Raw genomic sequence first — 102,962 nt, 5'->3', positions numbered from 1 at the left:
AACTCAATTTTGGCAAACTTGTCGTGCTATCTTCACATACTATTTCTTTAACAACTTCACGAAATTCTCTAAGTGTAGTCCCGCCTGATACAACTATTCCGGCTTGTTTACCACCAATATACTTTATTTCGTTATTCACATTTTCTAATTTACCACCATGAAATAACCAAATGCTCACGGATTCCATTACGAATTACCCTACAAAACAAAGATAAGTTCATTATGTATACGTACTCAAATTAATACCAACTTCTAAAATACATACAAACATGACATGAATTTAACATGTAAATTGAAAACACATAAGATGAATTCGATATGATTGCACTTTTTCTTTTTAACCCATTCTTCATATAATATCATAAGTAATATTATACATTTTTCAGTTTATCTTCTTAATTAGATTAACATAATAAATACAAACTTTTTCTCTTCATTGGACCAACACTTTAGGCACTCATGTTTCTCATTCATTCATTCTACTATACCTTGGGTTAGCATTTCAACTTAACTATCCTTCTTCTTCTCTAACTCTTCTTCCTTTTCACTATCTAACTTAACTGAATTCCCTTCCTTGATGACTTTTCTAGCTTCTCAAATGATTAAGTCACAAAACTAGCCAATAAATCCCAAATCAATATTAAACATGCTTAAATTTCTAATATGTACATTAATATACACCTCTATAAACACATAAATATTCATTCCCAAGTAATAATTTTATCACAACATAAATATACACAATCATCTTAATTAGGAACTCAGGATCTAATTACTAGTATACAAAAGAAAGACCTAGTATTTCTTCATGGAAAACCCAAGTTAGGTTGAAGTTCTGGTTGAGTTTAGAATCTGGACCCATAGATCTCGCCGTACTATAAACATCATAAGGAGCTACATACTTAGGCATATCCACTGGGAACCGAACGTTTACTTTATTAGAATCATCACTAGTAACACCAAATGCAGCTCCATATAAGTAAGGAGAATCATCGTACCAAGTACGAGTAAGTCCAGAATCATTAGTTGGTGGTATATACTGTCCACCAACATTCAATCTATACATAGTCTGAAAATTGGTATTTTGGGGATCGATCAAATGATCCGAAAATCCAACCATAGCTGCAGGTTCGAATAAGTCGGGCATAGAGATGACCTCAATTCCCTCTATGCCATTGACAAATGCAAAAGAACCATTATGTTTTGGTGAAGGTATGAAATCAAGATTAATCGAACCAGAAGGAGATGGTGATAAAGAATACTAGGTATGAAAGACCTACTATTTCTTCATCAATTAAACCAACTATCATGGAAGCTAGATTGATAAGAAACCATGACAAGTAACAAAACAATAACAGCTGCAACAATTTGGGGGATGTTTGCGTACAATATGTGAGAGATGAAGATCAAATTTTGCCCTAGAAGCCTCCATTAACACCCACAAACAACTTCTTCTATAGTAGAAAGCTTGTTCAAAAAAAATCTAGGGTTTTAGGAAATAAAATTTGGGGGTTAGGGTTCCAAATTTTTAAGAGAGATAGAGGAATACCTGAATCAAAAAGAGTGATCGATTGAGAGTGTTGCGTGAGAGAGAGAGTTCGATTCAAAGATATTGCCCGAGAATGAGAAAGATGAGAGAGCCTTGCCCCTTCACTTTTCCGGTCGACTAGAGAGAGAGAGAGTAAACTCTGATTTTGACAAAGATGAGAGATTGCCCGAGAATGAGAAAGATGAGAGAGAGAGAGAGTGATCGATTGAGAGAAAAAGATGAGAGATTGCCCGAGAATAATCGAACCAGGCTAGAGAGAGAGAATAATCGATTGAGAGAAAAAGATGACTCTCACTTTTCCGGTCGACTAGAGAGAGAGAGAGTAAACTCTGATTTTGGGGAAATTAGATAGTCTAGATTATTTAGACAATCTTTTATAGTGAGGGGCAAATACGGAAGAAACAGGCTAAAATAAGGTCATTTGACCAATACTTCAAAATGAGGGTCATTTTAACAAATTTGACCCGGTCAAAGGTCATTTGACCAAAATTCCCTTATTAATTGTAGTCAGTGGCGGATCTACATAGGGGCGAGGGTGGGCTATAGCCTGCCCTCAACCCTATATAGACCATAGTTAAGTTAGAAGGCTTGGTTCGATAACCTCAGGTTCACAGGTTGATCGAATATATTGTTCTTCCTGTAAAACACTAGCATACAAGTTGTTTCAATAAAGTGGTCTTATTATAGGTTGTAGACTTCAACAACCCAGGATCGAATCACATCCCTTCCAAATTTTTATTTTTGTTTCTTTTATCTCATTAAGATTTTTTCCTAAATGAAGTAGTTGAGACTTTTGTACCTTTGTAAATCTTGTTTCATGCATGCTTCCCTTAACTTTATTTACTCAAAATAAGTTCATTACATATTTGGACTTTAACAATTTCTTTATGCTAAAAAAAAAAGATTTATTGTTCAATTTTATCCATTTAGCTTTGTTTAGTTCTCATTATTGTCTTTAAATTTGTATCTTTTTCGTTTCATATAGTCGATAAGTCGACTAAGACTATATCATCATGTTAATACATCTACATTTACTGAAAGTAACATATAGGCATGATTTTAAATAAATTTGAAACCCCAAACCAAGAGTCTAAATTAACGATAAACATCATGGTGATATATATGTTTGAAAGTACTCTTAGCAATAGTAAGGTCATTGATGAGACATGAAAATGTCCCATCTGAATCTCTTAACTCGGGTTAGTTAGTCCAGTTCGAGCGGTTACTCTGATGATTTGCTTCTTTTTCTACTCAGGTACCTTTTTCAGAGTTATGTGTGCAAAACGGATAAAAGTCGGAGAAATGCAGACTAGGGGTATTTTGGTCATTTTGTGATTCTGATTTCATGATCAGTATTAGTGCTCGGATGGAAAGTAGAGTCTAAGACGAACCCGTGGGCGAAAACGGAAGTCAAATAGGAGTTCGGATGAGAAAGTTGTGGCAAGTCAAAGTTTTGGTCAAGTCACTTGACCAAAGTGCATCATGGAAAATTCAGATACATGTGGCGCAAATCTGGACGTGAGTGGGCTTATTTCGGTTACGTACGGGTGTTACTCAGGCTATGACGGGTGTATTTCGGGATTCTCTAGGAGTCTGTGATCATGTGTACCAGAGCGCAAGATGCAACCATACTCCTTATGACCCGAGAATCGATCTAACGGCTGATGATCTCGCGCTTCTTGATCCGGTGTCTCTGATGCGTGTTGAGTCATTAATTGGCTACTCCGTGACGCAACCAATCATTCCCACTAGCAGCTAAAATTCAAACACCCCAATTGGTGGATTTCATATTCTCTCTCTCTCGTCTCTATCTATCTAACGGGTAATATAATCAACCCAACAAAGAAAGATTTAACAGAGAGGGAAGGAAATAAAGAAGGTTTTTCTTATAAACAGAAAGAGGAGAGAAGAAGGAAACAAATCGACCGAGAAAAGAAGGAAAGAAATCGAGAGAGGGATATATCGCTCCACGGCTAAAAAGAAGAGAAGGAGGAGAATCAATACTCGGTTTTGGAGAACAGAAAACATCACATCTCGGACGGCGAGTAAAAACAGAGGAAAAGAAGATCATTCATCATCACCTATCCTTCTTCTTCTTCTCCTGTAACTTATCCTTTTTGTGAGAGAAAGGAAGGATTAACAGTGTAGAGAGAGAAAGAGAGATTTGTAGTGAGAGAAAGAGAAAACAGAGAGAGAGAACCGAGAGCTAGAGAGAAAGAGATTATCATTAATTTTCTTTCTTTCATATTTGCTTTTCTTTTTCTTTTCCATCTTTATTTTTGTTTCTCAGTGAGAGAGAGAGAGAGATTATAGAGGAAGACAGAAAGATTGTAGAGAGAGAGAGAGATTAACAGTGAGATTGTTTCTTTCGGTTTTAAAGAAATCTTGATTTGTTTCAATCTTATTTCTGGTTAAATAAGTTCAAGAGATAGAAAAGAAAAGTTAGAGAGAGTTTATAAAGAAGAAACAGAAAGTGTAGAGAGAGAAAGAGAATTGGAGAAGGTGAGAAAACAGGTGAGGAAAATAATTTTCTCACCAGGAAATCGTTTCCAGGAAGACGAGAAAATTATTTTCCTTAAGGGTTTGTTTGGCAGAAAACAGGAAAAACAGAAGAAAAATCCCTTCCTTAAGGGTCTGTTTGGCTGCGCAGAGGGAAAATCGCGAGAAAAAGGTTGTTTCTTTGCCGATTCCATATCTTTCCTTTATTTTATTAATTTTTTATCTCTCCCATCATGATTATGATCAGTAGCTAAACACTTAGTTTAGGGTTTTGATGACATTTTTGTATTATGCATGATTATTATGATTATTTCGACAACTTAGGTGCTTAGATTTATTTCAATTTCTTTTTAAGTCTTTCATTATTTATACTTCGTTAGTCTTGATCCATTATATTTAGATTAGGTTCTTTAATATTGGATACTTGATAGTTGATAAATAATAGTTAGAATCCTTAAGAATTGATTATTAGTTTAGTCACCAAAAGGTAATAGATTTAAATTGATGTTTATGCATGATTAAAATAGATTCAAAACCCTAGACTTTTCCTCCATCCATCCGTTCTCCGTTATTACTTATTTACGTGATATTAAGAACTTTGTTATTTAATCGTTAAAAAAATCAAAAATCAAATTTTTAAATCTCTATAGTTTTAAGGTTAGAATTTAGTTTAACTTAGTCTCTGAGGAACGAACCGGTCTTACCGGAAATATTACAACTTGACACCCGTGCACTTGCGGGTGTAGACCTATTTAGGAAACTTTTTAGGCCCATCAGTCATACAAAGTCATCACCAGGTTATGTTATTTCTTTTTCGTCACTTCAAATAAATGTTAGTTTACGGTGGTGTAATGCAAATTTAGTTAGAGACAATTTAAAAGAAAGTTATTTACCATATATTAGAAATTAATCAAGTTTTATTTTAAGTCTCTTCAATTTAGCCTCCCCTCAAAATAATTTTTGAATCCGCCACTGATTGTAGCAACAAGTTATATACGAGAAACATTTAATTAAATAAATTTCCATATGAACGATAATTGGTCAAAAGATCACGCCAAAATTTGATTTTACTTATGTAATTTGTGCTTATTGTTATTCAACCATTATTATGATTCTTATCACCATTATTAATAATATATCTATTGTTGTTACTAATATCGTTATTGCAATTCTTATTATTGTGATATAAATTTCTTGTTTTTCGGAGATCTAATTGTATTTGCTTATTGTCCGAAATTAGAAATCTTGCGTGAAGGTCAAGTGTTCGATCACTAGATTGTCAGCATATTTGCTTATAATATACTGAGTTTTGCTTTTAGGCCATTAAAGTTAAGGAATGCTGTTTTATACAACACTGTAAAAGGTCTTTGTATTACTTCTAAAGGCAGCCAACCTGAGATGAAAACAAGAAAGTTAGTTATAACTTTCTTGTTCTCTGTTTTTTCAGTTTTCAGTTTTCTGTTTTTACAGTTTTCTGTTATAATAATTGATTTTCCTTCTCTCTCATCTCTTCTTCTATATAAAGAGAAGGATTGATGAAATAAAACCAGAGATTGATTGAGAAACTTACACTTGTATATAAAGAGTAGAGTGAGGAACGAATCGATTCACAAAGTTATCAAAAAGTAAACCAGAATGGTGAAGAAAGAAAGAGGAATTGATGATATGGCTTTGGAATATACAGAATTGATGGAAAGAAAAAAGTTGAAGAAAAGTGTAAAGATCACCAAAACTTGTAAAGAAGAGAGCAAGAAAGATCAAATTTCAGAAAAGAAGACTAGTAAAGAAATTAAGTTTGAAAGAATGACAGCAATCAAGGCTAAATACAAAGATTATGATCAATGAGTGTGGTTTTCTACTTTCTAGTCAGTCTCTCTTTCTCTCTCTCTCCCTCCTATTTTTTGTTTTTTTGTTAGTTTTGAAGAAATCAAATTACACACTTGACAACTCTGAAATAACTCATCCTGATCTTTATAATAATAATGGAATTGGGTATCTTTTCAATTTCTCTGTTTATGGCCATCAAGATTAATCTCCAAGATTCATAAAGGCCATCAAGATTCATCTCCAAGTACACCTTATCAGACATCAGATACGAGGGAATTACGAACAGTCATTTGATTCTTCAGCATGAAGATCTATTTAGTCAGATAATCGTTCTTTCTTTTCGAGTCTTCCCTTACTTCGTATTATCATTTGATTCTTCAGCATGAAATTTGTGGCACATATTAATAGAGCAGGAAGACCGTTCATCTATGGAGTCAGGAAATCTTCTTTTTTATTGTTGAAATGAGGAGTCAGTTCATCAAATCTGATCAGATATAAGAATGCAAATTAAAGTGGGTTGTGCTTATCTTTTTGCTGTGCCTTTGAAGGATCTAGCTAGTTTGGGATTCCAAGAGTTCATATTGATTTCTAAGTGATGGGTTTCTATGTTTGATTAGTCTCTGTCTGTCTTTCTTGAAGAGTTATTAGATTTTGCTGCCACTAGTCCATTGAAGAACTGTAATTTTGTTTTTTCTTTAGTTTGTTAGTTTTTGATCTTTTTTTGAGTATTGTTTAATTGTGTTGATCTTCTACATTACTTATTTGATGAACTCAATGCAATAACAGTACTTCTTGTTCAAGGATTTTGTTTCTTCCTAACCATCTTTTATTGTGTAGAGAGAGAGAGAGAGAGAGAGAGTCTATAGAGAGAGATGCAACAACAGAACATTAAATCCAAATGCTGAATGAAACATAATGAGATAACATTTTCAAATACTACAACATTTCTTTTCCATAGATCATATTACTCGAAAAACAATGAAAAAGCTTATAATAGAAAGCCTATAATATCGAGATGATTAGGGTTCTACATTTTACAAACCCAATAACAACAACGAAAAACAAAAGGTCATGCAAACACGAACGAGGCAATGCCACCACCTACTATATAAATTTGGAACAAAAACAAATTTCACCTGGCCTACATAAAACCTTATTCCCATAGCAGGGCGACCATACTTAGTAGTAGCTGTAGTAGTACTTGTAGTAGTACTTGTAGTAATATGTCTAAATTACTTAACCATCAAGCAGAAAGAGTACAGAAATTACCCGGATTTCATGAGATTAGAATTAGAACCATCATAGATCGAGGAAGACAAATTCTTTGATCGCTTGAACCTCTCCAATACGCTTAAGAGTATCCTTATCGGGTTCTTCGTCTACTCCAATTGCCATAATAGCTTGTTTTCTTGCACCAACTCTACCAAGACTCATACATTAACATTTTGTTCACTAAGAATACTTCCAACTTGTACAATCATACTAGGTCGATCTTCTTGCTTACACAAAATTAAGTTTTCTTCTAGACTTACATGGACACTGAATGATCCCACACAAGTCAAGTGTGGGGTTTTTTTTTTGTTGAACAAGTCAAGTGTGCTTTTCCTCCTTTTAGTTTTCCTTCGATGGTTTTCTCACCATTTTCCAAATTAGCGCTAGCAAATTTGGATTAAACATTTGAGATTCGGACTTGAATTGTATCAACTGGAAACTCGGGTGGTGAGTCAACCATTACTCTTTCTTCGCTAACTCGGAGACCCTTTTCTTGAAATCGGCATTGACAAGGTTGACGGAAGTGGTTGAAATTGGTTAGAATTAACCTTACCGAAAAAAATGTGGGGAGCCCAATTTTTTTTTTTTGGGGATGGGGCACAATTTAAGGGTAGTTACTCAAAAATAAAAAATAATCTCAAATACATACACATATATAACTGTCTTAGACGAATTTTCATCCCTTTAAAACCTTGGATAACTTCATTATCTATAGTACCAAATACGTTTTTCTCAACAAATGCAACCAGGCTATCATTCAGATATTTTCTCAACTAATATCTCCGTGAATTTTGAGTAACTAAGAAATAAAAATTAGTGTGAGGGCCTTGGGCTGGGCCAAATTTGTAATGAGGTTGAAGAATACGGATTAGATCCAGTCTAACTGGCCCAATCTCAGTATGCTATGTCCGATGCCCACGGAGTGTGCCAAGGGAGAGTTGGGCTAAAAGCGAAAAGATGGGACAAATTTTAGAGGCACCCATGCTACAGGGCTACATGGGCTATAAGGAAACTTGGTATCTCAAATAAAATTAGGAACACGACAAGTATTAATCATCTCTCAGTGGATATCCATATCAGGATCATGAGATTTTAGAATGGTGTAGATGCATGAGTATATATATACTACGGTATATCTCGTGCCCTAAACCACTTGAGAGAGATTTTAATTAGTTATTATTTTATTGAGAGAGCAAAAAATTTATTAGTTATTATTTTTTGTATTGTTTTTTTTTTTTTTGTTTTTTTTTTCTCTTATATTAGTTATTATTTTATTGAGAGAGAGAGATTTTAATTTCTTTTTCTAACCTTTGAAATTTATTTTGTTTCTTTTTTTTTTAAATTAGAATTTTTATTTCTAAGAAGGAAAGGATTATTGTTTTTTAAATAGGTTATTTTATTTCTATGAAGGACTATATTTTAAATTTTGTGAAGGGTTTCTAGACAATATCCTTTATTACAAAATGATGTTTGTCCCAGTCATCGTTTTCTCTTATGTTAAATTTATTCCAAAAGGATGTTTCTAGGGTGAATCCCGTGCCCTAGGGCACAGACACTTGTATCAACCAAATGTTACGAAATTTATTGTAAAATTTTATTGAGAAAGAGAGATTTTTATTAGTTATTATTTTTTGTATTATTTTTAGGGTTAATTCCATTTTGGCTCCCTAAAGATGACCAACTGACCAAAATGGCCCCCTTTTACGTGGGAAACTATATTAAACTATTAATTCCTGGAAAAGGTGTAGGAAACTTTATTTGAATTGACAACTTTTTTGTTTTCATTAATTGATTTGACAACCTAACCTTGGGACCATAAACATTCTGGATGCGTCATCAAATATATGAGTAAACGGGCAAGGGTAAATCTGGCAAGAAATTACCAGCTCACTAAGAGCTAACGGAGTGAATGACAGCAAAACGAGAAAGGGGGCCATATTGGAAGTTGGTCATCTTTAGGGGGGTCATTTTGATCAGTTGGTCATCTTTAGGGGGCCAAAATGGAATTAACCCTTATTTTTATAACCCAAATTTACTCTTTTTTGATTATGCATAATTAATTTGGCAGTTAATTTTCGTGGAGGGACTTAATCGTAATCAGGGTATAGTAGTGGACCGAAGTGTAAAATCCAAACTATCTTACTAAACTAACGTGAAAAGACTTCTAAATCAAAAAGAATTGGATCGTTTTTTTATTATAATTCGGGAAAACCTAGTTAGTCTATACTCTCTTTTTTAGCAATATTTCTATTTCTCATTCTCTATATTTCTATTTCTATTTCTTAATTTGAAATCACATAGAAATAAACTCTATATTTCTATTTCTAGTAGTATTTCTTTTTCTCAATCTCTCTCTAATATTTCAAGTGGAGGATAGAAACTTAATTTTTATTTATTTCTTAGTTACTCAAAATTCATGGAGGGATTAGTTGACAGAGGAATATATGAATGATAACTTGGTTGCATATGTTGAGAAAGACGTATTTGATACTACAGACAATGAAGTTAATCAACGTTTTGAAAAGATGTAAAATTTGTCAAAGACAATTATAAGATTTCATAAATCAATAAACTTATTTTTTTTAGTAACTACCCTTAAACTGTGCGCACCATCAAAAAAAAGTTTAGCATCACCACTTTTTTTATCAGGTTAATTCTAATTTAGCCCAAATTTAAGACGGAATGTTGCCTTTCATATTTGTCTTTCACTTAAATTCGACCTCAATATTACGATTGTGTTTTTTTGAAGGAATATTACGATTGTGTTAGTCAAGATCTTTTTTTTTCCTTTTTACAAGTACTGATATCAAATGGTGATATTATTCTTCACGGTCAAATATTGTGGAAAACCATCAGATTATTCATGTTAATATAGAAGACTAATGAAGATGGTGTATGCATGGTGTAAGAATCCTAATAGAGGAAAGATAGAGTTGTGGGTGCCTAGTGTTGTCTGTGGGTGCCTATTAAGAAGTCAAGAGCATCTCTAATGCAACACTCAATTTCAAAAACTCAATTTGACACATAGGATTAGTTGAGTTTTTAACAAAAAACACTCTTCAATGCAACACTCAACTAGAATCTCAATATGATGTGACAACAATAAATATTGAGATACTCAAAAGAAAACTCAATTGTTGAGTTTTCTTTTGAGTATCTCAACATTTATTGTTGTATTTCAAATGGTCCACCTCATCATTTTATATATTAAAATAACGAACAAGAGTAAATCTAATGTTGTGTTTGATATTAGGAAAATAATTTCATGAGAATAAATGAGTTCCATGGAAAGTCTTCCACGAAACCTATTCCGTGGAAACAAGAGATCTTTCGTTTGGTAGACATTTATTATTTCGTGGAATTAGGAACTCTGATATTTGGTTGACAACTTACTTCTACGAATATAATATTCAATTAAGAGTTTTCGTTTACTCCTTTTGTAGTTAAAATTACATTTTCATCCTTATGTTGTCTAAATTACATTTTTACTCTTATGTTTTCAAAATTATATTTTTTACTTTTGTATTGCAAAACTATTTGACCTTGTGTCATTTCAATGTAAAAGTGTAGAGATGTCATTTTTACAAGATAAAGGTAAGAATGTCATTCAGACCACATAAGGGTAAAAATGTCATTTGATTTATACTAGGGTAAAATGCCATTTTGACAACATAAAGATAAGATGTCAATTTAATATTATAAAAGGTTAAAAATGTAATTTTATCTATATAAAGCTAAAATGGCATTTTAATAACTTTGTAAACATGTCATTTGGTAAAAAGGGTAAAATGTCATTTGCTTAATGTATAAGTAAAAGTTTATTTTGCTAAATTTTATGGGTAAAAATATCATTTAGAACATATATGAAAATAAATATTAGGTTTCAAGTATTCAAACATATTAAAATGTTTTTATTTTGATTTTTGACTTTCAAACTAATTCCTAGGGTGCAGCAAGGAATTAGACGGTTATTCCATGGAAATAGATTCCCTAGGGAATTAAAGCCATGGAATTATACTTCGTATCAAACGGTGGAAATACCTAATTCCATGGAAATTCTTTTATTTCTATGGAAATAGGAGTTATCAAACACACCCTAAAGTAAATGTTGAGTTTTTTGAGTATTGCATTGGAGAAGAATTTTGAATTCAGTATCTCAATAGTGGCACCGAGGAAAGAGAAACTCAATTCACACTTGACACATTTGATTAATTGAGTTTTTGTTGAGTGCTGCATTGGAGATGCTCTTAGTTACAGAATAGTTTGTTATGAAAAAACTTTCTCTAACTAACTACTTTATATCCCTTTAATCTCTATAAACAGAGACTAAATCATTGTAATCTAATTGATCCATTTAGTATCAATAAAATCTTTTTTACTCTTCTCTATCATTCTCTCTTAAACTGTGATTATCATCTTCATGAAAGAGCTTCCGCGATTATCAACCCTTTACAAAACTTAACAAAACAGAGAAAGAAAGGAAAGAGGCACAGAGAAAGAGATAGAGAGAAATGAGAGAAAGGATAGAGGAAAAGAAAGTCAAAGAGAGACAGATGGAGTGATGGTTCATCACTCTTTTTAAGGGAAGAATAATGTGAAGAAACGAATGATCAAAGAAGATTCCATTGATGTTCAGGCGGCAGGAGAAGTATTGAATATTACGAGAAGAACAAGTAGATAAAGAAAAGTAGCAAGAAAACTGAAATGGTCAACCAAGAGAACAGGATAGATGATATTGGGGCAAAAAAGATATCCAGAGCAATCCATATTACAAACCTTAGAGATTTTCCAAAATCTTTGAGTGGGGTTTATAGACACAAACGTTTTAGATGGACATTAGCAAAAAGATTTAAAGCAAATGGATCTAACATTGATATCTCTGCGTGATAAGTTGATGTTCCGCCCTTTGTCTTTATCTCCGAACATTTTGATTAATTTTATATTCTATTGTTGATCTTACTATCGAATAATGTTATAAATAAGTAGTAGAGTGTTACGCATTTAAAATGTAAATTCTACGACTTAAGAAAAGAATATTAGCATACCTAAATCAATTCATATCAAACTTAAATTTATTTTATCTAATCGATTTCATCATAAAATGATACTATTGTCATAAATTGATACTATTATCTTAAATGTATCTTATCTCAACTCATTCTAAATTGATACTGTAATGCAATAACTTTGAAGCAGTTGGTATCATTTTATAAAAAATTATTATAAATTTATGATAATAGTATTATTATATCATAAATAAATTTATGATTGTTAAATAGGCGTGTAAGAACAAAAGTTGATGACAACAAAGCTATTAATTTTTCTTAAATCAATTCATTACAAATGGATACTGTTATCACAAATTTATACTATTACGAGATACAAATACGTTAGTAACTCTGACATAAAATACCATTGAACACTTTATTAAGATTCGTAACCCGTTAGCAACTCTGACATAAAAAATTATTGTTTGAGAGAGAGACATGTTGAGGGGCATTATAACCAGGAGAAACTTCACGGATCACCATTATATAGAAGATGGGTTGTTTTCAATAACAAAAAAAAAGAGCACGAACGTGAAGAAGAACTGTCAAAAAATGAAAAGAGAAAGGAAAGAGGTTTAGCATTCAACTGTCGAAGGAACATGAATGTGAAGAAGAACTGTCAAAAAATGAAGAACAAAAGTGTTATCGATGATATTCATGTTCTGGCATTGGAATTTACTGAATCGTTGGAAGAGAAAGAATTTGAAGAAAACTGTCAAAAAAATGAGTAGATATTCTGAAATTATCAAAGAAGAGAGCAAGAAATATATCATTATAACAAAGAAGATATATAAAAAAAACTAAGATTGAAAAAACTGTTGCAATCAAAGATAAATCTCAAGATTTTGCATCAAATCTTTGATTTTTTTTGTCTGAACTCTCTCTTTCTGGGTGTGTAAAAGGATATGAATAGGAGAAAGGAAATGAGGGTTTCTTTTAGTGATGCAGGGGCACCCAGCGTGGAGGCTTTTTCCATGACCAAACCGGGCCATAGGCCGTCCGGCCATGAGGAGTAGTTTTTAGGAAGTCCCAATTTTAGTATGATTCTTAGAGAATCTAGGTTTAGGAAATTATGTTATTTTAGTATTTCCAATAATTGGAAAGGTCCAGATTTGAGTCTAGCTATTTAGGAAGTTGCAGTCTTTTAATTATTTAGGAAAGTCTAATTTAAGTCTATCTAGGAAAGTCCAAAATCCTATAAAAGGATATCTAGTTTGTCCATTATCCTCAGATTGAAGAGAAAACCCCTTTGAAGTTTAATAAAGTTTAGTATTTTCGAGTTATTTCATCTTTATTTTATCGTTCTTGTTAAGTTTATTCGTCTTCTTTAATTCCGCTGCGTTTCTACATCATGTGGTATTCAGAGCCACCAGAGTTTTGGGCGAATGATTCTGGATTTTTTTTTCCAAATCAGTTAATTCAGAATCGGTCATATTCTATTCCTCAAGAGAGTCATAATCAACTAGATTATACTCATCAACGGATAACGAATCCATGCTTATGCACATCTTGTTTTTCTCCAAATAACTCATACGATTATCATTGGAATCCTGGAGAAACCTTAAGAGAAAACCCATCACAACCTCCATCTTTTTATTATCCGACATCAACCGCACCACCACCACCACCACCTCCGTACTCTAATTATACACCACAACCTTCTCCTTATCAATACCAACCACCACCAGTGTTTTCTACACCATCACCTCCATCTTATTACTACTCTACATCAACCCCATCTCTTTCTTGTCCTCCACCATATTCACCAACACCCCCATCTTCCTATTATACACCAACATCACCCTCACCACCACCTCCATACACTTATTATTCACTACAACCACCAACACCGATAGAACCATCTTCTCTTGACCGTTCCGCGACACCAACACTTTTGAAGCAATCCACATCGTTGTCCGAAGAAAAAGTCATTGATGATAAGAAGAAAAAGGATGATTCGATAAAAATACCCATTCAACGAGCTCTCAAATCGGTAAACACTACTGTTTCCACTACGCCCACTAAAGAGAAGACTCCAACTTTCGCTTCTGAATGGGACAACATTAGAGAAGGATTATCTTTGGTTTCGATGTTAGAAGAAGCGTTTGTCGAATACAAGAGAGAGAACACCGAAAAATTTGACCGAATTGATCAGCGATTTGATCAAATCAATGATACAATCAGAGATTTCAACCTCAAACTCAAAGGTATTCGTTCTAACTCTTCCCCGTCTAAACAACAACCGCCTACTAGTTATACACCATCTTCGTCCCAACATTCTACAACCACCACTACTACATCAAATACTTTTCTTTCCCTGGAAAATCAAGGAATCGTTTTCCCCCACCCTAATAAAGTGCATGTTCACCCAACAATAACAGGAGTAAACAATTCTAGTTTATCCATAAACAATGTCCCTCCACATCACCTAAGTGTTGAACCACCATTCATCCCCCTTCACTATACCAGGATTGAATATCAAACCATGCCAAACCGAACAACACACCATCCGCCCGTTACCCATAACTAGGCAGAATTATTCATGCCCCTACACCACCATAACAAGTCAATTGAACCATCACCAACCAGTTCCATTCACCTAGTTACACCACTAATCCCATCGTTCACCTTTCCTATGGCTACCCAAACCCGGAATAACTACCAGACCTTCCCCGAAGCTTCTCAAAATCAATCAGTCAACCTACTCGCTACCCACACTCCGGGTTCTCCTCCTTACTCAACTTCATACCGTATAAGTGTGCGTTCTTTTTCTCCACATCTATACAATAGCCCAACGACCATAAACTATTACTCATACTCTCAACTTTGTGAACACATCTTATCCCTTACCCCTTCCACTATTTTTGTTGATTCTAGAGGCACTTCGATAGAAAATTTAGACTCTAGGCGTGAGGATTTCGATGCACTTCCTTTTGTTTCTGTTGGCACCCCAAGATCCAAGCTAACAACCCCGTCTCATCTGTTAAAAGACGACGATAACTTCAAATCCGAAGAACCAACGTTAGTGCTCATCGATGAAAGTGTTTCTGCCGGGTTTCCTCATGGAATTGATTGTACTTTTGTTAATGGTGAGGCCATGCGACATATAAAAGGAAATATGATCATTCATCTTCGAGAAATTTTACGATGGTTTGCAATTTTTATTGGATCTTCTCGTAAGGATTCCACTGATGACACCCTCTTTGATGTTATAGAAAGCCTTATTGCGTACTTCACAATATTACAAGAGGATACTCATAACAATACTCAGATTGTTGCAAGTTCTGCAAATTTTCATACTTTTATTTGGGAACCTGGTGATTCATTTGTTTTTCTTTCTCTACACTTTCTCTCTTCGTATGATGGTCAAATCGTCGTTACGAGTATTCCAGATATTATTGAAAGAAGAGAGGCAGGTATCGTGATGGATTGGAAGAAGAATTTTAAGGTTAGAATTTTCATAGAGGAAAGTATGGTATTTGCAATCTTCTTCATCAAACTACAAGATGACGGGAGATGTCGAAATTTGTTGGAAGATTCTTTCTCACGATCGATCTTTCGAAATTCCTTGCAATATGAGATTGAAGCTAGTGCTATAATCCATAATGGTGTCTTTTGGTTATCGTGCCCCTTCCATGCAAAGTGGGAATTACGGATCGCCATGATAGAATTCATCGTATGTGGGTGCATCACATTATTTTCTTCATCGAATCGGTCCGGGACGAACCTTCTGGGGAAAGGGGAGCTGATGCAAGGGCACCCAGCGTGGAGGCTTTTTCCATGACCAAACCGGGCCATAGGCCGTCCGGCCATGAGGAGTAGTTTTTAGGAAGTCCCAATTTTAGTATGATTCTTAGAGAATCTAGGTTTAGGAAATTATGTTATTTTAGTATTTCCAATAATTGGAAAGGTCCAGATTTGAGTCTAGCTATTTAGGAAGTTGCAGTCTTTTAATTATTTAGGAAAGTCTAATTTAAGTCTATCTAGGAAAGTCCAAAATCCTATAAAAGGATATCTAGTTTGTCCATTATCCTCAGATTGAAGAGAAAACCCCTTTGAAGTTTAATAAAGTTTAGTATTTTCGAGTTATTTCATCTTTATTTTATCGTTCTTGTTAAGTTTATTCGTCTTCTTTAATTCCGCTGCGTTTCTACATCATTTAGGGTCCGTTTGATACTTGTGAAAATCAGGCTCGAAAATCAATTTTCCATTGTTTGATTGACCTAAGAGAGTTGGAAAATCGAATTTCTTAGGAAAATAAGGTTAGAAAATCAAGTTAAAAATTTTCCCATCTAAAACATGGGAAAATCACTTTCTCACCCTCAATGTCGCGCTCTCTCTCCTCCCGTCTCATGCTATCTCTCTCTACTCCCTCAAATTCATCTCTTCCCAGCAAGATAGATCCCTACAATCATATTCATATCCATCTTCACTAGAAGTTTCTTCATATTTTCATTCAATATGTGGGAGTTGCCCCTTGGTACGTACTACTCACTGATAGATGATATCACGATGATGGTGGTTGTTTTTATCGGATGAGAACTTCCCCGGAGGAACAGATGTAGCATTAGGAACCATAAAAAGGGTAAGATTAAAATCAGAAAAATAAAAGTGGAAGGAGAAGATGGGTTTGTCTATAATTACTTGGGAAGAAATCATCAAAGTAATAACTCCAAGCACTCTCTTCATCTTATTCTTGAAAATTATGATGATTTTGCTGGGTTATCGATGAATGAATGAATGAATCACCATTCATGAATTTAAAAACTCCAAATCTGACGAAGAAGAAGATGAGATGAAGAAGAGAAATGAGATAAAGAAAATATGATTAAGGATTTCTTTAGTCTGGATTTGTCATTTTCCAAACTCTTCTAACATTAGGAAACCTTCATTGCTGCTCCAAAGAAAAACTGGTCACTACTAGTATTAGGGAACCATGAGGAAAAAAAACTACCCTTTCATTTTTTAGCAAAAGCTGCTAGGTTCATGGATCAAGTGGTCCTGAGCCGTCGGATATGACCACAGACTCGGTGGAGACTGCTAACTAGGACAATATTGAAGATAGGTAGCTGCGAGTGCGGGCCGAAGGGAGACTTACCTAACAGATAAATGTTCTAAAAGCACTAGTGTAATTTATCTCCATTTGGCATAGGAGTATGGTTGAAATAAAATATTGTGAGTGATCCAACGTAAACTAATCATGAATATTTAAAAGTTATGTAGAATTTTATAGTATATAGCTAAAATAAAATTTTAAAACATGTTATTTCTAGATATTGTGCATTTCAAGTAAAAAGGTATATCTTAATAAAAAAGAAAAAAAGGTAAAAAGGTATGGTTGTCACACAAAACCCAAAATAAGAAGAAACAAACTTTGTGGCTAATCTTCTTTGTTTAGTACTATATTGCTATCAACTTTTTGCCAAATCATGAACCTCTTTTTTAACACTTTCATGGCCTTTTCATACTTTTTAGTAAAGGATAGCCATTCTCATATTTAGCAATGTTTGATCATAGACCAGTTATGATTTTTTTTTAAATAATCAAAATTGTAATTAGTCTAAAGAAATATATATGCTGCCACTTAATCAATGTGGATCTCACTCATGTTATGAACTTTAAGGTAACTGAGCAACCAAGTTGAATTGTTGTCTTATGGCCGGTAAAATATTGGTATATCAACACATATAATAACCGAAAAAAATTTGCTTCTTTAGACAATTTTACATTAGTTATGGAAGGAGGCGGTGGTCATCAATTCATAGAGTGATGAGATGGTATCACACTTGAATTAGCTTTTTTCTTTTGGTAAGAAAGGCCTGCCACAACTCAACTTCTTATCTTTGGACTAAGGTAATAGCCTTACCTTTTCGTAAAAAGAAAAGGTAATAGTCTTACAAGATACCAACCTTGTAGGGACCATATTGGCATATTTAGAGGGAGGACAATATTCTATCTCATCATCCATTTCTGCTTTATATCCTTACTTATATACTTTTCTTGTAGTGACATTTATTCACTTCCTATGAAAATGTAGAACCAAATCCGTCAACTTGAACTTTTTGTGCTTCCTTTTTGGACAAGTTGACCCCCATAGTTTACTTCACATTGTGTTTCTTTCTTTAGTTTAAACACTTTTATAGCTTAACTACATTTTATAATCTAAAATCTAGATTATTTAGGTAGCTTTAAGAGTATTTCATTATATCATTTTCTCAATTCAAATACACAAATAACAACTCATTCATACTTCTATAATAGTAGTTTAATTGTTTATCCAACTTTTGTCTTATCTAATAAATTAAAGTTATATGTAACTTCAAACCACAAAACCACAGTACTAAAAAAAATATAAAATAATTCTTGCAGCCTATGAATACTGAAAACGTTGGATATTAGACTATGAGAGTCCACATTATTATCCCAAATAAAAAGAAGAAGTTAATTTGCAAAATTGTCCTTGATTAAACTTTAATGTTTAACACAAAGTTGAATAATTCTTTCGCTTTAAGCTAAAATCGTACTGAGATATCGAAGTAGACAGTGTCATTACTAGCCCCGAAGACTAGTCTGCATTGATAATAATATTGAGTTAAAACCAGTGAAAGGAAATAAAAAGACATTTCTACCCTTGTATAGGATAAGTTTTCTAGTCTTCACTGCAAAAGTCAATGTTCTTCCTATGGAGACTCCATCAAGGACTTCCCATACCATTCAAACTTAGAAAAATTGGTACCCATTTCCCATTTTTAAAAGCTTTGAATTTGGTATCACCGACGTAATCCCTAATAATCAGCAATAATTATACTTTTATGGGTATTGATTCTTTGGATATTCCTAGTGTTTTTTTTTCAACTTGTTCTCTTATAAATTCCACAAGGTAATGTTAACTGGCTTCACCATTACTTCCATTCTTTTCCCTAGAGGAATAGGGGGAGAAAAAAGGGAAGTGGGTAGGCTGAAATTGAAATCTAGGGGTGTGTGAAAGGATAAAAACAGGAGAAAGAAAATGAGGGTTTCTTGGATTTCTTTTAGTTTGTTCTTGATCTTGAATATAGTAGGTATTTGTTATGGAGGAATTACTAGTAGTTTTGTCAGAAATGTTGAGAAAACAATTGATATGCCACTCCATAGTGATGTCTTTGCTGTTCCTCCTGGTTATAATGCCCCTCAACAGGTCTCTCTCCTTCTCTCTTAGTATTAATATGTATGAGTGTTTTGGATAGCTTACCCTTTATTAGGATCATATTGAGATATGAGACAGATCGAGATGAAGAGATCCGATGATCGAGATGAGTCCAAGATATTGGAAGATATGAAACTATATCTTCCATATCTTCTAGTATCTTGGACTCATTTTGATCGTCGGTTCTACATATCTTATTAGATCATTTGGTTGAAAATCATTTTCATTGATGTTGTTTTGATCAATGGGTAGTTCTACATATAGATTGATGGATTGATTGTTTTCATTTTGGGGTGGTCTAAAAGGTTCATATAACTCAAGGGGATCATGATGGAAGAGCAGTGATTGTATCTTGGGTTACTCCAGATGAACCTGGCTCAAGTAAAGTTCTTTATTGGACTGAGCACAGCAACAAGAAACTTCAAGCGAAGGGCAAAGTTGGTACCTACAACTTCATCAACTATACATCTGGTTATATTCATCATTGTACCATCAATAAATTGGAGGTTTGTCCATCCTCAACCCTTTCGTAGTTTAGGTTTTTATGTGTCGATCTAAGTCACAAATTGCCTTGTTTTTGCACGGTTTCGATTTGATATTGAACTTAGTCTTTAATTTGTTCAGAGCAAGAACTTGATAAATTCTTTATATCTGCAGTATGACACAAAGTATTACTATGAGGTTGGGATTCAGCATAGTCGACGGAAGTTTTGGTTTAGGACACCTCCTAAAGTTGGTCCTGATGTTCCTTATACTTTTGGGCTCATAGGTACTTCTCAATCTATTCATTTTACTTTTCTGTTTGTCACACTGAACTTTTCTGGTTTACTTGACCGCTAATCGTTACGCTTATGGATGCATATAGAATGAAGTTCAGCTTGTTTACTCGAGTCATTTGCGAACTATTTGGTTGTTTTTAAGAAGAATATGGGTTTAATATTGGTGAGAATAGTCCCACATGGACAAGCAAAAGTCTCATTACCAAAGAAGCCACACACACCACAAATAGTCTAGTTCCATTTCGACTTATTTTTGACGTGTTTGTCACGAATTTGAGCTTTTGTTAAATTTGTGCAGGAGATCTTGGTCAAAGTTACGATTCGAATAAAACACTTAGCCATTACGAATCAAACCATGCCAAAGGACAAGCGGTCTTGTTTGTAGGCGACCTCTCATATGCAGATAACTATCCCTTACATGATAATATGAGATGGGATACATGGGGAAGGTTTGTCGAGAGAAGTGTTGCTTACCAACCTTGGATTTGGACTGCTGGAAACCACGAGATTGATTTCGTTCCTGAACATGTAAACACTAAACCTTATTAACATTCTTACAGAATGAATTGCATTTGACAAGATATGGTGGTTTTGGTGCAGGGCGAAACCGTACCCTTTAAGCCTTTTAAGAGACGTTACCATGTTCCGTATAAAGCATCTGGTAGCACCGCTCCATTATGGTACTCCATTAAGCGAGCTTCTGCATACATCATTGTCCTATCTTCATACTCGGCATATGGTAAGAAATATTCTAATTCACCGAGGCGATATGTGTGTATACATATATAACATGATTCGACCTGGTTTTGCTCATGTGTAGGAAAATATACGCCTCAATTCAAATGGCTCGAGGAGGAGTTTCCGAAAGTGAATAGGAGTGAAACACCATGGTTGATTGTTCTAATGCATTCGCCATGGTATAACAGCTACAACTATCATTATATGGAAGGTGAAACTATGCGAGTAATGTACGAACCATGGTTTGTTAAATACAAGGTTGATGTTGTATTCGCCGGTCATGTTCATGCCTATGAAAGATCTGTAAGTGCACACTTAAGTACAATGTTAACGAAATCTCAAAACTGCCCTACGATCCCAATCATGCTATCTCGTCTGTTTGATCGGAGTCTTGTGATTGAAACTAAATAACAATCGTAATCGTTGTTACATTTGCTTTAAAGTGGACTACGAATTTAATCATTTTATCTTTTCTCATTTTTCAGGAACGTGTTTCAAACATCGCATATAACATAGTAAATGGTGTTTGTAGTCCAGTGAAGGATCAATCTGCTCCTGTATACATCACCATTGGTGATGGAGGAAACCTTGAAGGATTAGCAACCAAGTAAGACCTTTTTTTCTGAAATATGTCTCTAACAAACATGAATACTTCTTACATTTGATTGGATGAACATTTTATTTGATTTTCCAGCATGACAGAACCACAACCGAAGTACTCAGCTTATCGTGAAGCTAGTTTTGGTCATGCAATTTTCGACATCAAGAATCGGACACATGCATATTATAGTTGGCATCGAAATCAAGATGGAGTATCGACAGCTGCTGATTCCTTGTATTTTTTCAACAGATACTGGCACCCTGTGGATGAATCTATAGTAGCTAGTTCATGATTACGTAGCCCTCCAACTCTACTTGTATTCTGATTTATCGGACTATGTTTTTCATATCTGTATTTTTAATAAAATGTCGAACTCGGGTTCCAACATCAGCTCTGTTTATCTTGCCGTTGCGATTAAATGTCTTTGTTTTCTGCACAACTTGATTTTGTCGTGTATGTCTTCATCCGTGGTATGAATTTGTTTTGTGCTCTAGTATGATTTCGTCGTCTTACGCCACGGGCAGACCCGCGTAGGGGCCTGTGGGGTCACGTGCACACCCACAGCCCACATACTCCAAATAAAAATAACATTTTAATATGTTAGTTTAAAAGATTCCTGGTCTACCTTATAAATAGGGTAAAAAACTATTCTTAACGCTTAATGGCAAAGAGCAGGTTGGTCTGATGGTGGGTTTCACGCCTAAAACTTCCCGTGTTCAAATTCCCCTCGCGTGTTTTCTGATCTTTTCAATTGATTCATTTTTGTACCACTTTCTCTTAGCTACCTATTTTGCCTTCTATTTTTTTTTTGTCCATTATTGTGATCAGTTTTTTTTTTGTTAAGTTTGGACTTGACCTCTTTTTAGTGGGCCTTCATCCTTAGAACTACGTATTTTTTGTATTATCTTAAGGAATCTTTCTCCCTGATGTTCTATTTGTGTAAATTTGTGTTCTATTTGTGTAAATTTGTGACCATATTTGTCTAAAATCAATCTTCTTTCTCTCCCTCTACCTTCTCCGTTGTCCGTTCTTTTATCTCCAAATTTTTTTAAACAATGTAAATTATGAGAGCTCTCTTTCAGAAGACAAGATGTCTTTCGTTCTTTTTTTTTATATAAATTAACATGCTTCCTTTTATGTAATTCAAGTATGTATAGTAATAAATATTTATGATGATGTTCATCTTGGTGATAAAGTTAATAAGGCATTTGAGATCGGGAGCATTAATAAGGCATTTGAGATTCTTCATCTTGGTGATAAAGTTAAATCCACACCGCCATTAACCTCAAGGTTAAGGTACTCTTTGGAGTTTCCAACTTGGTTGGTTTTTTTTTTCCATCACACCAAAACTGGAATCCGAAACTCTGATAGTTTACGACTCATGGCTTGGGCTGCTGCGAGTAATTAGTGTATCGTCTTTTAGGAAAAATAACCTAATTAACTTGTTCAGGAATGTGAAGATAAACGATGTGAATGTAAAAGCAGAGACACCAAGATAATTTAACGTGGCAAAAAATCCCTCCAAGATAGAAGGTAAAAAACACCATGGGGCCTAGTCCAGAAATCTTCCACTATGATTAAATAATGGGTTATACAATTCTTCTCTAAAGAAATAGGGGATTAACCAATTCTTCAAGATATGTAGAAACACTCTTGGATAATGATGGGCCTAGAAGGTTACCCTAAAAGGTCTACACCAGCAAGTATACGGGGGTCAAGTAGTAAACCTGGTAAGACCGGGGTCGATCCGCAGAGACTAAGTCAACATATTCTAAATCTTAGAACTAGCACGGTTTTGTTTTTGAAATTGGTTTGCTGATAATAACAAAATACGTAATGGAGATGAACTCAAATGAGGGAGTAGGCCTAGGTTTCGAATCCACCTTATCATGGTGAAAATAAAATCCTAATCATCAATGACACTAAAATTTAGATTTCTCGAATGATGATACGTTAACTAATGACTTACAACTAATAAGCATCGACCATAAAAGAATCTCATCTAATGATGGTGGATCAAATCGGATGCATAACCATGAAAACTATATCATAATAAGATCGAACTTATCTATCACATCAAGGAGTTCTAACTATTGTCTATCAACTTTATCAAGTATCAATCATAAAAGAACCTAATCTAATAATGATGGATCAAGTTAGAAGCATAAACAATGAAAGATAAATCACTACGATTATGATAAGAGCATATTAAGATCGTTAAGATGAAAATAAAAAACTATATACTAAACATGAAAGGTTTCATCTAACCCTAGATTAGAGATAGTTAGCTATGCATGAAAACGAGATTAAAATTAGCAGTATGAATGATAAGAGAGAAACGTCGAAGAAGAACTAAAATTTTCTTACTGATTTTTCCTTTGGCAAGCAAACGCTTCCCTGGAGAAAGAACAAGAATAATACCTAATAGGATACGTTACATAAGGAGAATCGAAAATAGGAGATCCGGCGGTCAAGATAAGTTGCAGAAATAATATACGTGTATGTACGTGACGGATCGAGAAGACGAGATCCGACGATCAAGAAGAATTCAGAATATTGAAGATATATTGAAGATATGTGAAGATTTAGTTTCTTATATTCAGAATATCTCTTGTAACTATCTAATGGTAATATTAGATAGATTTTGTATTATTTCCTAGTTTAGTAATCAGAAACTAGGAAACCCTAAACCCTAAGTCATCTATAAATAGGAGAGGGTTCTAGGAATCAAACTCATCGAGTTATGTCTGACCAATGTAACCGATCAAACCCACATACAATTGTATGTGGTGAATTATAATAAAGAAGTTGTTCTCCGTGGATGTAGGTCTTGAGTATTCGACCGAACCACGTTAAATTATCGTGTCTTTTACTTTAAATTCACATCTCCGATTATTTATATAATCGTGAATTTAACATGGTATCATGAGCAGGTTAATTGATCCTGATTTATGCTTCCGTAACTTCTAACTTTTATTTTAGTTGTGATTATATTATATTTCAATCCTGTTTCATCGAAATTTTTTCGAGGTTAATCAACTTTGATTTAAGCTTCCGCAAAATTTCCGACGTTTTTTTTATTCGTTGTGACTTAATTAATCGATCAATTAGTTTGACGATTTTTTTAATTCCCAAGTTACTTTTGAGAATATCATAATCCAATGACTTTTTATATCATTGTGAATATCATAGCCCAATGATTTTTTTATATCATTGTGATTAAATAATCGATAAGTTATTAAGTCGATTTCTTTTCCCAAGTTAATCTTGTGATTATTTCTCATTCCATCACACTTCTAATACGGGACTACAAAGAAAAGAAAAATTGTTATAACGACAACAAAAGAAAAGGTTGAAACCTTCATGGTTGGTTCCGCAAAAAAGGTATGTTTTACATTTATTTCCAATTTTTTCTAATTTTTTTCAATTTTTTTTTCAACTAAATTAGGTCTGAAATTGAAAACACAAATTCGGGAACCAAACTCTCAGATCTGGTTCGATTTCAACCCACCGGCACCGATTTTTCCCGTTCCGGAACAAAGAAAACCCGGTTTTTATTTAACCCGCGACCAAACAACCCTTTTGACACGCTGACTAAGTCCACCCATGTTGACCCGTGCTTTTACAAATGTTGACGCTGACTTAGTCAGCGAGCTTTGACTCGTGAGACCTTCATACTTGGCTGCCTTCTTCTTCCTCACGTAAAACCCTAGGGTTTCTGCCCGCTGCTCATCCACGGCTGCTTTTCAACTTACTTCTCGGCGAGTTTTCCATTCCCAATCGATGGCGTCCCACCAACAACTTTACGTGCGATTTGGTGAAGAAACGACTTCTTCTTCTCGGTTCTTCCATTGCAGACCAAACTTTCTCTCTCTAGCTTCTTCACGGACAGAGTTTTCTTGGTCGAATTTGAGATATCCTACAACACTATCACTGGGTACATGCCGACTTTTCATCTGTGATTGATTTCCATTCCCGATCATCTATGATTGATTTCAAAATCCGAAACTTATTTCTTTTGGAGCTTTCTTTCTTTAACAACCGATTCATCACCGACGATTCTAGGTCGTGTTTTTTATGATTATATAAATCATCAATTTGAAGTCTCATACAGATCCCATATGATTTACTTGTTTAATTTTTCAATTACCTTCTGATTTGGGAATCCCAATTTTGAGAAATTTCCCAATTTGGGTAAACCCTAATTTAGAAGTTCATAAATTTCCCCCAAATTCAATATTTGCGACAGTTTCTTTTCCCCACATTATTTTGTGACGGCGACTTTATCAGATCAGTGACAGTTTGTAAATGTCACTGTTTTCCATCTAAAGGAAAGTGACATTATTTGCTACTGTCACTAATGTTACAGTTTTTTTGCGACAAAATACTTATTTCACAAATCTGTCGCAACTATACACTGTTTTTTGCCACAGTTTTGTGTGAAATTTATTCGACATAGTTCATCTGTCGGAAATTTATTTTGTGACAGACTTCTAATGTCACCTATATCCAACTTTTTCTAGTTGTGACACAACTTTTTCTGTCACTTTCTCTTCTATTTGTGACACTAAAATAGACTAATTTAATCTATTTTGACTTTTCTTTCCGGATAAACCCGTGACATTTCCAAAGTCATACTTTGTTTATGACGATTTTATTTCTCTACCAAAAAATATTGGACTTTCTCTTCAACGGAGAAAGAATTCCTATTTTGGAATTTAATTCCGGAAATCAACCCGCGAAATTTTCATAATCATATTTTTCTTATGATTATTTTATTTCTTCCAATTATATTTTGGATTTTCCCACCACAAATAGAATATATCTATTTTGATCTTTATTTCCGGATTCTCCCGTGACATTTTCCAACTCACACTTAATATATGATGACTTGTCTTTCCTACCAAATAACATTTTGGAATATTTCTCCACCGAATAGAATATCTCTTCAATGAATAGAATATCTCTATTTTTTCGGAATTATATCGATCTTGCATATTTTTGGCAATGAATTTAATGTCGACCATCTTTTTGGTTGTTTCTTCTCCAATATTTTTTGGCAATTACGACAATGATTTCTTGTCGATTTTAAACAAAACAACATTATTTTGTTGTCACTCCTAAAGTTCATACTTGACGTTTTTATACGACAAGATATTGATCATCACATCCTTTTAGTTGTTTACATTTTCTTCATACAATGACCAACTTTACATACATGAGAAAAATACATGTAGTTTCGTTGTCATTGATTATCGTTCAATTTTTTGACCGCAACTACCAACCTTTTGGTTGTGACTTAATCATTGTTCAATCATCTTCCAACGCATCCACAATCCAAGAGTTGCAAGAAGACAAATACGACGAACCAAGAAGTATTTCCTTTTTCTCTCTCCAAGTCGGACACTTCAAAATTTACGTGCTCCAACTTGCGGGGGGGGGGGGGGGGGGGGGGGGGGGGTAATAGGATACGTTACATAAGGAGGATCGAAAATAGGAGATCCGGCGGTCAAGATAAGTTGCAGAAATAATATACGTGTATGTACGTGACGGATCGAGAAGACGAGATCCGACGATCAAGAAGAATTCAGAATATTGAAGATATTTGAAGATATATTGAAGATATGTGAAGATTTAGTTTCTTATATTCAGAATATCTCTTGTAACTATCTAATGGTAATATTAGATAGATTTTGTATTATTTCCTAGTTTAGTAATCAGAAACTAAGAAACCCTAAACCCTAAGTCATCTATAAATAGGAGAGGGTTTTAGGAATCAAACTCATCGAGTTATGTCTGACCAATGTAACCGATCAACTCCCACATACAATTGTATGTGGTGAATTATTAATAAAGAATTATTTCTCCGTGGATGTAGGTCTTGAGTATTCGACCGAACCACGTTAAATTATCGTGTCTTTATATAATCGTTAATTGAGTATGATTTAACAAAGACGAATAAAAAGAAGAAAATGAAAATGAAAACAAATGATAACTAGATTTTGTAATTTTAGCTATTGACCTATTGTGTCGGGTAATAGCTCTCAAATTAATTACTCCATTTTTTTGATATCTAAGGCTTTCAAGGATTGTCTCTTTATTAAATCATACTCAATTAAATCAAACATGTTGACTTGCACGACTCAAAAATAGTCAATTAATCACGTAAAGATGAAAAAATCTTCTCCATACCAAATGTGGAGAGGGGACTAATCTCCACCGTCCGATAGCACGTCCAGACTTGTACTGTTTTTTCAGGTTTATTCAGTTAGAACTTCACCCAGCACCATTATAAGAAGAGGGTTGTGTTGTCTCCAATAAGCCAAAAAAAACAGAGAACGAAAGAAAGTGGTAGAGAGAGAGAGAGAGAGAGAAAGAAGGAAGTAGAGAGAGAGAGAGAGAGAGAGAGAGAAAGAAAAGAGTTCTTGGCAAAATAGGTTAGAATTCAACGTTGGAGTAACACTAATGTGGAAAAAATCTGTCAAGAAATGAAGAAAAACTGTGATATGGATATTAATGATGTTGCTTTTGAGTTTATCGAATCTTTAGAGAGGAAGAATCTCAAGAAAACTATTAAAAAGATCAATAAAACTTCTAAAACAGTAATTGAAGATAGCAAGAAACCTGTCTTTGAAGCCAAGAAGATCAATAAACAAATTAAGATGGAAAGAGCAGGTGCAATCAAAGATAAGGAATTTGCATCAATTCAGTAACTATTTTCTAGGGTTTGAATGTCTTCTTCTTGTCTGCACTCTATCTCTCTCAGGGTGTGTAATAGGAGAAAGGAAATGGGGGTTTTGTTCTGTTATGGAAGATTTACTATTAGTTTTGTCAGAAAAGTTGAGAAAAATATTGATATGCCTCTCCATCAGGATGTCTTTGCTATTCTTCCTGGTTATAATGCCCAGGTCTCTCTCTCTTCTTCCACTTAAACATCTGAAAGTACCTTTTTTTTTATATCTTAGTATCAATCAATTAATCAAGTTTCATTATATATCTTGTATGACTGTTTTGGGATCATGCCAGCTTACCCTTTCTTGGGATTATTTGGTTGAAATCGCTTTCATTAATATTGTTTTGATTCAATTTGAAGTTTTTGATGTTGTTTTGATTAATGGGTAGTTCTACATATAGATTGATTGTTTTCATTTTTTGGGTGGTCTAAAAGGTTCATATAACTCAAGGGGATCATGAGGGAAGAGCAGTGATTGTATTATGGGTTACTCCAGATGAACCTGGCTCAAGCAAAGTTCTTTATTGGAGTGAGCACAGCAACAAGAAACTTCAAGCCAATGGCAAAGTTGGTACCTACAATTTCATCAACTATACATCTGGGTATATTCATCATCGTACAATCAAGAAATTGGAGGTATGTCCATCCTCAACTGATGTAGAAACGCAGCGGAATTAAAGGAGATGAATAAACTAAATAAGAATACTAAAATAAAGATTAAATAACTCTAAATACTCAACTTTATTCAAACTTCTAAGGGATTTTTCTCTCAATCTGAGAATAATGGACAAACTAGACATCCTTTTATAGGATTTTGGACTTTCCTAGATAGACTTGAATTAGACTTTCCTAAATAATTAAAAGACTGCAACTTCCTAAATAACTAGACTCAAATCTGGACCTTTCCAATTATTGGAAGACCTTTCCAATTATTGGAAATACTAAAATATCATAATTTCCTAAACCTAAATTCTCTAATAATCATACTAAAATTGGGACTTCCTAAAACTACTCTTCATGGCCGGATGGCCCATGGCCCGGTTTGGTCATGGAAAAAGCCTCCACGCCGGGTGCCCCTGCATCAGCATCCCCTTCTCCCAAGAGGTTCGTCCCGAACTGTTTTGAAGATAATAGGAAAAAAATGTTGCACCCGTTGACGCTGAAATCCTCCATGGCGATTCTTAATTCCCACTTCTCACGAAAGTTGCGGAAAAACTGAAGAAGACAACGATGGGCCAAATCACCAACGATAATCTGAAACCTATGATGTGAAGATTCACTCCCATGCAAAAGTAGTAAATAAACATCCAACAAATTTCGACATCTCCCGTCATCTTGTAGTTTGACGAAAAATAACAGAGACGCCACATGCAATGATTTTCCGAAAACTTTATGAAGCCCTGCAAAGAACTTCTCACAAGTGATACTGTAAAACCCTTTTCCGGTCGGACAGTTCTCTAGTTTCACCAATCTTCCTTGCCTAATACACCCCACATGATATTGTTGTTCGCATTGATCACAACAGAGAACTGTTGTATTTGTCAACTTGTTAACGTCTCTAGTGACAACTCCCTTCTTACATATCCCACATTGACAAGATGGACAAAACCAGTCTTCTTCTTGCACATTCATCAAACCAAGGCAGCTAAGATGAAATAAAGATGGGCAGTGAACACACTGTACTAAATTACCAGCAGAAACTTCAAATTTGTGTAAACCAAAATACTTGTGGCAACAGATGCCCATGATACCATCACGAGATATGATCCCTGTAATCATTGGAAAATTTTCAATACTATTTGTGAAGTATACTTTTTTCTTTGGTGACACGATATTACTGTCTAACATCCCGGATAGAACGGTTCGTCGATTCTTAGGCACGAAACTCCCAATAGTAATCTGTCGTTCACTTTTGCGAGGTCGCAGAGGCCCTAGTTGATAACCTTCGTCGCCCCGATCTCCTTGAATAAGAGGTTTATTTTCTTTGAATTTGTTCTTCTCTAAAGAACCCGTTTGTGACTGTCTATTAATGGTTGAGGAGAACTTCTTCCCGTTTGTTGGAAATTTTGACTTCACACCGGTTACTAAGAGTTCGTCATCTTCTAAATATCCTTGGCAATCTCTTACAAGAGATGTATAAGTCTTCCCTTTCAGCGATATATATCGTAGCTCGCGCCTACGTTTCTGTTTGATGACATGCGAGAACTTCCAATCAACCGATAAAAGACGCTTCTTTACCTTCAAAGTCACTGTCCTTGTGCAACCACTCTCAATATATGTTTTCCACTTCTCTCTTTTTCCTCCATAATTGTACCACTCCATCACAACTTGAGGATAATATTCAGGTTTGAGTTGACTAATTTTGTCGACAGTAGAAACAAGATTCGTCATTGGTTTTTGCTTTTGATCGTGTCCTTCAACTTGGGCTTCCGAAATCGAATAAGAATAACCCATATACGAAGGGTGTTCGACAAAGCTAGGGTGGTGCAAAAAGTTTCCTTGGTTTTCGAAGGGCCTAAAAGCATTGGTTTGGGTGGAAGTAGTATGGATTAGGTCTGGATTTGTGTATGGGTATGGATCTATTTGGGAGAAGTTAGGTTGGATGAAATTGGGTGATGGAAAAGTAGTAGGGATTGGTGGGTTGTTTGGGCTTGTGTAGGGTGCATGTAGAGTATGAGGATAAAGATGATGGGGAAGTGCTTGGAGTTGTTGTTCCTCATTATAAACTTGTGGATGGTTATAAGAGTATGAAAGGGTAGGTTGCGGTAAGAGAGGAATGGGGGACTTAAATAATTGAAATTGGAAGTTGGGTTTTGGTGAGGTGGTGGTGTTGGACACCATAAGGTTGGGATGGAAGCCTGAACCGGTTGGTGGAATTGGGTTGTGTCTGTAGTTGGGATTGAAAAATTATGTGTGGGGAAACCAGGGGTGCCTATAGAAACCGGGTTGTAGTCTACACAACTAGGGTTTGGATGTGTGTGGTGGAGTGGGCTAGGGTTTAGCAAAGAGGCAATGTTGTGACTTGGTTTTAGGATGGGAGGAGAATACAGTGGTGGTGGTGAATATGGTGGCGGCAAGGGATTTCTAAAAGAATGGTTATGATTTGGTTGTTCTATAGAATAATAGGAAGGTGGAGGAGAAGGAAAAAAATATGACTTACTTGGTCCGTCTCCGGGTTCCCAATCATACGAACATGTCGAATTCTTCTTTTGATGATTTTCTTCAATAGGTATTTTGTCTTCATAGTTATGTTTTGAATCGTCCCATTCGTATCCAAAATCATTCATATTCGACTCATAGAAATTTTCTGCCTCATAGTAGGAGAAGTTATCTTCTTGTAAATCATTGAAATAAATATTTTGGTAAGATAAATCATCTTCCTCGTAATTTGATCTTTCTTCAAAAAAACTTTCATCACTATAGAACGAAGAATCCATTGATATAAGAATTAACCTTCACGAAAATACTAAAAAAAAAATTCCAGAATTTTGATGGCTCTGATACCACTTGATGTAGAAACGCAGCGGAATTAAAGGAGATGAATAAACTAAATAAGAATACTAAAATAAAGATTAAATAACTCTAAATACTCAACTTTATTAAAACTTCAAAGGGATTTTTCTCTCAATCTGAGAATAATGGACAAACTAGACATCCTTTTATAGGATTTTGGACTTTCCTAGATAAACTTGAATTAGACTTTCCTAAATAATTAAAAGACTGCAACTTCCTAAATAACTCGACTCAAATCTGGACCTTTCCAATTATTGGAAATACTAAAATATCATAATTTCCTAAACCTAAATTCTCTAATAATCATACTAAAATTGGGACTTCCTAAAACTACTCTTCATGGCCGGATGGCCCATGGCCCGGTTTGGTCATGGAAAAAGCCTCCACGCCGGGTGCCCCTGCATCATCAACCCTTTCTTAGTTTATGTTTATTTGTGTTGATCTAAGTTCACAAATTGCCTGGTTTTTGCACCGTTTCGATTTGAAATTGAATTTAGTCTGTACTTATAATTTGTTCAGAACAAGAACTTGATAAATTCTTTATATGTGCAGTATGAAACAAAGTATTATTATGAGGTTGGGATTCGGCATAATCGACGGAAGTTTTGGTTTAGGACACCTCCAAAAGCTGGTCCTGATGTTCCTTGTACTTTTGGGCTCATAGGTACTTCTCAATCTATTCTTTTTAGTTTTCTGTTTGCCACATTGAACTTTTCTGGTTCACTTGACCGCTATAATTGTCGATTCAATTAAACCTATGGATGCATATAGAATGAACTTCAGCTTTTTTACTCGAGTCATTCGCGAACTATTTGGTTGTTTTTACCAAGAGTATGGTTTGAGAATAGTCCCACATGGACAAGCAAAACTCTCATGACCACTGAACGCACACACCACAAATAGTCTAGTTCCATTTCGGTTGATCTTTTGGCGTATTTTTCAAGAATTCGTGCTTTCATTAAATCTTTGCAGGAGATCTTGGTCAAAGTTACGATTCGAATAAAACACTTAGTCATTACGAATCAACCCATGGCAAAGGACAAGCTATCTTGTTTGTAGGCGACCTCTCATATGCAGATAACTATCCCTTAAGTGTTGCTTACCAGCCTTGGATTTGGACTGCTGGAAACCACGAGATTGATTTCGTTCCTAAACATGTAAACTCCAAACCTTATTAACACTCTTACCAGATGAATTGCATTTATCAATTCTTATCTGTATTTCGCAATATGAAGGATTTTATTTTGTTGAAATGTGGTGGTTTTGTTGCAGGGGGAAACTGTGCCCTTGAAGCCTTTTGAGAGACGTTACCATGTTCTGTATAAAGCATCTGATAGCACCGCATTATGGTACTCCATTAAGCGAGCTTCTGCATACATCATTGTCCTATCTTCATACTCGGCATATGGTAAGAAATATTCTAATTCACTGAGGCGAGATGAATACTTCTTACATTTGATTGAATGAACATTTTATTTGATTTTTCAGCATGACAGAACCACAACCGAAGTACTCAGCTAATCGTGAAGCTAGTGTTAGTCATGCAATTTTCGACATCAAGTATCGGACACATGCATATTATAGTTGGCATCGAAATTAAGATGGAGTATCTACAGCTGCTGATTCCTTGTATTTTTTCAACAGATACTGGTACCCTGTGGATGAATCTATAGTAGCTAGTTCATGATTATGTAGCCCACCAACTCTACTTGTATTCTGCTTTATCGGACTATGTTTTTGGTCTCAATATTTTTAATAAAATGTCAAACTCGGGTTCCAACGCCAACTCTGTTTATCTTGCCATTGCTATTAAATGTCATCTTTGTTTTCTGCACAACTTAATTTTGTCGTGTATGTCTTCATCCGTGGTATGAATTCGTTTTGTGCTTTAGTATGATTCCATCGTCTTATGCTATTAGGTCTTTGCAAGATAGCTAGAGTTCACTTAATTTTTATCTATTTGATTGAGTTGAGTTTTATGTTGGTAAACACCAAGTACCAAGATGCTTAGCTTGGTAAGCAGTTTTTTCTACCATATCAAATGTATAGAAAAGCATCCCCACAAGTCTAACTCACTGCAGTCACAAATGTAACTAAAGTACCTGAATAAGGTTACAAAGAGTGCGCCTAACAGAGTGGCAGGAGTAGATAGAAGTGTTGCTAAAAGTGGCTTACAAATCGCTGCTGAAGTGGTTACTACTTGGCCAAGTGATCTACCATACATCACTCGTTTAACAAAAAAAAAAAAAATCTACCCAACATCACTAAAATAACCCACAAAAGCGTCACTAATAGTGTTTACAAAAGCACCAGAGTGAAATTGGCGGCTAAAGCATTGCTAGAAGTGGTAAAAAATGTCCCCCATTGCCCAACAAAGGATTACTAAAACTAACTATCAAAACATCACTAAAGCTGACCGTCAACCAGTGTTGAAGTGCTTCAATAAAGAATCATGTCATTTCAAAAGCGTCACTAAAGGTACCCCCAGAAGTTTCGACGCCCTATAAAGCACCCTTCGAAGTGGTAGCAACAGCATCGCTGAAGTGCCTAGAAAGGATCCCTTAAAGTGATATTCAAAATGCTGCTAAAAGTGGCTATAGGAACATAGGCTCCAAAAGCGTAGGCAAAAGTTAGACGTCAAAGTGTTGGCAAGAGGTAGATGTCAAAGTGTCGGCAAAAGGTAGATGTGAAAGCGACACCAAAGGTAGATGTGAAAGCGTCACCAAAAGGTAGATGTCAAAGCATCGCCGAAAGTAGATGTCAAAGTGTTTAAAACTCTTGATGAAATTTGCCACTCGGAGCCAAAAATGAGTTTCTTGATTGCAAAGTGAGCATTCCTACGTGCTTATATGGGCAGAATAAATAAATTAAAAAAAAAAAAAAAAAAGAAAAAAAAAAGATGAAAAAACCGTTTTCCGCTGGCCAATGACACATCGCCAAAAGGTAGCTGTCAAGTGTCGCCAAAAATGTCTACTTAAGTTTCACAAAGAGTAGCCACTAAAATAGGTCGCATAAGCATGGCCAAACACATGGAAATCTATGCAAGAATCTATTCAATAAGAACTTCAACTATTAAGTGCTACAAGATCTCGCGATAAAAAAACAAAGACAGGTATGTAAATTGAAGGCTATATCTCCTACTCTTCCAAATTTGACATTCCAATGTCATATAAAAGAAAAAATTTGCATTCAGACTTATCCTTTCTTCACAAGTTTATATATAACAACAAATCTCAAGCTTTAAGCAACCATAATCTCCCACACCTTCAGCAAGAAGACTGATAAACCTAGACAGGCCCGACTCAATTTCGTATATCAAGAACTCAGTCTTTAACTTCCACCAATCTGCACGTGTTCCCTACCATGGTTGATAATGAGAACAAAAAATGATAATAAGTGAAAGTAAATTTGGAAAACAAAAAAAAGTTACCTTTGATAGCAAAGTCTGGACATTTTTAATCTAGCCAAGGAAAGCTTTCAAAGACAATGGTGGAGGTGGATCCTGTCAATGCAGAGAGAAAAAGTATAAGAACAAGAATCTACCCTTCACCCTACTTCTAGAAGATCGTTAACAACTTATAAGACATTCCATAGGTAACAACTTATAAGGTAGCATCTTGTTTTGGCCTTCTCGAGTGGGCTAGGTTGGCTGGATGCAGAAGCCTAAGGTGTTTTGGGTTGGGTGGGGCCCAAAACAACCCGCTCCATTTGAAACTAGGCTGAGTGGGCTTTGTTGGTCCAAAATCAGGGAAACGTAGCTCGTACCACAAGTTTTACATAATTCACAGTCATATAATCATTTTAGCATTAGAGTCCTATGACTCTTTTTAAAAGGACTTCAAGATAGTGCGTCTTTTTCAATAAATATTCTTGCCTTAAAGAAAGTTAACTGCAAAATAAAGGGTGAAGACATTAAATCAAGATATTATTTTCACCTTGCTAGTTTCTTGATGCAAATACTGTCTGACTACCGTAGCCTGTTGTAGGAGCCTCTCCATTGCTGACTGGCTGGGCATGTTGGCATGAGCTGATATTGACCGAGTCAGGAGAGGGAAGTCGAAAAGAAAAACAAAAGAGGATGAGAGAGAGAGAGAGAATCAGAGAACGTACCAAGAATTGCTCGATTCAAACTCTCTGCAACATGCTGACGATACTCAGAACTTAGCAGGTGAAACATCGGAGAAGTTTCTGGCTCTTCATAAGCTAGTAATGCCATGAAGTCCTACAGTTTTAACAAGCTTGACTTTAAGTTCCCTTCGACCATATGGAATATAACATCCATGATCGAAGTAGGTAATATCCTAAACTAAGAACAAGAAAAGCAGAAGAGACGTACTTCAAGCTTCTCAACAAATGTATGGAGCTTTCCAAATGGTGCCAAATTGGTCTGCGCAAACTCCAGAGCCTCTGTGCTGCCAGGGAAATATAGGCATCAAAATGGAAAGAACACAAATACCAATATCTTTGCGAGGCTGTTTACTCACCATTTCCTGGAGAAGACAAGCTCGACAAAATGGAGGCTCACGAGATCAAAAAGCAACTCAATATTATCTACGAGTAAGTTAGGTGCCAGTTGTTCCGTTAGTTCTATGGCCTCCAGAGTATTTCCCTTGAGCGCAATATGGTAAATAGCTGATACACAATCAACGAAATAAACAGTGACTAACTACCATATATGTGATTTCGACACTTGATCCACTTAGCAAGAATTAGTCAAGAGAAAAAGAAAGAAAAGATGACATTAAAAACGTACATTTTCTTTTATCCATATCCGTAGGGTAATCAACAGGGGGATTTACCCGGGAAGAAGCTATGAATGACTCTGCCGTCTCTTTATAGCAGTTACGTACAAGATACGACAACACAATACTGTGAACATCATTGGCATTGATAGTCTGTAAACGGTGACAAATTAGATTACAAAATAACCATAAAACATGGGAAACTCGCAGAACATAATTTCCATTGATAAGTTTATCGGACTTAATGACATAAAAAGCAGCCATTGCGGCACATGGACACACAAACGACAAGCAAAGGCATCGACGTAATTAAGCTTCTTGAAAGTTTGTTAATATCAAGGAATTAAATTTCGAAATATTTCGGTCGAAATGATCAAAATATTTCCATTTCCATGCCTACTGAAGTTTCCATCCAAACCGAAATTTAATTAAGTTTCTCTCAACAATGCCTTGTCAAGGAAATAAATGTCGAATTTTCCATTTCAATGTCTACCTAAATTTCCACCGAAACTGAAATTTCAGTCCTTGGTTAATACTATTACAAATAACAACTAGAAAACTCCTATACTGATTTCAACCCACCCAAAAGGATAATACCCATTTTTCATCTCAATGAATTACTGTAAATTCTTAGGTTGTACTTGAATTTCAGTGAAGGGTTTATGTCTTTTATAAGACTTTCATAACAAGGTTTCTAGTTTCCCTTTTAACAGTCCAAGTTAATCAGTTTGTATAGGCCATGAGTTAAAACTGAAAACTTTAGTGTAAGATACTGATCAATTTCCCATACAATCGATAGAGAGTTATAAGAAAAGGGTTTTGGGAAACCCTAGAAATCCAGTAAAACTTACGATATCTTCGTATTGACGTGGATCTAATAACTCCATTTTGGCCTTCAAATCCCCCATATTTTCCACCTGAGAAAGATTTTCTCGTCGTGTTTCTCCAGTTTTGTGGTGTTTGGCCTTTTCTCTATGGGGCTTGTTTGGTTGCAATTTTGGTATCACTCAAGTTTTGTGGTGTTTGGCTTTTTATCTAATTTGCAATTTGATATGTGAAATTTGAATTGAGGTCTAAATTGACTCCAGTTAGATTTCAAAATGCTCCTTTTGACGTAGACTTGTAGTGTCTGATTTGTTTCAGTTGTTGATTTTTGTTGATTTTACGTTTGATTCAGATGAATGAGATACAAGCGAATCAAATAAGTACACTTCAACAAAAGCAATCTACCATTTTTTATCAATATTTTTAGAGTGGAAAAAAAATGAAGAACACGAGAATATTAAGCAAGAGAGGTCGGGATTTTGTGGCATCTCTAAAAAGACTAAACTGGAAATTTGGGCCAAATGTCTCTCTCAACAATCCACATATGATACTTTATCTGATGCGGCTACGACATCGATATTGGCCCAAGATAATGGTTAATTTCATTTCCTATAATGGTCGACGCTTCGAGGAATCCAGAAAAGCCTTCGAAGAATAAAGACTTTGGTCAATTAGATTTTGCTCAGGGGCAACTTCATTTTTTAGTCGAGAAACTGATCTTTTTACTTTTTTCCCTCTAATCTACATCTCCCCTCGCTCTGTTCTCGGTCTCTCTCCTGTTCGTTCCCCCTCACACTCTTTCCTGCTCTTTCTCTCTCTTTCTTTCTCTCTCCTGCTCGTTTGCTCTCTCTCCCCTCCTCTCTCTCTCTCTCTCTTGCTCGTTTTATCTCTTGTTCTCTCTTTGTCCTGCTCGTTATTTCTCTCTCCCTCTCTCTCGCTTGTTCACTCTCTCCTTCTGTCATGCCATTTTCTCTCTTTATCATGCTCATTCTCTTTCTTTCTGTAACACACACACACAAGCACACACAGTTCCATCGAAGGGAGGTGTTTCATTCGTCGAAATCAGACATCGAAAAGGGACTCAAACGAAACCCTCAAGTAGGAGAGCAGAAACAGTCTAAACCCTCAAGAATGGTTTTCGTTGGAAACCCTCCTTAAGATTTCCTTTGTTTGAAACCAAAAAGCATCTGATGAAAGGGACACTTTCCTTCGTCGGAACTGTGATTGAAATAGAGAAAAAAAATAACATGAGTGAAAGAATGGAAGGAGAAAATGAGAAAGAGAAAAACGACCAAGAGATGGAGAGAGTGTAAGATAGAGAGAGGATGGCAAGAGAGTGAGAGAAAGAGAAACGAGCAGGAGATGGAGACAGTTGAGATAGACGGGAAATGACAGTAGAGGCTAGAGAGAGAAAAATGAGTAATAGCGAGAGAAAAAAACGAGTATGTGAGATAGAAGGAGAGAAAAAGAAAGAAAGAGAAGAATCGAAAATGGTCGTCGTTAGCCGAAAATGACAATGATGCTGAGACGTTGTGGTGGTGGAAGAGAAGTAAACACGAAAATGATATGACAAAATACAATCAAATAAGTTTTGGGGCTAAATATAAAAATGCCCTTCAAAAAAAAATATAAAAATGGCCCTTCAAATCAAGTAAAAAAATTTTCGCCCATGCTCCAAACCCATGACACAAAAGTCCGCGAGTTGTTGAGAACTTAATAAGAGATCAATGGAGAGATTTTTATCCAAAGCAAGTAACTCGTGGGTTCTTTAGAACCAAGAACAGGGAAGAAAAGTCCCCCTCTCAAATTCTCAACTTCCTTTGGCTCTTTTTGTTTCTTTCTTTCTTGCCCAAGATTTCAGGGGAATCCATTGTAATCCAAACACAACCCAACTCATTTCTCTCTCTCTCTCTCTCTCTCTCTGAAATGGGTTCATTTCATTCTCCTATTCTTCTTCTGCTTTCTCTTCTTCTTCTCTCTGCTCATACTTGTTTCACTTCCTCCTCATATTCTTCTTCTTCTACATATTCAATCATTACTGACCTCTTTGAAACTTGGTGCAATCAACATGGGAAGATCTATTCTTCACAAGAAGAAAAAAATTACAGACTTGGGATTTTTGAAAACAATCTTGCTTATATCAACCAACACAACAACAACAGCAACAACAACAACAATGAAAATTCTACTTATACCCTTTCTCTCAATGCCTTTGCTGATTTGACTACCCATGAATTTAAATCTTCTCGTTTGGGTTTGAGTTTTTCTGATGCTGATTTTGTTGGCGGGTCTAATAATCCTCGTCGATCTTCATCATCTTTGCTTGATGGGTCTGGTGATATTCCTTCTTCACTTGATTGGAGGAAGAAAGGAGCTGTTACACCTGTTAAAGATCAAGGGGGTTGTGGTATGTTCTGTTAACCTACTTGGGTATTCGTTTAAACTTCATTTACTTCAGATTTATTTGGTGTTTGGGGTTAATGCTTAGAATTAGCAGTCCTTAACCAGGTCAAGATCTGAAAAGGGTCGGAATTGAAGTTAGCAAGAGTCTTTTTTTCTAGTTTAGCTGATTAGTATAGCTTGACACTTTGTTAAGTTTGTGTCCGTCCAACTCAAAACCAATTGTTTTGGAGTGGAGAGGACCTAGACATCGCCCTTCTCCCATGTGGGACTATTCTCACACGCCTCCTCACGTGTGGAGTTCTTTGAGCTTAACACCTGTTTTTTTTCATTTTCGGGTGACATGGAGCACGGTGTGGGGCTAGCTCTGATATCATGTCTAGTTTGTGGTCATCCAACTCAAAACCAATTGACAATTAGTGTAGAGGACCTAGACATTATATTCGTGGTTGTTATATCGCCCTTATCCCATGTGGGACCATTCTCACAACTTAAACTCTCTTTTGTATTCCTTCATAAAAAGCACATCCATAGATCCCCATTGAGGGCTTTCTTAGAAACTTGTTTACTTATTGAACCTCTATACGTCTAAGAAAAGGGGAGTATGGCTTAAGTAGTTAACCTATCAACCATATTCATTGAAAAGTTTCTCACTTAAAGACGATTGTTATCATTACTTTTTCCGTTCTAGGTGCTTGTTGGTCTTTCTCAGCGACAGGGGCAATCGAAGGTATAAATCAGATAGTTACAGGATCTCTTATAAGTGTCTCCGAACAAGAGTTAGTTGATTGCGATAAATCTTACAATAATGGATGCAATGGAGGACTCATGGACTATGCATATAAATGGGTTATAAAGAATGGAGGTATCGACTCTGAAGAAGATTACCCGTATCAAACTGCAGATAGAACCTGCAATAAAAATAAGGTCTAAACTAACTTATTTGTATTTGATTCTACATCAAAATGAAATAATGAATTTTACACTCATAATCATTTCGTCTTGTTTTAGGTAAAAAGAAATGTGGTAACAATTGATGGTTACACCGACGTGCCAGCAAATGATGAGAAGGAATTACTCCACGCTGTTGTTTCTCAACCTGTAAGCGTCGGTATATGTGGTAGCGACAGGGCGTTCCAGCTATACTCGCAGGTGGGTGTACTTGTGGTCATTCTATTTTCAGTTTCCTTTTTATGAAGGACTTATTAGTCATTACATCATATTACTTGGATACACTATATAGATGGAACATGCACATAATTGCCAGGACGTACCGTTAAGTGTTGACAACAACCCTAAATGCCACCACGAAGAACCCTTAGTAGACTATGATAAAGAACCCTGACATGCAGTAAAACAAGAACTACTATTTAATACGTATAAATTACGTAGGGTAAATCTCGATGGTAAACTACAGACCCCAAGACTCGAACCGCGAGACCTCTTGGTTCTTTAACGGGTACACAACCAGTGAGTCCCCCAAGTGTTATGGCCATTCTATTACATTGCCCATATTTACCTAGGAGCCGAAATTCCTAATTTTGAGGGTTTGGATAATTTTTATCAACAGGGAATTTTCAGTGGGCCATGTTCAACTTCTTTGGACCATGCTGTATTGATCGTAGGTTATGGGTCTGAAAATGGGGTTGATTATTGGATTGTGAAAAACTCATGGGGAAAAAGTTGGGGAATGAATGGATATATGCACATGTTACGTAACGGTCCAAGCAAAGAAGGCGTTTGTGGTGTAAACAAGCTAGCTTCATACCCAACTAAGACTAGTCCGAATCCTCCCTCGCCGCCGAACCCTCCTACTAAATGTAGTCTTTTAACCCACTGTGGATCAGGGGAAACATGTTGCTGCGCCTGGCACTTTCTTGGTATGTGTCTTTCGTGGAAATGTTGCGAACTGAATGCTGCTGTTTGCTGCAAGGATAACAAGTACTGTTGCCCACATGACTATCCAATTTGTGATATCAAAACAAATCAATGCTTAAAGGTATGTTTTTCCGTTTCACTTGGTTCTTCGTTGTTAGTTGTAACATTACCCAAGGCCTGACAGTTATCGATATTGTCTCCGCTTTTGCCAACCCGGTCCACAAGCCCAATTGGTGCAAGATTTTGTTTTTGGCCACTAGCCGACACTAAAGGTCTCGACGCTTACTAAGTTTGAGTTCGCACGTATACCCAATCTCCTTACGCTCCTCCAAGCAATGTGCGATATTACATATTTACATTAAGAGATATTCTTTTTCTCCTATAAAACAAGCAAGCTTCGCCCCACGATTTGAACCTTGATTAGTATTTCTGATAATCACGGGCTTCTTATCGGGCTCTTTTTTGTTTACAGGCAGCGAAGGGCACACGAAATTCAACGTTGTCGGTAGGACTGGCGAAAGGAGGTTCATCTGCAAAATTTGGAGGATGGACTACCCTTTTACAGGCTTGGAATGTTTAATTCCTTGTATAATTTGTTGTATTAATAGCTAAGTTATTCTCTTGCATTTTCTAGTAATCCTTTAAGCCAAACCTGTTTACTATCAGGTTTGTAAAATGAGTGATTCTTATTTAGATACATAACTTTATTTAAGAGTAGTTATTAGGGTAATTATTTGTGGGAGTTATATGTATTGGCATTGTTCCCATATTTAACATTGGATAGGTTATATATTAATAAAAGGCTGATTACTTAAATTTTTTTGAATGAAAGTAGACATAGTCTAGATTTTGTTCAATAATAACTTCGCGATTAGTATTGGACATCGATACGCAATTCAACATAGATACAACTTGCTGTGGCCCTTGCCAAGCAATGTTCAGACTCATTTCTGAAAGCGAATTCGCTGAAGTGTGTGCTACAGTATTATTTGAATGAAGACAATGTTTAGAGGAAATTGAGCGAATCAGATCACTAAGAATGGATCTGATTCTTCGAGGAGTATCCCTCCTATCTGAGCAAGGCTTGTTAATTGTAGAAGCATCTCTTTTTATATCAACTTGTTGGTGTCGAAAATCTTATGCCAACTCTATGGCTAGTAACCTTGTCTCTTGTAGCCCAGTTGGTTGGTTGAGATGCTTTCCAGTGCTCCCAACATGTCATGGGCTAAAGGCTAGGTATGAGCACAAGAAGAAGAAAACTCTATGGCTAGTAATGTTGATCCAGTTCGGATTCCATGGCAGATGTACTTGTATAAATTTTGATTTGTTCGAAAGAAAAACTCCTTCATGGATCGTACAAGCTGCCGCAATGCTGCCTTACTAGTCCTTTTTTTGTTGAATGTTGCCTTACCGTCCTCAAATGAACATGCGAAGTTAATTTTTGATTAGTTGGTTTCTCTCTTAATAAGATTAGTTGTCTTTTATTCTCTCAACTGCGAAGGTAAAGTCCTCTCGTGGGATGTAATAACTACTCCCAAATAATGACTCAGATGGTAATGTATGTGTCTTTTCGCTCGGAGACACATGATTAGACCATTATCAACACTCCCTAATAAAATGGGTAACACTTTTGTGGGTTTTCTTATGTTGAGTTTGTCTACAAAAAAAATGTGAAAGAAAAAGTAATAGCAATAGTCATGGCTTACACATTTTGTGCTCATTTAACATCAATATCTTGACTTTTCTTGATCGGAATATAAAGGTCATTTTCAACAATAATTTTTTTTTAGGAGAGTGGGTATTGAATGTCTCTTTAGTGGTGGGCCTGGTAGTAATAGTTGGTGGCCGGTGTTATTTTAAAAAATTTATTTCGTATGGTTAATGTGGTAAAATATTCTTTTCAATTTCGTCTGTTTTTTATTTATTAAAGAGATAGAATTGATTAGTAGAGATTACTTAGCTCTTAATCTTCAACTAAAATAATACATATCTACGATGGGAATGAAGATTTAGAAGCCAAAACATTGAGTCTTTCTACTACCTTTGGACATTTCAAAAGTCTTGTATTATATTTTAGGAAACCCATTTCTAAGGTCCCTAATAAAAAATTTTAGGAGTCCCAAAAGTGGGTTAGAAGGACCAAAAACTAAACAAAAGTTTATATTGATCTATTTTGCTCAATATTATTTTTTCAAACTTACCATTTATTACAACGATAAACTGTAAGATCCACGAAATGGGAAGATTAGGATTCAAATGTTAAGAGTGGTATTGTTGTATCAATATCATTGACGTTTAATTGACTGAGAATAAATTTAGAATAACTTTTTAGAAGGAAAATAATGAACCATAATTTAATGAGATGGAAATAAGATCAACTTAGACTAGTAGGGATTTTCATAGGGCATGGAAGAATACTACTTCCACACATTTAATTGTATCACATGAAGATTTACAAAGGCCACTAGATTAGCAACACTTTTGAGAGGAGCGTTGTAGTTAAATTACAACAGGATATAGGGTATCAGTAACTGTGGCTTCCTCACCAAAGAGCGTCACTAAAAAGCAAAGACTACTGAAACAACCACACTTTCGAGTAGTGGCATTTTCGTAATTCAAATCATACAAACTTCTCACCGTCTTGGATTTCAGTATAAAAGAGGCAACAGAGCAATTATCTGAAATTGCAAGTTCTCTGTTCAAAGTTTTGGATAAAGAGAGAGAAAGAGAGATATGGCAGCAGAAGAGGGACAAGTAATTGGTTGTCACACTGAAGATGTGTGGAAGGAACACCATCTCAAAGGCATTGAGAGCAAGCAACTGGTATAACTTCTTACACTTTTCCATTTTTTGATTTTGTTTATTAATGGAGTTTTAGGGTTGGGGTTTGTCTTTCTTAAAATGGGTAGCTCTTTTTTCAACTGAATTTTTTGGGTTTAGGGTTTTCTGTGAATGATCTCCATATGATGTTAAATTCTGTAGGTTATTTTGTTTTCTTTATCTATTTGTTACTTTGTTAATGAGCTTCAATTCAATTAGAATTTTTTCCTGTTTTCTTGTTGTTTGTTGCAGTTATGTCTTTTTACTTCTTTTCTTAATGATCTATTAGATATCTTTATGTTTGGCTAGATTAGGATTTCAATTGGATTTTATATGTGTCTGCCATCTTGCTCATGTTTGGGGCATCCAGAAAGTCTCTCAGGAATAAAGATTTCTGTTAATTAGATTTGAGGCAATTGTGTTTTGAGTCTGAAAAAATCGACTTGTTTGTTGTTTTTTGCGCCCTAATTTTCATCTTCCACCTTTCAACCACAACCTCCCACCAACACCAACACCAACACCATCTTCCACCTTTCAACCACCACCATCAACACTTTTTTTTTGGACGCGAGTGGTGGTGGTGTTAGTGGTCGGAAGTGGTGGTGATGCTACTGGTGGTAGTCGAAGGCAAGGTAGAAGATGAAGATTAGGGGCAAAAAACAAATAAGTCTATTTTTGAACTCAAAACAAGGTTGCCTCTTGGGTCAAATTTAATTGACCAAAATCTTTATGCCCCGAGACTTTTTTGGATGCCCAAAGCCGTGGCCGAACTTAATAATGGTTTTCGGAGAGTTGGATGAATGGGTCTAAGGTTATATTTCTTTTTTTCTGAAGATCTGATATCCGATTGATATTTTTTTGACTTTACTTGACAAACATACGTTTTCCTACGAATTTATCGTCTCTAATAAAATCAGATCTCAAAAGAAATGTTCTTTTAAACCATATGTATATTTTTTGAAAAAGGTTATATAGTATCTTTGTCTCGAACCCTTGACCTTTAGAGGGTGGAAACCAACTTGGTAACCACTCGACAAGGGTTGTTGACAACCATATGTAGTCGTTGAACTGAAAACTCAAGGTTACGGGAGGAATGCTGAATTTTTTTCTCGACATCTGAAAATGAAATTATATTTGTGTTGACTTGAACATGGGTTTTGTATGAACCATCTCATTAATAATATCGTATCTTCTCAATTCCAGACGTACTTATTGAGCTGAAAAACTTATGTGTTTGAGAGGTAGATATATTTAGATTTCTCCTTTCATGTTCAGCCACGGGTGTAATTAGTAACTGATTTTTCAGGTTGTCATTGATTTTACGGCTTCATGGTGTGGGCCGTGTCGTGTAATTTCTCCAATACTAGCCGAGATAGCCAAGAAGCTTCCTCATGTTTTGTTCCTCAAGGTCGACGTTGACGAACTTAGGGTAAGTAACTCATACATCCTTACTACTTAATTTCGTTTTTGTTTTGTGCTTCCCTTTTTGGTTAAGTTAATAGTTAAAAATGAATTTATGACTTACAATGGAGACCCTTTATGTTAAACTGGCATAGCAATAGACCGTCCCATAACAAGTTAACCAATCTTCAAACATTCGTTACAATTGGTTAATGTTGATGAATCTTGATTTTCAACCCCTTATAGCTAAGTTAAAGATATGGTATGTGGATATGTTTGCAGTCAGTGGCGGAGGAATTTACTGTAGAAGCGATGCCGACTTTTGTTTTCTTGAAAGAAGGAAAAGAAGTGGACAGAGTTGTGGGTGCAAACAAGGACAAATTGATGGATACTATCACCAAGCACTTAGCTTAAAACTGGCTTCTTACTGATTTGAGATGATAAAAGCTAGTTGTTGTGTGTGTGTGATAAATTGTGTGTTATGAAATAAGGCACTCACTCAGATTGTGGTTGTACTTTATTGCTGATGTTGGAAGACATGAATGAATATTGTGAATTACTATGTTACTTGCCTATTTGCATGCATACTCTGTCAACATGTTTCTTTGGATACTTTGCCTGATCTATATATGAATTTGGTTAACAACGAAAGACTGTTTTCCTAAAATTTGCTTTCAAAAACAAAAATGTTATTCACCCTGAAAAAATCGTTCGACCACATTCCAATCCAGATTAATTGAGCATCTTAGAGACATCAGCCATCGGCCCTTTCGTCAAGCCACTTTTTCTGGCCAAGCATCACTATTGTCTTAGAAACCCACCCTTTCGTCAAAAACAAAAATGTTATTCACCCTGAAAAAATCGTTCGACCACATTCCAATCCAGATTAATTGAGCATCTTAGAGACATCAGCCATCGGCCCTTTCGTCAAGCCACTTTTTCTGGCCAAGCATCACTATTGTCTTAGAAACCCACCCTTGGCGAAAAAAAATTGGTGCTTTGAGGAAATAGAAAATTTTCCGAAAAGAGGGAGAGAGAGGAAAGATAAGTGGTGGTGGGAGGGGAGGAGGAAGAAGCAAGGGAGAAGTTAGAGAGAGGAGAGAATGGTGGTGACTGGTGGTGGACCGGGTGGTTGGAGGTGATGGCCGAATTTTTTTTGCTCCGTAACATTTAACAGAAATAAAATCTACAATTTTGTACTCCGTAATTTTTTTTTTTTTTTTTTTGTTGAATAATACTCCGAAAAATTTGACAAAACGTAATATTTTCTTTAGATACTTTTTGCTTAGCTCAGACTTGTTATAATCTAGGTTTTGATACTAACATAGAATATGCCCGTGGGCATTCTTCACTGTGCATGAAAGTTAGCTCCAGTGACTAGTGAGAAATGCTTGGCCCAGCCAAATCTCTCTCTCTCAACCTCGTCAAGCACCTTCAGAACCAGCGTTCTCTCTGTCTTTTCGGCACGAAATCGAGTCGATATATACTCAGAAACAAAGATGAAGACGACGACGACGATCATAAGAGAAGGAGAGGAAGAAAAATAAAGTCCAATGAAGGAGAAGAAGAAGATGGACATAGTAGTATTTACTTACACAAGAGTCGAGGCCAACACATTCTCACAAACCCACGAGTTCTCGACGCCATTGCCAGAAAAGCTGATATTCAACCCACTGATACAGTCCTTGAGATTGGACCCGGTACCGGAAACCTCACTCTTCGACTTCTCGAAGCCGCTGACAAGGTTTTCGCTGTCGAAATCGATAGTCGAATGATCGAAATTCTCAATAAGCGTGTAACTGAACGTGGGTTGGAAGATAAATTAACTGTAAGTAATGTTATCGAGATATAAGTTCAATGTGTTCGACGAAATTCCTCAATGAAAATATCTAGCTCAATATAAAAGAGTTGCCTTTTGTTTTATTTTGTTTCAGGTTATATGCAAGGACGCACTGAAAGCTGATTTCCCTGAATTTGATCTGATTGTTGCTAACATTCCGTACGGGATATCTTCACCTCTTATAGCCAAATTTGTTTTTGGGAATAACTCATTTCGAAATGCCACTCTTTTACTTCAAAAAGAGTTTGCTCGAAGACTATTGGCCAAACCGGGTGACTCTGAATTCAATCGTTTAGCTGTGAATGTGAATCTTGTAGCTGATGTTGAGTTCATAATGGATGTTAGTAAGAGAGATTTTGTTCCTTGTCCGAAAGTCGATTCCTCTGTTGTTAAAATTCATCCTAAAGCTCAAGTTCCGGATGTGGATATGAATGAATGGTGGGCTTTCACTCGAACGTGTTTTAGTAAGAAAAACAAGACGTTGGGTGCTACATTTAAGCAGAAGAAGAAGGTTATTGAATTGCTAAGAAGATCCCAAATGATGGGTAATGATGAACTTCATAACGATGACAACGAAGATGAAGAAGACAGTGATGTTGAAGAAGATGCTTCTTCCCCGTGTTTGGGAACAGAGATGGCTATGTACAGAGACAAGATAATTGAAGTTTTAAAAAAGAGCAGATTTGAAGATAAAAGACCTTCAAAGCTATCGAACGAGGAGTTACTTTGTTTGCTATCACTCTTTAACCAGTCTGGAATTCATTTCCATGATCAAAGAAGTGTTAAGTTTGAACCTGATATGGCATTTGAATCATCTTAATCTACTTTAAACGTCATTCGATTTTGATGTAGAAGAAACTTTAATGGGCAGTTCTCGAAAAGTTGGGCAACAATGAAAAAAATTCAAAGTTTGCCCACTTAGCCTTAGGCAAGATGTAATCTAAACAGTAGCTTCATAGCTTGTTATTTAAGATATTCTTGATTTGAGAAAAATTGTTTATGTATTCATTCTTCAATAATTTAGATGAGTTGAGGAATTCATGGCAAGTGTTTGTTTGAGCTTACTAGATTCTAACCACAGCTTTTGACCCTTTACTAGGGTTTAGAAAGGGACCAATTAATGAAGGAAGAATTCAGTTCAACAAAAAAAAAAAAAATGAAGGAAGAATTCAACAACAAAATATAGGCATGGATACTCTATTTCACTACTTGGTTATACAAGTCGCATACAATTTACCCGCACGATGGTCAAAAAGTAATCTACTGATATTGAATTTCTTTATTGACAATTGTGTTTTTTTGTGCGTAAAATCTACGTAAAATGACTAGACTTTGAGTGTAAAGTTAAAGTATTGGAGAAGATAAAAGAAAGAAAGAACTAATGGGGAATCCATTAATCACCCATGGGTGGTGTAGTTGATAAAATGGTCAAATGACTCTTGCATATTCTATTCGAGAAAGAAGAAAACAAAAATATAAGCCAACATTTATTCCCTTTTCTAATTAAAGTGCAACCGACCTAGCTTTTGCTCAATGACTTTCTCTTTCTCAATTCCTTCGAGATAATTTGACGAATTAACTTGTCGAAAATTTTGTCGAGATTGCTATCTAAAATACACAAAATTGTAGTCAATGCATGGTTGAAAGTTGGTGCAGTATACGATAGTGTTAGTAAGAACACCATCACAAGTGTTGCCAAAAATATCACCAAAGTTAGGGACAAGCGTCCAGGGAAGTGACGATAAAAGACTAACATAAATACCTAGAAAACCATCAATTCTTTTGAGTAAAAAATCTCCCAAGCCTCACAAATTTGTCCAAAAACGTTGCCGTAAAATACTAGCAAAGCGTCTTTAAAAAAGCACAAGGTGGTGTCACAGACACTGCCATAGGCGCTTCCAAATCTTTTAGCGTGGGAAGAGCGTTGGGGAAAATATTTTTGAGGTTTGTTTCTATGAAAACAAATAAATTTTCCAGGATACTAATAAGACCGATCAAGAAAGTCACAAATTTTAAGATGGAACTAGTCCAATTGAGGTCTTGGAAGAGAGAGAAAGATACGAGGGCAATTTAGGTATTATAAAAAAACATTCAACGTCGACTCTCCGACCCTTAAAAAGCATCCAAATCCTCATCTCTCTTTCTCTCACTTCTCTCTCTTTCTCGTAAACTCAACAATGACCAGCTCCTCTGCTACTTCACGCAAGGTTTTCTTCATCTTTCTTTCTCTGTCTAAAAACCCTCATCTTCTCTCTCTCTCTGTCTTTCCCTTTCTCATCAATCTGTTGTCTTTTTTATAGGCTCTGAGCAAGATTGCTTGCAATCGCCTACAAAAAGAGCTACTTGAATGGCAACTTAATCCTCCATTTGGATTCAAACACAGGGTCACCGATAATCTTCAAAGGTATAATTTTTCAATCTGGGTTTCATTTTTTTTCATAATCTTTTCTAGGGTTTCTTTCAATTCCTTGTTTTTTATCTTGCTAATTGAAAAATTGGTACTTTTGGGGGGGTGATTAATAAATGATAATAATAATAATAATAGGTGGGTAATTGAAGTTAATGGTGCTGATGGAACTCTTTATGCTAATGAAACTTATCAGCTTCAAGTTGATTTTCCTGAACATTACCCCATGGAAGCACCTCAGGTCAGTTTTATAATCATCTTCTTCTTCTACTATGAATTTGTTTTTGTGGGGTTTTTTAGGGGATTAATTAAAAGTTGTTTGATTTGTTTGGGTAGGTTATTTTTATAGCTCCTGCTCCTCTTCATCCTCATATATATAGCAATGGTCATATATGCTTAGGTAAGTTTATGGTGATTCTATTGATTTTGATTTTGATCATCCATTTTTGCTTTAGAGATTAAGCTTTGAGATTCTGATTCATTTTTAACAAGATTTGTATGCCCTTAATCGCACTTGTTGAGCTAGTTTTTGGTTAATATCTCCTTCAGTTTCTTACATAGTTGATGCTTCGCTTTCGTTTGGTAGTTTAGATGCCTATCCTCCATAGATTGTCAAGCAAATTTGGGTTTGAATAATTAGTGGTGACAACTGACATAAGTTAGGTTAAATTTGATGTAAATTGAAGTTGAGGGTATATGCCGAAATGTTTCGGAAACGTGGGATGAGCTCTATATTCTCATTTGAGGGCGTTACTTCAAGTTTGTTCTATAACTCCTTTAAGTTTTTTTTTTTTGAATTGACTCCTTTGAAGTTTTTGTGAGTTACAAGATAGACTTTTGTCAAGCAAATCAAGCTGTAAGCCGTTTATTAGCAGATCATGTTTGGAAGTGCCCAGTAGAGAAACGGCAAAGTCCCATATGGGGAAATTAAAGATAATGATGAAACCATAATAGTAAAGCTCGTACTAGTATATTGGTGTTAGTTTTGTTCGTGTGTATAGAGGATAATTGGTAATGGAGATTCATTTTATTACTTTTTATATCTCATTATCTTCGGAACTGAGGGAAACACAATATAAAATATGTTCTAATTACACGCAAAAGCTACTATCTTACTTTCTGAATGCTAGTTATTTCATTCGTATAAAATCGGCTTAACTTACTTTTGGAGCTTCTTCTTTTTGCTCTGGCTTTGGGTATATTTCTGGGAGTTCTATTGAAAAACAACCTATATATCTTATGAAATTTCAAAACCCTTCTAACTTATTCCCTTTCAAAACTAAACGGTCTTTATTTGCTCTCTTCTTTCCGGCATGGTAGATATTCTGTATGATTCTTGGTCTCCAGCCATGACTGTTAGCTCGGTCTGTATCAGTATTCTCTCCATGCTTTCAAGCTCCACTGTGAAGGTAAATCACCCAAAGCCATCAAATCTATGGATTTCTTGTTTTCGCTCCCTTTGTAATCATAATGTCTATGTTTTCATGTTTGTTGATTGGATTTTGATTTCTGGTGCAGCAACGTCCTGCTGACAACGACCGATACGTAAAGAACTGTAGGAATGGTAGATCCCCAAAGGAGACGAGATGGTGGTTCCATGATGACAAAGTATAATACCAACAGTTAACAAAGAACTCACATTCCTGGAAATGAATGAAGAATATAGGTAGAAGAAAAAAAAAAAACTCATCCCTTTTGAATGACAGAAATGATTTCATCTCAGTGCCCACCTGCGACATTGATGCTCAAAACAAAATAACACATGTGTTAAATGAGCTAACTTAAATTTTCGTTTCGGTTATTTGTATAGGAAGAGTTAGTCTTGTTTTGTTTATGCCGATATTTAAGGACCAAAAACACAGAGATTTTGATTGTGGGTATAGTTTGCACAACAATCTCTGCACCTCAAAAGCCCATTTCCCTTTTCTTCTCCAAAAGAAGAGGTAATGAAATATCATCTCAGGTTTAATACTATGAAATCTTATGAGTATGAAACAGCTTGATTTTGTGAATAAGTGTTTTCTATGTGATTGAATGTGATGGAAGCGTAGGAACAATATGGGACTCTAGCTTATATTATGTTTTTGGAGTTCTAACTCAGAACCAATTGGTTACGAGTGGACTGACCTTGTGATCTTATATGTTTACATACCAACTTGTTGACACGATCCCTCTGATTGTGAGGTATGTGAGCTTGTGTATGTGTCTTTTTTATTTTGTGCCATGGAATGCATATGGCTCTAGATGTCCACCGCCCCCCGAGAATGAATCTTTAAACCCTTGGAAAAGCAGAATTTGGATCGACTTAGTAGCGCTGTATCGGGTCATCCGTGAGGTTCAACAACCTTCACGAGGTTTCTTGGTTATTAGCAAAAATTTCAACCTAAATTATTACTACCTTTTGCTATGTCTGATTGAAATCTATGACTTAATCTTCCTTTTAACTACTGCAATTAACTTTGTGTGTGTTTTTCAAGTGAGATGATGTGGATTATGATGTAAAGGAGAAGTACCAAATTCCCCATTGTCTTGGGGTACGTCATTTCCACCCCATACCTTTTGTTTCTCTCGAACTCCCCATCACCATTTTTTGACACAAAATAACAGTCCCACAAAATGTCATTATGGCGACTTCTATTTTTTTTTTTTTGGTCTTTCTCTCTCCCTCCTCTTCACCACCACCTCCGAGTCTCTAACCACCTCTGGGTCGAGGTTTTAGTCGAGACCGAGAGAGTGGTGTTTTAGTCGAGAGAGAGAGAGAGAGAGAGTGAGAAGACATGAGGGTACAAGTGTACAATTATATTCTTATTATGGGCTCACAAAATAGGGGGGGGGGGTGTGTGGGGGTGCGGGGGAGAAGACACGATCAAATGAAAATTATGGGGTAAAAGACAATTATATTCTTATTACTGACTCACAAAATAAAGGTTTGGTGCAAGGTAGTCCAGTTGGTAAGTGCATATACTGCACAATGCGGAGGTATCAGGTTTGATTCGATGGAAGTGCAAATCCAGGAATAGCGAGCTTGTGTGTAAATAGAAGTAGTTTGTGGGTTTTGGGTCATTTAATTCGTCGGTTTTAGGCCATTTAATTTCATCGGATTTTAGGCCAGTAGTATTTTAACAGTTATTGTAATTATCACATCATATCGATGTATCGATGCCTTTGTAATGACTATTATAGTCAATATTCAAAAAAAGTGTTTTGATACACCAATACGATATCTGTCAAATTTAAAATTTACAAAATATTACAGATTTAAAGTTCACCTAACTACTTTATTCTTTAACAAAAAAAAACCTAACTACTTTATTTATACCAAATTCAATAATTCTGAATATGAACTTTTATGGATGAGATTGAATTTGAAACTTTAGTGTTGGGGAATAGATGTCGCCCCAATCAGACTACCAATTGTCGGCCTTTTATATTTATTAAAATTAGAAAAATATAGGAGTATTTCAGTAATCATTATCCCAGCAAAAAAAAAAAAAAAAATTAGAGGAGGACAAAGTCTTTGTCAACTATTGTGGGACCTAAAAAATATTCTATCTTCCAACAAAATTACGTGTCACCACTCATATCGCTCATATAAAGATGGGCCCTCTCTTTATTTCCACATAAAGATGAAATCAAGAAAAACTTTGCATTAAATATTCCCACGCAATGTTTGCTTATCCTCCATTTAATTTTTTTTGTTTTTTAGTCCGACTGTCTTCTATTCTTCCTTTCCAAATTTATGTACCGAGTTATACACTTATAACTACAAAAAACTTTTTGACAAAGTCTAAGATCAACTTGTTGGTCGACATTTAAGATTTAGGGTTCAATGAGAGTCAGTTGGATTACATATTACAACATGAACTTATCAAAATATAAACACAATAGTAATGAGATTATACCGTCTTTCGCTCTTCCATGGCAGCCAACAATATACTATTAGTTGGTATGTGAATAGCAATATTACTTCTGTACAAAAAAAGGAAAAACTTATATTATTTTCTCGAAATTGTGTTTATCATCTCTTATAGTGATTTGATATCTATTCACCATTATTAATAAGTTGAATTTTGTGTTTCTGGGTCTTGTAAATTATAGTAATCTCGAAATCCATCTTAATAATTATTTTTATGTTGTAGATAAAATCGGACTGATTAAATTCAAACGTCTTATGTCAACAATTGACAACTCTAACATGTATTTGGAAATTTTATAATTCTCATAATCGAGAATCTAACGAAAGTATTAGAGTGTGTTTGATATATCCTATTTCCACGGAAATAAAAGAATTTCCATGAAAATAAGTATTTCCACCGTTTGATACGAAGTATAATTCCGTGACTTTAATTCCCTAGGGAATCTATTTCCATGAAATAGTCCACTTTTAATTCCTTGCTCCCCCCTCGGAATTAGTTTCCATGGAAAATCAAAACTCAAAATAAAAATAAAAATATTCTAATATATTCGGATACTTGAAACCTAATATTTATCTCCATATATGTTTAAAATGACATTTTTACCCATAAAATTTAGCAAAATAAAATTTTACTTATACATTGAGTAAATGATATTTTTGTCCTTCTTCCCAAATGACATGTTTACAAAGTTGTCAAAATGACATTTTAACTTTATATAGACAAAAGTACATTTTTACCTTTTTATAATATCAAATTGACATTTTAACTTTATGCTGTCAAAATGACGTTTTTACCCTTGATAATATCAAAATGACATTTTTACCCTTAAGTGGTTTGAATGACATTCTTACCTTTATCTTGTAAAATGCCATGTCCACACTTTTACATTAAAATGACAACTTTACCCTTTTATATTAGTAAAATCTCTTTTTGAAAAACATAAAGGTAAAAGTGTAATTTCGACAGTATAAGGATGAAAATGTAATTTTGGGAACATAAAAGTGAAAAATATCATTTTTGACTACATAAAAAGTGAATAAAAATTCTTAATTGAATATTATATTCCTAGAAGTTAGTTGTCAACTAAATAACAGAGTTTGTAATTCCGCAAATAATAAATGACTACCAAATGAAAGAACTCTTATTTCTATAGAATAAATTTCGTGAAGACTTTCTATAGAATTCTTTTATTTCCACAGAATTATTTTCCTGATATCAAACACTGCCTTAGGGATTTTAAGAGTCTAAATTCAAACCGTTAGGTCTATCATAAGATGTTTTTTGTGAGGGCTGCCGATCACCCTTCAAAAAGAAATCTAATGGAGTTGTTACACTGACGTGGCAGTGGGCCTATAGTATGACGCAAGAACAGACCAACCGGCAGGTAGCCTGCTACCGAGATTACCGTCTACGGCAGTTTAGCTTAAAAAAAACTATTTTCTTTTGGAAGAGGAAAAGGCTTTTGGTATAGGAAGAGCACTATTTAGTAAAGGCAGTGCGCTAGAAAGGTCAATTTATTTATTTGCTCTTCCTTTACCAAATTAGTTTAAGGAGGGCGTTATAAGGATCATTTAATAAATAGTGCCAAAATAGAAGGACTTAGACAAAAATTAATAATAAATCTAATATTTTATTCACTTGTAGTTTCTCTCACATAAACAACCAAAACCTAATATCGTCACTACTATCAACGTCACCATTAGTATTAAAAAACTTGCAAAGTTTACCATCACCATAGTCTTAGTTTCGAGCTTTTAATGGTGCCTCAAGAAAGAAGATTCCTTTGACTTAAACGGAGACATCGACTTAAACGAAACCATCGACTTAAACAAGGGCATCGACTTAAACGAAGTTATCGACTTAAACAAAGACATTTATAATGAAGATAATATGTCTCATGTAAAGAAATATCATTTTCTTGTCTTCCTCTACGATTGTACAAATGTTTTAGGATTTTAGGTCGTTTTTTTAGTAAAGAATTTTCGATTGGATCGACGGAAAATGGCAACGAATTTCGGTAGGGTCGACCGAAGAAGATAACAAATTTCGGTCGTAACGACTAAAAAAGATGACAAATTTCGGTTGGGTCGATTGAAAAAGATAACAAATTTCGGCCGATCCCGCTGAAAATAGTAATAAATTTCGGCTGATATTGCTGAAATTAGTCTGTTTTTTCAACCGCTCTGGCCGAATTTTTTTAAAATTTTCAGTTGGTATTCATGAATTTTTATTTATGCTAAGCGAAATTTCTTTTATGTAAATGTCGATTATATATTTTTCGAGTTACATCCTTGTTTGTATTCTTCATTGCAATATTGATACTTGAAATCTTCAAAAATTACTTCTGTTAAAACTCTAAAAATCTATGAAGAAATCAAGCAATAACAAGAATTACAAACTCTCTATGGAAATTGGTGTTTCTAGGGTTTAGGTTTCTATCTCTATATCTCTCTGTTTGATAGAATCAAACAGATTTAGGGTTTTTCTCCTTTTCCGGATGTTCATCTCTCTTCTCTCTCTTTGATTTGATCGAAGGTTGTAGGTCGAACATGATTTTGTCTTCTCTCTCGAAGATTTTTAGTCGAACAGGAGGATACTTTCTTTTCTCTCTTTTGGTCCAAAATAGTTTGATGGGAGGGACCAAAGTATAAATATGGGATATTTAGAAAAAAAAGCTTATCCCTCCCTATTCTAAAAAGAGTGCTCTCCCTATCTAATGCACTGCCTTTGCTAAAAAATTTTCTTCCTATACCAAAACCCGAGGAAAAATGTATTTTAATACTAACAAGTAAAAAAATAGAGCTAATAACCAATTAAATATTTAAGGATGTTTATCGGCCAAAAAGGTGGGGCCATTTCCAAATAGCTTTTTTTTTTTGTTGAAACCATTTCCAAATAGCTAGTTTGAGTTAGTATAAAAAGAATCCACCAAATTTATGTCATAGCCAATTAACAAATCAATAGCTTTTTATTTTTTGAAATAATTAACAAATTAATAGTTGAATGTTAACTTATAAGTTTTCTTAAACAAGTAATAAAATACAACAAAATACTCTCCATCATTATTTTTCAATTGTTGTTAGAATGTTAAATATTAATATGAAGTTTTTTTTTTGTATTGTTCAGCGTGTGTCTCAAATTCTTGACCTCTAAGATGAAAGATTATAACTAGGGGTGTTCGTTGGTTCGGTATCCGGTAATTTGGTATCATCCGTTACCAAACCGCTCATGGTTTGGTTAGCGATTTTTCAAACCATTACCAAACCGCTCATGGTTTGGTTCGGTTACTAACCAAACCATCATAAACGGTTTGGATACTACTGGATACCAAACCATCCATAAAAAACAATTTGTTCTCCATGAAAATTGGCGAATCGAGTTACTTTCCTCATACACTGACGTATAAAATCAAGAAAACACTCCTTAAAATTATGGAGAAACAATCAAACTAACATAATACGTCAAAAAATATTTGAAACATTAAAGACATGTGCAGGCCAACGACCGAAATATTATGTAGTAGCTAGTAATATTATCGATACATGAATTGTTTTAATATAATACTAGCTAGTAACATTATATTGTAGTGGTGTTGTCGTATTTGTATGAAATTATGGAGATATGATAGATATATTTTAGAAAAAATATGTAAATATACAATTATAAATATTAATTGAACTTAACTGGTTCGGTTTGGTTTTAATGGTTCCTAAAAATTACATCCATTTACCGAACCAAACTAGGTGGTTTTTGAAAATCTACAACCATACCAAACCACTCGTTGTTTGGTTTGGTTAGAAAACCGACTGGACCGGTTTGGATCGGTTTGGTTTGATTGGTTCGGTCTATTTTTGCACACCCCTAATTATAACTCTTACCACTCCAACCAAAGATTGTTGACAATATCAATATGATGTTATCATAGTTTAACTATCTTTGATATCTTTGCAACAAAAAAAAAATATTGTTGAGGATGAATACATATTACATGAGATATTATAAAACATAAATTAGTACTTAAATTATTTTTTATCGATATATGAAAACTACAGATAAAAGGGAGCCCAATAATCACTTATAAATTGATAATAGGAAGGTAAGAGAGTACATTGAAAATTTGAAGTTTGTAGGAGGAAGTTATCTTCTTTTCGACTATTCCATTAAGGATGAAAAATTATTTATTTTAAAATGCAGTTGCATCTTTTTTTTTTTGTTAATGATCCACTAAATGATTTTGTTTTAATGTGAGGCATGATTCCTACCCTTTATTTAGCCAGCCAATTGTCTATACACCAATTAAGCATATAATTTGGACTGTAAAGAATCCACCAAATTTATGTCATAGCCAATTAACAAATAAAAATTTGAATTTCAACTTATAGGTTTAGTTAAACAAATGAAATACAAAAAAATGCTTTTGCCATAGTTTTTTTAATTGTTTTTGGAATGTTAAACTTCAATGTGAACTTATCATAGTTTAAGTATTGTTGATGTAGAATACGTATTACACGAGAAATTAGAAAACATAATTAGTACTTCAATTATTTTTAATGGAGTTTCAATGTATTAAAATTCGGAACAAAAGGGAGGCTAATATCGAAATTTGCTTACAATTTTGTAAACAACAACTCATGGCTATGTACACTGAAGAATAATTTTGTAAGTACATCGAAATTTTGTAAGTACATCGAAATTTTGTAAGTACATCGAAATTTGAAGTTTTTTTTTGATGAAATATCGAAATTTGAAGTTTGTATGGGAAACTTAACTTCTTGTTAATTAGGGGTGAACATCGGTTGGATAACCGACTTTTTCGGCCAATCCAAAGTCCAAACCGAAGGGTTCGGTTTTTTCAAATCTAAATCCGTACCAATCCGTTCATGGTTTGGTTCGGTTACCGATCCGAACTATGCATGGACGGTTTGGATCGGTTGGATAACCGAACCACCTGTGATATTTTACCATATATAAAATTTCGCAGTTTCGACTTAAAAACGTGGAACTAACTTAACTATTGAATTAAGCTACAACTCTCCACGCCATTTACTTCTGTTACACATGCATTAAGCTACGATATTAACAAACATGGAACTAACTTAACTATTAAATCTCAACCGTTCATCATTCCTATCATTTATATTTATATATATAATATATAAAAAATAGCAATAAATGGTTTGGTTCGGTTTGTTCGGTTATCCGTCAACCAAATCCATAAACCGATCCAAACCACTCGGTTTTGCCATTTTAACATCCGAACCAATCCGGAATACTATTGGATCAGTATCCAAACCGTTGAAATCTGTTTGGATTGGATCGGTCGGTTTGGATACTAAATGAACACCCCTATTAATTGTTCTATTACTGAAGAATAATTTCAGTTATATTTTGCATAGGTATATTCTATGTAAAACCCATAATTATCAAATTGAACGCTTATGTTTTAACATGAATTGATTTATTTTGTAAACAACAACTCATGGCTATGTACACTGAACTATTGTAACAAAAGACGAATGTAGACCGAACCACATTATGAATTATCCTAAATTTTATTCATAAAATCACTTTCTTAATGGTCAATGATATTTATTTTGCAAAAAATTATTCAAATTTAAGAAAAAAATTTGTATGTTGTGTCTATATTTGAGGCATGATTCCTTAGTTCTTATTTAGCAAACCAATTATACTACACACCAATCAAGCATATAAACATTTGAACTGTAAATAAAAACAGTTAACATTATAATTGGATATAGGATGAGAGTATTGCAACTATCTCATAAAGTGGCTTCACACTATGAGTAACTGCTACTTTTTTTGAACAACCAACAAGTCTTACAAAAGTACCTAATTTAAAGCAGAAATAAAAGTAGGTGCAACATTCTAAATTCTTTTTTGAATATTATTTCTACCCCATTTAGATAGAGCGTGTGCTTTGGCGTTGCATTCCCTGGGAGCATAAGAGAAAATAACGTATGTGAACTGCTTCTTGAGTTCAAGAGACTGTGAGATGACTTATCTGAACTCCCAGTGTAAGTCATTACTTTGTCCATTAATGTACTGGATTATGTTTTGATTGTCGCTCTCGATGTGGGCATGTTGTATTCGCAGTTGAATGGTCCATAATATGCTAAAGTGTATCGCCAGACTTTCGCATTCTTCCGCATTCTGTACTCACAGAACCAGCATAAGTTAATGCTACTTGATAATGTTATATTACAAAAAAATCTCATACTTTTGACCAGGTTCTAGTAGATGCATCTTAATTTTGATAGAATGTGTTAGTGGGTGATTTTTTAGCTGCTTCCCATAGGCACATATATTTTTTTTTTTTTTTGTTGAACTCCATAGAGACACAATATGTTGTAATCTATCAAAATCATGACTATTCTTAAATTATCTAGTATCTCCAAAAATAAATATCTTCTAATATAAACTATGATTAAGTTGTAAGAGTGATAGTGAGGATCATTGAATATCTTTCAACAGAAAAAAAAAATAGATTGAATGAGAAAAATCTTTTTCCAAGTGTACATTGTCACTATGGCACGTGCCATTGTGAAATAATAATTGTGTAATTAGCTAGGTAAAATTAATTAGATGGTAATGATTGAAGTTCTGATTTTTAAGATCCCATGTGGCAAAAAAGAAAAGAACCTAGGTTTTTTCTGATGGCGCCGTTATAACGTTGGATTACGAAATGGAGTACTGTGTGTGCCCTAATCTCTGACAAACGCGTGTTGGATAAGCCGCCCACGTCAGTACTTCTACAGCCGCTTGTTCTGCTGCGCCCTAATTATTCGTACCTAGCTAGATAGCTCTTCGTCGGTCACTAACATTGACCCTACAAATCACCTTTACTACCAAAGTGCCATCTACTAAACAATTGGTATTTAAAAATCTCTGGTCCATAAATAAAGAGCTACTTTGGAGTAGCATCAAACATCTATTATATTAAAACAGCTCAGTCGGTTATCCAGGGGATAAGTCTGACCGTCCATTTTTATTGGGATTTTCATAAAGATCACATCTGACGGCTGTTATGAAATTCCCTTTCGTGTAAATCCAGTCAAAATAGAAGGATAATAGTGTCAAGAATGAAATATTTTTGAATAGTTAGTTACAACCTCCCTAGAATAACTACACCCACAAATCTCTCCCTACTTTTCTTTCCCACGATTCCACACACTTCCCCTTAATATCAATTCGGTTAGACTTTAAATTCTGTTCAAAATTCTCACTCCTATATTCTCCCTCATAAGCATGCGATTGTATCTCTCTCTCCCCCTTCCTCTCTTCTGTTTTGGATTTTAGAATTAAATTGAAGTTAATTAAATTGACTGTAATTAATTTTAGACTGTTTTAATTTGCAGGGGATAATTTTGAAGGTGTTAATGTCAACCTCTTAGCCATAAAACCGAGAGCCGACCTACTACAACGGCGTTAGCCAAGAGGGGTCTACCGCGTCCGTAGGACGCGGTGGGAACCTAGTGTTCATTTATATAAGAACTTTATTTAGGCCAGCGCTTTGGGGAAAGCTAAATAGTTTACGGGGTGTGAAGACTTGGTCAAAAATTGATCAATTTTGTTTGACAATTTTATTTAGGGGGAACCAAAATAGCTTCTCCACCTCAGCTCTCTCTCTCTCCACCTCACTTCTCTCTCTCCGCCTCATCTTCTCTCTCCCTACCATCCTTTCTCTCCCTACCATCCTCAGCTCTCTCTCTCTCCACCTCAGCTCTCTCTCCCTACAATTTTATTTAGGGGGAATCAAAATAGCTTCTCCACCTCAGCTCTCTCTCTCTCTCTCTCCACCTCACTTCTCTCTCTCTCCACCTCATCTTCTCTCTCCCTACCATCCTCTCTCTCTCTTCTCCGATTAGGTCGTCGGTTGGAAAATTTTCTGGTCGGCGACCATGAAAAAAAAAATTCACTCACTCTCGCCGGAGTTCCGGTCTGTTGAATTTTTTTTTTCATGGTCGTCGGGCGGAAAATTTTCCGACCGGCGACCTGTCAGAGAAGACAGAGAGGTGAGGTGGAGTGTTTTTTCCCTTAAAATTTATTTTCCGGAAAATTTCTAAAATTCTACATATTCCCTTTAAAATTTCACACCCCGAAAACTATTTAGCTTTCCCCAAAGTGCTGACCTTTATTTAACCCAGTTTCTGGTCACATTTCAAAGGACTCAATCTACCATTCATAACCGGTTAAGTTTTTGTTAAAGATAGACGAACTTTTAAATCTCAAATTTAAGTTTAATAACTAAACGATGTAAAAAAATGTAGTTTAGTTAGTAAACATCTTCCATAACAGGTATGAAGTCACAAGTTCAATACTCTCTCTCTCTTGTTTGTCAATAGTTGGTACCCAAGTGGTTCCAAGGTGTTGACATAAACTCCAGGAAGCCGTGGTTTAGTTGAATTGAGATTATTAAGGTATAAATAATGTAGTTGGGCTTTAGGCCATAGTTTAGTTGGGGCTATAGGCCCGGTCTTGTAAGAATTTGAATTGACGGTTATTGAGGTTATCACATCTTTGATGTATCAATGCCAAATGTAATGACTATCGTGTTGATCGTAGTCAATTTCCAAAAAAAAAGAAGTACTCTCTGCCTTGTCAATATTTTGTTTATTTTCTCAATTTATTATCACCGATAACTATTATTAGTAACAACTTTTATAGATAATTAACTACTTTTAGGCAAGTCTGAATGCTTAAAGATCCTTTGTGAAGTGTAATATTTATTGTTTACTGTTTCATGGAATAAATTTAGTTCGATTTGTGTGATTTATGCTTAAACAAAAATTTTGAGGTCCAGAACACACAACCTAGATTCAGCTGAGATAAAAAAAATTCTAACTTAGTTTATTTTAGATACTTGCTAAATGCATTATATTTGGAAAAGATTTGTGTAATTACGTTACTGAATAAAGGGCCCCTAGTTTTTCGCATCTGGTATCCGATTCTCAGCCACACCACTGTAATGAACGCACTATATCATGTGAATATCTATGGTTTTTAATTCGACTCCGTGAAATATAAATTGAGTATGAATTCGTGAAACCGTTTGTGAAGTTATGATTTCAAAACTAATGTACTCATTAAACTAGTAACAATTAAAAAACTCATTTGTGTTAAGTTCACATTCAATTACAACAAATTGAACTCAAATGTAGACTGTCCTAAATTTCCAGAGGATATGTAGATACTTTCACATCCAAATATCACTAAAAAGATTAAGAGTACATTTAATTAGTACTCAAATATAAGGAATGGATCAATATTTTTTTCTACAAATTTTTACTTTATCACTCATGTACTTTGAATCAAAATAAAGATGGAAATGGCTCTTGCTTTTGGAAGGACCATAGAAATTCAAAGAGGTTTCTTCTTTTTGTTGGCTTACTTTTCATAGTGATTATCTGATCAGTATAATCAATAATAATAAAAAAAATGTAATTTTATTTTTGATTGAGTGGTAACACGTGAATTTCTCTATTACTGTGAATTTGTGCGCAACTCGACTTATTATTTTCTAATTGTCGGCTTATTTACTCTATAACTTCTAGAGTTATGATCTCTTTCAAATCAGTTATAGAATTTGGTAGAAAATCTACCTAATAAAGAAACATGTAAACCTCACCACCTCACATTAACAATAATTAATTTAGGAAGGTATATACATACAAGAGAATGGTCATAAAACCCTAGGCCTAGGGGATGAAGGCTGAGTCAAGTAGTAGTAGTAGTTGAGACATCCATTAATAATTCAAATTTAATAGCTTGATTAATTAATATAAAATCATAATTAAATTAAGATTAGAGATAAGATAACTTCTTTATTTGGTGTATATTATAGATTTTTTGAAAGAAAACTTATGGATGAGAGAGGAAGATTGAACAAGTAGAGAGAGAGAGAGAGAAAGAAGAGATGGGTGGTAAATGAGGGAGGGGTTTAATAGAGAGAGAGAGAGAGAGACTTAGGTCTACCTACTGGTAGTTAGAGGATTCTAACACCTTAACCACAACTACAACACCAACAACAACAAGGAGGTAAGGCAAACAACAACAACCAAATCAAACAAGGAAGAAGATAGAATAAGAAAGAAAGAAGTTGAAAATCACAAGAGGGTGAAAGAAACAACTTTGAAGGGAGAGTTTTCATGGAGAGAAGTGTGTGTGTGTGTGTGAATCACACGTGTGGTGGAGGGGATGATGAGTGAGATGGATAGATAGAGATATTATGATATATTGAAAACATAAAGGAAGAGATTAATATGGTTGTTGTTGTTCTTTAAGTGTTTTTTTTTTATTAAAGAATTGTTTGTTGGTCTTGTTGTTGTATTATAATAGATTGTTGTTTTTTTGATCTCCCTTGGGATTGCTTTTGTTTGTCTCTTGGAGTTTTGTTTCAAGCTCATTGATTGGATTTGGTTCTTTGAGTTTTTCTTGCTCCCCATAATCCTCACATACTCTGGTTTTTAGGTACTCTCTCTCTCTCTCTCTCTCTCTCTCTCTATTTGAAGTTGTGATATGCATGCTACTAAATTGATGGTTTTGATGATATGGGTTTTCATCCACAATAATGATAAATCTTTTACTCATGACTAGATAGGAAAAAGGGTATGTTTCTTTTCATGAGTATTGGGTTTTCTTTGCTTATTTCTCTGTGATTTTGACTTCTATTCTCATGATTGTTTGGTTTTTAGGTTTCTTCTGGTTTATCTTTTCATTTTGAACTTTGGGTTACCCTTTTTTTTTATGCTTCCAATTTTGGTAATCTTGTTATAAAGTTAGGTTTTTAATGTTATTTGCTTCTTTTTCTTTCACTGAAAGGGTTTATTATAGTAGATGATAGCAAAATTTATATCTATTTGATGTTTCTCTGAAAACCCCACTTATCACAAAGATTTAAGAAAACCCACAAAGGGGCAACCTTGATTATGATGTTTTAGAATCAATCTAAAAGAATTTTGTAAAGTTGTAGATTTTTCTTAGATATCTAATCATCTTTTTGTTTCCTTCTATCATCAGTTATTGGAGAAACATCAAACTTCCTTGAGAAAGAAAATTCATGGTTAGATGTCTAATTTCAACTCCTCAACTTGAAGTTTCCAAGTTTGAGGAAGAAAATTCATGGCTACTTACTATTCATCTTCAAGCAATCAAAGAGACGTTAACCCGAACCTCTATCTAAGGGATTCTGCACAAAATTCTTACCCTGAAACTCAAGGACTTTCAGGGAACATGATGATGTATATGAACTATTCAGATTCCTTTGCCGGAAATTCACAATCACAGCAAAACTGTGTCAATCTCCCGTCCGTTGGAGCACAAGAATTAGGGTCTACTCAACAAGGGCTTATATCGAACTTTATCGGTTCACAAACTGAGGAGCAAGGGTATAGTTTTTGGAGAGATGGTAGAAATGATATGTTCATACAACCAACATCAATAGGCGGATCGGTTAATGGTGGCCAGAATTTGCAGAGTCAAGGATTATCTCTCACCCTTAGCTCACATATTCCATCTGCAACTCCAGTCCCTTCGTTTCAATATAGCCAATCTAACCCGGGTTTAGTTTCATTCTTGAGTTCTCATCCTTCGATTTCAAATGGTGGTGGTGAAGGGAGTGGGTCTAGAGATGATGAGGGTTTTGGAGGTGATAATCATAATCTAATTAGAGGAGAAGCTCTTAACAATCTTCTATCTGGAGTGAACCCCAAATCGATGAATTCTGATCCTTCGCAGTATGGCGGACCGGGAACTGTTAGTGCCATTGCTAACTCAAAGTATCTCAAGGTGACTCAACAATTGCTCGATGAAGTAGTCAATGTTCATAAGTCTCTAAAACAACATGAAGGTGTTTTAAAGGCGTCGATGGAGGCTAATGAGCAACCCAAGGATGGTGGTGCCGCCGGGATGTCTTCAGATCCTCCAGAGTTAACCACCACATCTGGTGGTGAGCTTTCACCCTCTGAGAGACAGGAATTACAGAACAGGATGACAAAGCTTTTAACCATGCTGGACGAGGTAATTTCTCCCATGCTTCTAACGACGCATACTTGCAGTATTTTGTTTCTGCATGATTGCAATGGGTTTCTATCGTGTTTAGATTCGTATAAACATACTCGTTTTGTCAATTTTGACTGGCAAAGTTCTAAATCTTATGCAATAAGGTTAGTCAATGATTAGCACATCCTAATTACCCGACTTAAGACGTTCTATTTTCCTCCAAAAATCTCTTTTACAGGTTGATCGAAGATACAAACAATACTACCATCAAATGAAGATTATCGTGTCATCCTTTGACGTAATAGCAGGGATTGGAGCTGCCAAACCGTACACAGCATTAGCCGTTCAGACCATTTCCCGACACTTCCGCACTTTACGAGATGCAATCAACGGTCAAATTAGAGTTACCCGTAGAAGTCTCGGAGAGCAGGATACAGGAGGGAACAGCAAAAATGGTGGGATATCCCGTCTCCGCTTTGTGGATCAGCAGCTCAGGCAGCAGAGAGCTTTTCAACAGTTTGGCATGATGCAACAACATGCTTGGAGACCACAGAGAGGGCTTCCTGAAAGCTCTGTCACGATTCTTCGAGCTTGGCTTTTTGAGCACTTCCTCCACCCGTAAGTTCTTAGCTTTTGCTACTTTTTCTTTACTTCCGCATTTATCAGCTTATCTAACTTCCTTTTGTTACTAATATCCATCAGTTACCCGAAAGATTCTGATAAAATTCTGCTAGCAAGACAGACCGGCTTGACTAGAAGTCAGGTAATCATTAATTTCACCAAATTTCTTTAGAATGAGAAGTTCCACCCATGTTTTCTTTTTCTACATTCTAATGTTTTTATCATTAGGTTTCGAATTGGTTTATTAATGCGAGAGTTCGTCTCTGGAAACCGATGGTGGAAGAGATGTACAAAGAAGAGTTTGGTGAGACTGAGATGGACTCAATTTCTTCATCCGAAAATGTACTAAAAACAGAAAACTCAAAAGCACCGGACAATAGGAGGGAGGAGTTACAAGAACTAGTAAAATCTGCTACAACAGAGAGATACCCAAAATCTGATTTCATTCCCGAAGTCGGCGCTCATGAAGATAACTGTCGCCTTCTTGAAGATGCATTAGCACAGTCCAACGAGAGCGAAAATGGAAGGTTTATGGCTACAAATTCGGCATATCAAATGACAGAAATGGCAAGATATGGAAGTGGAAGTGGAGTTTCACTCACATTAGGGTTACAACACCGAGATGGCGGTGGACTATCCACGTCCGGTGGGACACATCAGAATTTTGTTATGAGAGCGGACGATATGTATAATGCAGCAGCATCGGCCTCTTCTCTTGTGGGGCCTGAAACAGCAGATTACGACTGTATAGATCCCGGAGACCGAAATCAAAGGTTTGGTTCCTCTCATATGTTACATGATTTTGTAGCCTAATATAGCTCTGGGATGAATAAATGAAGCTCCTCTTCTTGAGAGAAGATCCAAAAGAAGATGAACAAAATCAGTAATGAATGGCTGATCACTATATAGATATGGTTTTTGAAAAAAACATAGTTTGTAATATAAACAAGAGATTGGTGGTGGGGAAAAGTAGTAGAAATATTTGTAAAGATAGGAAACAACATTATTATTCTTTTTACTTGTTATAGAACAAGTGTAAGATTACTTGAAAAACTATTGTTGTTATTGAAGAAAATGGTGGTATTAGCTGCTGCTGCTTCTGGATTTGACAGTTTATTATGATTGGTTTTGGAACACTTCCATGAATCCACAAACTGCAAATTAGTATTAGTATACCACAGTATCAAAATCATCTGCAATTTAGATAACAATGGTTAAAAGTAGTATTAGGAGTTGTGTATCATGAGAAAATTGTTCTTCTCAATAATGGTGGAAAATGCTTATCGCCATTTCAGAAATGATTTACTCATATATAATACGATTCAAACTATAAAAATAAAAAAAGAGTAAATCTGACCTTCCTTGGACCTTATCCAACTAACAATCTTATAATTTGACGAAGGTGGTAAACAATCTCACATCTGTGGTGAGACAAAGTTTGTGCTCATCTTAAGAGGTTAAACACCCTTTTTTTAGTGAGATTTTTTAAAACCGTGCGGACAAGAAGTGACAAAATGGACAAGATCAATAACAGTCTAGAAGTCTGGTCCGCATCATTCTATAATATATTATCAGTACGATTCGTTTTACTGTGATGTGGCTTAGGAAGCTGTGTTGTAAACAATCCCACATCCATAGTGAGACAGAGTACGTGCTTATCTCAAGAGGCTAAAAACCGTGAGATCTAGGAATGTCAGATCAAACAATATTACTAGCAACTCATAAGTCTAGTTGGCACCCTCTTATAACAACCATTCAATTTTGATCACCTTGCTTTGTATGTGAAAATATGAAAATACATGTTACTACTCCAAAAAAATAGAGACAATGGGTTGGAAAAGTGATGGGGTTAATTTGTTTTTCAAGGTTAGATAAGCTTTGTTGTGTTTGTGGATGAGATTGGTTCCCTAAAACTAGAGATTTCTTCTCAAACTATCACAGAAAAGATCAACCCCCAAGAACACACAGCAAGTATGCCTCCTCTTCTCTCTCTCTTCAATTTTTTTTCAGTATAATCTAAACCCCATTTCTAGAATCTGATCACCATTTTGTTTCCTTTTCATGGGAAGCTGAAAACTTGTTAAGTGTCTAGGTAATATAGCCATGGCAGCTCTGCTTCATTCTGCTTCTCCTCTTCAAAACTTACCCATACAAATAAGAAAAAAACCATATTGTCTAATCTCTCAAATCCCAAATCTTCATACTCTCTCACTCAATAAAGGGTTTTCTAGGGTTTTAGCATCTACCCAAATCTCAATATCTCCAAAAGAAACTGTTTTCACTATACCCAATTGGAAGAATGGAAAAAATGACCCAAGAAACAGAGATCTTAGACTAAATGATGCTTTTTTATACTTAGAATACATGATAGGTAAAGGTCATAAACCTGATGTTTTTCAATCTACTCAACTCTTATATGATCTTTGCAAATCAAATAAGATTAGGAAAGCAATTAGAGTAATGGAGATGATGGTAAATTCAGGTACTATTCCAGATATAGCTTCTTATACTTTCTTAGTAAATCAATTATGTAAGAGAGGAAATGTTGGTTATGCTATGCAATTAGTCGAAAAAATGGAGGAATTTGGTTGTCCGCCGAATACTGTCACTTATAATGCTCTTGTTAGAGGATTATGCATCCATGGAAATTTACAACATAGTTTGCAGGTTTTAGATAGATTAATGCAAAAAGGGTTGATTCCTAACGTGTTTACGTATTCGTTCTTGCTCGAAGCTGCTTATAAAGATAGAGGAGTAGATGAAGCAATGAGACTCTTAGATGAGATTATTGCTAAAGGTGGAAAACCTAATTTGGTTAGTTATAATGTTTTGCTAACTGGATTGTGCAAAGAAGGTAGAACTAATGAAGCTATCCAATTCTTTAGGAGTTTGCCTTCAAAGGGTTTCGAACCGAATGTTGTTAGCTGCAATATTTTGTTGAGAAGTTTGTGTTATGAAGGAAGATGGGAAGAAGCAAATGAACTTCTTTCTCAGATGGTTGGCGAGTATCGTTCACCATCTGTTATCACATATAATATCTTGATTAGTTCATTAGCACTCCACGGACGAACCGACGATGCTCTTGAAGTCTTAGAGGAAATGATGAGAAGTCGATTTAAGCCTAATGCCACGAGCTATAATCCGATAATAGCACAATTTTGCAGAGAAGGGAAGATTGATCTTGTAGTGAAATGTTTAGATCAAATGATTTATAGACATTGTAATCCAAATGACGGGACTTTTAATGCTCTTGCTATTCTATGCGAGGAAGGGAAAGTTCAAGAAGCATTTTCGATATTTCAGAGCTTGGGTAACAAACATAAATCTTCTATGCATGATTATTGTAAGAATGTTATATCGAGTTTATGTCGAAAAGGAAATACTTATGCAGCATTTCAACTACTATATGAGATGACAAAGAATGGGTTTACACCCGATTCTTACACGAATTCATCATTGATTAGAGGGTTATGTATGGAAGGAATGTTAGATGAAGCTAAAGAGATTTTTACAGTAATGGAGGAAAACGAGTATATGCCTGAAATCGACAACTACAATACTCTTATACTTGGTTTATGTAAAGCTCGAAGGACAGATCTATCGGTGGAAATATTCGAAACGATGATCAAGAAAGGTTATATGCCAAATGAAACAACTTATACTATTCTAGTTGAAGGAATTGCTCATGAAGAAGAAACAGAAATGGCGGGACAGGTTTTAAGACAATTGTATCAGAGAAATGTCGTAAGTAGGAATACCTTAGAGAGGCTTGTAATGCAATATGACCTCGAATGAGTACTAGAATTGTTTTCGTAATCATTGGTAGTTGGATTTAAGGAGATTCTGATAATTGATTCTGTATATTCATGAAACAGAGCTACTTGTAAAATCTAAGCCTATTTCTGTTCTCAAGTTCAAGTTTCAGATGAGGGCTTCATGAAGAAGATTAGTATGGGTAGTTGTTAAGATAGATTACTTTTTGTCTCTATCTCTAGATGCTTGGAGTTTTGATTTTTTTGAACAAGTATAATAGATTTGTATTATATATGCCCTCAAATCAATTGAATTGCTTCTTGTATCTCCAAATTCCATTTTTTTACTATATGACATAAGCAACCCTATATTCGACTCGTCACGAGTCATGTTTCAGATTGTTTGTACATTATTTGACTCTTGTGTCCATCTCGTCTATGACCAGTGACTTACCCGGAAAATGCGGTCTTTTTGCGAATCGCCTCTGTGGGGGCACGTGCACCCACAGGGCCCAATGTGGGTCCCTTCCTGTCTCTGACTATTGTCTTCTACAAATCAAATTCAGATCAGTCAGACTCAGACGAGTTAGATTCAAACAGTAAGAAAAAACAAATACGTATCAGTTCTTATTCAATCTTAAACCTTCTCCAGTAAAAAACCAAATTCAAAACAAACCCAATTAACAAAAACAAAATCCCTAGTAGTAATTTACATATTTTCTGCCAAAACTCTCAAAATCACATTTATTCTTGGAAAATTTCATGGCTCTTCTTCTTTCTTTCTCTGTATGAGTTTTTCTTCATGAATTGATTAAACTCCAATAACAAGAGCAGAACAATGGTTAGTACTAGATACCCTTCGACATGGAAATCGAGGAACGGGTGCTCCACCATTATGATCATGTGGTGATGAAGAAGAAGATGATAAATATTTCTTCCTTTTCTTAGACTCAGGAGACTGTGGTTTTTTCAGATCTTCGACAGTTCGAACAACTGATAAACAATTAAATGACTGTGATTTCCCTGAATAATTCCTTGATAACCCTCTTCTGCTAGAAAATCTACAAAAAAAAGGCCCATAATTTAGTTTTCAAGATTGAGTTTTTATGAAGATTTGATAAGCTAATTGAATCAATTAAACAAAGATTATTAACTTACTTTTGGGGGAGATTAGTTCTTAGCTCATTCATGTTAAATGAACGCATGGCTTCTTCAAATGCAACAGCCATGATTTGGTAGTTCTTCAAATTTTCAGAGAGAAAGAGTAGAGAGAGAGAGAGAGAAGAAGAAGAAAAGGATGAAGAATGGATGGAGAAAGAAGAAAATAGGGTATCCTTTTATAAATAAGAAAAGGGTGGTCAAAATTAAGAGATTGATTAAGCTTCCATGGATATTGGAAGTTGGTGTTAAGGAGAAATTATCGGTTTTTCATGAATGGATATAAATTGAAATCATTCAGCCACGCTTTTTAATTTTGCGACGCTTATTATTTGCGACAAATTTATGTTACCGACGCTTTTGATAAGTTTTAGCGACAGTTTTTGTCTTCTCAAGTGATGAGGTCCCGGCTGGCACTTGGCTTTTTTAATTTAACCTGATCAAAAGAAATCCAGAAATTCAGAACTTGTTCTCATACCTACTCCCATGGAAATCTGTCACTTAAATGGTGGATTTACTAAAACTCCTCTTCAATATCGATTTAACAGATCAATTACCCTTTTGAAAACCCTAAAATCATCATCTCTTCAACCCAAGTTCTCTTGCAAGTTGGAAATGAAAATTAGTATAGATGAGAAGGAATCTCTCACTAATTCATCAGCAATGCTCATTCTGGGGATGGGTTTTGTTGGGCGGTTCGTGGGCAAGCAGTTGCAGAAAGAGAACTGGTAATATTCACCTTAGTTTTCTTCTTCCCTCGATTAGGGTTTTAATTTTTAAGAATTACAATGTCAACCAGAGTTAGGGTGAATCCACCATTGGATAAACAGGAACCCTAGTTTCAATTAAACTTTTCTTTTGTTGAGTATTGGGTAATTGGTTTTTTGTAGGAAGGTTTTTGGGACTTGTACAAATTCAAGTAAGAAGAAGGAACTTGAGATGATGGGATTTGATGTTGAAATCTTTAACGCGAACGGTAATGGGTAAGTTTATTACTTTCTCAGTTTGGTTCACTTCTTTACTTCAGATTGATCAATTTACTAGTTGATGAATATGGTTATGTGAATCTAAAACTTGAATTGCTTATGATCTTCGAGCTTAGAAATTTTAAAATGGTTTTTAATCAGATCATAACTTCATATCAATCAGCTTACATATTTTATGTCTATCGAGATTCGTTTTTTGTTTTCTTGGCATATATCTGAATTCCTCTGCCTGTGCCAACCTTGGCTGATACTCTGACGATCTGAAAGAGAAGTGGAATAACGCCTTACGCTGGTATGATTGATCAACACAAGGTCGGTAATGTCATGTTGGATTTGATTGAGTCTTTCAATGAATGACTTGAAGTCCATAAGTGAAAGGTTTAAGGACTAGAGAACCTTGTTGCTTCTTGTTGCTTTTCTTTCATTGTCGGTATCTGACTCGTCTAACTCATTTGTATAAGAGTCGTCCGACTTAAATGGACCCAAAACTACCTATTCAGACAAGTCAAACCAGAACAAAAATTCTGAAATCTGGCTTGAGTAAGTTCAGAAGCTCGAGTCTGATTTCAAAGATAACTTAGAAAAAAAACAAACACAACCTGAGTCTAGTTGTAAGTTATATTTCATGTGTAGAAGACAGTGTGCAGATCATAGTTTGTTTCAGTTCCTGATATTGCAAGTTGTTCACGTCACTATTTTATTTTTATTATTTTGCTTCCTTTGAGGCGAAAATCTCCATTTCGCTTGTTGTCCAGACTCGGAAGCCTGGATAGATTAGAGCATGCGACTCATCTTCTTGTATCGATACCTCCAATCGTAGGTCTTGGTGATCCGGTAAGCTAAGCGAGTTCGCATTTGGTACATTGGTTTTGCTATATGACTCTTTTTAGTACGTGTCTCTGTATTGAACACCTCATGCTTTCTTGTTTCGTTATTTGTTTATTTGTTCTGCAGGTGCTTTGTCATGACCATAACTTACTATGGAGCAGACTAAGAGATGGAAAACTTCGATGGATATGTTACTTATCGTCAACAAGTAAGTTGAACTTAAATTCTTGATCTCTAAGCCCATTTCATTTGAATCCCAGATTGGTTCCTCAATCTATTACTTCATATCCTGTTTTTGCCAATTGTACTTTGTTATTTCGTCTCTGTCTCAAACCCATAGATTGAATGTATAGCTTAACGTAAACGTAGAAGGCCCATCTAACCACTTATATCATATTACAAAATTGCAGGTGTCTATGGAGACAGTGGTGGTTCATGGGTTGATGAGGAGTAAGCAAATGTATCTGTACCCTGTACTGTTTGATATCTATATACATCATATACATATTATATTTTATATTATATAATATAGGTGTAAACTCAAGTAGAAGCCACTAAAACGAAAAAGACAAATGCTCCTTCTCGCAGTTATCCTCCAAACCCAACAACCGAATCTGCCAAGGCAAGATTGGCTGCTGAAGAAGCATGGTTGAATGTAGGTCATGATCTTGGGATTTCAGTGCAAGTATTTCGACTTGGGGGTATTTATGGACCGGGAAGAAGGTAATACGTAACATACAAACTTCAGTACTAATGTCATCTTTAGTTTGATTAAGCTCAGATACTCGTGGCAGTGACTCCACTAAATAGTTTGAAATTGTGTATACAGTATCACATATGCTTGCTCAATATTATGTTAGGATCATAACGTACCACTTCGCTAGGATATACGTGCCTGCTCCAACTTAGTGAGTGTTGAAGCATTCTAGGTGTGCTTGTGAAACTTTCCGTATCCATTGGACTTGAGGCGCGGAACGCCAGGAGGACACAGTATTGATAAAGGCTAACTGCGACTAGCATCTGGCTAGCTGTGACTAGCATTTGGCTAGCTGTGACATCGTAGATTACCATAACCATATAAACTATCCCAGGATTATGTTGATATCTTGTGCTAAATTGCATTGATTTTCTTGCAGTGCAGTAGACACCATAATGAAGCAAGGTAGTCTGACAGAAACCCAAAGATGGAGGGAAGCCAGAAAGTACACATCAAGAGTTCATGTTGCTGACATTTATCAAGCAACCAAAGCCTGTATTCGAACTCCATCATCTGGGTATTTCTCTTCCCAAAATCATAATATAACTTGCTCTCTTTCTTGAATTTAGTATTGAATTCATTAATACAAATACAGGAGAATATACAATATAGTTGATGATGAACCAGCTCCAAGGGCTGAAGTATTTGCATTTGCAAGAACCCTAGTTGAGAAAAACTGGCCTAACAACAACAAAATCAATCCCACATCAACTCCTAAAATATCATCATCATCCACTTCAGACACTGAAGGGAAAACCAGTCAAGGAGAGAAGAGGGTCTCGAATAGTCGCTTAAAGAATGAGTTAGGAGTGAATCTTCTTCACTCATCCTACAAGTCAGGTCTGGAAGACATTGCCTACTTCATCTCAAATTCATCTCAGTAAGACCCTGGATTTAGGTTGTTTATGTTACAAGAGTTGTTTGCAGTTCTTTTAGGTTAGAAATCTAGTAATGAAGAAGTAGATACAAAACAAGCGAAGACTTGAATGACATTAAAAAAACTCGAAGGAACTTACACAATAAACACAAGAGTTCTTATACACTCACAAACCACAAGTATTACTTTTATTATTATTACATAATTTCAACACAAACACACAAGGAACATTAGAATAGTAGTTCATAATCTTTCGTTTAGCAGACAGATGAAGAAGCTCTAGTGACTACCATGATGTCCGGGCAGCTTCTCCTTGATTTTCTCCATCATACCTTTCTTCTCGTGCTGCTGCGGCTCCACTGTCTGCCCTGCATACCCAGCTGTTGTTGTTCCTCCTGTTCCTCCTGGTGTCGTCGTGCTCGAATACTGCTGTTGTGGTTGCTGGTCGTGTTTCTTGGTGCCTGGTAACTTCTCCTTTATCTTCTCCTTCAACCCTTTCTTCTTCCTCCTTCCTCCAAACCCATCATCCTCTGATGACTGTCATTCACCCATTTAATCCCACACACAAAACCCAACAAACAAACCATTAGAATTTCAGGACTTTTTGACAATTCAAATCACAACTGAGAGAAACAACTTACAGAGCTAGAACTAGAGCTTCCGGAACGATGGAGCATGCCTGTAACTCCTCCTCCATGGTGTTGCTCTTTGTGCAACCCTTGATCCTGACCGTAACTACCACCCGTTCCGGTCATTCCACCACCATGGGTCCCCAACCCGGTTCCAGTTCCGGTCATACCACCACCGTGGGTTCCATAACCCGTCCCAGTTGTAGTTCCATGAGTGCCAGTCAAGCCAGTTCCGCCACCATGAGTGCCAGTCAAGCCAGTTCCGCCACCATGAGTGCCAGTCAAGCCAGTTCCGCCACCATGAGTGCCAGTCAAGCCAGTTCCGCCACCATGAGTGCCAGTCAAGCCAGTTCCGCCACCATGGGTGCCGTAGCCCGACCCAGTCGTGGTATCATGACCACCACCGCCGTGGGTTCCGTAACCTGACCCAGTTGTGGTTCCATGAGTGCCAGTCAAGCCGGTTCCACCACCATGGGTGCCGTAACCCGAACCTGTTGTTGTACCATAAGCACCGGTTGTACCGAGAGCGCCAGTGGTTCCTGTTGTGGTATCATAAGCACCAGTTGTTCCCGGAGCGCCAGTGATTCCGGTGGCACCACCACCGCCGCCGTGAATAGGGTTACCATACTCGTCAGTTGCCCGAATTGGGTTGCCATACTCGTCTCTGTAGTCCGACATTTTGTCACTGGAAAAAGTTAATTTCGGAAATTGAGAATGTGAAATTGCTGAAGATTGATGATGATAACGGTATTCGGATTCGGGTTTATATAACTAAAAGAGGGAAGGCAGTGGACTTTGACACGTAGCCTGAGTAATGAAAGCTATTATGCCACGTTAGACTATAATTGCTACGTGTCAACACAAGTGAGGACACGTATTAATTCAACTGTCTCATTTTAGCCCGTTGGGATAAGTCTTATCTAAAAGTTAAAGCTTTTGCGTGGGCAGATCGCCACGCTACACTTCAGTGGCAAAAAGTACAACTGTACCCTCAGATGATCCAAACAGCACAACTGTCACCCTAGCGCTATGTACTAATCCGACGTCGTTCGATCCAAGATGCCGACAATCCACTTATGGAAGTATTGAAATGTGAATAAGAGTAATGCTATAGAACAAGGAAAACTAGACATATATTGGAGAGAAATTCTATTTGGTTTGCAGTAATTAACGGTTCAGAAAGAAATCATCGGAAACATCAATCACCACAAATTATATATGATTTCTGTCCAGAATTTGTCTAATTTTTTTCCCTAACATTTTTCTATAAATAAATCTAGACCAACTCTCGTTTCCCTACCCAACTCCCACTTTCTTCCTTCAACAAAAAAAAAAAAAACTCCCACTTTGTTTTTTTGTTGAACTAACTCCCACTTTGTTGATTTTGATATTCTTTAAATATAGGAGTAACTTGAACTCCAAAGTAAACGTTTGAAAAAAAATGTAATGCAATAGTTCATTAGATGTATGGAAAACGAGAAACTAAGTCGAACATTATTATTTGAGAGGGAGAGGATTTTTGGAAGGTGAATAGTACAAGATGAAGGAAGAGAAAAGAGTTTGAAAAGAAAAGATAAACGGTAAAAGAGAAGAAAAATGACTAATGAACTATCATAATGATCCATTTAGGGGTCAAATTCTGTAGTTGGACAAATATGGACCCTAACATTCTAATTTGTCATAAATTAAGGGGGCTAACTTGAGTTTAACCGTTAGAATAAGAGTTAATTCCTATATGGCCCCCTACTTTGTGACCAGCTTCCTTTATGGCCCCCTTTTTTTCGTAAATTCAAATATGGCCCCCTATTTTCAGATAAATGTCATTACTACCCTTCTTAATTCTAAATTTAAAACAATAAAAAAAAATTATTTCCACCTCACCCCTCTCTCCCTACACCTCATCTCTCCCTACACCTCATCTCTCCCTACACCTCACCCCTCTCTCTCTCTCTCTCTCTCCAATTCACCTCTCTCTCTCTCTCCAACTCTCTCTCTCCTACTCACCCCTTTCTTCTCCGGCAAGGTGGCCGGCCGGAAAATTTCCGGCCGGCCACCTTCAAACTTAAAAAAAAAAAAAAAAAAATTCTCTCTCCTCTCTCTCTCTAAATTTTTTTTATTTTTTTTAAAAATCTCACCACTCTCTCTCTCTCTAAAACTCCGGCGAAGGGAGTTTCCCTTCGCCGGAGATCTGTTCACGAACAACAGCTCTGTTCGTGAACATCTCTGTTCGTGAACAGCAGATCTGTTCACGAACAGAGCTGCTGTTCGTGAACAGAGTTGCTGTTCACGAACAGAGCTGCTGTTCGTGAACAATAGATCTGTTCACGAACAGAGCTGTTCGTGAACAGATCTCCGGCGAAGGGAAACCCCCTTCGCCGGAGTTTTAGAGAGAGAGAGAGAGTGGTGAGATTTTTAAAAAAAAAAAAAAAATTTAGAGAGAGAGAGAAATTTTTTTTTTTTTGAAGTTTGAAGGTGGCCGCCGGGAAAATTTTCCGGCCGGCCACCTTGCCGGAGAAGAAAGGGGTGAGTAGGAGAGAGAGAGTTGGAGAGAGAGAGAGAGGTGAATTGGAGAGAGAGAGAGAGAGAGAGAGGGGTGAGGTGTAGGGAGAGATGGGGTGTAGGGAGAGATGAGGTGGAGAGAGAGAGGGGTGAGGTGGAAATAATTTTTTTTTATTGTTTTAAATTTAGAATTAAGAAGGGTAGTAATGACATTTATCTGAAAATAGGGGGCCATATTTGAATTTACGAAAAAAAAGGGGGCCATAAAGGAAGCTGGTCACAAAGTAGGGGGCCATATAGGAATTAACTCTTAGAATAAAAATTGAGGGATCTCTCTCTCTCAGAGTCGGTAGCTAAAGATGGAAATCACCACCATGAACCAGGCTATGCAAATCCATGCCCTAATTATAAAAACAAGAAAATATGAAAACATTAACAATCTCATCACCTTCTCTGCCCTATCCATCAATGGAAATCTCACTTATGCTCATCAAATCTTCAATTCTCACCCAAACCCAAACTCATATATATGGAACACAATGATCAGAGCTTACTCAAACACCAAATCACATAACCCAGATCAATCTCTACTCCTTTTCATGTCAATGCAACATCAAGAACACCAAACCCTAAAACCAGATAACTTCACTTACCCTTTCCTCCTCAAATCTTGTACTCACACAAGAAGAATCTTTGAGGGTAAACAGTTTCACTCACAAATCTACAAAATGGGTCTTAAATTTGATAGATTTATACAGAATTCTCTCATCCATATGTACTCATCTTGGAGAGATTTCAACTCTGCGGGTCAAGTGTTTGAGAAAATGTCTAACAGAGATGTGGTTTCTTGGACTTCATTGATTAATGGATATGTTGATAGTGATCACCCAATTGAAGCTTTGAAATTGTTTAAAAGAATGGAGGAAGAGCAAAATATTAAACCTAATGAAGCAACTGTTGTTTCTGTTCTTAGAGCTTGTGCCGAAACAGGGGCATTGGGTGTTGGAAAAAAACTTCATCGATTTGTTAAAAACTGTGGAATCGAAGCGAAACCCAATATTAGTACTGCTCTAATTGATATGTATGCAAAATGTGGATCAATAGAAAATGCTAAAAAAGTGTTTGATTCGATCCAAATAAAAAATAGAGATGTGTTTACATGGACAGCCATGATTTCTGGTTTAGCAAACCATGGGAAATGTAAAGAAGCCATTGATTTGTTTGATGAAATGGAAGAACTCGAAATAAGACCCAATGAGAGGACAATAACTGCAGTTTTGACTGCTTGTAGAAATGCTGGTTGGATTAAAAATGGCTATTCTTATTTCAATCAAATCGAAAAGAAGTACGGAATAATACCCACAATTCAACATTATGGTTGTATGGTTGATCTACTAGCTCGAATGGGTAAACTCGAGAATGCAGAAAACTTTATTAAAACTATGCCGATTGAACCTGACATTGTTCTTTGGCGTTCATTTCTTTGGGGTTGTAAAGTTCATGGAGATATCGAACGGAGTAATCGCTTACTGAAACAATCTTCGGATAAACTTCTTCAAATGGATTATAGTGACACTGGAAGCTACATTCTTCTCGAAAATGTTTATGCTTCAAACAGGAAATGGCGTGAAAAAGCGAAAGTTAGACAGATAATGAGTCGAAACGGACTTATAAAACCAAAAGGATCTAGCAAGATTGAAGTTAGCGAAACGATCCATGAATTTACAGCAGGTGATACAAGTCATCCTGATTCGAGAGAGATCTACAAAAGACTGGATGGAATCTTAGATAAGTTGAAACTAGAAGGATATGTTCCGAAACTTTCGGAGGTTTTGCTTGATATTGAGGATGAAGAGAAAGCTTTTCAATTACACCATCACAGTGAGAAGATTGCTGTTGCTTTTGGGCTAATAAAGTTGAATTCAGGTTCTGAAATTCGGGTCGTCAAGAACTTGAGATCTTGTGAGGATTGTCATTTGGTTATGAAAATGATGTCAAAAATATATGAGAGGAGAATTGTGATTAGAGATAGGAGTAGATTTCATCACTTTAAGGATGGGAAATGTTCTTGTAACGATTACTGGTAAAAATAAATAGTAGGTAGGCTTGGAGTTGAAGAAAATAAAAAATTTCCGACCTGCCGGATTCGAACCAGCGACCTAAGGATTTGTCTGCAAACTACTACAGTCCTCCGCTCTACCAACTGAGCTAAGGTCGGTTTATGTCATGTTTTAACCAACACATAATATATTCTAGGGATATTGAAAGCTCTAATCCTAAGTGGGAAATGTAGTGAGAAAGTGAAAGTTGGAGGGCTTAATTATAAACCAAAATGATCCATGAATTCATATCAGGTGACTTGGATTAAAAAAAATGGATGAAATTGTAGATAAGTTGAAAAATAAAAGGATATGTTCCGAAACTTTCGGAGGTTCTGATTGATGTTGAAGAAGAAGAGAAAGCATTTCAACATCATCATCCTAGAAAGAAGGCACATGAGAGGGTTGTCATTTGGTTATGATCTAAAGAATGTATGTTGAAAATTGGGTTGGTTAGGGATAGGATAGTTTCAAGAATGGGAAATCTTTTTCGCAACCGTTGGTAAATATAAGAAAAAATCCAAAATTAGAAACTCTGTTTTTTGTTGCTGGGATTCTTCTTTTTCTTATTATGCAAAACCAGCGACCTAAGGATTTATCTGCACACTACTACATTCCTCCGCTCTACCAGCTGAGAGCTAAGGGTCCATAATTTTCATAATAAAAAAGTGAAACTCCCCACGAGTTTCACTTAACAAATTAGTTTCTGATATTTTATTTGAGAATTTCAGATTGAAATAGTAACAATATTTTTAGAAACATATTATTATTATTAAGAAACTCTGCTTAAATTAGAATTTCCAAAATTTAGAAACTCTGTTTTTTCTTCTTCTTCTTTTCCTTATTATGCAGAAGAAGTTAGACATTCTTAAAACTATTAAGCGGTCTAGCTTTCCTCAGCTTCCTACAAACGTACCCTAACCAGCTTAACTATATAAACCCTAGTTTCTTTAATTCACTGCTCTCTTCATCTCTTGAACTACTTGCAGCAGCAGCAGCAGCTCATAACATGAAGATGGAAGCTGCTGATATTAATTATCCTGTCAAGTCAAGTACCATCAACAACAACAACAAGAGTAGTACTAGTGGTGGTGTTGTTCTTGATGAAGATATAGTAATATGTGAGATACTAACCAGATTACCAGCAAAGTCACTTGTTCGTTTCAAATCCATCTCTAAACAATGGAATTCATTAATTCAACAAGCTCAATACTTACACCTTACCAGATCAAAAACACTTAACCCTCCTAGCCTCTTTATTATCCTTCAACCACCATATAAGAAAATCGAAGATGATTATTCTAATATGAAGATGACTACTTTATTGACATGTAAAATTCAAAGTCATAGAGAAGGAGGACGAGGAACAAGTAGAACATCAGCTTCGATTGAAAGTATTGTAACAAACACATTGTCATTCTATCCAGATAAGATAACAAACTCCGTTAATGGTTTGATTTGTTTTATTGACTCAAAGTTCAACCATCATCCATGTTTATATAATATCAGTACTAGAGAAGAATCACCTTTCTTCATATCACCGTTACTCAAGGAAGAAAATGAAAAGGGAAACATACGTTTCACCAGCACAGACTTTCAACTAGGATTAGATCCAGCAACTAATGAACTCAAATTGGTTTATACATGGTGGAGCCAAACTAATTCTAAACAAGTTGGTGAGGTCTTAACCCTATTAGACGGCACAGTCAACGACAATAACACTAATGCTCGATGGAGAAGGATCGATGAATTCCCAGAAAACTTCGTCACAAGTCCTTCTGTTTACGTGAACGGTACTATATATTGGAGTAGTTTTGGACTTAGTCACTGTAATGGGGATGACGAACCTGTTGTCATAGTCGCATTTGATGTTGGACGTGAGTAATTTAGACGTATTCCAGTCCCTAATTTTATACTTGACCAGCCTAGGGAACGTTGTGAAGATTCATGGTTATCTGACCTCGAAAATCCCCCTGACCCAAGGGTTGATTTATTGGAAGTGGATGGACGAGTAGCTCTTCAATTTCAAATGAGTAGTTATGTTGTGAAGTTATGGTTATTTAATGACGAAAAGATGGAGAATACAACCACAACTAGCAGTAAAAATTGGTTTGAAGTGACTATTAACTTACCTTTTTGTGTGGGGATGTATCGAGCGCTTCATCTTCATACGATATTTGATCAGATAGTCTTAAGAACTTATGATAGTGAAGATTGGCAAGGCCTAAAGAATTTACACGAGCGGAATGTCTCTCTTTATTCTTTCAATTGGAGGAAGAATATATGGACCAAATTTGATATTGGAGAAATCCCATCTTGGATCTCGACTTCACAACTTTATATTGCTTCTTCATTTACAACATTCGTGGAAAGTATTTTGTCTATTCCAAAGTTGAATAATTAGTGTTGCTTATTCTAATGACTAGAATCCGGAGGAACTATCTTTATTTTCAAGCATCTTTAAGTCTGAGTATAAACTGACTTGTCTTATTTATCAGTTTTTTCGTTCGAAGATCTTTGATGGATTATATTCAATGTAAGTAAATTGTTGAGAGATTGCTTTATTTATAAATATAAAATTTGCCCACTTTTTATGACAAAACTTACATATACAACAAAGGAGTACATCTGTACATATACACTTCTCACGTAACAGGAGCCGGTGGTTTGGCTAGTCATCAGACCGAAAGGCGACTCCCAATTCAAGTACTTTTGTTAGTTAATCTTTTGAGGATCTCATAATTTTACCTCCACTTGGGTCATCAAGTTATACATATGCAACTGTGTTTTTCTTCCTTGGCCTCCTACCACATTCTCTACCTCATAACTTTCTTTTCTTATATTGTGGTTGTGGCCCGTGGGTACCTCACAGTGGTTACAGGTGTATCGGATTTTACCCTTTTCGTGTTATAATATCTACCAAATGCAAAAAAAAACTAAAGCTACCAAAAGAGAAGTACGGAAATTATCGATTATTATCATTGTCTTCTTCAACAAAATATATAAAATCTGTGAGATTAGAGTTTCTCATATCAGTACAACACAACCCCATCTATATACACTAACTTAATCAATCCTGACTATTATCAGCATCTTATAGTTGAGTTCCAACTCTACAAATCCATGTCCTTTGAGAGTAAACCCATTCATTACTACTCTTGAAACCGTAAGTGGAAATACAATAATAACTTACGGGAAAAAGGAAGTACTAACTATAGACGTACCGTGAATATCTCCTTCTAAAACTGAGAAAGAAGAGAAGTCGATGACGATAAGCGTAGATTCAGGCAGGTCTATCCATTATTGGGCGAAGCAGCTTCCGGATGATAATTAAGCATTTCTGACCACATCATTTCCCTAATCGTCTCTTCACTCAACTTTTCATCTTCTATGTCGAGATCGATTGGGACCTGCGCTGGTGGGTTGGCATTGGGGTCATACAGTGGAGACATGTAAGGGTGTTGAAGAGCTTCTAGTACACTAATTCGCTTAGAAGGATCAAAAACGAGCATTCTCTGTAATAGATCAATTGCTACTGGACTTGCATTCGGGTAAAGACGACCCAAAGGGGTCCTAGGTGAATATGGGAGTGATTTAATATACCTCCTTGCTTTTGGGTTGTCGATGAACTCAAGATCAGCTTCACTTTGGCTACCAAGGACATTAACTATCAACTTGAGCTGGTTAAGACATTCAGTACCAGGGAATATGGGCTTTCGGCCAAGAAGCTCAGCAAAGATGCAACCCACGGACCAGACATCAATAGACGTGCCATAATTGTCGCAGCATAGGAGGAGTTCAGGTGCCCGGTACCAACGGGTAACAACGTACTCTGTCATAAACTGACCTTTCCCACTACTGGTGCGTGCTAACCCAAAATCACATATCTTTAGATCGCAGTTTGCATTGACAAGAAGGTTTCCAGGCTTTAGGTCTCGGTGAAGAATATTTGCGGAGTGAAGATACTTCAAACCCCGGAGTAACTGCATTTCAGACATGTTAATGTTCGTACCTACATTAGATCAAATATTCGGCAAAACGTACAAAGTACTCATTTCAATTGCTTTACCATTACAACAACTAGATTACTAATATCCTTGATAGAAACTTGCATACCTGGAACAGAAAATACTGGCAATGATCATTAGATAGTGATTGAGATGATTTGATAATTTGATGAAGATCAGTATCCATTAATTCATAAACAAGATAAACATCTTTGAAGCTTCTCCTATGGGTAGGCATCATCACATCTTTCAAAGCAATCACATTTTGGTGTTGAAGATGTCTAAGAAGCTTAAGTTCTCGTAAAGTTCTAAGTGCATCGATACGATTCTCAAATGCATTATTAATCTTCTTAATAGCAACTTTCTCATTTGTTTCTCTGTTAACCGAAGAACAAACTATACCGTAAGCTCCTCTACCAATTGGCTTGATCGGGACGTATTTCTTATCAATTTCAAACATGGTTTGCCACATTGAATAGTAATGCTTTCCTTCAGAGCCAGTTCCATTTGGAGGTTCAACATAAGTTGCCATTTTCCTATAAGAAATCAAAATCCCATCAAACATCAATGTGGATTAAAAACAAACAGGGTCTTAATAAGACAGAAAGAAAAACACTACTCACTAGGAAAGATCAATGCCCTTCTTTCAAACTCAAACATAGGCTACCCATTATATAAGTAAGAGGAATCATAACCTTAATCTCTAGGGTTTCTGATGTAATGGAAATTGGATCACTTATTACAAATACCCATCATCAAATTTTGATTATAAACTATTGGGTAAGAGAGAGAAAGGGTTACCTTATAACTTGTTTAGATACGCCACTTAAACAGATTTTCAAAATCTACAAGAAAGCTTCCACTTTTACACAACTCAATGAATTTCAGCAACTAGATCAAGTCTAACATCGTCTCAAATTCCTCCTAATTCAAACTCCCCAAACCCTAATTTCACAAAGATCAACTCTATATTCACTCAGAAATTTCCCCCAATTAGTCAGTCACCTTGAAGTTGTATTTTGCACTTCTAATAATCATAAAATCTCCCCAAATTAACGATTATTCAATCCCTTCTTTCAAATTTCTAATACTTTTCTCTGAGATCTTAATAATTTCCACCATGGGTCGATCTCATTTCTCTTACCAATAAAAAAAAAAGAACCCTAAAAATTTCCCCCCAACAAAAACTCTTACCACAAAGTATCCACCTTTATCGGTTTCCCGACAGAATTATCTAAATACCCAGATCTCAAAATAGTAAATATTATCCATTCCTCAGATTTCCTATCAATGGAAATTCGTTTTTTAGTAACGATCAGACGAATTTTAGAAAGAGCAAATTTTAAAGAGAGAGAGAGAAAGTTAGATATGAACCCATACAACGAACGTACTGGTCGGTTCAGATGAAGCCAAGTCATCTAGATTCATTTACCGGATTACGAAATCTAGTTCCACCTATTTGTAGTAGGTAATTGGAATCGTGGGAAATTGTTTTCTCATGGTTTTGGGTTTGGATAGAATTAGAACGGAACTAGTTAGGCCCCATTCCTCTTGAGAAAAGAGTAGTAGTAGTAATCAAAATCAACAAGAAAACTACTTACTACCACTCACTAGTTGTTAACTCATTTTCTTTCCTTCACGTTTTGGGAATTGGGACTCTGGACCAGATCTTTCCACGGTTCCACCCCACCCCACCCCACCCCACCCCACCCCACCCCACCAATCCAATTAGTCTAACACTAGTTTTCTACATATCTATATAATGAGGAAGTTTTGTTTGTTCTATTTTCGAAGCCTCTCTTGTCTACTATATCCATCAAGATGTCTTTGTATTTGGTCTTGTTATAGACTTACCCTAACCAAAGTGTTCACGTAATTTCTCCTTTTACATGAGTTCTTTTTTTCCCTATGTATCCGGGACTCTGAATACAACTATATTCGTCATTCCTCTCATTGTGGCCTCCTTTTCCGTATTTAATTTCTCTTTTTACACTGGTTCTTTTTTCCCCTTTCATGTTTCCTTTTTCACTTTTTGTCCATTTAAGATTGTTTTGTTACCTTTTCTTAAGAAGTCATTTACTAATATCTAACATGTGATTCATTGTTGTGTTATTGATGAATCTATTACGTATATATACATCACCTTAATGACATTTAACTCAAATTTCAGTTGGACAATATAAAAGACCCATGCTAATGAACACATAATCTCAATTTACTAGAATTTCCAATATCTATTTGAACAATATATCCAATCTATTGACTTCAAATAAGCTAAAAACAAAATCATGTTTACTAAAATTGGAATTTCTAAATAATTGAAGTCAGTGGCGGACCCAGAAAGTTCTCTTTGTGGGGGCACATTTGATTATGTTAAATAGTAAAAAAAAAGCAAATACCGTCATCAACCACAAAAACTGGGGAGCATCATTAAGAATCTCTACCGAAATTAGTTATAAGTAAATTACTAAAAAAATAATTCAAGTTAATGATCCCTATATGTCATAAGATTGCTCTGAACTAATTAGACTACGAAATCTAAATAAATAATCAGTGTACTTAAATTATATAAAACAAATATTTACGATTTTTTTGATTAAATTCTTTTTCACAAATCCATATGTTGTAAAGAAATTAAGGAAGGAGTGGAAGAGAGATAGGAGTGAATTTAAAAAGTATATTGTAAGAAAATATATACAAAATTAAAAGATGAAGAGGGCATATGGGTTATATGAGGACACAAATAACGTTATTAGAGGTTGGATGAATATTAGCAAAAGTAGAAGTCAAACTTGAACTTGCAAAAGAATATTACGAAAAGAAAATCTGATTAGAAAATTGGATTTAAAAAGAAAATTTAAAGTGTCACATGATAAACACAAAAGATAATAGGAGCAAAAACAAATGAGTAATTTTAAAAAGGTTGCTCCAAAGTGTTATTAATGCCCCCATTTCGTCATAATCATCCCTCAAATAATTACCTTTGAGATGGGCTTCAATGCCACTTAAAAGGGCGCCTGTAAAATCACTCAAAGAAATTATTCGAAAAATCAAACGAGAAAAGGATGATGGTGGGGCTCAAACCTATGACCTATCCCGTGGTAAACTTAGCACACCTCCAGTAAGGCAGCCGTTAATTAGTGATTGCTTGGTGCGATTATAGGTATATTAAGCAATAAAACTCTGATAATTTAAGGTTATTGCGCTTTTTGACTTTGGGGCCGTGGGGGCACGTGACCCCATAGGCCCCAATGTGGGTCCGCCCCTGATTGAAGTTGGTATCTGGCATCAATTCTCAATAATCCAATTTAATGGAATTTCAAAATTTAAAAGTCGATCGATGCAAGATGTAAAGATATATACGAATACATATCACACCAAAAGTAGACCAATTTGATACCACACTTCAATGTGTATTAGCAACTTGATACCAAAATCATGTACACTTTCTTCCATAACCTCTTTGCCTCCAAGATTGGTAAGGGTTTCCTTTTAAAGAATTTGATAATCAATGGATTTTGAGGTACATTGTTTTCAGAGGAAACCCTAAATAAAGTGGTATCTTTTGCTAGTGAAATTTTTTCTTCCTAGACAAATGATTCATATATGAACATTTAATTAATAATTAGAACTTTTGCCACATTAGAACTTATCGATTAGGTTAATAATGCTTACATATATATATGTCACTTCAAAACATGTAAGCATCTCTTTTAACTTTTGTTTTTTCCTCAACTTTTGAACAAATCATTAATTAGAAAAACCCTAAATAATTCACATACTTTTTTTTTTGTTCAAATCATTTCATTTGTTAATTGTATATGAACAGTAAATACCTAATTTCATCAACTTTGGCCATTAGAATACTTATTATACTAATTGACTTCTATTAACAAAAGACTGATATTATTCACGTAATTAGTGTTCTAACAAAAAAATGAACATATTCGTTACAAAAGACTGATATATAAGTATGTGTGTGTGTTTGACTAATGCTAGAGAAGAAGAAAAACTAAATTGGTTCTGACAGAAATCATATGGGTCTTGTCTCGAATCGTTGTTTAGTGGAGAGGACCTATCCCCCTCACGTGTGGCGTTAGGATGGCCATTCTCCCATGTGGGACTATTCTCACACGCCCCCTCGCGTGTGAGAATCATTAAAAACACGAATCGCGATAATTCAAGTAGGATTTTGTTAAGTTTGTGGTCATCCAACTCAAAACCAATTGGCAATGAGTGGAGAGGACTTATACTTTATATTCTTGGTTGCTAGTTACCCATTCTCCCATATGTGACTATTCTCACATATTTCTCTCTAAAGCTCTTATTGTTCCTAACATTTTTCATATAGTTATCAAAGATAACAAAACAAACAAAGGACTAATATTTGGTTTCTTCTGAAAGATCTAAGGTCCATCTCTATAGCTACTACTGCCAGGCCATTAGAAAATAAGAAAGCAAAGCAACCTTTTTTTTTTGTTGAGGTAAGCAAAGCAACCTTGGCCCATGCCATTTCTTACTCTCTTCTATAACCTTTTTTTCCCTCTCAGGCGTGGACAACTTCTGTGGGGATCATCTTATAGTCTTCTTTTTTGTAAAAAGGGCTGATCTTATATTATATTATCTCCCTTTTGACAAAGGACACCTTAACCAGCTTTTCTTTGCATTCTTTCTATATTATAATCTTTAGAGTAATGCAAACGGAAACAAGAAAACGAAAACACGCATAAATTTTATGTTGCTTACATGATTGGCGCTTCAATGGATCAGAATAATCGGAAACGTGAATCAACAAACCATTTAAAATTTCTGCTTAGAGTAACCCTGTTTTTCTTGTTATCTAGCATTTTTCTAATTTCTCTCTCTCCCTCTCGAAAGTGTCGACATCTTTATACATGCCCTAAAACTTCATAAGGTTTATTTTTCGTGATCAAAATATATATGTATATATGTATATTTGTATACACTTATGAGAGTGTTGCTATAGTATTTCTCGCTCCCACTCCAAATATTATACGTTGGGGACGAAAGTACTAATCTTCGATGCTGAGTGTATTGCAATACATTGAATTGTGAAATCGCTTCTCGCCTTTTTCTGATATGCCCATTCACAGCTTAGTTATGGATGCAATGTGTCCTAATCAGCCTATATCCACTAGTGTTCATACCATTACTGAAGTTTTTAGTCAACGAAAAGTTAAGAAGATTACAGATAGAAAGTCTTTCATTCATTTGTGTATACCTCCAACCATCATCTGGACAATGTGTCTAAAGAGAGTACACAAAATGTTGGATGAAGAAAGTGACATTGACAATTAGTGGATAATATGATAGTCAAGGTACATACCACGATTCATTTTTGGACCTCGAACAGTAAATGGATAAGCAATACACATTTTAGTCAATTTGTTGGAGATTCACAGTCACGTATTCTTTTCGATTTTTGTTTGTTACAGGGCTTGTTTAGCTTCGTTACGGACTACCCTTGTTTTTTCTTTCTTCAATGAATCTACTTCGTTTTCTCAAAAAAAAAAAACATAATGATTTTTGTGAGCTTACACAATGAGAAGAATTATAAAATGAATCCTCCAATCATTCTTATTTTCTCATTGGGGTGCCTCAACTCTTCCTATCAAAACCTAATTAGATATAGCTTTGGTATCCAAGGCAGAAATAATTCAATCATGAATCACTACTGTATGACTCTCTAATCATAAAAAAGGTTTTTGGCTCTAGGTATATATATAACATCATCTAAAGAGAGAAAGAAGAGTAATTTAGATGGTTTGTTAATTATTTTCTTCTCTTTCTTACTTTGTTGTCAAGGCTCTATCTATCTATAAGGAGGAGGAAGAGGAGGAGGAGGAATTAGAAAGAGTAGATAGTGTGAAATAATAGGCCAATTATAAGTAGAAAAGTAGCTAAAGAGCTAAAAAAGCAAGAAGCTAGGTTTGTGGGGTGTCACCTGAAAGTACTATCTCTTTATATAAAGTCACTGACTGCCTCATATTCCCTAGCTAGTGAGTGATCTTGGGATTCTCATCAACTGATCCATCACTTCTTTAATTTAAAGAATTCTTCATCATCATCATGGACGACCACAACTCTTCAAACTTCAATCACCACCACCACCACCTCCAACAACAACTTGTTGGAGACTCAAGAAGTTATACTACTAATACTTGGAATAATAATCATAATATTAATCCCATACAACTGTAAGTTGTTTTAAAACCCTAGCTAATTAGTTAGCAGCTGACTTCTCTCTTCTTCTTATTTTTTCCTTTATTTATACACACTTGAACTATATAGTATGAATGTCAACCCACATAACCTCTATATATATATATATATAGTTTGCTTAATTTGTTCCAAGAATTTTTTGGAATTTGTTCTTTTCTTAGTGTACTACTAATCAAACAAGCGGCAAGCTTGGATCATTATTAGCTAGGCAACAAATTATTAAATTCTTAACCTATATATATATAAACTAAATTTGTATGATATTTTCTTCCTTGATTGACAAGTTTTTTGTTCCCTACCAATAATATTATTAATTATCAATCTAGATAACTAAATATTGGAATTTAGTTCTTGGGGTTTTGTTCATTATGGATTTGAAAACATTAAGCTGCATAATTTTGATGTTAGGCCCTGCTGTGGGGTCCTTATGAAAACAAGGTCTCATTAGGGTTTATATTTCAATTTATAAGCCAGACTAGGGTTTGGGTTTTATATATATCCAATATAACAATATTAGTGTTAATTTTTCTACCTAATTAATTTGAGTTTATATTTAATTATATGCAGGAATAATAGTAACTTGAATGATATTAATTATCTAGTCTCATCATCTTCTCTCAACACTCCTATGCTTGATCATCAACAAAGTCTACACTTAGATCTTCATTGGGCTAATAGTACTACTAAAGACGCCGACGAAAACAATAGCTTTAACTTCACCAATACCACAAAGGATCATCATCACTACTTATCATCTAATGATGAAATCCACTTAGCAAAAATCAAGAAGGAACTCTCATTAGTAGTTGATTCTTCCACAAAGCAGCTCATTGATGAAACATTAATATATAACAACTTCTTGAATCAAGATGAATTCATGAATTTAGCCTCAAGAAGCTACACGACCCAAGATGAAGAAATTCAAGATTTCCAAGATCACCTTTATAACGGTAGTTATTTTGAAGCTTTAGCTCCATCTAAACCGTCGTCGTTTTCATCTACAAAAGATGGTGGAAGTAATTTTGACAACAAGCAATCTTCATCACACAATAATAATGTTGGCAGATTTGAAGGAAGTATATCATTTGATCTTCATGACCATCAATATGACAACAACAACAACAACAAAACTAGTAAAGTGAGTACTAAAACCCTAAAGGTTCTTCTTCTCCTATCTCCCTTCAATAGTATTAGTAGGACTAAATACAATAAAAACATGAAGATTGAGTTGTATTTCATTTTCTTTTGCTTATTCTTTAATGTAGGTTGTACCGAAAATGACAAAGAGATCATCCAACAACAGCTATGGTGGTAGTAGTAGTGGTTTAGCGACGGAAAAAACTTTGCCTAATAAGAAGCCACGGATGGAGTCGACTCAATCCTCTTTACCTCCCACTAAGGTCTGCCTTCAATTTTAGTATTATACATAAAAAAGGTCCCGAACGCAATCGGAGTGTAAATGACAAGTCAGAGATTTACATATGTACTATAGACCACCGAACCCTCCGATATTAAAGCATTTACTAAGGTCTACACGCCTATATAACCCGTATAAATAACATTGTAAAAAAAATCCAACGATAAGACTAACCTTGTTTTAAAGTACATGACATGTTGAATTCGTCTTTCGTATATATAATTGATGAAGTTATATTGAGCAGGAGGAGTTGAGAGAGAGAATTTCAACTCTTCAAGGGCTGGTTGATCCATTTGGGAAGGTATATATATTGTATGCCCTAATTCCATTTAATAAATGAAGTAGTTAGAATTGGCTTTGCATAGTGGTATATATATTTGTTAATTGATTTAGTGAGGGTCATGTGAGAACTTACTTTCAGACTGACAGAGCTTCAGTGCTAATGGGAGCCATTGAGTATATCAAAGCCCTCCAGGAACAAATCCAGGTACTTTATTCCCTCACTCTCTAGACACTTACTGGATCTATTGGCAAATTTTGATCTTGTTCCAAATGTTGGGGGTTTCAAATTGGTTGGTTGGAATTTAGGGTTTCATATAGTTGTCGGACAAAAAATGTATAGAAGTTGTGTGCTCAAACTTTGGTATAACATTTCAACCCAAAATGCTAATGATATTGCATGATCAGAGAGGTTTCGTATGATATGTCGCAAATTCGAAAGACCCACCAATATGTCAAAGTTGAAACCCTAAACGAGTCACGAATGAGAATGAGAAAGCTAGCTATTGACAACTCAAACTATGTTGTTTAATTAAGGTGGAAGGAGTGGCATGACGGAAGAGTCTGAGATTAGGGGAATGTGGTAATCCAACGACGTCTTATTAGCGAGATATACAGATAATACTGATATATTAATACATACACATAAGCGTATAATATATGTTTTTTTTCGTTCTTTCATGTTAGATGTTAAGTGTGCCTTACTTGAAGTCATCATTAGGCAACAACATCAAAATGCAAGGGGTAAGAAATCACAACTAGCTAGTTTTTTATTCTCCTCAACAAAAAAAAAAACTAGTTTTTTATTCAAGTCGATTCCATTTATGTTAGTATAAGTTTTCCCTTTAAAACATTCTTTCATTAACAGAATTCAAGCGCAAGGGAAAACAAAGATTTGAGGAGTAGAGGGCTTTGCTTAGTGCCAACATCACACATCACCAATGCCAATGTAGATGAAGTTACTTGGTCAACTCCTCATTTTAATTAGTGGGAGTACGACTTAAACCTCTATATATAGTACTTAATTATATATCAATATTAAATGGAATATATGAGACGGATCGAGATGAAGGCGGTCAAGATGAGTCCAAAACATTTGAAGATATGTAAGATATGGAAGATGTAAGGTTTCTCATAGAAATTTAGCTTGCAGGATCTTTCTTGAAGTTGAAATGTCGAAATATTTCAAGACAGATAATGCAAACTAACTTGTTATCGAACTTATCTCGTGGTTTCACTATAAAGATTGTGTTCTTGTAGAAAATGAATTAAAAGATCAAATGTTGTATTTAAAGTGGAGCAAGATTGGTCATATGTAAAAATGAAGACCAAATTTGATCCATTAATTTGACTCTGTAAACATTTACTATATTATATGATGGTGTTGAATCCATCAATTTTCAAGTTTAATCGACTAATAACGTGCTTTTTCTTTGTTTACTCACGAATTATTCCATTGCTTTGAGTAGATTTTCACTTTTTGTGAATCAAACTTGGGACTTCCAACTAGAGAATCCAAAGTGACGTCATGTTTATCAACACGTTTTTTTCCCTTTCTTCCTTTCTCCTTCAACACCAAACCAGTCCAAATCTAACCTAAATCTCTCCAAACCTACCCCAATTCATCCTACAAACCCAAATCCTTTCTCATCTTTATTCCTCTGGAGAATAAACTTTTAATTTCTTACTATCACAGTTGCAAATACCTTTCTCTCACTATCAATAAAACCCTAATCTCAGAAAACCAGATCTGAAATCGGAAACACTTAAGCCCGATCCAGCAATAAACCTCTTTGGTGTATTCCATCCTCAACACCATTTCCACCTCCTAACATCTCTCATCAGCTGGGTTATACTAATCAGGATCAGGACACATGAGACAACAACCAATCTATAACGGATCCAGCAAGAAGCACTGAAGTACCATCTCACCTCGTCTATCAGGGAAGTAATCTCCTAACCCTTTACTTCAATTTTATTCCTACAGTAATTTTATTGTGCATGCATGTCTTCTTGACTTGGTTGGTCTACTACTTCTAGGAGCCTGTTTAGTTTCTTGGTGGCTCTCTTTTGGGAGACTATTTGGTTGACTGCTTTAGGGTGTGGTTGATTGGTTTCTCTAGATCTTTAGCTTGGCTGAATTTTTTAGATGTTTTGTTGTATGATCTTGTTTTTCCTTCAAATCTTACTTGTCCTTTTCGTTGCTTCGATGTCGGTTTTTCATCTTGTAACTAAAGACATCAGGGAGTTCCCTCAGCTTATCTCTCTAGTTCTTGGTTCTGTTCTATTTAGAGTCCTTATATTAATTTGCGCATAGGAATCATAGTACTTAGTTTTTATCCTTATCATGCATTTCTGATCTTATATTTCTATATCTTGCATGTTAAATTTCTTAGTGGTGATATATGAGGTTTCTTAGTTTTGGTGTTTAGGGCTAGGAGAAGTTCACATCATCTAGATCCCTATGTTAGTTTTGTGTCATATAGGGCTGGGAGAAGTTCACATCATCTAGACCCGTATGTTATTACTAGTTAATCTTCTCTTACTAGTCTTGTTTGCTAAGTCCCTTTATATTCATATTATATCTCATCATCCCTCTCTTTCTTATATATTCAATCACATCTCTCCTGATTTTCTAATGTCTATTAGTTTCTAGTTTTTCCCTTATTTAGTGTTTTTTGTTTCTTGTCTTCACTGTTTGGTTTTTTCGTTGATGCCACGGGTTGGTCTTTTTCCTGTTCAGTGTTTATTGTGTGTACTAGTGTCTTTGTGTTACTTGAATCCTTACTATTCATGGACATCTCTGTACTTGCCTGGAACGTCCGTGGTTGTGGTAATTTTGCGAATCGTAAACACCTCATCAGACTCATTAAAGAGAATCACCTGGACTTTCTTTTCCTGTCTGAGACCAAATGCCTTAACACAAATCTTGACAAATTGCTTAATCTGGCTAGCACTTATGAGAAGTATGTGATAGACCCTATTAATAAAGCAGGTGGGCTTGCACTATACTGGTCTCCCCAATTTGACATTAAGATTATCTACTCTGACCATAATATGATTCATGTGCAAGGTACACACACGGTCAAGGAGAACTTTTTCCATATAACGGGCTTCTACGGAAGCCCATACAGTAAAGATAAAATGAAACCTTGGAATATCTTGGCCCAACAAGCCCCTGCTCCTCATACCCCCTGGCTTGTAATAGGTGACTTGAACTGCATTTTTGACCAGTCTGAAAAACTAGGTGGCAAAGAGGTTTCTCAGAACTCAATTATCCACAATAAGCACACTATTAATGCTATGGGTCTTCAGGACATTGGATTTGTGGGCAACCCCTACACCTGGTCTAACAAACAATTTAGTGGTAATCTTATCCAAGAGAGATTAGATCGTGCGTTAGTGAATTACAATTGGCTTACCACTTACCCCCACTCTAAACTCACCCATCTTCCGACTCTTGGTTCTGATCATCACCCCATTTTTCTCTCTACCAAACCCAACTCTCCCCTAGGCCGTAAACCGTTCAAATTCATTCGTACGTGGATGTCCCATCCAACTTGTGCTCAATTCATCAAAAATAATTGGATTACCTTCCCCTCTCCTATCCAAACCAAACTTAACTCCCTGGCTATTAAACTGTCAAAATGGAATAAAGAGGTCTTTGACCACATTGACACTAACATCAAGAGCCTTACTCAGCAACTGCAATCCATTAATGATGTTGATAGTTTCAAAGCCACCTTCACCCTGATCGAAACCCTCCTCCTCCAGCAAGAGAGCCTGTGGAAAGAAAAATCGAGAATAGCCAACATCAACTTAGGTGATAGAAACACTCATTACTTCCATGCTAAAGCCACCACGAGAAATCGTAAAAATCAAATTCATTCCATCAAACTGGATGATAACTCGTGGACCAATGATGAAGCGGAGATTGCCACTGTCTTTGCTAATCACCTTCAAAATATCTCCTCTTCAGTGGGCTCCACTTTATCTAACAATCTCATTGAGTGTTTCAACCCGCAGATCTCCCAATCCCAAAATGAGATATTAACCTCCATTCCTGAGCTAGAGGAAATCCGAAAAGCCACTTTCTCTCTGAAACCTGGAGCAGCTCCTGGCCCGGATGGGTATCCCCCCTATTCTACCAAGCCAACTGGGATACTGTCAAAGATGATCTCATCCAGATGGTTTCCCTCTTCTTCAGAGAAGCCACTCTCCCTACGATGTCTAATCATACTCACATCTGCCTTATCCCCAAAACTAAAACACCCCAAATTCCGGCAGATTATAGACCTATAAGCCTTCTCAATACTACCTATAAAATCATTACTAAAATTCTGGCTAACAGGCTCAAACCCACTCTCACAGACATCATATCCCCCTTCCAAGCCGCTTACGTTTCTGGTAGGCAAATCACGGACAATATCATAATAAGCCAAGAGCTAATTCACTCCTATAAGAAAATTAAAGGAGCGAAAAGCTATTTCGGCCTTAAACTCGATATGTCCAAAGCTTTTGATCGCATTGAGTGGCAGTATCTGGAGAAAGTTATGCTTATGCTGGGATTCTCCCCTAGTTGGATTAAGCTCATTAGTTCTTGTCTCAACACTAGCTCCATGGCGGTCCTGATAAACGGACGCCCCGGTTTAACTTTCAATATTAGTCGGGGGATTAGACAGGGTGACCCTCTTTCGCCTTTCCTCTTTGCGATCTCCATGGAAGGTCTTAGCCGTCTTCTTGTTAAGCAGACTAGCCAAAACCCCTTTATCGGCTTCCCTATTGTTAATTCAGATCTTACCATCACTCATATTCTTTTGCCGATGACTGCCTTATCTTTGGTCAAAATTCCCTTGATAATATTCACAATCTCAAGAACATTTTGAAAGAATTCAGCGACGCGTCGGGTCAGATGATTAACTACTCTTAATCCAATATCTTCTTCTCTAAAAACTCGCACCCAAAATTCAAGCGTATGATTATTCGGGAGCTTAAAGTTCATCAATCCTCGACCGGCGACAAATACCTTGGCACTAAGCTCTTCATCGACAGAAACAAAAACTCGGCCTTCCAATCTCTTCTCACCCAAATTAAAAACAAGCTTGCCAAATGGCAAACTAACCTCCTCTCTCAAGCTGGTCGCTCGGTAGTCATTTCGACTATCGCAGCGGCCGTTTCCCGATACCAAATGCAGTGCTTTGCCATCCCGAAAGGCATATGTAACAGCATTGAGTCCATCCAAAGGACTTTCTGGTGGGGAAAATCCAAAACTTTCCATACTATCAACTGGTCAGCTATTTGCAAACCTAAGAAGATGGGTGGTCTTGGGCTTCGCCTCCCTCTTCTGGATAATCAGGCCTTCCTTAACAAGATCAACTGGCGCATGATCAATAATCCTAATGCCACATGGGTTCGCGTCCTCAAAAGTAAGTACTATCCCAAAACTCATAAGCCCACTCCTCCGAAAGCCAATCATTCCTGGCTCTGGAAATCGATTACAAAGCAATACAATCATATGGATAGTCTGATTTTCTGGGACATCAATAAAGGTGATAATATTAACATTTGGAAGGATTTTTGGATCCCGAACCACCCCCCTCCAATAACCAACCAAAGTGGGTCTAACCTTAATTGGGTTTCGCAGCTTATTACTAATAACAGTTGGAATTTTCAGATTTTACAGCAATGCTTTAATAATGAGGTTTGCAGAGCAATACTGAGCATTAATATTCAGAATAATCAAGAGGATAAACCGACGTGGACGTTAACAAAATCAGGTAACTATTCCATAAAATCTATGTATAATTATTTGAGAACAGAAAGCACGAATCAAATGCAGGATCAAACCGACTGGTTCTTTATATGGAACATGAATACTATCCCTCGAGTTAAACTATTTCTATGGAAGTGTTGTACTAATAGCTTACCTGTGAAAGCTAAAATAGGCAAATTCATTGGAAACTCATACTCTTGCATTAACTGTGATGAAAACGAAACTTTAGATCATGCTATGCTTCACTGCACGTTTGCAAAAGCAATCTGGTTTCATTTTCAGGTTAGAACAGATCAAATTAGATCTACTGATCAATGGATTCAACAATGGAAAGACCTAAACGAAGAAATCACTAATCAATATGCCAAAATCCTTTGGTTTATATGGAAAACTCGTTGTGAAAACTGTTTTAATGCAAACAAACAAAACCCGAGACAAATTATTGACAGAATTAATAATGCTACTATCACCCCTCTCAAGATTGAGACGATTACCACTAACAAAAGCAGGAAGAACACTAAGCAACGCACGTGGAGACCTCCATCGACACCATACTTAAAGATGAACGTCGACGCCTCTTTTACCAACTTTACAGATCCGGCCGGTATTGGATGTATCATCAGAGATGAAGAGTCCACCTTCATTATAGCAGCAGCGGACTCGGTGCGATGCCAAAATGCGGAAGAATGTGATAGCCTAGCCATCCTCTACAGTATCCAATGGGCATTACAATTGGATATCACTCACGCTCATATAGAAAGCGATAATCAATCTTTGATAAATTTTATCAACGGTCACAGTGTCGGACTCCACTGGCAAGCAGTAAAGATTATGCAACAAGTAAAGATCCTTATAGATAAATTCGAGGGCATCATCTTCACGTTTATTCCTAGAGAATGCAATACTCCTGCAGACGCGCTTGCCAAATGGGGAAGAAGGAATGCTTGCAGATATGTGTGGAATTCTGTACCTTCGTTTATTTCTGATTTGCTTTAGTTTCTTGGTTGTTCTTTGTACGCTTGGTTTTGGTAATGCCATGTTCCTCTCATCAAAAAAAAAAAAAAAACTAGAGAATAAGTGTCCAGCCCACTTTCTAAAGCTATTTCTGCGGGGGACTTTTGAACTTGCTCCCAAGTTTCATTAAGAAGTTCCTTAGGCGCCCTCCATTATGGTTGATGGCGCCCCCTCTCAACTTGAACACCCCACAAAATTTGCCTATGGAATTGAATGTCATTATAAGGGGTGGATCATGGATGGTACTTTGATAAAAAAAAAAAAAAAAACATAACATGTGGAAGGTCATGGTCAAAATCAGTCTTCTTGTCATTTTGTTTAGACGAGAAAGACACACTTGAATGGGGGGCTATTACTTCTCCCAAATATTCTCTTCCCCTTTCTGTCAACCCATATAATTTGACCATATGGTAACAATTATATTATACTATATATTTATATATAGAGTATAAGTGGTGTTTCTTTAAACTCTCAGATTTGATTCTTCAAAATTACTTATAAATTGTTCCATTTAAAATACTAATACTTTATAAGTTTAAATTGTGAGCCCATTATCTGAAATATTCTTTGAATGAATACTAGTTTATTTCTTATCAAAAGCAAAACAGATCCGGTCGACTCCGTTCCGAGGCAAGAAAATGGAAAATAAAAGAACAAAAATGTGAAAGAAAGAACCCTATTGTTGGACTAGTTGCTAACAGTGAAACTATACAAGAGAAGATTACATAATAGCTAGAATATTTTAATTAATTAGCTTTAAGAATTCAATTAGAACCCAAAGATGATATAAAAAAAAAATTAAATTTGAACTAAATAACATCATTAATTAACTAAATCTTCTTCCTTTTCTTCTTTATCTCTGCAATTTCTACCATCATCAAAGTTCTTGGAGTAACTGACAGCATCATATTGAAACTTCAATCTCTTAGAACTATGCATACTAATCTTGCTTTTCCTCACTAATCTTCTCACAAGGTTTCTCCATCTCTGGCTTATTATTCTGTACTTAGCTTCCACAGTTACGTTATTCCGATTTTGAATACGAGAGTAGTCGTCATGTACTGGGAAACAGGACGGAGATTTTATACAGTCGGTAAAGTATGGTTGTCGCCGGTGGGTCAGATCTCTCCCCATTTGTTTACTGCTCGTTGAGTCCCGGCCGGCGGGGCTGTTGCTTGTTTCTAATGATGTTTGGTTTCCCAACTTGAGACTTATATATATGGATGGATGGATGGAAGATAAGGCATATATGTTCTCAAAGGGTTAATTCCCATTCGACCCCATACCATGACTGACTCGCAGTTCGGCCCCTATTTTTTAACCACTAGATAATTTGGAGCTTTGTAAGAGACTAATTAAGAGGGTTAAATGAATAATATACTACTTTGTGTATGTTGATTTCCATATACAACTTCAATAACGAAATACAGATAGACAAATATTAAAAAAAAAAAAAAAAAAAGTTAGATCGATACAAGACAATATCTCTATCTTTGTAATAGTTGATGGTCTACATACTATGAATCCTTAATAAGGTAACATAACAAAGCTTTCATAAATCACATTAAGAATCCGTGAGGAAAGAAATTCGGTGTCCTTATCATATCCCCTTTAGACCAAAATTGATCAATCAACTAACTTTGATCAATAACATTTTCAACAAAAAAAAAAAAACTTTGATCAATAACATGTAGCCATTGTCCACCAACCTTTGGTGCAATGATTGGGCACCCCTCTTAAACCCATGAGGTAGTGAGATCGAGCCTCGGTGTAAGCAGTTTGCTATCAAAGATTTATCTCATGTAATTTATGCTATAAATAAAGTAAATAATGTATTAAATTTGTCGGGCTTTAGGCCTCTTTCTTGTTGTTGGGCTTTAGGCCTCTTTCATTTGTGGTTTAAATTAGGTAGTTGTCGTGCTCATTACGTCTTCATGATGCATCAATACCTTGTAATGACTAACGTAGATCAGATCGTAGTCGAAATCTAAAAAAAAGAAAGAAATCTGGCCATTGGGTTTTCTTATCAAAATTTGTCCCCAAGACCTAACCATCTCAAGCATAGGTCTAGGGGTGTACCCCATAGATTCTTGGCACAACTGAACCACCCGAACCCACCAGTCCACCACCAACCAGGCAACCATTCACTTTTCATGAACTGTTTTTAGTAAAAGAGCTAAGAGAATCAAATACCCTGTCAAAACACACAAAAAACTTAGAAAAAAAACAGAAACACTTTCCCTTGTTTGATTTGGTTTTATACTCTATCTATATTGTTTTTTGTTATTTTATCTTTGTGTTATTATTGCATTGGATTCTCTTCACCTAATGTCGAAAACTCTTGTCACGAGTTACTACTTTAATAATACGATATGTATAAAAGGGATTAGAAAATAATATGCCTAAAATTGGTAGCCTCAAAATGATAGATCCCTAATGGGGTCTTCATTTATGGCAAAAACAAAAATGAAAGTTGTTTTTCTGATCATTGAACCCAAACTCTTACAACGGTAAATTAACTAGAAGTTCCCTTGATCTCTTAAAAGAATTACCATTGTCCTTTTTGTTTAATGAAATTTATCATTGTCCTTTCCCCTTTTTTCTTTGCACTTCAAACCACATAATGTTATAGGAATATTGATGGGTCACCAAGGACAAACGGAAAATGACCCATATGGAATCCAAGTCATTCGCACGTGCCACACAATTACTACTAGTAATTCGAGAAATGGCGAAGAAACTCACTAGCAAAATCTCTTGTTCATCATTTTTTCCTTTGAATTTTGAATACTAGCTATCTCTTTTCATGGAGAAAATTCCATCTCCCAATAACATAGACAAAGATGAAATTACTAAATGTTCTATTTCATGCTGGTCTTGCTTGAAGCTTAAACTCCCATGCCCATGGAGGAGAAATAGGATCACTAGTAGTACTAGTGGTACTTGTATGAATGGAATGAGAAGTTCTGGTTCCAATTCAGAATCGGTTCTTGTACCTATTATTAAGCCAAGAAAACCAAAAGGTGGGTTCAAGTATGATCCATTAAGTTACTCTCAGAATTTTGATAATGGTTCAAATTGGGATGATCAAGATTCTGAAGATTATTTCAATCGCGGGTTTTCTTCTAGGTATTCTGCTCTTGCTTCTTCTTCGTCTTCGTCTTCGTCTTCTAAAGCTTCTGCTTCATTAAAACCTCTAAAAGAGACCAATGAAGTGAATTAAGAGTGGTTTTCTGAGTAATGAGTTTTTTTTTTTAAATGTGGTTTTGGTGGATGATTAGTATGGGTTGGATACGGTTCTAGCTAATTAAAGTTAAGGTTTTTGGAACTTCATTGTTGATATATCTTCCCTTGAATGTAAATCCATGACCATGGTTATAAGTTGTAGTGTGGATAACCAAAATTTATGCTTAGCCACACAAAACATATCATTTACTAATAAAGTTGTGTGGAATTATTATCAAAGATGAAATAAGGGTTTTTTTTAGTAGATGACCCTCATTTATTTAGCTATATTAAGACTACACCCCTAAAATCATTTTCGTTTAGGCGTTAACCCTCAAAGTCTGTTTTTCCGTCAAATAGCCGTTATGTGCGGGGCGTGCGATTCACATGCTCGATCTCTGATCAAAATACCCCCGTCCTAATTCCACGGTTAGAAACATTTTTAGTATATGACTCCCATTTATTTAGCTATATTAGGCTTACACTCCCGACCAAAATACCACTTGGAACTTCACACCCACCTACATGGTATTTAACTATATTAGTGATGGAGACCATCAAGATGGGCCTCACGGCCGAACTAGTTAGCGGGCCTTATGGCCGAGCCCATTAGGGTTAGAGTTTAGGAGTTTCCATGTTTTAGTATTTCCTACTAAGTCTAGGTTTAGAAGTTTCTATGTTTGAGTATCTTTGATATTTAGGAATCCTAATTTGAGTCTATCTAGAAGTTTATAAGTTCCTATAAAAGGAAGTCAGGTCTGTCCTTGTTATTCAGATCAGAGAATATTATCAACCAAGTTTATTA

General features: G+C 35.7%; 15 protein-coding genes, 1 long non-coding RNA gene, 1 other non-coding gene and 2 pseudogenes across 21 annotated transcripts; 13 read left to right on the top strand and 6 right to left on the bottom strand.

The window, feature by feature from the left end:
* Positions 1 to 7,174: 7,174 nt before the first annotated feature.
* Positions 7,175 to 7,666, bottom strand: LOC147570582 (D-3-phosphoglycerate dehydrogenase 2, chloroplastic pseudogene; annotated as a pseudogene).
* An 11,089-nt stretch (positions 7,667 to 18,755) lies between these two features.
* Positions 18,756 to 33,531, top strand: LOC147570580 (purple acid phosphatase 2-like). 2 transcript variants are annotated; one of them, XM_086657134.1, is made up of 8 exons: positions 18,756 to 19,372; positions 19,687 to 19,887; positions 20,039 to 20,150; positions 20,459 to 20,688; positions 20,761 to 20,899; positions 20,981 to 21,201; positions 21,384 to 21,505; positions 21,593 to 21,886. In XM_086657134.1, the coding sequence occupies exons 1-8, from the start codon at positions 19,205 to 19,207 to the stop codon at positions 21,789 to 21,791; spliced, it is 1,392 nt and encodes a 463-aa protein (XP_086513260.1). In that variant the 5' UTR covers positions 18,756 to 19,204; the 3' UTR covers positions 21,792 to 21,886. The 2 variants fall into 2 exon arrangements, with proteins under 2 accessions (XP_086513260.1, XP_086513261.1); XM_086657135.1 differs by lacking the exon at positions 21,593 to 21,886 and adding an exon at positions 33,234 to 33,531 and having other exon boundaries at positions 18,912 to 19,372.
* LOC147570581 (purple acid phosphatase 2-like) lies at positions 27,824 to 33,531 on the top strand. The gene is made up of 6 exons (XM_086657136.1): positions 27,824 to 28,407; positions 28,668 to 28,868; positions 32,298 to 32,409; positions 32,718 to 32,902; positions 33,018 to 33,153; positions 33,234 to 33,531. The coding sequence occupies exons 1-6, from the start codon at positions 28,231 to 28,233 to the stop codon at positions 33,236 to 33,238; spliced, it is 816 nt and encodes a 271-aa protein (XP_086513262.1). The 5' UTR covers positions 27,824 to 28,230; the 3' UTR covers positions 33,239 to 33,531.
* A 1,244-nt stretch (positions 33,532 to 34,775) lies between these two features.
* LOC147570579 (uncharacterized) lies at positions 34,776 to 37,486 on the bottom strand. Of its 2 annotated transcripts, none has more exons than XM_086672744.1 (8): positions 37,339 to 37,486; positions 36,499 to 36,640; positions 36,230 to 36,377; positions 36,082 to 36,157; positions 35,856 to 35,967; positions 35,681 to 35,772; positions 35,176 to 35,247; positions 34,776 to 35,103 (listed from the first exon to the last, which is right to left on the bottom strand). In XM_086672744.1, exons 1-7 carry the CDS (start codon positions 37,393 to 37,395, stop codon positions 35,206 to 35,208), a joined length of 669 nt encoding a protein of 222 aa, XP_086528870.1. In that variant the 5' UTR covers positions 37,396 to 37,486; the 3' UTR covers positions 34,776 to 35,103; positions 35,176 to 35,205. The 2 variants fall into 2 exon arrangements, with proteins under 2 accessions (XP_086528870.1, XP_086528871.1); XM_086672745.1 differs by having other exon boundaries at positions 34,776 to 35,090.
* Positions 37,487 to 38,929: 1,443 nt separating this feature from the next.
* Positions 38,930 to 42,406, top strand: XBCP3 (xylem bark cysteine peptidase 3). The gene is made up of 5 exons (XM_086657133.1): positions 38,930 to 39,719; positions 40,404 to 40,639; positions 40,724 to 40,864; positions 41,283 to 41,711; positions 42,063 to 42,406. Exons 1-5 carry the CDS (start codon positions 39,239 to 39,241, stop codon positions 42,168 to 42,170), a joined length of 1,395 nt encoding a protein of 464 aa, XP_086513259.1. The 5' UTR covers positions 38,930 to 39,238; the 3' UTR covers positions 42,171 to 42,406.
* Positions 42,407 to 43,934: 1,528 nt separating this feature from the next.
* LOC147570577 (thioredoxin H-type 1-like) lies at positions 43,935 to 46,378 on the top strand. The gene is made up of 3 exons (XM_086657129.1): positions 43,935 to 44,413; positions 45,717 to 45,839; positions 46,094 to 46,378. The coding sequence occupies exons 1-3, from the start codon at positions 44,324 to 44,326 to the stop codon at positions 46,223 to 46,225; spliced, it is 345 nt and encodes a 114-aa protein (XP_086513255.1). The 5' UTR covers positions 43,935 to 44,323; the 3' UTR covers positions 46,226 to 46,378.
* Positions 46,379 to 46,804: 426 nt separating this feature from the next.
* On the top strand, positions 46,805 to 48,698 carry DIM1B (Ribosomal RNA adenine dimethylase family protein). Its single transcript, XM_086672743.1, has 2 exons — positions 46,805 to 47,639; positions 47,746 to 48,698. The coding sequence occupies exons 1-2, from the start codon at positions 47,199 to 47,201 to the stop codon at positions 48,469 to 48,471; spliced, it is 1,167 nt and encodes a 388-aa protein (XP_086528869.1). The 5' UTR covers positions 46,805 to 47,198; the 3' UTR covers positions 48,472 to 48,698.
* A 967-nt stretch (positions 48,699 to 49,665) lies between these two features.
* LOC147570575 (putative ubiquitin-conjugating enzyme E2 18) lies at positions 49,666 to 52,115 on the top strand. Its single transcript, XM_086657132.1, has 6 exons — positions 49,666 to 49,858; positions 49,952 to 50,055; positions 50,197 to 50,299; positions 50,395 to 50,458; positions 51,379 to 51,467; positions 51,577 to 52,115. Exons 1-6 carry the CDS (start codon positions 49,829 to 49,831, stop codon positions 51,670 to 51,672), a joined length of 486 nt encoding a protein of 161 aa, XP_086513258.1. The 5' UTR covers positions 49,666 to 49,828; the 3' UTR covers positions 51,673 to 52,115.
* An 11,453-nt stretch (positions 52,116 to 63,568) lies between these two features.
* LOC147570574 (BEL1-like homeodomain protein 7) lies at positions 63,569 to 67,689 on the top strand. Of its 2 annotated transcripts, none has more exons than XM_086657130.1 (5): positions 63,569 to 64,463; positions 65,013 to 66,011; positions 66,232 to 66,611; positions 66,696 to 66,756; positions 66,843 to 67,689. In XM_086657130.1, exons 2-5 carry the CDS (start codon positions 65,115 to 65,117, stop codon positions 67,425 to 67,427), a joined length of 1,923 nt encoding a protein of 640 aa, XP_086513256.1. In that variant the 5' UTR covers positions 63,569 to 64,463; positions 65,013 to 65,114; the 3' UTR covers positions 67,428 to 67,689. The 2 variants fall into 2 exon arrangements, with proteins under 2 accessions (XP_086513256.1, XP_086513257.1); XM_086657131.1 differs by having other exon boundaries at positions 63,906 to 64,601.
* Positions 67,690 to 68,350: 661 nt separating this feature from the next.
* Positions 68,351 to 70,700, top strand: LOC147570573 (Pentatricopeptide repeat (PPR) superfamily protein). The gene has a single exon (XM_086657127.1). It carries the CDS (start codon positions 68,718 to 68,720, stop codon positions 70,407 to 70,409), a length of 1,692 nt encoding a protein of 563 aa, XP_086513253.1. The 5' UTR covers positions 68,351 to 68,717; the 3' UTR covers positions 70,410 to 70,700.
* A 273-nt stretch (positions 70,701 to 70,973) lies between these two features.
* Positions 70,974 to 71,665, bottom strand: LOC147570572 (protein OXIDATIVE STRESS 3 LIKE 3). Its single transcript, XM_086657128.1, has 2 exons — positions 71,525 to 71,665; positions 70,974 to 71,427 (listed from the first exon to the last, which is right to left on the bottom strand). The coding sequence occupies exons 1-2, from the start codon at positions 71,593 to 71,595 to the stop codon at positions 71,178 to 71,180; spliced, it is 321 nt and encodes a 106-aa protein (XP_086513254.1). The 5' UTR covers positions 71,596 to 71,665; the 3' UTR covers positions 70,974 to 71,177.
* A 221-nt stretch (positions 71,666 to 71,886) lies between these two features.
* On the top strand, positions 71,887 to 75,145 carry LOC147570571 (NAD(P)-binding Rossmann-fold superfamily protein). The gene is made up of 8 exons (XM_086657124.1): positions 71,887 to 72,252; positions 72,415 to 72,507; positions 73,266 to 73,344; positions 73,465 to 73,546; positions 73,749 to 73,788; positions 73,927 to 74,061; positions 74,475 to 74,612; positions 74,691 to 75,145. The coding sequence occupies exons 1-8, from the start codon at positions 72,011 to 72,013 to the stop codon at positions 74,977 to 74,979; spliced, it is 1,098 nt and encodes a 365-aa protein (XP_086513250.1). The 5' UTR covers positions 71,887 to 72,010; the 3' UTR covers positions 74,980 to 75,145.
* RAB18 (Dehydrin family protein) lies at positions 74,929 to 76,318 on the bottom strand. The gene is made up of 2 exons (XM_086657125.1): positions 75,614 to 76,318; positions 74,929 to 75,509 (listed from the first exon to the last, which is right to left on the bottom strand). Exons 1-2 carry the CDS (start codon positions 76,277 to 76,279, stop codon positions 75,252 to 75,254), a joined length of 924 nt encoding a protein of 307 aa, XP_086513251.1. The 5' UTR covers positions 76,280 to 76,318; the 3' UTR covers positions 74,929 to 75,251.
* A 2,129-nt stretch (positions 76,319 to 78,447) lies between these two features.
* Positions 78,448 to 80,335, top strand: LOC147570568 (pentatricopeptide repeat-containing protein At4g21065 pseudogene; annotated as a pseudogene). Its single transcript, XR_015239341.1, has one exon. The product of XR_015239341.1 is annotated as a pentatricopeptide repeat-containing protein At4g21065 pseudogene (transcript).
* TRNAY-GUA (transfer RNA tyrosine (anticodon GUA)) lies at positions 80,232 to 80,318 on the bottom strand. Its single transcript is given in 2 exon segments — positions 80,232 to 80,267; positions 80,282 to 80,318. It is a non-coding gene; the product is annotated as a tRNA-Tyr (tRNA).
* An 879-nt stretch (positions 80,336 to 81,214) lies between the features above and the next one.
* Positions 81,215 to 82,084, top strand: LOC147570567 (F-box protein At5g62510-like). The gene has a single exon (XM_086664647.1). The coding sequence runs from the start codon at positions 81,215 to 81,217 to the stop codon at positions 82,082 to 82,084; it is 870 nt and encodes a 289-aa protein (XP_086520773.1).
* A 1,068-nt stretch (positions 82,085 to 83,152) lies between these two features.
* Positions 83,153 to 85,943, bottom strand: LOC147570566 (mitogen-activated protein kinase homolog NTF3-like). Its single transcript, XM_086657123.1, has 3 exons — positions 85,008 to 85,943; positions 84,316 to 84,742; positions 83,153 to 84,182 (listed from the first exon to the last, which is right to left on the bottom strand). Exons 2-3 carry the CDS (start codon positions 84,736 to 84,738, stop codon positions 83,493 to 83,495), a joined length of 1,113 nt encoding a protein of 370 aa, XP_086513249.1. The 5' UTR covers positions 84,739 to 84,742; positions 85,008 to 85,943; the 3' UTR covers positions 83,153 to 83,492.
* Positions 85,944 to 89,976: 4,033 nt separating this feature from the next.
* Positions 89,977 to 93,549, top strand: LOC147570565 (uncharacterized). Its single transcript, XM_086672742.1, has 7 exons — positions 89,977 to 90,424; positions 91,017 to 91,587; positions 91,715 to 91,849; positions 92,111 to 92,167; positions 92,288 to 92,353; positions 92,833 to 92,889; positions 93,014 to 93,549. Exons 1-7 carry the CDS (start codon positions 90,297 to 90,299, stop codon positions 93,131 to 93,133), a joined length of 1,134 nt encoding a protein of 377 aa, XP_086528868.1. The 5' UTR covers positions 89,977 to 90,296; the 3' UTR covers positions 93,134 to 93,549.
* A 7,824-nt stretch (positions 93,550 to 101,373) lies between these two features.
* On the top strand, positions 101,374 to 102,420 carry LOC147570564 (uncharacterized). Its single transcript, XR_015231449.1, has 2 exons — positions 101,374 to 102,176; positions 102,251 to 102,420. It is a non-coding gene; the product is annotated as an uncharacterized LOC147570564 (long non-coding RNA).
* The last annotated feature ends 542 nt before the right edge of the window (positions 102,421 to 102,962 follow it).

The sequence above is a fragment of the Eschscholzia californica genome, unplaced genomic scaffold, assembly GCF_041429995.1.
Source record: "Eschscholzia californica isolate CP2 unplaced genomic scaffold, dmEscCali1.0.p SCAF_1, whole genome shotgun sequence".
NCBI lineage: Eukaryota > Viridiplantae > Streptophyta > Magnoliopsida > Ranunculales > Papaveraceae > Eschscholzia > Eschscholzia californica.
Note: the sequence above shows the minus strand (reverse complement) of the source record. Positions and strands in the feature narration are given on the sequence as shown.

Bases quoted from the DNA above. Each gene is read 5' to 3' on its own strand.
- LOC147570580 (XM_086657134.1), top strand. From the start codon at position 19,205: ATGAGGGTTTCTTGGATTTCTTTTAGTTTGTTCTTGATCTTGAATATA. The intron at 19,888-20,038 runs GTTTGTCCATCC...TTATATCTGCAG, and splicing joins GTACCATCAATAAATTGGAG to TATGACACAAAGTATTACTA. The intron at 21,506-21,592 runs GTAAGACCTTTT...TTGATTTTCCAG, and splicing joins CTTGAAGGATTAGCAACCAA to CATGACAGAACCACAACCGA.
- LOC147570566 (XM_086657123.1), bottom strand. From the start codon at position 84,738: ATGGCAACTTATGTTGAACCTCCAAATGGAACTGGCTCTGAAGGAAAG. The intron at 84,183-84,315 runs GTATGCAAGTTT...TCTGAAATGCAG, and splicing joins GCCAGTATTTTCTGTTCCAG to TTACTCCGGGGTTTGAAGTA.
- LOC147570577 (XM_086657129.1), top strand. From the start codon at position 44,324: ATGGCAGCAGAAGAGGGACAAGTAATTGGTTGTCACACTGAAGATGTG. The intron at 44,414-45,716 runs GTATAACTTCTT...CTGATTTTTCAG, and splicing joins GCATTGAGAGCAAGCAACTG to GTTGTCATTGATTTTACGGC. The intron at 45,840-46,093 runs GTAAGTAACTCA...ATATGTTTGCAG, and splicing joins TCGACGTTGACGAACTTAGG to TCAGTGGCGGAGGAATTTAC.
- LOC147570572 (XM_086657128.1), bottom strand. From the start codon at position 71,595: ATGGCTGTTGCATTTGAAGAAGCCATGCGTTCATTTAACATGAATGAG. The intron at 71,428-71,524 runs GTAAGTTAATAA...TTTTTTTTGTAG, and splicing joins AGAACTAATCTCCCCCAAAA to ATTTTCTAGCAGAAGAGGGT.
- LOC147570567 (XM_086664647.1), top strand. From the start codon at position 81,215: ATGGAAGCTGCTGATATTAATTATCCTGTCAAGTCAAGTACCATCAAC.
- XBCP3 (XM_086657133.1), top strand. From the start codon at position 39,239: ATGGGTTCATTTCATTCTCCTATTCTTCTTCTGCTTTCTCTTCTTCTT. The intron at 40,865-41,282 runs GTGGGTGTACTT...TTTTATCAACAG, and splicing joins CGTTCCAGCTATACTCGCAG to GGAATTTTCAGTGGGCCATG. The intron at 41,712-42,062 runs GTATGTTTTTCC...TTTTGTTTACAG, and splicing joins AAACAAATCAATGCTTAAAG to GCAGCGAAGGGCACACGAAA.
- LOC147570573 (XM_086657127.1), top strand. From the start codon at position 68,718: ATGGCAGCTCTGCTTCATTCTGCTTCTCCTCTTCAAAACTTACCCATA.
- LOC147570565 (XM_086672742.1), top strand. From the start codon at position 90,297: ATGGACGACCACAACTCTTCAAACTTCAATCACCACCACCACCACCTC. The intron at 92,354-92,832 runs GTACTTTATTCC...CTTTCATGTTAG, and splicing joins CCCTCCAGGAACAAATCCAG to ATGTTAAGTGTGCCTTACTT. The intron at 92,890-93,013 runs GTAAGAAATCAC...TTTCATTAACAG, and splicing joins ACAACATCAAAATGCAAGGG to AATTCAAGCGCAAGGGAAAA.
- LOC147570571 (XM_086657124.1), top strand. From the start codon at position 72,011: ATGGAAATCTGTCACTTAAATGGTGGATTTACTAAAACTCCTCTTCAA. The intron at 72,253-72,414 runs GTAATATTCACC...GGTTTTTTGTAG, and splicing joins CAGTTGCAGAAAGAGAACTG to GAAGGTTTTTGGGACTTGTA. The intron at 74,062-74,474 runs GTAATACGTAAC...ATTTTCTTGCAG, and splicing joins ATTTATGGACCGGGAAGAAG to TGCAGTAGACACCATAATGA.
- LOC147570574 (XM_086657130.1), top strand. From the start codon at position 65,115: ATGGCTACTTACTATTCATCTTCAAGCAATCAAAGAGACGTTAACCCG. The intron at 66,012-66,231 runs GTAATTTCTCCC...TCTCTTTTACAG, and splicing joins TTTTAACCATGCTGGACGAG to GTTGATCGAAGATACAAACA. The intron at 66,757-66,842 runs GTAATCATTAAT...TTTTATCATTAG, and splicing joins CCGGCTTGACTAGAAGTCAG to GTTTCGAATTGGTTTATTAA.
- LOC147570575 (XM_086657132.1), top strand. From the start codon at position 49,829: ATGACCAGCTCCTCTGCTACTTCACGCAAG. The intron at 50,459-51,378 runs GTAAGTTTATGG...CCGGCATGGTAG, and splicing joins CAATGGTCATATATGCTTAG to ATATTCTGTATGATTCTTGG. The intron at 51,468-51,576 runs GTAAATCACCCA...TTTCTGGTGCAG, and splicing joins TTTCAAGCTCCACTGTGAAG to CAACGTCCTGCTGACAACGA.
- LOC147570581 (XM_086657136.1), top strand. From the start codon at position 28,231: ATGTCTTCTTCTTGTCTGCACTCTATCTCTCTCAGGGTGTGTAATAGG. The intron at 28,408-28,667 runs GTCTCTCTCTCT...GTGGTCTAAAAG, and splicing joins TTCCTGGTTATAATGCCCAG to GTTCATATAACTCAAGGGGA. The intron at 28,869-32,297 runs GTATGTCCATCC...TTATATGTGCAG, and splicing joins GTACAATCAAGAAATTGGAG to TATGAAACAAAGTATTATTA.
- DIM1B (XM_086672743.1), top strand. From the start codon at position 47,199: ATGCTTGGCCCAGCCAAATCTCTCTCTCTCAACCTCGTCAAGCACCTT. The intron at 47,640-47,745 runs GTAAGTAATGTT...ATTTTGTTTCAG, and splicing joins GGTTGGAAGATAAATTAACT to GTTATATGCAAGGACGCACT.
- LOC147570579 (XM_086672744.1), bottom strand. From the start codon at position 37,395: ATGGGGGATTTGAAGGCCAAAATGGAGTTATTAGATCCACGTCAATAC. The intron at 36,158-36,229 runs GTGAGTAAACAG...TTTCCCTGGCAG, and splicing joins CTTGTCTTCTCCAGGAAATG to CACAGAGGCTCTGGAGTTTG. The intron at 35,248-35,680 runs GTGAAAATAATA...CTGCATTGACAG, and splicing joins TGCATCAAGAAACTAGCAAG to GATCCACCTCCACCATTGTC.
- RAB18 (XM_086657125.1), bottom strand. From the start codon at position 76,279: ATGTCGGACTACAGAGACGAGTATGGCAACCCAATTCGGGCAACTGAC. The intron at 75,510-75,613 runs GTAAGTTGTTTC...GGTGAATGACAG, and splicing joins GAAGCTCTAGTTCTAGCTCT to TCATCAGAGGATGATGGGTT.